The following is a 144,179-nucleotide window of genomic DNA, read 5'->3' as shown; positions in this document are numbered from 1 at the left end:
TGTTATAATTGGCGGAATATCTACTAGACTGTGGTTTTTCTTTTATTTATAGATTTGGGCAGTGGAGTGACCCTTTAATAATGAATCCCTGGTTTACCAGTTGTCTTGATAACAATTCCTTGGTGGTAGAGCACTTCCGCCTTTTGCAGACAATATAAATCAAACCTTTTGGACTGGCGCTCAGTAAGGAAGTCTGATCACAGGCTTGGAATCTTGGTGACTGCGTTGACTCTCTTACCAATTGCTGAAACCACAAGTGAGCGGTTAATACGGTCTGCACCAGGCAGATGTGCAGACCATGCTCTCCACCTGACCACCTGGGAATTTTTTTTTGTTTAATATTTTGCCAACTGTACCCTAGAACACTGCACCCCCATGACAGTGTGCCATAAGATGTGCTGCCTTACTGTAGTGCTGTCCCTCAGATAACCGTGACATGGCAAAAATCTGGCTCACATGCCTGCAGAGAGGGTTTTGTGTGTTAGTTTCACCATCTCTGATATAGGACATGGAACTGCTTTCATAATTTATGCGTATGTACTGTATGCTTCATTATAAGTTCTAAATAAATAATGTGCTTACTGAACATCTCTTACTTTAGTGTGTGTGTGTGTGTTGTATCTTCTCCATTAAAAACAAAAGACCTTCAAATAACAAGCTAACAGATATATTCTCATTCTGAAGAGAAATGATTGAAAGCAGTTTTCCTTAAACATAGCAAATATTAGTAGTGTTGCCTCTTGTTTATGCAGTCGTCTTTCTTGAGTGCATGGATCTGTATGGATGGCGGTTTTTATTTTTTGGGAGAATAACTACTCAATTGTTCTTTTTGAAATTCTGGAATCAATTGTATTGATTTCTTTCTTCAATTATCTTGATTGGAATAGTAAAATTCACTATAAATATGCTGTTTTATAATTAAACTGAGTATGCCTGACCCTAGTTAATGAGTGAAAACAATAGAATTGGGATATGCTTTTATTGTCAAGTGAACGATTTGAATGCTGCAAATGCATTGCTATTCCATTGCTCAGGAGGTAAATAGCTCTATCTTGTATGAAGGTTCTAAGTGGAAAAAGCTTCTCAGTTGATGGTAACTAGCGTATTGCAAACCCAGGTGCATGGAATAAAAAATACTCTTGTGTTTACTGAATTCCGATATAGAGCGTTTCATTGGGATTTAAAGAATATTTTTACTTTTAAACCACAATTGGCACCATCATTTTAATATGTCTGTGAAGAACAAAAATGGTTTGATTATTAGTTACGTATGACAAATGTGGCCATGGATTTATTTTCAAACAAATTTTTAAATTAGAATAAACTGTTATGCAATTCATAGGGCTCAGCAGAACTGTAAAAAACAAAAACAGAAATCATTTGGAAAGAATAGTAGAATAAATAATATCCTTAAGTAATATTGCATTAATATGTCATAAAAACAGACATCGCAAATTTGAAACTCAGCGGAAGTCCTCGGCATACAGATTGATCAAAAAGAACATCTGATCACTATGTATGCCGATGATGTACCGGTACTTCTAACGTGTGCAGCACCAATAACTTCTGTGCCTAATGTTCTGAACACTATTGAAATGTATGGCTCGGATTCAAATCCTAAATTAAATTTAACTCAAATTATTTATTTTAATCTAACGATATACAATCTCAATTGCTCGAAAGATCAATTCAAGTAGGCTGGACAAATAGATTACGGTAGATTATTTAGGGATCAAAATCTGCCCAGTAAATTATAATAAACTATTAGACCATCTAAACATCTAAAAGATGTATTTAATCACTGGAAAAATATCGAAATGGCATGGATGGGTCGCATAAATCTTCTGAAAGCCTACATAGTTCCCAAAATTATATATCTATTTAGAGTTATCCCCTTTTTAGTACATCAGAACATAATAAATCAATTTTGAAATATTATTCTCTAAATATGTATCGAACAATTAAAAAAACAAGGATACCAGGCTCAATTCTTAAAAGAAAATTGAAAACCTACGATTTAGGCATCCAGACCTAAAGTCATTACATGAGACGTATGTTATCACATTCTTGCTTGGGATATAAAAGTTAAAAAGAACACCCCATGGTATAATATTGAGAGATATAGATGCAGAAGAATAAATCAATTTTTTCTCAATTGGTCTTGTCCCAAACAACATACCCTTCTAAATATTAACGCTAAAACGATTAAAGACATTCTATCAAATTTACATAAAATTTCCTCTTCTTTTTCTTTTTTTTCATTTTATCTCAAATGCATCCCCTATTATAGCTGTCTCACTATATTTAGAAAACATCTCCTTGTCTTCTTGGACGATATACGGAATTAATTTAATTTAAGACCTCTGTAATAGAGGGAAGCTTTGTAACTTTACAGATCTTCAGTTAAAATGTAATCTTCCAATAGCCTAATTATTCAGCTATTTAAAAGTAAAAAAAATGTCCTTGTTACAACACCCCTTTTAGTAATAGATAAGTGGGATAAATTTATACTATCATATATTCCTGCTTTTCTAATTTCTAAAATCACGAATATTTTCTCTCTGAAGACGAACATCGTTAAATCAAAATATATACACAAATGGGAGCTAGAGGGTATTGCTCAAAAGCCTGGTTTAGAGCATGACAAATTACAAGGAAATCAACTCACTGTATTGGTACTAAGGAACAATATTACAAGTTAACTCACCAATGGTATTTAGTGCCAAAGCAATTAAACAAATTTGATAATGAAATTAGAAATGTATGCTGGCGTTGTAATAATAAAATAGGCACCCATTATCATATATGGTGGGAGTGTGCATCATTGAATTATCTTAAACTACAATTAACAGAGATTTTAAGAATTCTGATTGATGATTCATATGAGTTACTTTCCCAAACATTTCTCTTTCATATGTATTTCCCCCCCCAAGATCAGTTATCTAAATATCTATATATTAATATCTTCTTAGCAATTAAAGTTTCCTTAGCTAGATATTGGAAGAAACGAGAAATCCCTTTGTGGACCAAGATTCTGTCTCAAATCTCCTACCAGGCCGCTTCAGAAAGATATATTTCTATAGTAAAAATCTCCAAATGAAAGAGAAATATAATAAGATCTAGATGCCTTGGCCTCGCCCTACCCACTAATATAGGCCCTGTTGATACAGTTACTATGCACTTGGAATAATTTAAAAACGCATCTTAGTGATCCTGCAATGCTCGGCGAGATGATATAGCAACAAAAGTAAAATAATGATACAGACTCGGGTCCAGTTAGTGATCTACTCCAGAACCCATATTATTGTCATGTAAGGTTTTTTTTATTTTTTTTATTTTTTTTTTCTTGTGTGTTATATGGTTGGAACAAGATTTCCATTTTAAAAGATATAAACTGTTGTTAATGATACAAACTGGAAAATGAAATACCTTTATTAAAGATTTATAATTATTAAAATACAAAAAAAAACAAAAAACAGGCATAGCAATCATAAATATAAAAGTACATCTGACAATTCCACACTTTTATGGAGACCTACTACCCAGCTGTCCTGAATTCAGAAGGACAGTCATGATTTCAGGCTCTGCCACTATCGGTTCAAAAGACCCACCTTCCTCTGTATGAGCAGTTACACTTGTTACTTCAATAGCACACCCTGGTGGTCCAGCTCCCTCCTTTCCTCCTTTTCATGGTTCCAATATTGGGAGGTATAAGATACTGCAACTATATACTGTACCGAGCTTTCTCTTTTACTTGACAGAAGAGACATCAGGGTAAAATAGATGATCCAATAAGTTTTCACTTAAAAGAACACTCTAGGGTCAGGAATACAAATGTGTATTCCAGAACCTATAATGTTAAAAATGTAGTTTTGGCCTCCTACCCCCCTTACCCACCTGAAAAATTGCTGGTCCCACCCCCCGATCTGCCTCTTTGGCTGTCATCATCAGAATTTGATTGGCTGAGATTGTCAAAGGTGGGCCAGGGGTGAAGCCAAACGGTGCCCTGGCCAATCAGCATCTCCTCATAAAGATGCATTGAGTCAATACATCTCTAAAGCGAAGGTTCAGCGCCTCCATGCAAAGTGGAGACACTGAAAGTCAGTGCTGCATATTGTGCAGCACTGACCCAGGAAGCACCTATAGCAACTGCCTGAGGAGTGACCACTGGAGGTATCCCTAGGCTGTAATGTAAACACTGCATTTTCTCTGAAAAGACTGTTTATTGCAAAAAGCCTACAGAGACATACTATAAACATCAGAACAAATACAATAATAGTTGTTCTGGTGACTATAGTGTCCCTTTAAGTGAATTTGAATCCAAAGTGAATTTCAGTTTGAAAATGTGCAGAATCTCTTCTTCTGCCTGGTTAAATATTTCATGAATAGTTGTATACATTTCAGAGCAAAATAGCTGAATTGGAAACGTTCCGAGCTCAGCTTTGCTTTTACTTTGGCTGTTTAGGACTAAATTTGAAAAATTATCTTGGCATTCATTTTGAACTACTGAAAACTCACACATTAATGCATAACCACATCAGTGGCGCAGTTTGCTCAATTTAGCTCCATGAGTATGCATTGATTTGTAGAGTATCTGAGAGGACAGAGAAATGGATTAATCTCATAAGGACAAGCATTAGGTTGGTGCCAGGCATATTTGCTGTTGTTTTTGTTAGCCCCCCTCCTTTCTAACAGCCATGCATGTCTCATCGTGCATGTCTTTAGGTATGATATTCTCACCGACTTATGGCTTCAGTTCCTTGGTTTTAACGTTCATAGGTTAGAACAATGTTTGTTTGTTTTTTATTTGCAGAGACTGATTTCTAAACACATTTATTGTGGTTTGAAGACACATTACTGTGATTAGTATAGGTATGGAGCTCGGTTACACACTCAGACAGCCCAACAAAATGGAGCTTCTAGAAAAAGAGAGAAATTAGGATAGAAAAGAGGGACAGGCTGAATTGGGCCCAAAATATGGACTGCCCCTCCTAAATAGGGACAGTTGGGATGTATATTAGAGCATTTCATGATATGGATAGTTTGGTAGAAGCAAGCCTAGAAGAGCCAGCAAGCCAGCGATGGCGAACCAATGGCACGTGTGCCACCCCGAGAGCAGATGCTCTCTCCTGCAGGGTCGGTGCTATCCAAGCGCTGGCCCTGCTGGGTGCCTTCATGGACTGGAGATCAGAGATCTCCCTTACCGGTCCGGGGGCACATTACCGGCAGGGGCGGAAGAGGAGTGCCCGGGAGCTCTAGCTTGCGGTTACCATGGCAATGCTCCGTTCACTCCCCACTAGAACCAAGGGATTCTCCACCGGACCACCAGGGCTTCACAATAGATATCCCCCCTCCCTGGGCAAAGTAAGAAGGGAGAGGGGATATAAAGCATACTTTTTTTTTATTAATCAGCCCCATAAACACACTGCCCCCACTGTACCCCTATACACACACTGCTCCCACTGTACCCCCATACACACACTTTCCCCCATACACACACTGCTCCCACTGTACCCCCATACACACACTTTCCCCCATACACACACTGCCCCACTGTACCCCCACCACACACTGCCCCCACTGCACCCCCATACGCACACTGCCCACGCTGTACCCCCATACGCACACTGCCCACGCTGTACCCTCATACACACTGCCCACGCTGTACCCCCATTCACACACTGCCCCACTGTACCTCAAACACACTTCCCCCCCCATACACACTGCCCCTGCTGTACCCCCATTCACACATTGCCCCCACTGTACCCCCATAGACGCATTGCCCCCGCTGTACCTCCATACACGCATTGCCCCCGCTGTACCTCCATACACGCATTGCCCCCGCTGTACCTCCATACACGCATTGCCCCCGCTGTACCTCCATACACACATTGCCCCCGCTGTACCTCCATACACACATTGCCCCCGCTGTACCTCCATACACACATTGCCCCCGCTGTACCTCCATACACACATTGCCCCCGCTGTACCCCCATACACACATTGCCCCCGCTGTACCCCCATTCACACACTGCCCCCGCTGTACCCCCATTCACACACTGCCCCCGCTGTACCCCCATACACACACTGCCCCCGCTGTACCCCCATACACACACTGCTGTACCCCCATACACACACTGCCCCCGCTGTACCCCCATACACACACTGCCCCCGCTGTACCCCCATACACACACTGCCCCCACTGTACCCCCATACACACACTGCCCCTGCTGTACCCCCATACACACACTGCCCCCGCTGTACCCCCATACACACACTGCCCCCACTGTTCCCCGATACACACACTGGCCCCATACACACAGTGTTCCCACTTCACCCCCTGTATACACTGCCCTCCCATGCACACACTACACCCCTAGTTAGGACAACTGTGTGAGTTGTTTTTTGTAAACGTAAACCTCAGTATTCAGGTTTAATTGCCGTGTTGGCACTTTGATGGGAAAAAGTTGGTTTGTATTGCGGTTTGGGCACTCTGGCTCAAAAATGTTCGCCATCACTGTTATAGAGGAAGGGAGTAGATGCTTTTTTACCCATGGAGGTAATGCTTCTTATAGCACATAGTTTGCCAAGAGGTGAATTAATTCTTTATACACTGGTTTCTAGAGCAGCTTGTCAGTGCGGAATTTGCATGAATGGTGGTCAAAATCTCAAATTCTGTTTGCTGTTTTTCACTGAAACCAGAACATGTAACTAATCATGCAACTCACTTTCTGAACTTCATAAGGAAATGAAGGATGGAAAGCTAGTTTAGTAGGTTATCACAACCAAAAACAATTATAGAATTGAGGTCTTTATAAAAACATTGCCATTACTTTCAGGATAGTGAACAATCTTACTTTTATTAGGGTCAGTTTAACCGTTAAAAGAAAACATGCTTTTGCCTGACTGCTCCTTTAAGAGTCTAGCAGGCTCATCTGCTGGTTTTAAACAGAAGCTCCGCTATCTCACACTTTTGGGATATAAATAACTGTAAGCAATGAAATGAAAAGCTGATTTCTTGCAGCTCTAGACATAACAAAATGTGCCCTAATATAAACATGACTGTAAAAATAGACAAATGTTTTGCAGTATATGATGTAATGTGGGTCACAAAAAGGACTAGAAATAGTAAGGCTTTATTATTTTTAACACTTCCATGCAATTTTTTTAATTTTTTTACTAAACTCCAAATTGTAGGAAACGGAAATTAAAAGAAAAAAATTAAATGTATTTATCCATTCCTGTTTGTGTTTCAGGAACACACCAAAAGCCATACGTACGCTCCTGCAAGGAGCTTCAGTTGGTTCTACTGAGCTAAGCCCTGATATGGAGGGCTGGCTCGTTGGTTGAGAGTGTGGATCTGCTTCTGGTGGCAGAGAAGGTGGCATTGTTTGCCCTTCGAACCCCAATTAACATGTCAAACCGTTCTCAAATGCACCAGGATCACTGTAGTAGTTAAGCTTGGAGTTTGTTATATTTAAGCTTTTAGCTGCTGTTAGTTTTGTTTTAGTTGAGCTTTATCACCATCATCACTGGAGTCTATTTCTCTACGATATACATTGTCACATTTTAAATTAGTTTTTTGTTTTTTTTAATTAATGGAACGCTCCTAGGGTTCCCTTTTAATTCTTGTAATCATTTTTATAATATTTACTATTTTCACTATGGTAAAATGACAAAATTACATTTTTATATTCAATTATAATAACCTGCAAAGAATTAATGAAACCGTTTTTGTGCTGGATGGTTTTAATTATTATTTTTTTTTTCTTATTAAGCACCAACTTGTTGCACATTGGGTAAATAAATAATGATTTAAATGGGATCAAGAAATAATGACCACTCTGCATCAATGAGCTCACAGTCAAAATACATTTATTTTTGGGTACTGATATGTTTAACTTTAGTTTCAGTTATGTAAAAAGTACCTAGGATGTATTTCAGAAGCAAATGACTCATTAGCCAGTAATTACACGTCTATAATAATTGCGATTGTTCTTTTCCCTGATATCATTACCATCCCTTTCTTTTTCCTTTTTCCTTTCCTGTATTGGTATCTTTATTTACAGTGTTGAATGTTATTTACATTTAGTGTTTCCTCCTTAGTGATTAAAATGGAAATCAAGACATCTACGTAATTTTATTTTACATGTATTTTATCAAATGCCCAGATACAACTGTCTTGGCAGTTAGCAGATCTCCTGCCCTCCCTAACAACAGCTATAGTTGTCCTTGAGCTGAATATAGAATCTGAGTGACGTACCTCTCCCTGTTCAGATGGGGATGCTGTATTTGTGAAGAACAGGGTGCCATACTCTCGTGTAAGAGTATGGCAAGACGTAAGTATTCAGGTGTGAGTAGGAACTCAATATAACCCTAATGATCCTGGGATCGGTTTGGTGCTGTCCATGCTGGAGAGGAGGTACATATATGTTTAGTGAACAGCTCCTCTTAAGCAGTAAAGAATATCCTTCACCTTTCTGATTTTTTACTTTGGAAGATGTCATCACTAAAACTGCCCTGACAGGCACACTTTAAAACCATATTAGTGCTAGAATATAATGGTAGGTATTAAAACCCATCAAGCACAATATGCATTTTATTCTCCCCAAATTGATGACTAAGTGGTGAGTAGGATGCTTGAGGCTGGATCTCACATTCCACAGTATAAATATCATGGAGTGTAAGGCTCGGAATGCAGCGACTTGAAGTGTGAAATTAAAGAGTAAAGGAAGACTCTCAGGTTACCAGAAACAAGACGCCATTGTGATTCCCACTGGGCTTTGGTGTAATAGAGAAAAGTGTTGGTTTTGGGGATGTTAGAATTTGTGGACAGATTAAGTCTCAGGAAGGGAAATTAGCAGTTTAAATTTGAAAAAAACTTTTTATTTATTTTTTTAGATAAAATACCGAACTTTGCAGAACTGACTGATCCATTATTTATTTGTTAATGGAATCTTTTAGTACCAAAATATTAGTGGTAAAACCAATTTGTGAATATGTCTATCTGCCATCTGTTCCAGTTTCTTTCTTACTATTTGTATTGCTTTGTAACGTCTTTTCCCCACAAGCTTCTTATGTAGGAGTGATCAGTGACTTTCCCCTTTCGCGCATTCCATCACTTGGAAATCTTGCAAAAGTATTTTATACCTGTATCTTCCCTTTCTAAAACACGACCAACCTGAATGCCTCATTCACTGGCTCATTAAATGCAATCTCTCTAATCCGTGTCTTGCTACTGTGTCTTTGCCACTTTAAAGCCTGTAATTAATGCTACTGTTAGGAGTTTTATTTTTACTGTCTGCTTTTCTAATATCTCAAACCTCTGTATTATGTTGCTTTCCAGTATTCTTCTAGGATATTTTTTTCAAATGCACCCTCCCTTACAGAGCTCTCCAAATGTGCACTCAAAACATGTCACACTCCCCATCCGTCTGTAGTTAAAAGGGTATTTTATTCACCTACAACCACTACATCGCATTGTAGTAGTTATGGTGCCAGGAGTAAGTAATACTTGAACTGAATTCATTGGCTGAAAGCATGTGCTCGTGCACTCAGCCCAAGTATTCTGTCCAAACGTGGCTGAAGTTACGATCACTGATGTGGAATGGGAAATTCAGCTTTAATGATATCGGAGAGACAGAACAGGGAACACAGTAAAGTGTCACATTGTTCAAATACAGTTTGACTACTTAGCTTGGGAAGGCACAAAGACAATTATGGTACTGTACCAGTGCACTGTAATGGTTATGAGACCTTGCATTGGTGTAGAATATGTGGTAAGGCCATTAAACTTTTGATTGTAACCGAGAATCAGGACAGATTTTAAAACTAGCCCAACTCTTGCCCCTCTTCGTCAATGTTAGTGTTTGTATTCATAAATGCTTATGATGTCTTACCTTCCTTTTTGTGTGCTGCATCAGAAATCATGGGAGACGGAGACATGTAGAACTTCATGACAGTGTTATATTATTTTTTCCACATGTATTTTAACCACTTTATAGCTGTATTGTATTGATAAGAGGTCCATGCTGATATTTTTTTTCCTTTTGCTGATTTTTTGTTTTGCATGTTTGTTATTTTAAATTTTATTTTTAGTGTACATGTAGAGTTAAAATAAAATGTAAGTACGTATGGTGTCTAAATGAATTCCATTAAAAAAATTGGAGAATGCACAAGACTGGTTACAAAACTGGTCTCATAAATATGGAAACAATAGATGTGTGTGTTGTGTGTGTGTGTGTGTGTGTGTTTGTATGTATGTATGTATAGGCGTGTAAACAAAAAGCAAAAACGAGAGCGCTCTCTGGGATTTCCAAAATGTCTATTAGTATGGTTGATCAACATTTTGACCCTCCTGGTTCTTTATCAAGATGCTTGTGCCAGCAAACAAACATTTATATATACAGAGCTTAATAAATGCATCAAACCTACGGATCAAACAATCTGAGTGTCCCCCTAGTCTGTGTGTGTGTAGTTTGTGATCCATGAAATGCGCAGTGACGGAAGACTTATTACATAGGTAGGTGGCAACCTGTTCATTTAGTTAACGTGCTAACAAGCAAAGTGCAATAATGTACACATGAGAGAAGCCAAATACATAACCACATGCATGGTGGATATTGATACAATGTAGAACCCAAACATGTAACACATGCATGGTGGACATTCTTGCACATTTTGGATATCCTGAAGTATGCTCTTGTTTTTTTTTTGTTTTATGTTTTTTTTTGTTTTATGCAACGCTGGGCAGAACCCGGGTTATTGTCTTCATTTTTGTTCATTGTGGATGTAAACTTTCCTTTGCTTAATGATACTTAATCCTCCAGTTAATTAGGAGTCTTGAAATCTTGGAAATCCTGTATACTACAAAATAATTATTTGTAATCACAGACATGTTTGGCCTAATTAGCTTTCTATTGTAATGTAGAAATGTCTTTTTTTAACATTTGTACTGAGCGTTATGCTATTCCCAGAGCAGAGGATATTATTGTGATATTATTCACAGTTTTCTTTCAGCCACTCTGTAGGGTTTAGCTAAACAATAGACAACACATTTTAATGACTGACTAATTAATGAGTGTTTTCTACTATTGATCTGACACTGCTAGTCAACATTCAAGTCTGCTTTTCATTACAGTATCTATTACAGTGTAATCTGCTATGCTGTCTATGTAGTTTCAATGACAAAGAGGAGGGCTTACCCCCGAATAACAGAAAATATGGTTAGATTTTACCATTTCCTTAAACGTATGCATTTTTCACATTTTAACCCTTATTTATGCAGAAATGTCTCTTTAATGACTTGGCATTTCCTCTCTCTGTTCCCGTCTGCTTACGATAGCGGTATAACCCCCTCGACAAACAAAGCTTTAATAAACAGAATGCGATCTATAATGTCTCAGAAACATAATACTTCTCAGTAGCTGCTCTGTAGTCAATTAGAGCATAATAAACTCCAGGAAAGCCACAGGAAACTGCTAAAATATCCTGTTATGTGACACTCGATCATGCATCTTATTATTATTATTTTTTTCTTTTACTTGTGTGCAGTCCTGATATTATGTGATGATGTATTTGTGCTTTAGACCCGTGCATTGTTTAACACTTTTCATTTATTTCCACACTGTTAGACTCCTTTCCTTTTCCTGTCTGTATCACTACGACTGTTTTAAATCTTCCCTGGGTTCGGATGACACGTGCTATAAATATTAAGCAGGCTGCAAGTTATCACTGAAAGTGCTCTATAAAATACTTTTTCCTTCGTCACTACATTTTACAATTATTACGACCGAGTGGTTTTATTATGAGCAGAAAGGTAAAGTTAATAGAAAATTTCTATATATTTTTTTTCCCTCCTAAAAGGGAAAATTGGACTATTATTGGCTAAAGGTTATTGAACTTTTATTGTATCCGTAAGATTATATATATAGTAAGGATGCATGGCTTACGAACAATACAGTGTTAAAATATATAACACTCATACATCACAGCCGCAAAACTGAAATTGCTGCTCTAGCAGAGATTGAAACGTATTCATGGTGGAAACTGTGTCCGCAACTGTTTTTGTCTGCCGAATCTTGCTAATGACTTTCACATTAGGAAAAAATACTATAGAAGAAACAGACAAGGTTCGTGGAGACAAAGGGTATAGACAGCATATTTTGCAAAGACAGACCATGATGAGTAACTCTCCACTTTTATGTTGGAACAAATAAATGGGTGTTTGAAAGAAAATCATCAATGTTATCAGATTACTGGCTGACGTGCCAGAGCAAGGTATGGAGGAAATGTTAAAAAAAAATATATATATATATATATATTTTTTTATATAAATCAAGAAATTCATATATTTGCAATTACCAGCAGTGTTGCCTCTCTGATACAAGATTCTGAGGATATAAAAATGAGTCCTTATGGCTACTATAAAAAAGCCACTTTCTCTATTAGTAGCTGGAGGTCACGGAAGGATTGTTTTATGAGCTGGACTATTTACCTATAATTGCAATTGCTCTTTACCATTGTTTTTCAAGAGGAGCAGCGAATGGAGCTCAGCAACAGTTCCATTCATTAGATAAGATGTATGAAACTGCTACCTAATTCGACAGCTGCTACACTGTGGCTGCTATCCGCTTACTGTTGGCAAGTATCATTCAGGATTATTTACTAAAGTGCAAATACCACAGGTCCTGATGGGCAAAAATAATCTCACACCGTCCATATATATATTTCAATGCTAAAACCTTGACGTCCTTTCACAAGATTTAATATTGTCCATGTTTTAAATAATGACTTCCAAATAATCAGAACTGCCCAATATAATTACAGGCAGATAGTGGCCGTTTGTAATACAAATTAAAAAAAATATTGCAAAAATCTGTCATTGGCACCATTTAGGATGGGAACTCCTAGGGAGCAAGGGTTAAACCCACAGAGAAGGGTATATTATATCCCAATAATGAAATAAAAAAAATGTGTTAACTTTAAAAGCCAGTTAAATTATTTTTCAAATTTTACCTTCTACCTGACTTTGTTCAGATTTGAATTCATTTGCTTTAAAATCATTTGCATATGCGTCAAGCTCTTAATTTAAATAAATGGATGGTAGTGCGTGAAATTTACTTATCCTGTTGAAATGACCAGTCCAGTATCCAAACATATTTCCCTTTAGTAAATGTGAGAATTGCAAATTTGGTTACAATTCTGCAATTTTAACACAATTTTGTGCTGATGCAAACCAGATTTGATCCTTAGTGTATAAACCTGGTAGTTTTGTGAATGGCACATAAGACATCACTACTTGTGTGTAGTAGCAGCACTTAGAGAGTTTGTCAAAGCAAAAACCTTTTTTTTTTTTTCTTCTTCTTCTTTAAACAGTTTATATAGCGGAAGGACAAGTGTCACATTGAAGCCAAAGCAGCAGTTTATTGAAGCAAACTATGTTTTTATAGGTCACTTTTTTTTTGCAAGAGAACCAAGACTGTCCATTTTAAGCCTTTGACTTCTATTTGTGTGTCATGTCAGTAGTAACGGGATTAATTCTAGTCTTGCGGCGCCCGGGAGCAGTTCATTTTGGACCCCCACCTATATTTCTTGCTGTTCGATGACATATAATGTTGAATCTAGGCATGGAGAATATTTATGGCTCCCGAGATTTCTGCTGGGAAAAATATCTTTTTCCCCATACCCACGATGACAGTGTAGGCTGTGTGATTTAGGGAACAGGCTAAATGACAAGGTTACCTCATCCTTGTGGCTCTCATCTTACTCAATTAACATACTGGTATGCTACCGTTTTTTTCCGTCCGTAGCCTACCTTTTGTAGCATCCAATAATTAAAATAATAATCTATTCATTTTTGGAGCGGTTTGCTAAGCTTTTCCCAGTGTACAGTCTTTCTTTACTAGCTTGAATAAAAACAGGCCCATTTTATTTGTTTGAGCTGTAATCCCATGAACATGTGGCTAATAGATATATCCTCTGAATTGTGGCAAGAAGCACATATATTTTTTGGTTACATACTAGAAAGTTGCTTACCAAATGTTTAACGCGTATATTTATATGATATGGTCCGTGTCTGTGATGTTGAAAAGAAAGTGCATGCATCTTAAAATCCATATGCTGCTAAAATAAACTATTACAAAATATCTTCGTTTTTCTTTTCTTAAATTATTATAATTTTTTTAATAACTTGTTGCATTTTGTATATTCCAAAATGTGTCATTTCCATCTGTTAGTGCATTTTTACAGGGTGGGGGAAGGGAGACTTTAATTTGCGCACGTCCTTTCCTGTTGTGCTTTTACATATTGCTTCCCACAGTTTGGTGATGAATAGCAATGCTTTGTCAAGTGTTCTGTCAAGATATGGAAACGTCAGAATTTGTCATACAATATTTATTTGAAGGATACAGGCTCCAGTTTGGATAGAATTGATATATGGGATCTAAAAAAAAAATCCAGGTATCTGGTTTTTATCAGTAAAATTATATTTCCTTTAATGTGTATTTCCAGCCTCATTGAAACCTCTGAAATTCCACATAGACATGTGTTTGAACTTACATCTACACCCACATACTTAAGGTAGAATTAGTGGCAGATTTAAAGGGACACTATAGTCACCAAAACAACTTTGGCTTAATGATGCAGTTTTGGTGTATAGATCATATCCCTGCAGTCTCAGTGCTCAATTCTCTGACATTTAGGAGTTAAATCACTTTGTTTATGAACCTTAGTCACACCTGCCATTCATGTGACTTGCACAGCCTGGCCTAAACACTTCCTGTAAAGAGTCATTTAAAGTCTATCCTTCCTTCATTGCAAGTTCTGTTCAATTTAGACTTTCTTATTCCCTGCTATGTTAATAGCTTGCTAGACCCTACAAGAGCCTCATGTATGGGATTAAAGTTCAATTTACAGAAGAAGAAATACAATTGTTCAAGGTAAATCACATCTGATTGAGTCAAACCAGTTTTTTTTTCATGCAGGCTGTGTCAATCAGAACCAGGGGAGGTTGACAAGTGCTTTATAAACAGAAACAAAGTGATTAAACTCCTAAATGGTAGTGGATTGAGCAGTGAAACCCGAGAGGCATGATCTACACACCAAAACTGCTTCATTAAGCTAAAGTTGTTTAGGTTACTATAGTGTTCCTTTAATTTCCAATAAAAATTATATCCATTTTCTTATTTATTTTTTTACCCAACCCAGTGTGTTGATTTTCTTTAAAATGTAAAGTGAGCTGTGTGTCCTCTTCTTCCTGTGTAGTAAGTACTACATATTACACAAAAATTACCTTATTTAGAAGTGCTTCTGCGCCGTTGGGGTCTCCATTGCACAGAGGAAAGCAATAATTTATTGTTGGTACTTGACTGTTGTTTGCTAAGTACGATGTCTATTTCAATCATTGATGACCCAGTGGAATAGCACTGGCACTAGGTTTAGGACTTGAGTCTCCACCAAGAGATTTTGAATGTTGGAGGCTCACCAGCCTGTAAACCCATCAGGGGAGTATTATGTTTGTAATAAACTGCGATAGAAGAGGGGACTAATGAAAAAGCCAGAAACTATTCCATAAGTAGGAAAAGCAGCCATGCCCCAGAGGTCTAGCTATCCTCTATCTGATATGAACTGATAGGGCAAATTAAGAAATCTCAGTTGTCCACATATAGGGTAAAGAGTAGTATTTGTTCATAGCGGTCCCTCTTTATAACTACTGGGAATAAAGATATAGCCAGGATGGTCTGCAGGGGAGGGCTAGCAGCCTAAGACCTGGGGGGCAAATCCAGTCAAGTGGCCCATTGCACCACCGAATCAGCTCACCATCCATGCCCACCTTTTCCTGGTTTTATAACGGATATTGATGTTATGAAGCTAGACAAATATGATGCAAAGTGGTTTATGTGGGGGTGATGGTGAGAGGGAGGCGTTTAATAATGTGTGGAAGGTGGGTGTTGGTGTGAAGGAGGGGGAACTAAATACCTTGTGTCATTCCCTGGTGTTCCGGTGGTGATATCCGGTCTGCAGCTCCGCAGTGTGCAGAGCTGCTGACCATGTATCTCGCAAGAACCGGTCAGAGCGTTGCCGTGATAACCTGTGGCAATGTTTTTAAATTGGCAGATCTCGTGAGACACATGGTCGGCAGCCTGCATACTGCGGACCTGCAGACCAGCGGCCAGGGGTGCTCTCCAGCCGGGCCGGGCAACTGCACTTATCACTGACTGAGGACCCGACACAGTCTGCCCTAAGGCAGTTTAGGTGTCCACCTAAACCGGTTAATTAGAGAGCCGCCTCTGTTTTTAAAATGATTTAGGGCAGCCTGGGGGCAATCCCTGCCAACTGTCCCAGCATGCCCCTGATGGTGTGCTTGTGCCAGTAGGACCTGATAACTGGCCTTTTCACAATACCCATTTCTAGGGTTCATATCCAATATTTCATAATTTATGCATCATCAGTGGGGTGCCACATGTTTTTGCTACTATAGTGTGACAACTGATTCACAGACAAATACTGGCTGAAATACAGGTTAGTTTGCTCAGCCATCAGCTCACATTCAAATGGCCTAAAATAGATCAATGACTCACAAACCTCTACTGTTGTTGTGATGCCAGGTGTAGCCATTAATCAATGGAGATTTCCGGGGCAGTAAAGTTTGGGGTTACCCATCTTTCATCTGTCACTGCATCAATGGAGGACACGCTTGGGGACTCATATCAGAGGCTGTCATAGTTTCTTGAACTGCGATGGTGTCACTGTCTGAGCTGGCCAGAATGGCGTAGGCCTCTTCCGCCGTGTAATAGTGCCATCTTTGGGAGATTTTTAACAATTTCTTTTCTTTTTTTTTGTAACCGTTTTTTTTTCTCCACGGTATCCGTATACCGTATCAGTTTTCTCTCTGCCTTGCTTATGTCAGATCGAAGTGAGGAAAGAAAGGGGCAGTAAACACTGTCTCAATGTTACAAATTATTGGCTGAGAAGTTGTAACAGTGATCACGTGTGTTGAATCACCCGGTATTGGCTGCAGGGCGACTGCTCGGGTTGACGGAAGATCCCCTTTTATTGTAGGATGAAATAGTGCATACTAATGTTGCTATTGGGATTTAAAAGGCTTGTGTGCAAGCAGGTGGTGAAAATTATTTTGGCCCAGTACTCCATTGGTTTTATGCATGAGAAAAAATATTTATTTTGTCTTTCTTTACATATAATTTTTGTATTGATTTTATAATAGCTATAACTTGTAATGTGTTGCCAGTCAGCTTGTTGAAGACTGTTAAAGCTGTGTTCCCTCTAAGAACTTGCGTGTGAGGAGTCTAACACAAAAGCAGTATGTAAAGGAATATTAATTTCAACTGCACTCCCAGGAAACCTTCTTTTTACTGGTGGTTAGAATTTTTTCAGAGCTGGATTGTGCAAAGCTGTTGATATTGTAAGAAATCATGAAATGTGGGTATAGAGAGCATATCTTTACAAGGCTTGGAATTTTTATTTTTACTGGATAAACATTTAGAAAACAAATATTTATTTTTTTTGCACAAAGTAGATTTCAGGACATGTAACCTTTTGAGGTGCAGAATCCGACCCCTTTATCAGGCTTATTTTACCCCAAATTAATAAATCAACATTGAAATGGTTTTAAACAAACAAACACATTATTATTTTTTTATTTTTGCAGTGTATACGATTATAACAGACATGCATGAGGTACAGCATTCCTCAGGTAAAATGACATGCATTACATTCGGGGTATTAGATAGACGGGCACAATTTTATAATATTGAAATGGGTTGTATTAATAAATAGGTGACATCTAGCTGCGGGGTACCATTTGCAAATAAATTATTACTGTGGGGGGAGGGGGAAGAAGAATTTGTAAAAAGCCATTCAGTTTTTTTAGGGTTTTTTTTCGTCTATCTTTACATTTAACTATATACATTGGCTGAAATACTATATATTCTTACTGTAAACACTTTTTAGATGACCACGTGCTTTCAAGCACAGTATATAATTAAAGCTTTTTTTCTCTGTCTCCAGAAAGACATTCAGTGTTTTGAGTTGTGATATCTCTACTGCAGATTAATCAAATAAGGATCAGAGCAGGGAAGAAGGCACAGTAACTGGGTAACCTCCTTCTAATGTTGACTGTAAATTTTGATAGGTACATCGATTAGTAAGCCACCTAGAATTTCTCAGAGCAGCCCCGACCCTGGTTCAGCTTTGCGTTTCCCCTCCCTTGTAAGCCAGTGTAACACTGGAGCTCTGCAGTGTACCGTTGGGTTGGAAAGAACGCCTGATGGTATAGTAAAAAAGAAAAAACCCAAAGAGTATTAAAAGAAAAGGCCATACAGATTTGAGCAGGTTGCAAGTAAACTAGGCAGAAAGTGACCACAGGGGGAAGGGTTAGTGGTTCAGTAGTCAAGCCATGGGTTGGATACCATAGAATGAAATACAGCAAGCCATCAGGAAGTATTAGATGATTATGGCTTTGCAACCACTGGAGCACCAGCAGAGGAACAGTTGAATATATAATCTTATGTCAATGGGTTGATTGCAACAAGCAGAGTATTTATATTATTAGGAGAAGACTGGCTGCACCAGGATTCTAACAGTATCTGTCACACAAGGAGATTGACCTAGTGTCTGATGCTCACAGTGCATTGTTCCTGCCTGGTCGTTGCCTATTAGTAGTTAATGTTGGGAAAAAAACAATTTATTTAGTTTGGGTTTGGAAACATAATTTGTATTGCTTTTTTATGAGAACCATGTTTGTGGTAACTGGATGTAATTATTTAAAGAGAGCGTTTTGAGTGGAGTAGAAAGCACAATAAATCAGCAGCATTCTATAGTCTATTAATAAATTCATAATTAGTCTAATTTGCATATTATTAACATAAGCGCAAGAATTTAGGTAATGCACCAATTTTATATCTATCAACATCTATTCGCCAGCTGAAAGGAGGGAGAAATCGCCATTACTGTGTGATTAGTATTCAATCAGGCTTTTTTTACACCATAGGTACTTCCTTAGCGACTCATTTAATTACACTGAAGTAGGCCATCTTTTAAATAAGATTTCAATTGATTAGGAGCATTTGAGAACTGTCCATGAAAGTATAACTTCCACCAATTCATCCTACATCAGATGTCCTAACATGCACCTGACCAACTCTTTGTGACCAGTGACCTGATTTTAATTTTTATTTTTTATTTTGCAGAAAGTGCAGATTTCAATAGAAATGTTGTTCAATAGAAGCTGTTTTCACCCACTTGACTTTCGGTCATGTTGCCGCTTGGTTTTGTAAGCTCAGTGATGCTAAATACGAAAGTTGTATTTTTTTTTTTATTAACCTTTTGTGTCACATTACCCCACTCCCTCTAGCATGTAAGCTCATCGTCTGGTTACAGCTACATGTCTGTTAGTCCACCCATTGTACAGTGCTACGGAACTTGTTGGTGCTTTATAAATAATAATAATTGTCCAGAGCACTTGCCTTGCAAAGACTTCTCCTTGAGCTGCATTGGGAAGTGAGTGATTGGATTGCCACAGAAAGACTGGGCAGTCTTTCTGTGGCAGACAAGAGAATTGTAGCAATGAAAAACGGCATAATTAAATGCAGGCAAGTTTTCATTTTTATGTATTTTGTATTTGGTTAGTGATTCATTAATGCTAGAATCTTAGATTATTTTGGGTTTATTTATTTTTGAGAAATTTAGGATTTAGCTTGCTTAAGTACTTTGATTTAGCAGGTGATAGCAATATCAAAGGACTACTGTCATCAAATTTTCACTTCTGTTTTTTTATTTTATTTTATTACATTAAGTTAAACTTAAAGCGGCACTGTCATGGCCGAATCCCATTTTTTTTTTTAACCCTCCCGATTCCACTAAATCTAATTGTCCACTTAGTCACCCCAATTTCCCTTAAGCCCCCCATATTACCTATTTTTATCTTTATTTTCTGCCCCGATCTATATTCAGGGCGCCGCCATCTTTGTGTGGGTAGATGAAGTCCCTGTGGGACACGTCATCTGCCCACACTAGATAGCACTGAGATTCCCGCACATGCCCAGTGAAACACTTGGACATGCGAACGGGAATTTCATCCATTCATTCGTCAGAAAGACGAATGAATGGAAATATCAGACGAACAAACAAACACCGAATATCAGTGTTCATTTGTTTGTTCAATTTATTACAAGGAGGGAGCTACCGGCGCGCAGCTCCCTCCTTGTGATATGTAAAGATAGAACCCCCATAATAGCATAAGGGAGATTATAATCTCCCGAATGCCTCTACTCGCTATAGCACGAGTAGGGGCATGTCTACTAAACAGTAAGAAAACTGTTTAAAAAAAAAAAAACTACTATCCGGCCAACACCCCTGCGCGGCGGGTGTGGGCCCTAAGTAACAATAAGGGGGGGGGACCTATTGTCCTCCTCCCCGTCCCCCACACTTGCGCGGTGGGTGGGTGCCATAAATTACAATGGGGGGACCTACTGTCCTCCCCCCCTGGCCCCCACCCTTGAGTTTTGGGTGGGGGGCCATAAAGATAATGGAGGGGGGGTAACCTACTGTCCTCCCCCCCCCCGACCCCCACCCCTGGGCGGCGGGTGGGGGCCATAAAGATGAGGGGGGGACCCAACTGTCCTCCCCCTGGACCCCACCCCTGCGCAGTGGGTGGGGGGCATAAATTACAATGGGGGGGGACCTACTGTCCCCCTCTCCCCCGGAGCCCACCCTTAAGCGGTGGGTGAGGGCCATAAAGATGAGTGGGGGGACCTACTGTCTTCCTCACGGCCCCCACCCCTGGGCGGCGGGTGGGGAACATAAAGATAAGGGGGGGACCTACTGTCCTGCCCCCCCGGCCCCCACCTGTGGGCAGCTGGGGGTCATAAAGATAATGGGGGGGACCTATTGTCCTCCCCTGGCCCCCACCCCTGCGCGGTGGGTGGGGGCCATAAATTACAATGGGGGGACCTACCCCTGGCCCCCCTTTCCTATGGACTGGCTGAATGCGCACGCTGCTCTTGCCGCCCATGCACATTCAGTCGATGACGACCGAAGGAGGAGGAGAGTCCCCAGCGCCGAGGGAGCTAGCGCTGGAGAAAGGTGAGTGTTTAACCCCCTTCCTCCCCCTTCAGCCCGGCGGGAGTGGGACCCACTTAATTTTTCATTTGAATATTTAAGTTTCATTCACACAACGATTCAGCGATTTTAGTGTGCAACACATGCCAGATTCAAACACCTTGTCACACTTTCTCTAAGCGTTTTGACACTCAGTTAATCGTGGGTTTCCCAGGGAAAATTTAAATGGCCTCTTGGCTTTGCAAAGTCAGAATAAAATAAACTGATTATGGACAATAGCACACCTAAGCCCATGATAGCCTGTTATGCTATTTTAAACCATCTGAGTAAGGTGTCCACAGCTCCAGTATTTGTACATGTACTCACTAACACTAGAGTTCTTCTCTGGGATGGCCTGTCCTTTATTAGTGGAATCGGTTATCATACACATGACATGTGCTACTCGCAAGCAATCTTGATCTACTGGTCTAGGGACTTTTTAAGCTGATGGGAATCGTTTTCACTCAGGTTAAAGTGGCCTCTGTTAGGTGGATTTAAACTCTTGTGTGTGAGGTTCAGGCAGTGTTTAATTTTCTGTCTCTGGATGTTTGTAAAATCCATTTGGCAGGGAGTATGTCTAATGTCAGGGGAAAATATCAGGCACTCACTTTGATGGATTAAGCAGATTTATTGGACACTGCAACGTTTCGACCTGTAACCAGGTCTTCATCAAGCTTGCTAAAGTCCTGGGTGCAATTCGAAACATTGCAGTGTCTTTTTTTTTTTTTAATACTTGTTCTTATGAGAGGCTGACACATGCTCTGTTAGTACCGTGTGACTTTTATGATTGAGTTCAATCCCCTTTTTCTTTATTTAAGAAGTCAGGGAACATCATCTGGTCTTCAAAGGACATCTCAGGTGTTGGCATTCTAAGCTTGGAGGCTAAAACGGGAATCCCCAACTTGATTAAGTCTATTGTTTACTAAATGAGGCACGGATTGATGAACATCAAAAGTGAGGGCTGATCGGTGTTCCCTGGAATTGCTAAGATTCTTGGTGGAGTTAGACTGACAAAATTGTATGCATTTTGTGCATTTTGACATGACTAGAAGCTCTGTTGTCAATGCTGGACACATATATCTTTATGCCCTCTATTGCTCTATATGCTTGGGGGGGCTCTCTCCCAATGCCGAGGTGAAACAGTGCATCAAGAGTGTCAGTGAATGGTTCTACATTTTCTAAAGAACATTGACTGGTTTTGTTGTAGCTACCTCTGCAGCTCAGTTCTTACATTGCGAAGGCTGTCATTCCAACTGGAGAACCTAGATCCTCTAGGCCCAAGTTAGGTTTTCACCTTCGTCGTCTGCATTGAGATTATCTCTTTAATTACAGCCATCTAAGATCTGGAGTCACTTTTTGTCTTCATTGAAGAAAATCATATTTGAATATCAATACACATCTGGCTAGTGAGGTGCCAAGTAGTGCACTTGAGAAGGTTTAATCACCCATGTCTCATAATTTGTGGAAAGACCTTCATTTTCAGTTCGGCCAGGGTCAACAGGAGACTCATCAATGTCTCTACTCATGAGTCTACCATGAGTGCCCCATGGTAGAGAGGGATGCCCTTGTTCTTTTGAGGTACATTATGTTCACTTGTGACGATGTTCAAGATCGGTCGTTTGAAGCAATTGATGCAGTCATTCATCTTGCTTGCCTCTTTGATTAAATTTATTTGAATTGTCCAGTAGTTAGTAAAAATCACTTATTGTCCTTTTACAGTGAGGTAAAAAAGCATTTGATCCCCTGCTGATTTTGAACTTTTGCCCAGTGACAAAGAAATGATCAGTCTATAATTTTAATGGTAGGTGTATTTTAACAGAGAGAGACAGAATAACAAAATAAAATCCAGAAAAATGCGTGTCAAAAAAGTAAAAAATTGATTTGCATGTCAATGAGTGAAATAAGTATTTGATCCCCTATCAATCAGCAAGATTTCTGGCTCCCAGGTGTCTTTTATACAGGTAACCAGCTGAGATTAGGAGCACTCTCTTAAAAGGAATGCTCCTAATCTCAGCTCATTACCTGTATAAAGACACCTGTCCCCACAGAAGCAATCAATCAGATTCCAAACTCTCCACCATAGCCAAGACCAAAGAGCTGTCCAAAGATGTCAGTGACAAGATTGTAGACCTACACAAGGCTGGAATGGGCTACAAGACCACCGCCAAGCAGCTTGGTGAGAAGGTGACAACAATGGAATTGCAATTACTGGCAAATGGAAGAAACACAAAATAACGGTCAGTCTCTCTCGGTCTGGTGCTCCATGCAAGTTCTCAACCCCGTGGAGTTTCAATGATCATGAGTACGGTGAGGAATCAGCCCAGAACTACACGGGAGCATCTTGTTAATGATTTCAAGGCAGCTGGGATCATAGTCACCAAGAAAACAATTGGTAACACACTACTCCATGAAGGACTGAAATCTTGCAGCGCCCACAAGGTTCACCTGCTCAAGAATGCATATACACAGGCCCGTCTGAAGTTTGCCAATGAACATCTGAATGATTCAGAGAACTGGCTGAAAGTATTGTGGTCAGGTGAGACCAAAATCGAGCTCTTTGCATCAACTCAACTTGCCGTGTTTGGAGTAGGAGGAATGCTGCCTATGACCCCAAGAACACCATCCCCACAGTCAAACAGAGGTGGAAACATTATGCTTTGGGGGTGTTTTTCTAATAAGGGGAGAGGACAACTGCATTGCATCAAAAGGACGATGGCCATGTACCGTTAAATCTTGGGTGAGAACCTCCTTTCCTCAGCAAGGGCATTGAAAACGGGTTGTGGATGGGTATTCCAGCCTGACAATGACCCAAAACACACGGACAAGGCAACAAATGAGGCTCAAGAAGAAGCACATTAAGGTCCTGGAGTGGGAGGGAGCTGTGGTTTGAGTTTCCAAACGTCTGCCTCGAAAACCTTAATGACTTGGAGAGGATCAGCAAAGAAGAGTGGGACAAAATCCCTCCTGAGTTGTGTGCAAACTTGGTGGGCAACTACAAGAAACATCTGACCTCTGTGATTGCCAACAAGGGTTTGCCCCAAGTACTAAGTCGAAGGGGTCAAATACTTATTTCATTCATTGACATGCAAATCAATTTATAACTTTTTTTGACATGCCTTTTTCTGGATTTTTTTTTTTTTTTGTTATTCTGTCTCTCACTGTTAGAATACACCTACCATTAAAATTATAGACTGATCATTTCTTTGTCAGTGGGCAAACGCTCAAAATCAGCAGTGGATCAAATACTCTTTTCCCCTCGCTGTAGGTGCATGTGCAGTATTGCTTTTTAAGGTTGATCCAACTCAATTCTTCTGATGTGTACTTTCTGTTTGCCATATGTGACACTTTGCTCCCCACAGCTCGTCAGAATACAGTGCAAATTCTACAGTGGTTTTCAGTGTCTTCTAATATTCACAAACATTTGTCAAGTATTTTTAATTAGAAGAAGTGTGCCATGATGTTGGGTTTGGAAATAGAAGGAAATTGTGAACACGCACAGAGGAACAAGCCACACGCTATTAATCTAGTAGAGGCACTCCATCTATTCTGTGGATATATACTTGGCACTCTGTAGTTATCTGTACAACCTAGACATGTCAGCTGACACCACATTTGTCTTGGTTTTCTACACTTCCCCTGAGGCCACAGTATGCCTAGAACCTCGAGGAAGGGTCACTAAAGGAAATAGGTAAAATAAAGTGCATATATGTTTAAATGGACACCCATACTTTTTGTTTTTTAAGAGGTTCCTGAGTGAATGTGCCAATTCCATAGGATTCGTTTTACAGGCTGGTTCAAGTAGAGGCTTTCACTATTGAAGTCTATAAGAAGTTTTGTAGATAAATAATTTGGAAAATTTAGTTTTAGAAAATCTTTATTATATTTATGGAACTTGTTTGAAGAGAGCCTACTTGTATGTGTTTATTCCTGCACCAGCGTTTGAATTTTACCCTAGAATATTATCCTTTCTGTTTGACAAAGCTGTTCCTTTTCTTGAATATTTTGCATATTTGTTCAATTAGATGCTTATAACATTAAACAGACATTTCTGTGGTTTTACTTTAGAAAATACATTTGTGTGAGTACTTGTGTGTGTGTGTGTGTGTGTGTGTGTATATATATATATATATATATATATATATATATGTGTGTATATATTGTACAATATAGAAACTAAAATCTTTAAGAAATCTCAAAATTAATTTCCTCAGTAGCATGAAATATAAATAAATTAATTTCTTAAATGGTCACGTTTGGACTTTTAGCCTTAAGGGTCACTAAGAACCTTAGAAACACTGTAAGCACCATAACCACTACATCTCATTTTACTAGGCTAAAGTTCCTTTGATGTTATCACCTCTGTTTTTTATAATTTTTATGTTATTATTTAAATAGTGCCATCAAATTCCGCAGTTCTTTACAAATTCCGCCATCAAATTCTGCAGCGCTTTTTTTTGTTTGTGTCAAATCAATTTCAATAGAGCTAGGTGCGCTAATTTATTTTTAGTTTTACTGCTCAAAATTTGGCACAAACCATGGGGATGACCATTAAAAGGACACTATTGTCACCAGAACCACTTCAGCTTAATATAGTGGTTCTGGTGTCTATAGTATGTCCCTGTAGTCTTTGTTAATAGAAACGCCGCCTTTTCAGAGAAAAAGCAGTGTTTACATTGCTGCTTAAGAACACCTCTAGTGGCAGTCACTCCGACAGCAACTAAAGGTGCTTCCTAATCCAGTACTACACAGTGTCTCCACGCACTGCATGGAGACGCTGAATGTTCCCCATAGAGATGCGATGAGGAGATGCTGTTGGCGCAGCATGGTGTTTAATTGCACATGAGTAATGTTCTCCCAATACTTTTATATGGAAAAACATTGGATTGGCTGAAAGTATAACGTTTGATAATCTCAGCCAAGGTTGCAGAGCCAGCCGTGGCAAAACTGGCACGGGAGAAAAGGTGAGTAAAATCACCTTCCCCATGCGCTGCAAGGAGGGCCAGATACTTAAATAGTTTAACACTACTGTTAGGAATTCATGTTTGTAGTCATGACACTATAGTGTTCCTTTAAAGATGACCTTCTCTATAACCACTGCAACGGGCTGTATTGATGATTATGGTGCTTAGATTGCCCCCTCTATTTGTAATTGTAAAATGAAGTATGAGGATAATCAAAGTGTCAACCCGTGCCAAAAAAATTTAAACGATCACTCGACATCTTACGGACTGTTTTCAAATAGGTGATTTGTGAAGTAAATCCTAGATGAAAATAGCCAAACTAAAGCCATTACTAAAATAGAGAACTATTCCATTGCAGTTATTTTCGCTTCCGATTTGAAATTCTCTGGAAATCCTGACAAATCGCACTTTGGAGACTGCCTCTGACAGCATTTGATGTTAAAGCATACATTAGCATAAAACCAATGCACTAGTAAACAAGTTAACAATTGTTATACAACAAAAAACTGCCAGCAAGCGTAAATGGTGTTTGCGGTATTGAAGGGCACACAATTCACTCCGCTATGCTTGGTGGTTTTCTACCTTCTAATTATTCATTTATATGGAGTATTTATTCCTTAGTCTCCCTCACCTCTTAACCCCTTCATGACAGGTGACATGCGGAGACTGTCATGATATTATATGATTTGCCTAACCCCTCGTCCTGAAACCCAAGAGTAAAATGCTGCTAGTATATTCAGTGCCATTAAACAATTCATGTTGTGCACACTGAACCGAATTGAGGGGATTTAGAAAAACGTTGTGATTGGGTATAGTGGAACAGCCATGATGGAAACCAATGGAATCAGCAGATACATAACCTTGGTTTCTATAGAGATCACCACATATTGAGAATTTTGCACCACTTTTACACAAATCTCCCCCAGACTGCTTAGTACTGCCATGAAAATTTGCTGCACTGCAGTACTTGAAGATTGTGGATAAACGTTGTGTAGCCTGGTGGGGAAATATCAGATATGCAGTGCAAAAGCAGCTTGGGGCTTAAAGCTGTAGGTAAACGTATTTGCCTTAGAGATTGTCTCTGTATCTATGTTGTCATTGTGCTAAACTGCTTTTCTAATAATATGTTTACTTGTCCCTATATTTAACAAATAAAATGTAGATATACCTCTTGATGCAACAACTTGGCACGTTCAACTTGACTCCCTGTCAAACATTGTTATAAACTTTGTCCTGACGGTCAGCATAGAGATAGCATACGGAGAAATTAAACTATGTTTAAACTATGCCCTCGATGTGCATGGGCCAGTGTGGATTGTGATGTAATTTGCTAATTCTTTAATTCTTGTTTATTTTTTTAATATATATATATTTTGCTTTGTTGCCCCTGAATACACTCTGTGTGTTTGTGTATGTCACCAAATGTTGTTTTTGCAAGCGATGTTTGCTCAGGCATGCACAGTGCGTACATATAGTAAATAGGACAATACTTAACATGCCCTGACATGGAGTGTCCAGTATACATACCTGAGAACCTGCAGGCTTTCACCTGTAGTCTCCAGCTATTGCAGCTGGGCTATGGGTGAGCTGGAAGAAGTCCGAGCTTTCTTCTCTGACTTGCTCATTCTATAAACCATTGACGTCAGACTAAATGGCTGAATACGTGTTAATGTTAAAAATGCTGCACATAATTAATAACCGCAGGACATTGGCTTCCCTGATCGAGAGAAAGAAAGACTGGATTTCCCTCTGTACAGTAATTTCCAGGCTCCCATCTACATACCAGGTAAATTGACCAATCTGTCCCGAGGCTCTGGGTTTTTTTTTTTTTTTTTTTTAGCCGATTTGTTCCGGTATTCATTAAGGTGTATCTTTTATATTCAGAATGACTTACAAACCAAGTTGAATATAAAAGTCATATATGGTGATACAACAGAACAATTTTTTTTATTTATTTATTTATTTTTAAACTGCAAAGGTGCCTTTAGCTGTACATATATTCCTAAAATTCCATTTTCATTGTAAATCAGGCAATGGTTTTGCAAGGGTAAGTCTTATTGCTCTTTTTTGCACTAGCAAACACAGCATACCAGGCCAGATGTGAACAGCACATATAGCATTGTTACATACAACACACATTCTGCGTGTTCAAGCACACACGGTTGGCTTTAAATAGTTACTCCAACCAAAAAAGCGTTTTTCATAAAACACTATTTTTGATTAGAGTAAGCCTTGATGTACTTGTCCGCGCACCCCCCGAACCCTCCCCAAAAAAAGAAATTCAAACTACTGATATAAGTTCTCCCTGCATCCTGATCCTCCACTGCCGATGTCACGCTGGAGGGGTACAAATATCAGAAAGAGCAGGCTGAAAAGCCTGAAATAATGATTTCTGGAAGTAAATGTTGGAAGATCACCATGTATCCAGTAATTTCCATGCTCCCTACTTTATGCTAAATGGACATGCAATGGAACCTCCCATCTGAGCATTTGATCAAACTGTGTTACATTTTAGTTTATATGGAATGAGAATCCCTATTTACCAAAATATATTACCCTCTTTAAACAAAAGTAGCATCAGTCGTATTGCCCTGCACACTGGGCCTTTGAATTCATGCTGAAGGAATTTCAACTTTAAATATTCTATTTGTGTCCTAGCTCAGAACTACAGGGTAGCCTTAGGCAAGTTATGCCATGTTAGGTGGCTCCTCCACTCCCACTGAAAATCAACACTTCCTATTTTACGGTGCTCTCTGGAGCGGCTGTATATTACAGAGGACATTTTTGCCGACTAGTGTATTCTTAAAGGAGAAGTGTAGCTTAGAAGAGAATATGAATTCCCTAGATGGTCACAAAGTCACGTGGGGAATGTAGAGGCGTTCCGCATGCTGCTAACACATTTCTTTGAAATCTAATACCTTCTCCTTTTCTAAATTTGCTCACAACATGCTTTTTTTTCTATATGATATATTTATCTGTTCATTTGTATCATACTTGGTTACTATTGTATCCAGGTGTCTGTGTTTTACTCAAGTACCGAATGTGGAAAAAAAAAACAATAACCCCACTAACTTGTTATTCTATATGGCTAGTGCTTAAATCCTGTCCTCCTGGGCCAATAATAGTCCAATATGTTAGGAAGGCAGAGCTTGCTCAAACCAGATGGTCCTTCAATGAACAACATTTCTTTCTCTTGTAAATAATTATTGGTGGAGAACATAATTTGTCATGTAGACTTTTATTACCAAGAGCAATTTTCCTGGTGGTGTAAACAGTGCTAATAATACCAGATTCTGTTTTTTAGTATTGAACAAATAGAATACTCCGGCTACAGCCGGTGTAGGAGATTGTGGGTGACAAGACCAATTTATGTATATAATATGATATACAACTAAATAGTTAGTGTGGTGTGCGTCTCTCTTTATAGTACACATACATGTACTGTATCGATATTGGCAGTAAAAGCCAGGCTATCGCTCACTCAATGTTAATTTTAAATTATCGAAAAACATTCTGCGATTTTTAACTGTGATAGTGTTCTGGTATTAATTTGACGGTGTGATGACTAATACAGTTACAATGGTATTTTTTTTTATTTTAATTTGTTTATTTTTGCAGGGTCTACGATTTAAGTAATCACCCATGTTCATATAACCTATGTGTTTTGACTAAGGTCAGTGAAAGAGATATCTATTTGTGTGGAAGAATTTGTGACTTGTACTCTTCCTTTGAAGTTTATTAGAATTCTTTGCCAAACATTCACAGTGGTTCCTCTGTATTGACCAACTGCATGTTTGAGAAGCCATACTTCACTTTATATATTTATTTATATATTTTGGTAGTTTTATTACTGAATGAAGTTGCATTAGCAACATTATGCTGTGTTTTGTGTGGGCACTGGAAGCATTTATATCTATTGCAAATTTAATTTTATCCCAAACCTCCCAGATAAAAATATTGTACAAACCTCGACTCAAGCAATCAAATAAACCCAAATTGCATTCAAATCCAATTCAGTTTATCCCAAATCTGAACTTTGGAGGGAGAATACAATTTTATATATATATATATATATATATAATTTATTTTATTCTTTTTTTTCTTTTTTCCCTCTTCTAATACTGTCTTTGACTCTTGCATTTTATGCCATTGCTTTGAGGATGTCTCTCCTTTCCCAAATGTTTAAATGCAGTGCTCCTGTCCAGAGGCAGTGCCTCCATTTGGTCTATTGTACTGGAATTCTCAGAGGGATGGAGATCATTTTGAGTGGTAGGGGTTCTGCCAAGCAGCTCATTTTGCCTTCAGCAGAAGGCAGCTCCTGGTTAGCGGTGTTAGGTTACTTTTTTTTTTTTCTGCCTCCCCTCCTCCCAGGCCTTTTCTCTATCTCACCCAGCACCCAGCTCACCCCCTCCTCACAAAACATGTCCAGTTTTGGAAAGTAGCTGCAGGGGGACTGTCCACTGGATTTCTGAATAGGCAGAATACATTAACACATTGCTGGAGCGGGAGAAAATGTTCTTTGCCTCTCCATCCATGAAAGCAAGAAGCGTGCACCCCTTGGAAAGAGCAAAGCACTGATTCATTATTTTATTGAAATTCATATTTCACTGGTTTGTTGGGTCTTGCGTCTGTGGCACCCAATCTGCATCATATGTGACAGTGAAAAATGACCACTGCGGAGTTTTGAGTTATGTATACATTTTAACTACCTTATTTTTTTCAATTTTTTTTTTTTTTTTTTTTAGTTTTTTCCAATTCCACTTTGACTTTGCATTTGGTACACCTTTGTATATCGTGACAAATCAACAATAGGGAAATTTTTGGAAACTAGCTGTGGCTATTTATTTATTTCCAAAAAAGGCTGGTAAGAATAAGATGATAAGATTTGGCAAAATTATTCTATTGAAGCTCACCAACTGAATGTGATGGTAAAATGGAATAACTTGTCTTTGTCCAGATTAATAATAATCTATTTTTTTTAAAAGCAGGATTTCTCGCCAATAAAAATCCAAATACCCATATATTAGATCTGTTACTTGGCTGGTGATTAAATCAGAACTATTCCCCAACATAGATTGCCATTAAACTTTTAATTTTAGAAACTGTATTTCTTTCATAGAAGGAAATGTTAATTTGTTATTATAATAATTGGCATTTATATAGCGCCAACCGATTCCGTAGTGCTTTACAATATTATGAGAGGGGGGGGGGGGGATTTAACTATAAATAGGACAATCTTTTCACGTTAATGTGGTGTAAAAATGGAATATAAATTGATGGATAAAGCAGCAGCAAGTCAGTGAAAAGATGGTTCTGGCAGTAAAATTTGTTTACTGTCAAATCAGTACAGAAGTAACTTCTCTCAAATTCATGAGAATGGTGGACTGTCTCCGACACCCTGCATTCTGTATACTAAAGCATGGTAGTGCCCTGTTTAATATAAAATGGCATGTATCTCTTGAAGGACTTGCCATTACGTCCTAAGAAGGAACGCAACCTTACATTGATTGATTGACAGTCCGGAGAGTAAATGCACTAGTTTTGGTCTATGAAAAAAGTTACATTTTAAGGATACCCATCATTAATTTTGTAAAGTGCTCTTTAGAAAAGTGCTATAAGGTTAAATAGATGGATTAATTGTACTCTTTATCGACCTTGGAAGGTTTATCGTGTTTTGAATAGACTCCTGAGGTTTGAGCTTTGTGGAAAGAATAACACTAAGAGAGTCGCATTGTTACCTCCAATAATGAAATACATTGAGGGAGGTTTATCAAAGTACTAAAAGTTGGGCAGTCACCATGGAAACCAGTGGAACCAGCAGGCAAATTCCATTGGTGACGATTCCCCCCCTCTATATTTTACACCACTTATTAGTAGCAGACACTTTGATAAAGCCATCCTTATTGAATAGAATTACAGTACCTATTGTATAGTTTTTGTAACTCTGTTAGAGGAGCCATTATTTTGTTACACGAGTAACTTTGGTTATTGCATACTCTCAAAGTAATATAAAAACGATCTCAAACTAAATACCCCCAACAACGTCACACATCTATCTGTGGTTCATAAATTATTCTGTTTTAGTTTAGTGTGGGCTGCATGGAGGGAGAGAGATTTCTGATGTTTTCTAATGCAAAATATCAATGTTAGCAGTTTGGGTTTTTGAAGCTTGCCTAATCAACATCCTGGTGTCTGTCACAGTGTCCCTAACTTGGATTGAGTTACTAATGGAGTTTTAAATGTAATATTTTTATGTCTTTTTGGAAAATAGCTTATTATTTTACTTGTTCTTATTATAGAAATTTAAGTGGGCAAGATTACTATCACTTTTGTAATTATTTGTTTTATTTATTGTATGTATACACCTGAATATTATTGTAATAATTTTTTTTTTATTTTTTTTTATTTAAGTGCCCACACTTCAATCCACATTTCCAGCGTTTGGATACGAACCCGTAATTTAGGAAATCCTCTTGGCATCTCACAGTAAGACACAACATTTAAATAATCACATGCATGTTAAAATGTCACAGTTGGAACTAAAACTGGTGTACTCCACTTCCACTTACTAACATTTGAAATGTATGTAAACACTTTGCTATACACACCATTTTATTTTCCTCTTCATCTTTTTTATAAAACAAAATTAGTATTTTAGCTTTAACCCCTTAAGGACACATGACATGTGTGACATGTCATGATTCCCTTTTATTCCAGAAGTTTGGTCCTTAAGGGGTTAAAGGGGTGGGGTTATATCGAATTTTTACTTATTTCCTATATTTAATATGTCTGTGAAACATGAAAATAAAATTAAATGTAGACATCACACAGCTTTATTAGTCTCTATCCTGAAACGGAGCGCCTCCATCTTGTCTCCCAAAATCATTGTTAAAAGCTCTGCCCCTTGCACTTTTCTGTCCTCATAGAGAGAGGAAGAGCAACAGAGACAATGTTTCTATTTCTCTTCCTCATTTGCAATGTGTGCCCTGTATGCTAAGATTAAACATCATCACAATGGCATTTGTTAAAGGAACACTGTAGTGTCAGGATCACAAACCTAGTGTATGCCTGACACTATAGTGCCTGTGTGGCTGTTTAGGTACCCTTAGAGCGCTCTGAAAGGCAATTTTACTCCCCTTTTTTCCCATGCAACGCTGTGGCTGGCCCTGCCAGTCAATCCAATTCTTTTCTATAGGAAACATTGGGGACTAGGGCATGTGTGCAGCAGAAAAACATAATCCGTTCACCTCTATGGAGAGGCTCAACGCCAGTGCTGCACACACTGACCCAGGAAGCACGTCTAGCGGCCATCTGAGGGAATACCACTAGTGTTGTTACTAGGCAGCAATGTAAACGCTGCCTTTTCACTGAAAAGGCAGCGTTTACATTGGAAAAACCTGCTGGAACAGGCTTTAGAAACCAGAACTGCTACATTACTAAAGGAACTATTGTGTCCCTTTAAGTCCATTTTAAATATACATAAAAAAAAAAAAAAAGTTCAACACAAGTCAGATAATTATCAATATTTTATGTAATTGCCAGAGAATTTGTGGTTCCCCTTTAAACATAATGTAGATATTGCAGTAAAAATGAGCCCCAAGAATTGGTTTTGTTGATGAGGTAGCTCTCATTGTCGTCACTGTAGCCTGAAGATATCCCACAAACCTCTGCCTTGCAGACTACAGTTATGTTGTTAAGCAACTCTATTTGTCACATACATTGAATGGAATTGATACTGTAGCCTTGTGACTGGACCTGTCAAGCATGCTCCTGAGTAGGGGGACATGTGTCAAGTAAGATAAGTATTTGTCTAGCATACTACGTATACTACATGCGCTTGATGATCAAATATTTCAACAGGAATAGGAGGAAATATAGGTTACTCCACTAATGTCAAGTATTAAAAGGGTAGCCTTATTGTTGCAGTAATACGTGCAGAGTGGCAGGGACATGGGACCTCTTTGTGCCTTACCCAATTTAAAGACCATACATTGTAATAGTGCGCCCTTTTCTAAATGGAGCTGACAGAAATAGTAAGTATAGAGTAGGGGCTGCCCAAAGAATGAGCGAGCAGAGATTGCATCCCCTCCTGCTGAAGATTGGACTACTGCAAGTTCAGTAATCGCTTGTTTTATACCCTGAGCGTTGGGCAGTAGTTCCCAGGTACAATTTGCTTATATTTAAGTACATCACTTCAGTGGATTTAGTAGTTTTGAAGGTGGGAACAGGAACATTTTGTCCTATTTTATTTAATTGTTGCCATTCTAAACTGCACCTAGTCACAGCCTGTTTTTTGTTGATGTTTTTTTTAATCTGACTGAGCAGAGCGTTGTGTTTAACAACCAGCAATTCTATCTTTCTTTCTGCCCTTGTTAGATTGCCTTTGATATAGCTGTGTTCGCTTAAGGTTGGTATGATAGGCTAAGGCCGGCCATTCCCTGGTAGCTGAGGAATATGTTGGTGATCTCCTAATTAGGTGTCCCTTCAGAAATCTAGGGTTGACTGTAGTGGTTATTGGGTACTTGATGTATTCGGAGTTGGACATTACCTACCTTAATCTAGACTTCCACAAAGCTATTGGTTGGTGGGGCTATCCAGCTACATCACTACCAATTTATAGCATATTTAATGCAGTACACTAGGCTATTCCGCAATCCACCACCAACTCTATAACATTGTTAGACTGGTACACTAGGCTATGGTGATCGCTCTCCTAGCCACTTAGTTTTATTTCACTGACAGTGTGACGGCAATTTTTATTTTGAAGTTCTCTTGTTGAAACCATACTAAGCTGTTTTGAGGCACTCACTTCATGAATGTTACTGGGTCACAATCTGTTGTTCAAAATGATGTGTATCTAAACAGGATTGTGTTGCCAATCCCCCAGCTAGGAAATTGTTACTGTGTATATAACATGTAAACAGTGTAGTAATATGAAATTGGACTCTGAATGCAGTGAAATAAACCTGTTAGAAAAGAGAATTTTGTTAACTTTAAACTTTCCTATTTGATTATGTAGGATGTAGAACTTTGAGGGTTATGCCCCCAGACAGAACTAGTGCTACACAACCGTCAATATGCATAGAACTAGATTTAGTGTTTCTGATCTTTTATTGAATAAATAAAGTTCAATGTGGAAAAAAAAAAGAAACTATAAATGGGTCAGTTTTGTATGTGTATGGGTGCATGGTTGGGTTTTATTACCTTTATTTGGATCAACAGCATAAATAATGGCCTTGTCTTTTTTCAATTGAACTATAAGGACGTGTATGTTTGTAGGGCCAGGATACTCGACCCAGTCTTTTATTATGTATGCCTTGTATTTTTTTTTTCTAAATAAAGACTTAGAAATCAATGGATTTGTTCAGTAAACCTCAAATTGTGGTAATCTGCTGTAAATTCCAAATACAGGCCAATATTCGGTAACATTCTCTAATTCACCCAATTTGCAGCCTTTATTTTGCAATTCAGTTGTCCAATCTTGTAAATTCAATGTTTAGTAGATAAATCGCGGTCATGCAGCTTGTGCCCTGTTCTTGCTTTTATTGGTCCTTAAAAACAACTAGTCAATATTGTTATGTTTCCTCCCCAGTCCAGAACACTTTTCGTTTCACTTGAAAATTACAAAACGTTGCTTCTCATCCTGCTTTTCATGTTTGTTGTTTGTTTTTTTCTATTTGTTTTTCTCACTACAACTCTTATCACCTCCGGCCAGTTTTCAAATAATTATGAATAATGGGAGATATTGACCAATGACAACTGTAATGCTGTCTTATCCCACCCTTGCCTTAAAGGCTTAGAGTTTTATTTCAACATTAACTAGTAACACATTCCCTGCTGCTACAACTTGCAAACATGCATTGATTTCCTGCATCCCTGTGATGTCACCAGCTTAAAAATTTAAAAACCAGCCACTGCCACAGAATGAGTTCTACACGCTCCAACAGATCGCTTTAACCTCCCTACTCTACCTCCTGTCCTTTCATAACTAACTCTCTCTCTCCTTGTCTATAAGCCCTACTGCTCTCCCTGCGGCCAAAATCTATTCATTCCTGATATCATCTCAACACTTTTTCTTCAATGTGCTGCCTTTAGGGCGCCAACAAGGACACAGATGACTATACTGTAGCAAGACGAGAGCAATGAATGCTTGAATGGTCACTTTTTCTTCCCTGCTGGCTAATATAGTTTTGGAAGAAGTCAAAAGCTTGTGGAAGAGGAGGGGAGGGGGGGGGAGGGGAAACAGGGGGATGCCCTAGTGATTGCAGCCCAGGCAGCCTGCTGTCACACTCTCCCTCTCTCTCTCTTTCTCACACACACACATTGTCACAGTAAGAATGGTGAGTCCCACACACAGCCTTGCTGTGGTCCTCTCATCTCCCTTAGTCTGGATTACCAAGCCCTGTGTTTAAAGTAGCATGTTCTCGGAACCAGAAGGTAAGTAAACACTTTCCTATGGAAATTAATCCGGGAGGGTAAATGGTTTGTTCTTAGGTTACAGATTCTGGATGGTCCCTGTTGCTTAATGTTCTGGGGCAGCTGCCCTACATCTGCATTATCTTCTATCAACCCCTTTGTTATAAGAAAGCTTAGCAACACATAGCAGCACAATAGCTCAGTAGGGGTTATGGGCCATGGTGGATGTAATATAAATATATATAGCTTTAAAAAAAAATTCTTCATTACATTATGTTGGAGTGATTTGTTGTTGTATTCTGAAATTCCTGCTTTATTTTCATTTCAATGTTTCTTTTCATTCTAATTCTTTGCTTAAGTTTTCCGTTTAATTTGATGGGGATTCTGCTGTGTAGGATCTGGATATTATAACCTTTAAAGTGACAGACTTTTTTTGACAGGGTCTTGCAAGTTTTAAGAAAAATATAAATGTCTTGTCCTTTTTGTTAAATTTGTGTGCATATTTTCTTTATATTTAAGGTAGAGGAAGGTTATAATATATTAAAACAATAACTTAATTTGACCCTGTTTGAGTAAATTATTATCATTATTTTATTATTTATATAGAGCCAGCAAATTCCATAGCGCTGTACAATGGGATGAAACCTATTCAAATTAAATTTGTAATATATATGACACGTGTGTGTGTCGCGCTCTCTCTCTCTATCTCTCTCTCTCTCTCTTTATATATATATATATATATATATATATATATATATATATATATATACACACAAACGTGTGTGTGTGTGTGGATGTATATACATTATAAAATGTATGTATATGCTCTGCACATAACGGGTTAGAAACTGTATGTGTGTGTTTTTATATACATAGTGTCCTGTTGTACCTTTGACCCTGAAGAAGGTCCCAAGCAAGACTGAAACGTTGGTTTTAAATTATACTAATTAATGCTTGTTTTAAATCCGGAGAGCAACCTTTTTTTGAAGAATTACATATACATATATATATATATAGTGTGTGTATGTGTGTGTATATATATATATATATATATATATATATATATATATATATATATATATATATATATATATATATACACACACACACACTTTCTAAGCTGTTATGTGCTGAGCCTATAATAAACAGCTCCTTGAATGCCACACACGTGTAGTGTTTGGCTGACATATATCTATAACAGCTAAGGATAAACAAACTGAGCTAAACAGGCTAAATCTCTCTTTTCCACTGCTACATATTGCTTTGTGCCTTATCTGTATGCAGTACGTGCCAGAGCCTATAATCATATAATTAGAGGTCATGTGGTGTTGAAGTTATGCATGTGAGATGCGAAGCTGACTCTGCTTTTTAGACTCATTCACAACACTCAGGCGATTTTTGCTGTGTCTGCATGTGGGGAGGATAAGCGTGTGTGCCCTGGCTCTGCATGCAGTTGCGTTTCACTGGGTGGATTGTAACTGCCAGCCTGTATTGGACATGACCAACTAACTTCCTGGAGAAATGCGTTATATATCAGAAATCCCATAAGCAGAAATTACTGAGTTATTGCTCTTTCCTGAAAATGAAGACAATCCAGATGTTTTACGTGAAAGGCAAGTATCACTATAGACTGTGTTCAGGATGGGAGAGGCTAACATCTTTATTCGGTGCTGTCTGTTTTTTAGTCAACGTTTAAGAAGACCTAATGCGTCAGAATAATACAAATGTGACTTCTTGAGGCAGAATGTTAAAATTATGGCATATTGCGGCAGAACTATACGAATGTGACTTATTTTTTTTCAAGTTTCACTGTGTTTTGATGTAGCTTACCCTTATCATAATTACTGGATAGAAATTTAGGGCAAATAGCTAGCATTGGTAAAACCATACAGGGTTCAGCGGTTTACCAGATTCTGCTAAGCACGGTTTTAGCTAGTGTAGTAAAGGCTTCAAGAAGCTTCAGTTTACACCAAATACCATTGTGAGGCAGCTTGCTTTTATTGAATCCCTCATGTGCAGACTGAGGTCAGTGAAATACCTAAAACATTTTTATGACCAACTATTCTACAGAGGGTCAAATATCCGAAGAGGTAGCAAATGGTAGCTCAGTTTGTGAATGCTGGAAAATCTGACTTCTTAAAGGAACAGCACAAGCCCTATCTAAATCTTTGCAAAGAAGTAAGTGTTCTAATCCTTTTTTTACTCATCGCTAACACGTACCATCCAAGACTGCTGTAGAGCAGTGAATTTCAACCAGTATGCTGAGGAATAGTGTTCCATGAACGGCTTGTCTTTAGGGCTGTAATAGATTGAATACACTTCCCAAATACTTACTTATTTATTTTTAAGGAAAATGTTGTCCGTAAAATTTTAATTTTGGTAAAACTAAAACTATGAACACCAGTCAAACTTGATGCATGCTATATATTTGTTGCTTAGTTTTATTCTAAGGTAAATTACTTTTATAGAACCTCAGTAAAGGTAAAGAAACAAGTAAGATTGTCTGGGGAATTTTTCTGTCATTAAAGTGTGCCTTGGTCCAAAAATATTGGGAACCGTTGCTGTAAAGGGATAGGAAGCTTGTTCCATACATTGAACCAAGAATAATGCAGTCAGATATTCCTGGCTGCCAGGCTGAAATGCTGCTTCCTGTGAGGTTTACATTCATACATGAAATATTTGTAATGTTACTGACCTAAGACAGTGTGGATTTATAGATGTTTTTGACGTGACAGGACAGTGAGTAATAATGCCCAGGCAGTGTGTTTTTTGAGCTGTATAGTGTTTATATCAGATAGATGTGATTAGATTCAGCTAAGCTGCTGTGTGTCTGTGCAGGGTTACTTGTCATTGCCGGAATAGTCACTCTCTTTTCAGTCATATATTCAGCAGCCCATTTCTCTGTAGATTGCCAAGACTACTGAGAGTTGGAGGCTACAATTGGCACTGGTTGAGTTGTGTGTTAGCGTTTGCTTGCTGTTAACTCTTTCTGGCTAGTTAATTATAAATGTGTAATTAATTGTGTTTGTTATCCCCTCTGACTGTATTAAGATTAATGGAATTTTATCCAATTTGGCTACAAACATACTTTAGATGGGATACACAAAATAGTACAACTGATCATAAGACCATGAGCTGATATAACACACATATAAATTAGTGAATAGAAAAAAAAATAAATAAGAATGAAATCGTTTTACAACCATATTTAACCAAATAGAGATTAGCAAAGATGTAATAAAAAGTCTCAAGTCTTCGGTTTAGTTCATCATATGGGTACCAGATAAAAAGTAATAGAAATAATGTAGCAACTTGTGTTTCATGCTACAATGTAGATGTTCACTGTAACAAAGATAAAAGCAACTCTTCATAAATGTTCTAGTACCTCAAATAAAAAATACGAATAACTGGTACGTGAGAATCCAAATGGAATATTTTACTTTTAACCATAATGTTAAGTAGTGAATCCGCAAACTGATAATTTAGCCTTGGGTCAAATATCTAGAAAAACAAAAATACGAAAAAAATAGTTTTCTGTAAAAACACAGAATTTATGAATAATTGTAAGATTTCATTTTAGTTAGGACCTTCTGTGATTCTCTGTTGCAATCTGGTTCTCTCACAATGTCCTCTCTCTATATTTTGTCATACTTTAGATGAGGTTTGGTCAATGGGAACGTGAAGCCCCAGCTGTTGCAGTACTGCAGTACCCTTCATAGCTTAGCCAGAGCATCATGGGAGTTGAAGTACTTGAAATATGGGAATTTACCTTTCAGCTACATCTGTGTTAGGTCAACCCTTGCTTTGAAGATAGTGAATTGTGTTTAATTAAATTTGAGAGTGAATTAATATCATTTCTGGCATTTGTAAAGCGCCAACAAATTCCTCAGCATTGTACAATTGGGGAAAACACAGTCCAATATACACCAACCAATTAAAAAAATAGAGTTTTCTACTACTTAATGAAATCCTAGAGTACAAAAAAAAAAAAAAGAAATAGCTTTTTATAATCTATAAAACATGTTAACCTGGTGTTCATGTAAGATTGTGACCTGGCAAGTTTGTTTTTAGCAGGGTATTCTGTGATATAGCAAAAAACAAATCTCTTTGCTGTACACTACATTTTTTTTTGAGTCTGGAAGAAATCTTTTTTTTCCTTCCCATGGGAGATCTTGTGTTTCATATTAAGTCTCAAATTATTGCACACATGGTAAAATCTATTTATATCAATTCCCGATAGATAGGTTCGGTTGAAACCATGTGCCAATGTTTCACTGAGATTATGCAGATTCCTCACCTCCCGCTGCATTATTTGATGTGGGAAATACTCTGAATGTTCATTTCCATTGCGACCATAAGTCTTCACAGCATGGTCTCCTCAATCCCCAGCATCTACAAGCTGACACCAGAAAAACTCCTGATGTTTACAAGATTGTTGTGCATTGATTACATAGCCAAGATATTATTTGCACCATTCCAGGGCTCAACAGGGAAAAGGTGGAGGTAGGGGGTGGGGAATTGCACTGCCTAAAATGTGAGTGAGGAATTATGGATATTTTGTATCTGCTAGGAATGGGCTTCCCCTAAACCATGGATTCCAGCCAAGAGATATTGAGAACTTTGTGTTAAAAGGCATCTATCCATGATACATGTCATATAATGAGCGACTGTGTGAATAGGCACGGTCTTTATCCGTTATAATAGCTGGTAATGCTTTCCATCGGATGTTGTAAAGATGGTTACACTAAAGGAATCCAGGAATGTTTGATGAGTTCATATGGCAAACCTGAAGAACAAATAAGCAGAATCAGTCTGACGAAATGTATAACGGACTGGCTAGATGGACAGATAGGTTCTGTTGATATCACAATCTATGGGGAAGATTAATCGTGGCAAAACAGATTCTGGGGTGTATTGCTAAATGTTCATAAAGTTTCTATTGGTTCCCATGGCGATTGCTCCTTATTTAGCACTTTAGCCACAAAATAGCAACTGGTTTTGCCATGGACTTTAATGGCATTTTAAAAAGCATTTATACCCTTTGTTACTCCATCTATGTAGCTTTTTTGGGTTTAGATAGAAAAAGCGTACTTGCAGATTTTTGTCTTGGGTGCTTAGGATGCTCTTATCGCCATTATTTTCCATGGAGGTAATTTGAGCAGTAAAAAAATGCTCTTACCAACTTTTGAAATCCCCAATGTCCATCTTCTTCAGTATTTTAGGAGCAGCAGTCCTTGGCATTTGCTAGCAGTTTGTTGGCTTCCTCTGAGCAGAAAGTCACTTTACAGATAAAAAAATGTGTTTATTTTTTTTATTTTCATCAACCTATTAAATAGCTACATTTATTGTTCTTGTACCTTTATTCAATGTTTGTAAATCAAAGCAAGCCAATGAAAGGTATTGTTCTTCAGAAAAGACCTCATTATGTTGTTTGAAGCCTGGTTTGTATTTACTACTGTACACTTGTATGTGAGAGCTGGAGCGGAATTAAAATGTAACACACAAGTAGTGTGAGATTGACATCTTCATGGCTCAGTGTTTTTGTTCCGACTACTGTGCATTCATATTGCACTCAGCGTCTCGTTTCTCTGTTGTGGTGAATTCGAACTATGCTGTCATCAGGCATGTGCACTAATCTAATGCTCCGAACCCATTTGTTTGTAGCAGTGTTAAGTAACAACTGCAGTTCATCTCTGTTAGAATGGAATACTTTGACTAAATGAGCTGGATGTTGTGTACAAGTAATACATACTATGTGTATCTGTTTCAGTAACAGTGTCTTCCTTCTCCTGACATATTACTGAACATTTATTTAGAAAGCGAAAACAAAGCTGATATTATAGTCTTTACATTGGTGTCCATAATACCAGATGTGGTCTTCTTAAACCATAAATGGGAGCTGTACAGAGCAAAGCAACTAAATTAATTGTTATCGTCATGTTCGTCTGACTGATTAAAATAAATGCTGGGTTTGTTCTGCCTCTCCACAGTCTGGTGGTGGTAAATGAACGTCATTTGTTTTATTTGATATGAGATTTAGTATTTGTAAGCTCTGAAGTAGAGCAGAGATTTGTGTGTGTGTCATGACAGCTCATGATAACACACAACTGTATCAAGTTGTTTGCCGAATAAAAACGGTAGCTATAATAAGGGCACATAGCCTGAAGTTATATGAAGGAAATATAATGGTAATATAGGGATATATATATTTTTATTTTTTTTAAATGGGTCAATGCATCAATTGTGCCATAAGCAATGATGGTAAAACCTAGTGTTCAATTAAGAGTTCAATTAATCTTGAAATGGCAAACCTAAGACAAAAAAAAATAAAAATTTTAATTATTGACCAATTGGATTTTATCTGCTATTAACATCTGTCTTATTCAGAAGCATTTATTTGAAATAACTGTTGATAAGGTCATTAACTGGCATGTACAAACCAAAAGTCCATTGAGGCTTGAGGAAAGGAGATTTCACTTGCAACAGTTAGAAAAAAATAAGATCTGCAATTCCCTTGCTACATGGAGTGTGCCATCACATTCATTCATTAAAAAAAGCTGCCTATGGGGAACAAATCCCTATAAATTATGCAAATATGTGTGGAAAAATGTCTTTTTTGGGGGGGGGGGGGGCGAGAAATGTGATAGTCGTGGATTTACGATGGATTTTATTGTATTTTTGAGGCACATTTTGCATTAACAGTGCAGATGGGAAGTTGTGATACATTTTTGAGATGAGAATGATTTCAGCCTAGTTGATTATGTCATGTGTGCATGTTGGTAAATCCATTAGAAAGAAGTATACTGTACACAGTATTTTGGTCCTTGGTTGTGCTCCTTTGGGAGATTGTGTCTCTTGTTTTATGCTGTATTGTTTAACTATCACTCTATAAGCCAGATGGATAGGATGTAAGCTATCCAAAGTATGGCATACATTTTGTGTCTTATGTTTCTTTAATTGTTTATTGATTTATTAGTTTCAGAATGACAGAGCACCAGCGGAATATTTGACATGAGCTATAATTATGAAATCTAGCCATTTGCAGAACAAGGGAAAGGAGGAGGAGGGAAAATAAGTGAAATGAGTCTATAGATGAAAATGTGTGTGTGCTCTATATAGTGTGTGTGTTCTCTCTCTGTGTCCAGGACAGAGAGAGAACCTAGACCTGCTTGAATGCTACTACAACAGCAGACCGAATGAGAGAGGCTACATGAAACGTATGTGGGAGCTATGGATGAATAAGAGACTATCATAAAGACATGATCCACAATTACTGGATACAGAAGTTAACAGCGCTGCATGAACGCCTAGCAGCACAAATGAACCAGCTACCTGCAACAGGCTCCCACCCTGACTGGTTAACACAAGGCAGAGCAATACTGGTCATGAAGGACCCTCACAAGGGAACAGCACCATCCAACTACCAATCAATAACCTGCCTCCCCATAACATGGAAACTCCTGTCAGGCATCATAGCCTCCAAGATCCAAGGGCATATGAGCAATACTCAGAAGGGGAGTGGAAACAACACCAGATGATCAAAACACCAACTGCAGTCACAAAGGTTTCTAAGACCAGACAGACCAATCTGTTTACGGCCTGGATTAACTACAAGAAAGCCTATGACACAATGCCACACACTTGGATAGTGGAATGCTTGGCTCTCTACAAGGTTAGCAAGACAATAAGAGCCTTCATCAAGAACTCGATGGGCAAATGGAAAACAACTCTAGAAGCCAATTCCAGGACTATAACTCAAGTGAACATTAAATGGGGCATATACCAAGGTGATGCACTATCCCCAATGCTGTTCTGCTTAGGCCTCAACCCCCTTAGCCAGATCATCAAGAAGAATGGATACGGATACAGGTTCAAGAGTGGAGCTACCATCAGCCACTTGCTCTTCATGGATGACATCAAGTTGTATGCCAAGAATGAGTGAGACATTGACTCACTGATCCACCTTAGTAGGATATACAGCAAGGACATCGGAATGTCGTTCGGACTAGAGAAGTGCGGGCGGATGGTAGCGAAAAGAGGGAAGATGATCAGGACAGAAGTAGCTGAAGTTCCAGAAGGCCAAATAGAAGATGTAGAGAACAGCTACAAGTATCTGGGGGTACCAGAAACGCATAGCAACCATGAGGAAGAAGCAAGGAGGATAGCAACATCTAAGTACCTCCAAAGAGTCAGACAGGTCCTAAAGTCCCAGCTCAATGGCAAGAACAAGATCCAAGCCATCAACACATATGCCCTACCTGTCATTAGCTATCCACCTGGAATAGTAACCTGGCCAAGAGAAGAACTAGTTACCATGGATGTCAAGACCAGGAAATTACTCACTATGAATGGAGGATTCCACCCGAAATCCAGCACCCAGAGACTGTGCACCTGCCGGAAGGAAGGAGGTCGGGGCCTGATGAATGTCAAGGCCCCAGTCCTGATGAACTGCTAAGGGAATGCCTGAGACTTCCACAGATCGAGGATGCAGAAAAAGAGGCGGTTCCTTGGCAAGACAAACCTCTCCGTGGGGTGTACCACCAGCAGATAGTGGATGTGGCTCACATGAAAAGGCAGGACTGAAAGACAGTTGGAAAAGGCAGGACTGAAAGAAAGCACTGAGGCACTAATCCTAGCAGCACAGGAGCAGGCACTCGGCACCAGATCAATAGAAGCTGGAGTCTACCACACCAGGCAAGACCCAAGGTGCAGACTTTGCAAAGAGGCCTCTGAGACAGTCCAGCACCTAGTAGCCAGATTCAAGATGTTAGCAGGAACAGCATACACTGAGAGACACAACTAAGTTGCTGGGATTGTGTACCGAAACATCTGCACAGAATATGGATTGGACCTGCCTAAGTCCAGATGGGAGATAATAAATATATATATTTATGTGTGTGTGTGTGTGTGTGTGTGTGTGTGTGTGTGTATAAATTAAATTTAAATTTTTTAAATTTTTTTTTTTAAATTAATTCCAATCTCATGGGCATTACTGGCAAATACTAAAAGGAAATTGTGTCATACTATTTGTTGTGTTACGTAAAAAAGTATTACATTTAAAAAAAAACAAAAAACTGTAGATAGTTGACTTAAAGGGTCACTATAGTCATCAGAACATCTACAGCCAGTACCTGCAGGCATGTTGCTGTAAACATTGCCTTTTCAGAAAAAGGCAGTGTTTACATTGTTGCCTACGGACACCTCACGTGGCAGTCACTTAGACGACCGCTAGAGGTGCTTCCTAGGTCAATATCTATTTTAAAATTTATTCAGCTCTTTTAATTATTTAGTTTAGGCCAAGGGTATCAGGAAGTTAATCTGCTGCAGAACTACAACACCCATGAAGTTTTGCAAGCAACATAGTTACGGTATTTCTACAACAGCAAGATCTACCTCTTGGCCATCGCCTATCTAGACTTATTTTGACAGGAATTGAATCCCCAAGGGCTATGATGGATGGAATCACTATGATAAGAAAATGGTATAGGGACCCTCAGTAGCAGTGACCTAAAACTCTGGCACACTATTAAGGATCAGTCCGTTTTTTTGCTTTTTATTTACATCCTAGTCTTTTCCCCTAATTGCCCAATTTCTCGAGCATGTCATGTGCTTGTAACACCAATGTACGTAAATAAGACTTTCATGCATACACATCATTTCTCTGCTTTGAAGATGCCAGTAATAACAAATAGTTAATCTGTAAAACCTAATCAGGATGATATCTAATAAATCGTTCGTTATGTTTTCATTAATCTTTACATTGTTTGGGGATAGAGAAACTGTTGATGCTCACGGAGTAGACTAATCTTTCTATCTCAGTGAATTGGCTTGGAGATCTTGGCTAATACATGTATGACGTGATGTACAATAGAACACCACTCTGACATTTACACTGGAATAAGTCCAGGAAGAAGGTTTAAAGGGTTTGAAGCATCACATATGTCAAATGCATGTTTTCTTTTTTGTATTCATAAGTAATAAAGGAATATTGGAGGCAAAATGCTAAATTTACAAATCTATTCAAATATATAGTTATTATAAAATACATTATGTCTGTGTTGTATGCATGTATGAGCAATACAAGTATATATGTGTAATTTTTATACATGTTGTGTACAATGTATTTGTAGTTTGTGTTCTATAGACTGTAAGCTCGTTTGAGCAGGGCCCTCTTCAACCCTTCGTTTCTGTGAGTTTTCTTGTAATTGTCCTATTTATAGTCAAATCCCCTGTCTAATAATATTGTAAAGCGCTATGGAATCTTTTGGCGCTATATAAATGGCAATAATAATAATAATAGTTTAAAAATAATATCCAGTACTTTTGAATCAAAATTTTTTTTTTGTTACTATGTGTGTAAAGGGCTTAAATTAGGCTAATAATAAAAAAATCAGGCTGATAAATTCTTGGACCAGACGGCTCCCCCATTCAGAAAAGTGAGTGGGAAAAAATGCATACCACCTTCAGTCTCTTTTTTGAATATGGAGCTATTGATAGGCCTAGAGCGTCCACTGACCAGTTTGTACCTTTAGAGGAATTGGAGGGGCAGAGCAATCTGGTGCCATCTTCCAGATTTTTGGGATAAACTGTTTGTTCATGTAGTAACCCCTAAAAGGAGCACTATACCTTTAGTAATACAAACATGAATTCCTAATGCTATAGTGTTTCCCTATAGGGGTTTAAAAGGTAAGTTTCTTAACCCCCCTTAACCCCTGTGACATGTCATGATTCCCTTTTATTCCAGAAGTTTGGTCCTTAAGGGGTTAAACTGCATCCTGCGGTTTGTTGGTCTCCGTGCTAGTGCTCCGCCTCTCTGCCTGAGATGATCAATTGGGAGGCCAGTGCGCATGTGCGACAAAATGTCTTGCTGCTCCAATCAGATGCTCTCAATGAGTCATTTGAACTATAATCAAAGTTAACTCTGCTAAAGGTGCGGGAGCACCCCTAATGGCTGTCTTTTATAAGCCACTAGAGGTGCTTTAACCATGCAAGGAAAGTATTGCCATGCAGTTGTTTTTAGTTGCAGGGCTAAACAGACAAGGAAATAGCACCCATTGTGCTACACTGAGATGAAGTGGTCTAGGTGCAGATAGAGTCCCTTTAAGGTAAGAGAGTGCCTGAAACCTCTTTGCTCCATAACAACTTCACTGTGATAGTGCTCTGAGTTGTTCTTTAATGTATATTTAATTTTTCAAGTGTATGTAGACATTCTTCTTTTTTTGCATTTTTGATCCGTGCTGCCAAAATGCAGCATGGTAATGCATATTACAAATGATTACATTTTTCTACAATTGCGTGACATCAAACTTGCAGTTTGTTTAGGGCACCGAGTCGGTCCTGAATATATGCTTACAAATTACAAATATTACTAAGCAGTGAGCTGTGACCACAGCCAAGTCACACATCCTTGACCATAATTCCAGAGTTGGAAACCTAGCATTACGATTTTTCTAGTTCTCTCGTTTCATCATACATTTTGCCACTATGTTGATGCCTTTTGCCTTGGCATGACAAATACATTTTTTTTTCTGTGTGATGTCACTATCCTGAATCTGTCTTTTGTGTGTGTGTGTGTGTGTGTGTGTATGTGTATATATATATATATATATATATATATATATATAATGTTAGACACCACACTAAAATAACATGCCAGATGACCAATTATACAAGGCTCTAGGGAGGTAGATGGTTCTGATATCTTCTCAGTGTTAGGCAAGGAGTTTGTTGCTATTCTGCACATACAATTCCAATATGTCATTTTGAAAAATAGTTACTACAGCCACGCTTACTACCTTGCAATACTAATGCCACTTACATTTTAACAGTAATATGGTTATTATCCTCTGTGGTGTAGAACAATAGAATTGTTCATTTCAAGGGTCATACTCCAGCAATATTGTGTGTGTCAGGTGTGCAGTAATATCGTTTTGGAAGGGGGTGTAATGGCCAAACCATCTTTAACCCTCTGTACTGCTTACATCACATTTTTTTTAACGCTTTGAATGTCTTGAAATGATTTTGTAATTTGTTCAGTAGATATAATATGACATGTTCACAGTCAACTTAAAGGTTGTGCACAGTATTTGCTGTTGCATATTGTATTAACTCTGGATTAAGATTTCAGGAAGAGCATCTTGTTGCTTGTGAATAAGCCCCTCAACCCATGAAAGTAGGCTTGTGATCTACTCTTGATAATGAGGTTCCCTCATGTTTCAAATGGCAGTGATTGGCTGAGGGCCCAGACTAACCCTCCCCAGTTACCTTAGCCTATGATTGCTGTCAAATGCTAGTGCAAAGGGATTATGGGTGCTGGGGTGTGTTGTCAAACTGCTCTAGAACAATTAGACAGAGAAACGGGTGACTGTGCCCAAAGCCTCAGAATACCGTGACAACTACAGTGAGCTGTGGTTCTGAACCATTCTCTCAAATGATTAATCTACATTTGCACATTACAAAGTATCCATTCCCATCAGGAAGCTGTTCTTCAGGTCTATTGACATATAATGGAAACATTACACACTCTAATTTATTATCTCTCGCAAATATCAGATGAAGCCTTTTGGCCGTTATTACATAATGTATGTTAGACCCCTATTAATAAATAAATTTAAAAAAAGCAAAAGCTGTTTTGACAGAACAGTGAAAGGATCCAGTCATGATGGCAATGCTGTTCATATATCCCTACCACCTTTTCAGCCTGGACATTAACACGTGATATGCATTAGTGCCTTTATTTCACATATACAGTGAGCATTAGTGTGTGGGATGAGTGTAGGATAGTAGCGCCTCAATGTGAAGTGTTGTACAGAAACAAATGCTGATATAATGTATTCGAAATACATACTTAATCTTTTGTCAGTATATTAGAATTGTTATCTCATGGCTTTGGAAATGTAGAGTGTTGCGTCTTTTGGAGGCATGTTTTCAATTGTAAATTTTCAATAAAGCATTGTTGCAGTTTCTTCCTCTTTTCTGATCCGCAAAGCTGGTTTTAGTGGTGGCTTTCAGCTTAACTTGCGAGATGAAAGATTGGGATATGTAATACCTTAATGGGAGCCCTGTGTTAGACACCCCTGCCCATTGTTTCACCAATAACTGTGGTATCACTGACACATGCTCTACCAATCATGTAGGCTTTCAGCCTGCCTGTAGTATTTAAAGTTTCATTACGGCACATTTGGTTCTTCAATATATAATTGATTTCCATCACTGCCAATTACATATATTATTAAAGGTCAGGTTGGAGTTAAGTAAAATGTTTGTTTTTCAGTCCAAAGAGTAATTTATTGCACTGTGTATGTATTTTTGTGTTTTGTTTTGTTTTTTAATTATTTTTTTTCTTAAGAAAAAAGTATGCTGACTCTTTTACAGTAATTTATGAAGACCATAAGGACCCTTAGTTAATGGCAAATGTAATTCAATAATCTCAATCCAGCCATCACGGCTGAAGTGTAATGTATTGCACGTTAATGATAAACACAGTGCTACCCAGTACAAGCTTGTCTAACTTCTAAACCCCTAGTTGAGCAGGCAACCCCGTTGATTCCACATCTCAGTCATTTGTGTAATGACAATTAATGAGGCTCTATTGTTTCGTGGTACAGCTTTTCAGAATACATGCAATCAACGCAGCGTTAAAAATAACCTGAGACAGCATCTCAAAGCAACAGTCCGGCCTCATTTTCTTTTCGTTTTTCCACATCAGCGGGTACAATTCAGCATTCCTGCCACCTCCCCACCCCCCCCACACAAAAAAGCCCCAAAACATGGCTAGAAATAAATGGTTAACATGGAGTTTCTCAGCTTTGTGCTAGTAGAGGTGGCAAGGTTCTATCTCGGGGGGGCACCATGCGGCTCCTTTAGCTGCGTCTGACACAGAGTTCATATCACAGTGACATGCTCTCGCTTGACATTCGCATCACAGGGACTTTTGTAATCGCTGCTCTGCAGATCACATCACTAAGTTTGATGCTTTCTATCTTGTTTTCTGAGAAATTGTCCTGCGACTGCGATCCACATGGCTCGTAAGTCTCCTTTCACTTCAGTAGGCAGTGTTTCATTAGGGGAAATGCATTAGCTCAAAAACCTTTCAGAACAATGGGTTATTTCCTATAGCTTTCCGGGTGTGAAGCTGGAGTTGAGCCAGTGCAGAGCGTTCACACCAGGTTCAGCAAAGTTAAATACTGCCGTTAACTCAACCGTGTTTTGATTTGTTTGATAAATAATGCACTTGCTTGACACTTTTTCTGCTCTGGTTTTTAATGAAGTATTGTCACAGTGTTGACATTTATAACTGAAGGAAAGGGTAGTTTAGTAACATTTTAGTAGAATTTAGGATGTTTTATTGAACCACATTGTGTTGTAGTTTTTTGTTTTGTTTTTATATTACCCTTCTCCTTGGTAATGTACTCTGAATTTTGCCAAAAAGTAACACAGAATATTATGTTAGAGGTGCTGCAAAAGTTTTATTCTGGCCGTATATACATTGCATTGGGAATTAGAATGCTTTAAATAGATTATCTCAGCCATAATAATATGCAAGCTTTTTGCTGTTAGATGTTGTTTAGGAAAATCGTATTGGACCAACTTACCTTTTTCATACTATTGTACAAATATGATTAAGGATTAGAAATAAATAATGGAGAATGTGTGTTTTGGTTCTGAAACTCTGGACATGTGACCTGTTCCTCTGCCATAAACTGGCCTTGCAGCAGGGGTTAAAATCTGAGTGGTTCAATTGGTAACAGAGGGTCTGGCTCTGCTTCTACTCAGGAACAGCCTGGGAGCATTGACTGGGGTAGGGGGAGGTGTCGGTTTTATTAAACTGTGTTTAGATGCCAATTCTAGTGATCCCTTGAATGGTTGTTCTTAAATCATATCTAGGCTCAAAAAGTAGAAGTATGGTAAAGAAGATGAAGATTTGTGAATTCCAAAAACTGAATTTTTCATACCATCTTCTTTAATATATAGGCAAACGTAAGATGTGACCATTCTAGCTAAATGCCATAGGTTCCCCCCTTTCTAAAAGTTGGCGCATGGTTTTAAGAGATGGGACCAGTTGCAGCACAGTTGCTATATACATTATTATCATATATACTAGCAACACATTCTGCAGTGTTGTACAATCGTTAAAGGAAGTAAACATGTAAATCATAATTAACACATTTGGGTAAATTGAACTTAGATCTGATGAGGGCTCTGCTCAAGAGACTCTTTAATGCCAAACCCAGTGCAATCATTTGAGGAATATTTGTTTGTTGCAGGTATCCCATTGTGACATGACATCTAATATAGTATATTCGCATTAGACTGAATGACCATCATAATGTCATGCTTTTCTTGAATTTCAGACGTTTTATAGTTTTGGTTAATCTGGAATTGCAAAATATGAGTTTGATTCCCCAGTAATATGCATTAGATAGTACATATTGTTGACCAATATGGTTTTTTTTTTTTCCTGTTAAATTTTTGTTTTTGATAAAAAAAAAAAAAAAAAATATATATATATATATTGAAAGTCAAATAGAGACTACAGTAAAGTGGTCATAATTCAGATTTGTTTTGCTTAGATGAATTTAAGTGCTTTCTAATTAATTGTTTAAAGAAACACTTTAGTGTTAAAAATACAGAGATTCCGATGTCCTGCCCCATCCATGAAAGGGTTAAAAAAAAATCTTTCAGCCAGTCACTTACCTGATTCCAGTGCTAATGCCGCTAGGTTATTGGTTGGGCTCCTCCACCTCTGACATCAGCCAAAGGGGGACCGAAAGCGCATGCGCCGTGAGTACACACACACATTAGGCCTTCCCCATAAGAAAAGTATTGAATCCATGCTTTACTGTGGGGATTTGCTTGACGCTGGTCCCCCTCATGCCAAGGTAAGCAGCCTTAGCACTGCTATGTAAACATGTGTCACATTTCAGGGCTGGGGGGGGGGGGGACAGGGATGAAGGGATCTGGGTGCCTATAGGGACCCTTTAAGCATTTCCTCCTGGATTATGGGGTTCTGACTAGCATAGTTACATTACATATGAAATCATATATTATAATTCCTGGTATATAATAGTAAATAGGCTTGTTTTATCACGTTTATACACATAGGGCATTTACAGTTTGGAGTCTAAACTAAGAATGAACAATTTACAAAATAAATTGTATTCATGGAAGAGGTTAAAATTAGCAGGATATTAGGCAAGCTTGGGGTGGGCTTTAATCAGAGTATGTAAGTCTGGAATGACAAACAGCATGTTTGGTGGAACAAGATGTTTATAGAAAGAGAGATAGTTTGCTCCCATTCGAACATTATGTTCTACTGAAATAGGCTAATTTTGCATGGGTCGCATTAAGACTATCAACTATCTGATGAGAGCAAGCCAAGTAGCATTATTATTCCAGCTGTATAGTGTACATACATTTTCCCATAAGTGGTTTTCATTTTTCCCTTCCAGTCTAAATTTACAAAGTCACAAATATGCAAAACAAGTAGACATACACAAAGCAGATGTCTGTGAGAATGGAATGAAACCAGCTGAAGTGAAGTTATGTCAGTACGCAATGCAAACAGACAATATTTCCTTTCAATTAATTCAATTGCATTAATTAAGTTAATTTTAGCAGTACAGTATACCACCACATAAAGAGCAATGTTGTAAGAGCAAAATTGTATGGTATATGTAAGTGCATGCTTCCAATGTGTCACATGTATGTGTATATATATATATGTGTGTAAAATAAGTAAGAAATTTGCAGTTTTCATTACAGTGAGCGTCATCCTTGTCCAGAGTTTGAAACATTATCTGATCGTTTAAATCCTTTAAAGTGATTTTGCAAATAATCCCTTACATTTGAGAAATGTATGCATTTAAAGAGAATTCAAAGTCTACAGAGTTAATATTTAGTCACATTGAAGAACATCTCAAGAAACCAATACCGCTATACAAATGAAACTGTATTTTTACTGAACCAGTCATGCTTATTTTATGTGATACTTCCCCCATCAAATGGGTTTCAGTGTTATTATGGGGTAGGTAGCATGTGTCTGCCGTTGCAATTACTGGAGAGCTGCTGTAATGTCTATGAGTTATTGTTCATTAAGAAGATAAATTGGAATGTGAAATATATTCAGGTTTTATGGAAGTGATCTAGTAAAGGCTCGGAGCAAAACACTCATCTAATAATAATACCTTAGCAGAGAGGATTTCTTGCGAAAGATCCATCAAGATTTAATCCCCTTATTAACAGGCATTTTTAGGTAATAGCCATGGCTAACGGACGCTTCTGACTATTTAGTGAGTCATTACAAATCTCAATTATTTTTTCTTTTTTTTTCTTTATGACCTCTCAGAGAGAATAGACTTGAAATAACATGTAAATGCATGAGTTAGAAAATTAAAAAAAATGTAAACATGAATTCAACCCCCACGCTATTATAATATTCAGAGGGTGATATTTTAAATGTAAATTGTGTATTAGTCTTTTTTTGTTTTTTTTTGTTACATAACACAAGCAATGCTGAAAAATGAATACTATTGCTGTTTTATGCCTTCCGCAGAGTACAGATGTGGCATTTTCTGGACAGCAGAATATTTAAGGATTTAATGGTTAATATGTGTGGTGACAAATTGCTGATCTAATAAGAAATATGACTGCAATCTGAGCTTCAAAGTACAAGATATTTTTCCCCTTCTGTCTAATTTGGAAAATGCTTCAAACTAGGATTTTTGCCTCTTTTGGATCAACAGCAGAAATTGTGTGGAAGGCTAGAACCTCTGTTTTCACCATATATTCAAATGTAATTATGTAATTGGAAAGAGTTTATTACAGCCATGATAATATTCTACTGCCAGACAAAAATATCCCACCAAATGGGGATTTTAGGAGCTAGGGAGTCCCATTGATGATGAACTATCACACAGCAGATGTTGGTCAACTACATGTCCCTTGATGGACAGCCAGTAAATGTAAGTCCTAAACATCTGCCATATCAAATTTAGGCATTATTGGGCTAGGATGAAATCTTTCTCTTTGAAATTAGAGAGATGCATCTGATTACTCGGATTATATAGTTGACAAATGATTAAATATATAACATGCCTGTTTTGTGTTACTCATATACTCCATTAAGTTATGTTTTATTAATAAAGGCTCATAAACTGAAAAATATCCTGTATTATCATGCCTGTAGGTAGGTTGGTTTGGAGTACAGCTGTTAGAATGCTCACAGGCCCTGCAATCTATTCAGTGGCTTTATAGCCTTCGTCTGCCTGATTTTTACATTCAAACCTCATCAACAATTTATAGAAGCAATTTGTTATGTAGTGGTAAAAGCACAAACGTGAAAACCCCTTTAATGAATATTCACATCATGAGAAGACAACCATTTCATTTCCAGCTCTACCTCCTCTCGATTTTAGATCCCTCTATATTCAATTTGGATACAAGCAATGGCTTAACCTACCCCCTAGCATTGCCCCGATCCCTAGTACAGAATGCATGCTATATTACAGGAAAATCCCTCTTTTCTTATTCTAAAGTAAAAAAGGGGCTAAAAGAAGAATTGTATTTGCATTTAGAAGAGCACGCCAGTTTGTTTTCTGTGGTATGCAAAATCAATGCATTTATATACAATGAATGTTTAGAATCAAGATTAAGATTTGTTAATGTTTATTTTAATGTAAAATAGTTATGTATTATTATCCATGCTTACTCGGTATTTCCAGTTGATAGATAAATAAGTTGGTTAGTGTGTGAATTGCAATTCCCTATAGTACCTTATCACACACATTTTCACAGAGGTTCACTCAGTATTTCGTTGTTCTCATGTCAATTGAACAAGTGCCATTGTGTTAGGTTATAATCACACCTATGGTCCAGGACATACTTGAAAACCAAATAAATCGTAAAGGTACACTCCAGGCACCAAAACAACTTAATCTAAAGTTGTTATAGTGCCTGGAGGCACTCTTATCGCAAGGGGTAACCCTTAAGTTGTCTCCAGCGGTGATGTCCACTCCTCCCCTGGTAGCATCTGGCTTCTGTTTTTTTTTTTTTTTTTTTAGATTCAGAAAGTGCTGAGTGCCACCGGGCAGAGGCGCCGCTGATTGGCTGAGAGCAGTCAGCTGACGCTCTCGGCCAATCAGTGACTGCCCATTCAATAAATTGACTTGGACAGAAATGTACCTTTCTCAACAGAGAACGGTTTAACCCCTTGAGGTAAGAGTGCCTCCAGGGGCCTCCTGGCACCATAACCACTTCATTTAGATTAAGTTGTTTTGGTGCCATGAGTGTCCCTTTAACATATTCTCCTTGGTAAAATAATTTTTTTCTTAAAGTTGTTCTAGAAAATTACAAGTATATCTGATTTATTATTATACATTAAAGGACCACTCTAGTGCCAGGAAAACATACTCGTTTTCCTGGCACTAGAGTGCCCTGAGGGTGCCCCCACCCTCAGGGACCCACTCCCGGCGGGCTCTGGGGGGGAGGAAGGGGTTAAACTTACCTCTTTCTCCAGCGCCGGGCGGGGAGCTTTCCTCCTCCTCCTCTTCTTCCTCGCGACGTCATCGGCTGAACGCACATGCGCGGCAGGAGCCGCGCTCGCATTCAGCCGGTCGCATAGGAAAGCATTCATAATGCTTTCCTATGGATGCTTGCGTGCTCTCACTGTGATTTTCACAGTGAGAAGCACGCAAGCGCCTCTAGCGGCTGTCAATGAGACAGCCACTAGAGGCTCTGGAGGCTGGCTTAACCCTCAGTATAAACATAGCAGTTTCTCTGAAACTGCTATGGTTATAAAAAAAAAAGGGGGTAAAAGCTAGCTGGACCTGGCACCCAGACCACTTTAAGCTGAAGTGGTCTGGGTGCCTAGAGTGGTCCTTTAATATATAATTAAATAGAACAAATGTTTTTTTGTTTTTTAATTGACAGAATCCTTCATGAATATTAAATGCATTATATTAAACATGTGCTGTTTCTCAGTAATTAGACTAGGCATTGCCATTCATGTGTATGAGTGAAAGCGTACTTAAAAGCTTTGTTGCACCTTTATTGGTACTTACTGGTTTTTGCATATGTACCTCTGGGTACTTTGTACTTGCGCATCCCCTACCTTTGTTTCTGAATGTAAAACTTTTTCCTTTGTTTACCCATTTACAGCTCTCCAGAATGTTATCACTTAATAAATATTCTAATTCTATAAACTGCCGAGATATTTAGAGAGGTGCATGAATGTACGTCCTCTGTCTGGATATATATATAGTTGTAGATAGATGTACATTTAATTTTGAATAGAAAATCCGGTTACAGTACCCTTATTTACAGATTAGTGAGTGCTTATATGATTACTAAGGGGATTGTGACAAGAAACAGCTATTCCAGGCTGATTTCCTTAAGAAAAATGTGTCTTGATGGTCTATCTTTTAAACACATGTTCTGTTGCCTCTGCTTTATTGCTGTTTATTTTCTTACAGTGACAGTAAAACTGACAAATAGCAGGGAGCCCTGGCTGTGAGAAAATAGAGCAGAATACCTTTAGACAGGGGGCGGCCATGCGGAAAGCAACTTTTGCTGTTTTCCACCTCCCCCCCCCCCCCAACCCCTGCTTTTTTCCCCTGTATGTCCTCCCCCTTCGTAGTGCCCCCACCCTTCCTCTACCCCAATTTTCTTTTAATGCTGCATTGGGGCATGCCTCTGCCAAAAAGCTTTGTCCTTTTACTCCTGCACACAACACTCTTTGCTTTGTTTTATTTAACTCTGTATCACTTGAGCTAAATACCAAAGCAAGTGGCACACCATATGGATCAACTTAGCATTTGCTTATCTCCTGGTATTTTTTCTTTTATTTGAAACATCTGAACTCATAAACAGGCATGCAGGAGGGGAGGAGGAGGGGGACAAAGGTATCGGGATACTTTACTTTTATATAAATTATTCTAAAATGTATTTTTATTTATTTGCTGTTTATATGTCTTTCTGTGTATATGTATGTATCTATGTATACATATATAACCACTGTACATCCCTCCCAACGTTTCAGATTGGAAAAAAAAGATTTAAGGTTGTGAGGAGGGAAGTCCAAAGTTGGAGCTGTTTTGGGAAATTTTAGTTGACTTACTAATAGCAATTTATGCAACTAAAATGTGATATAGAACAATGTATCTTATTTACATTGATTTCTAAACACATTAATTGTATTTTATTTGCACTACTTACTTTATAATATATGACGGGCCTGCCTCCCAATTGTGTGTGTATACTTTAAAAAAGAAAAAAGAAAAAAAAGTTTTTTTTATTATGGCTATCTATTGCCGTAATATTTATTCATGTATTCTCTATAATATATGTCTGATGGTTAAAATATATACACTAAACAAAATTAGAAACGCAACACTTTTGTTTTTGCCCCCATTTTTCATGAGCTGAACTCATTTTCTAGGTACACAAAAGGCCCATTTCTCTCAAATATTGTTCACAAATCTGTCTAAATCTGTGTTAGTGAGCACTTCTCCTTTTCCGAGATAATCCATTCACCTCACAGGTATGGCATATCAAGATGCTGATTAGACAGCATGATTACTGCAAAGATGTGCCTTAGGCCACTCTAAAATATGCAGTTTTACTGTATTGGAGGATTACGGGAGGGGGTCTGAAAACCAGTGCAACACATCTCCTTTGCATAGAGTTGATCAGGTTGTTGATTTTGGCCTGTGGAATGTTGGTCCACTACTCTTCAATGGCTGTGCGAAGTTGCTGGATATTGGCAGGACCTGGAACATGCTGTCATATACACCGATCCAGAGCATCTCAAACATGCTCAGTGGGTGACATGTCCGGTGAGTATGCTGGCCATGCAAGAACTGGGATGTTTTCAGCTTCCAGGAATTGTGTACACATCCTTGCAACATGGGACTGTGCATTATCATGCTGCAACATGAGGTGATGGTCGTGGATGAATGGCACAACAGTGGGCCTCAGTATCTCGTCACAGTATCTCTGTGCATTCAAAATGCCATCAATAAAATGCACCTGTGTTCGTTGTCCATAACATACACCTGTCCATACCATAATCCCACCGCCACCATGGGCCCTCGTTCCACAACGTTGTCTTCAGTAAATTGCTCACCCACACAACGCTATACACGTTGTCTGCCATCTGCCCTGTACAGTGAAAACCGGGATTCATCGGTGAAGAGAACACCTCTCCACAGTGCCAGACTGTGAGCATTTGCCCACTCAAGTCGGTTACGATGACTAACGGCAGTCAGGTCGATATGCAGATGAGCTTCCTGAGATGGTTTTTGACAGTTTGTGCAGAAATTCTTTGGTTATGCAAACCGATTGTTGCAGCAGCTGTCCAGTTGGCTGGTCTCAGACGATCTTGGAGGTGAAGATGCTAGATGTGGAGGTGCTGGGCTGATGTGGTCTGCGTTTGTGAGGCCAGTTGGATATACTGCTAAATTCTCTGAAACGCCTTTGGAGACAGCTTATGGTAGAGAAATTAACATTCAATTCACGGGCAACAACTCTGGGCATTCCTGCAGTCAGCATGTCAATTGCATGCTCCCTCAAAACTTGCAACATCTGTGGCATTGTGCTGTGTGATAAAACTGTACATTTTCGAGTGTCCTTTTATTGTGGCCAGCCTAAGGCACACAGGGCCGGCGCTACCTGTAAGGCGGACTAGGCAGCCGCCTAGGGCGCCCCTTGGGAAGGGGCGCCGCCAGGAGCGCCGTCCCCCCTCATGCTGCAGCCGCCCGAGCGCTCTGCAGAGAGCCTCAGGCGGCTGCAGCTCTGCCCGGGCTGGTGCGTGCATGAGGGCGCACTGCCCGGGCGCAGCATGAGGAGAGGGGCTGACAGGAGGGAAGCGCTCAGCGCTCCCTCCTGTCACTCCCTCACTGTAGCGTGGCCGAGCCCTGTATGGTCCGTGGGTACAGGGAGCATCTGTCTCCTGTACCTGGCCGGACTAACAGGAAGTGCACAATCAGTGTTCACTTCCTTTTCGTCCGGCCGGGTACAGGAAACAAAAGCTCCCTGTACCCGCGGACCATACAGAGCTCGGCCACACTACAACATAGGTAGGGGAGGGTGGGTGGATAAATTGAAGGGGAGGGTGGGGGGGAATAAATTGAAGGGGAGGGTGGGGGGGAATAAATTGAAGGGGAGGGTGGGGGGGAATAAATTGAAGGGGAGGGTGGGGGGATACATTGAAGGGGAGGGTGGGGGGAATAAATTGAAGGGGAGGGTGGGGGGATACATTGAAAGGAGGGGATACATTGAAAGGGGGGATAAATTGACAGGGAGGGGGGTGGGAATAAATTGAAAGGGGGGAATTAAAAGGGAGGGGAAAGAAATTGACGGGGTTTGGAGGGGGAATGAGTGGGTTGGGGAGAAGAGAGTGGGGAGGGGGGAGTGACAAGGGAGGGGGGAGAAGAGAGTGACAAGGGAGGGGGGAGAGATTGACATCCATCACACACACACAATGCACCCCTTGCACACAGAAAAAACACAATGCATTACACACACAGACACACACAAGCAATGCAACCCTTACACACAATGCATTCCTTACACACACTCAATGCACCCCTTACAGATGCACACACTGCATCCTGTACATACACAGAAACACACCTTGCAGCCCTTACACATACAAACACAGATTCACACAATGCATTCCTTACACACATATCAGGACACCTCCTACTCCACCTCCTGTGAACAAACTCTTTGGTGGAACATGAAGGTGGACCCTGGGACCCAGACCTTGAGCTTTGTAAAGGGCGTTAAAAAAAAAATGGAGCTGCTTCCCGTTCTCCCAGAACATTGATTTTTGTGACCACCTCCAGAGAGCCTGTTCTACACCAGACCAGTGGAGCCAGACTGCAGCTAGAGCCCATCATCATCCTCATCTGGTTGTAAGTAGGCAATCTAGTATATTATTCATGGCACAAATCTCTAATTTACCTCATATTAAAGAAAACACTATAGTCCCCAGAACCACTTCAGCTTAATGTAGTGGTTCTGGTGTCTATAGCCTGTCCCTGCAGACCTTTTAATGTAAACACGGCGGCACTGCAGCACTTGCGTTAGTTAACGGCAAAAATCCTTGCACCGGCCCTAAAAGCACACCTGTGTAATAATCATGCTGTCTAATCAGCATCTTGATATGTCACACCTGTGAGGTGGATGGATTATCTCGGCAAAGGAGAAGTGCTCACTAACACAGATTTGTGAACAATATTTGAGAAATAGACCTTTTGTGTACATAGAAAAAGTCTTAGATCTTTGAGTTCAGCTCATGAAAAATGGGGGCAAAAACATAAGTGTTGCGTTTATAATTTTGTTTAGTGTAGATAATCAAAGCTTCTTAATAAGGGTCATTGTATGGATGTCTTCTTGCAGGACCCTGTAAAAACCTCTGTAGGAATACTGAAATTAAATGAAAGTGCCCTCAAGGAGCCTATATCTCCGAGGCTGCAGCTAAGTGTACTTGGATGGAATCATGGCAATTGTAGTTAGGATAGTATTTTCTATATATGCTTTTAAAAATAATTTTCCAATATTTCTTACATAAACGTATTGCGTTCCAAAATACACAAGCAGAAATATTCACTCTGCTGCCAAATTTCCAAAAAGGAAACTTGTTTGCCGCTTTTGACTTTTGTTGTCCCAATCTGCTAAATATTAGATAGTATAATGTTAATATAGTGTAGACTGCCTTTGTAGGGGAATAATTGTTAAATCCCTAGTGTATATTGTTTACTAAACTGTGCATAGCATTAACACTTATTGAGGGAGGCTATTGAAGTGGTTATATAGCACAGTGTAACAATTTACACCAACTGTATCCTCATTATTGCTAAAGCTCTTTCAAATAAAGGGGCTGTTGTTGAAGAATGCTTTCATAGATCAAATCCATGTTGAATTATGTGGGGTTTTTTTAGGGGTTTTTTTAGGGTTTTTTTTAGGGTTTTTTTATTAACACTTCCACTTAGGAAAGGCAGCCATGCTATCTATCATAGTTAATCTGTGGGTAAAAAACAAGAAAAAAAAACATTGTTTTGACATCACATGCAATACTTATAGTAAATTAATCTTAACAATAACAAGAGAACCTTAAAACATGAAAAATTTACTCATCATGTAGTTACCGTGTTTCTGATTTCAAACTAGTCTGTGGAATTTCTGCTTTCAAATATTTTAGGTGTGAGCACAGTGGCAAAACATGACTTAAGCATCGTCACTGGGGGCATCATCAGTCGGCCTGGAACAAGGTTAATGTCAATTCTGTGCATAATTCTAAGTACAGAATTGCATTCATTGGCCGAGGGTGATCAGCTGACACTCTAGGCCAATGAATGGAGAAGGCCTCATCATCCAGTTCTGCGTCATCAGGAGAAGGACCCCACGGTGCCCAGGTAAGAGGGCAAACTGTTGCAAAATGATTTGCTTAATTACTGGGAAATCGTAACCTCTGCAGAAGGCTCTAGTGATTATGACGCTCTGAGTAAACCTTTCAGAACATGCATTTCCGTTACCAGTTATGTATTCCAAACGGTAACAAGTAATGTGACTTGTCTATTACAGAGAAATGAATGGTACTTTAGGTGCAATTTTTGTTGACTCTTAAATAAATGACAGCTTATGCCAAGGTTTTATAATTTAATGTTAAAAAAACATAATGCACCATGTCTGCTGTGCTACAGCTCTTCATGACAAGGGTTAGCTGAGATCCTTTATATGGTGAGGTGTAAAAAAAAAAAACATGCAGGATTTATCGCATATTTTCTAATCTGAATGAGATCGCACAATTCATATATTCTACATTTTGACACTAGAAGAACTACAGATTCTGGATTTTCAGCTTTTTCACGCTGAAGAGTAAAGTAATAAATTGCTTTAGTTTACACATTGCTCTTTCACTCGAAGGTTTAAGCATTACTGCTGACTTTCTTTCTTGAAAATCACCTTATGTGAACATTTTCTGCTCTAGCGATGCCAATTTTGCTCACAGTGCCTTGCAGGTCTCTGGAGCAGTGATGGGGTGTGCAGAATGGATGTTGAATTTAATTGCAATCTCTTCCATCCACCAGCTACGTGCTGCCTGTGGTCCTATATTATGTTCTCTCCAGGTATACTGTGCTGGGGCTCTCTCTTTTGTAGTACAATATTGGCTTATCTAAGCTTTTGGCTCACTTTACTGCACTGAATTTGCTTTTTACCCCAGTACGTCCTGCCAGTCAGTTTCCTGTGTCCACTCATATTGGTTTCATATGATTATGCAGTCCTGGTTCTATTCCATAAATCGTACTCTGTTAAATACTCCCGTACTTTTCCTATATATATTTTTTTCTACTACAGTGATATGGCGTTCCCATTCTGTATTTTCTAAGACATAAATCACTAGTCAGCATTTTTGTGTGATAGCATAACAATTATTGGATATGATGGCTCTTGAAACCAGTTTTTAACTACTGATGTATTGTACACTTTGGTTCAGAAGGACCTTGTATTTCTCAAGTGGATTGATTCGCACTCACTAGAGAGAGGTCTTGCATTACTTGAAGTTGATCATATTCAACTCAAACATGTTTTTGTGCAGAAGGGGAAAGGAAATGTACTCAAACATACAGGCTTTTTGTAAAAGGAAATTACAGTGAAGTGGATAGTGATTACCCAGAGCAGATAGAGAATCTGAAAGCTGGGCAACTCTATTACAAGGTGCTTCCTCTTGAAAAGCCACCATCAGTAATGCAATAGAAATAACGCAAGTTCTGAGGGTTGAAAAAAGAACACATTTAAGTTTTTTTTTTTAAGGTGTGGTGTTTGTGTTTTTTGTTTTTTTTTTTTTCTTAAATAGTATGTTGAAATTGTTGAAAATAGCAATATGGCTTCCACGCTGTAAATGTATCGCTGCTATAAAATGTTATGTATTTTTCTGCTAAAACATCGCAAGTTAGTAACTCTCAAGTGTCAACGTGGATTTAGTATGGGTTGTATGTCTGGACAATAAACAAGGATATCCATATATGCATTTTCTGTACATACAATTAAACTGAAACTAATAGCTGTTACTGTTAAATTATTACTTTTGTGTATATTTGACATGTGCATCTATACCTTCATTTATTTTTTTTTTTTTTTTTTGTTATTGCCCCCCATGACTTGTCAGTGAGAGAATTCTGAATACAAACCAGCTGGTGTATGTTCTATATAAGCACATATTATGAGATGTTAACCTCTTGTACAGATAACAGCAGGTTTTACATCAATACTAATTTACTGGTATGGCTGCGTTAGCAGTAACGGAACTACCGCCCTAAGTACATGTAACAACGCGACTGTTCCCCTGTAAAAAATGTAATGTGTAAGTGAAAACCTGTCGCTTCTCCTAGCTAACAAAGAGCCACGCAGAAGGGAGGATAAAGCACAGAGGAGGGGGGTACAGATTAGGAGAGCCAAAGCCTGACTACCAGCAACCATGGCCATCAGAATACACTTCCTGCACCAAAAAGTTAGGAAACAGGAAGGTGACTGAAACTGTGCATATTTTGACCTGCATTGTGTCATTGTGTGTCAGTCTGTGCATCTGTGTTTGTGTCTATGTATCTGCCTGAGTGTCATTATGTGTATGTGCATACATCTCAGCATCTCATCAACACTATACACATACACCCCTGCAATCAAATAGTCTCACATTGAGAAGTTGTTCTTTGACAGGGCTATTCACTAAAATCCAAATTGCAGTATTAAAATACAAATGAGCAAAATATAGGCTCAAGTAGGTGATCCTTCCACTTGGCTATAGTCATAGTTTTGATATATTCGCCTACATTTTGCCATTTGGAGCTTAATACTGTGTAACAGAGTTTAGTTTGGGTTAAATTTAGTAAAATAATAAAACATAAACAAAAATACAGAAACAACATAAACAAGCAAAAAGTTTTTTTGGGAAGAAAAAGAAAGTCTTTAAAATAAAATCCTTACCCTGCCATTGGAGTGGGCAGTTTTCCATTCCCAATAGATCTTTAGAAAAACAGACACATTTGGGATTTTTGGTCCTTCAGTGGGGGGTGGGAGAGCAGTTTGCCATTTTTATGTATGCTAGGCTCCAACTCCCCTGACATTTATTGGGGAATTTGTTCCACGAATGGCATAGCAGAGCCTGATTACACACCCATGGGATTTAGTTCAGCTGTGCTTTTAAATGTTTTGTGTAGGTAATTCTGTCTATTTAATTATAGCCAGTATGTTTTTATGTTGGGGCTTGTGTGCGTCGATGAATATATTTAGCCATTAGATAACGGGTTTGTTGTATAAGCATATTTTGTTTTAAGCTAGTTTTTTAAGAAAGCGAGCCTTCGTTAATGCTATTTTTTAGATTTACTTTTGCCTTACTACTGTTCATCATAATTTGCATAATTATTTTAGTAGTACTTAATTATCATAACCCGTGTCTATTTTAATTAAGTGCTGACATTGTATAATGGAAGTAAAAGTAGATCTAATAATTAAATCTGCACTGATCCTGCATGCCAAATCTTTCCAGAATGTGTCATCCTCTAACTTTAACAGGGGACATTGCCTCCTTGATTTTAATAGTAATAATCTACCAACTCTTTAGCTTTGGAGAGTCGGTGCCAATAATAGCTAACCTCTGGTATTCCAGATGTTATGGACTATATTTCTCATGATGCACAGTTGGTTGAACGTCATGGGGGAGCATAGTCCTTCGCTGCTGGAGTACCAAAGGTTAGCAAATACTGGCCTATGGCTTTAGCAATTTGTTACATCCGCCTGTGTCCATAGAAGTGTTTAAGAAAGCTTTGACTACAACCATCAGGAAGTGGAAATTTCAGTACAGTGTATGAGATATAGGATTCTCTTGAGTGCCAGAAATGGCACATTTTTTACGGTTTCTTTCTTTAATTTTTCCTCAGTGTCCATATTTTCCCCACACTATTTATTTTTATTTTTATTTTTGTCAAAAGACCATTGTAATCATGCAGGGCGACAATATACCTTTTAGATGTCACAGTATGCCATCGATTTTTGTATCACACCCCATGGCACTGATGTTAATATGGATTGCTAGTTTATCGTATTGAGAGACCTTTTGTAAACCTCGTATCTCCAGTCTAGATGAGCCTGTACCTACTCATTTGAGAAAGGCCCTCTACACTTTGCATGTCTGTCTACATTACTTGTAGTTTTATGTCGTTATGATACAAGAATCATAAGAAAATGGAAAAAAAAAAACATGTCAGTGTCACTTAAACTATGTTTTTGGACTTTGTGTCTGCATTCAATTTGGGATGACCATTTGGCAAACAATCAGAACTAGCAAGTTAGCTAGAAGTTTACATATCTCAGTTAATACTGTAGCAAAATGTGACATGTACAAGCTGCTGATGGAAAGAAAATGGTAGTTTTTCTTCAATTGAAGTGGGTCTTGTTCCAAAGAAACTACATGGTGGAGTTTTCTCAGCCCCCCTTTAAGCAGATGATGGAGCTGAATTTTTTGCACATAATCCCTGTACACAAGATATCTCAGGAGTTCTACTATCGCTTATTTTGTTGGAGGATAATACTATATAATAACACACAAAAAAAAGTATGTGTGATCATTGAATAAGATTAAATAAACCTGAATTATCTATCACTACTGAATGTGGATTCAGAATCCTTTCTTCACCAGTGTGTTTTTTTTTTTTTTTTTTAATGGAATGATGGAAGGCAGATGAGTTTGAAAGGGAAACCATTTGTCTGAAATGGAACATTTAACAAAGCAGTTTAGCTAGTTACTATGGAGGGACCCTTAATGAGTTATTTATAAAGAGCAATTCTGGGGCAAAGTTGTAAACAAGGAGCAATAAACATGACATTCCTCTGGCTTACATAGTAATTGCTCCACTTTTAGAACCTTGCCCCAGAATTACTCTAAATAACTCTGGTTTGTTTAGTGGCACCATTGAGAATTATTCGGAAGGTTACCTCGTTATCTGTAATAACGTTTATGGTCTTTCATGACTTCACAAGGCTCAGGTAAAATTCCCCCAAACAGATTTTGAAGCAAATGGCCTTTAACAGACTTAGGTGAAAGATACATTTGAAACCATTTGTGAAGTTGATAAATTCACTGAATTTGCATAGACCTTCATGATAGCATCATATGATTTATAATTTACAGAACTGAAAAACATAACGTACATTTTTGTTTATTCCAAACACAACAGTGATTATAGAGAAAATCGTATAGATTTGTGATTGCTATGGGTTCACTGTGAACTGAATTGGAAAAGATGGGCATTGCAATTCAGTCTATACATTTTGTTAGTGGCTTATTGTATGCTTATTGGAAACTACTTTTATGCTAGGATTCTATGCTAGGATTTAAAATATACTTTCCTATTAGTATATAGGTTCATCCAGCACAGTGGTTCCCAATTAATTTTTCCAGAGGAACCCTTTGACATAGTGTATCAACATTGTGGAACACCTCCCCTCACACCCCCTCACACAAAACAAAATTACAGATTGCGCCGATGTGTGTCAAGGTGTGTTTATCTGTGCTTGTATGTGCCAGTGTATGTATCTGTGTGTGTGCGTGTGTATATATCTGACACACAGATATATACACACACACACACACACACACACACACTGCACATAGTGGCACACAGATACACACACCTTGACACACAGTGTGCATCTGTGTGTCAATGTGTGTGTATCTGTGTTTGTGCCAGTGTGTATGAATCTGACACATAGGTACACACACTGGTAGATAGTGGCACACAGATACACACACTGACAGATACGCACACCTTGACACAAAGTGTGTGTATGTATCTGTTTGTATGTGCCGGTGTGTGTATCTATGTTTCAAAGTGTGTGTATCTGTGTTTGTATGTGCTGGTGTGTGTCAAGGTGTTTATATCTGTTTGCATGCACCAGTGTGTGTGTGTGTATATATGTATGTATGTGTGTATATATATATATAGTGTGTGTGTGTGTGTGTGTGTATCTGATAAACACCTTGGCGCACAGATAAACACCTTGACACACAGATATACACACACTCTGACACACAAATCTTGACTCACAAATATACACACACTTGCACCCACAGATACACACTGGCACATACACACACTGACCCCCGATTGGGAAACGCTGATCTAGCATGTTCATTCTTAATGTGCCTCTGATAAACAACAGTTACATTACAGACATATTGAAGAGGTCATCTTTAGTCATGAGTTAATAGGGTTAACAATTTTTCAATGTTAAATTGGAAAGCATTGTGCATTCCTACGATAACCCAATCTTCAGTGTGTGTGTGTGTGTGTATATATATATATATATATATATATATATATATATAGTATTATATCACTATCGTGACAGTAAAATGCAAATCAGTTGCTTAGAAATCGGTGAATGTAGATGGAAGTAAAATTGGAAGGTAGATGGGTGAAGAGATATCTATATAAGAGATATATAGATATCTCTTCACCCATCTACCTTCCAATTTTACTTCCATCTACATTCACCGATTTCTAAGCAACTGATTTGCATTTTACTGTCACGATAGTGATATAATACTTTGTTATTGAAGCTCTGAAAACCTTGCACTTTAATCCATGGGTTGACGGGCATTCGAAAAGGTAAAATACTCTCTTAATGTAACCTTAAACTAAATAGTTTGGTGTGGAATGACTATAGTTTTGATTTTCTTCTCAGACTTGTAGAGTACTCATTTATTCGATCTCCATTTTTCGTTGGTGATTCACGGTTTTATCTGTCTGTTGTTCCTTTTTGTAACTGTGTAAATTTCTCAATACATATTCTACGTTCAGTTTATATTAATATTCTTTCCATTGTAATGGAATATTGTTGGTTCATTATCAACATATACGCCCATGTTAATTAGTAAAATGCTGTTGGTTTATTCGTATTGTGCTGTTTGTGTTGGCTATGTATTTTTCACTTACCGGTATCTTTTTTTCATTCACTGAACAGAAATTTAACTTGTTTGTTAATTGTAGGTGGTTTTACTTTTGAGTTAGTGATTTTCAGGCCTAGTTTTTAGAGTTCTGAGAATTGTGATGTGATTCTAATACCAGTTTGGCTTGCTTCTGTCCGTTCCAGTGTCCCAGAGCAGTTGTGTTAATCTCCATTCAAGAGTGTGTGTATGCATGGTAAGAATAACAATTAAAGGATTCTCTGTTTAGATGCTTCTATCAATAATTTTGTCATGGGACAGCTTACTGATCCTCTGTTGCAGGGTTAAAAATGTGATGTCCTATAATATTAGCCAGGCCTTACAAGTTACTCACTACTGTGAAACATATTATGCTTACCAGAGATTAATTTCTACCTGCCAAAGATAAATTTTCACTTGCAAATGGCAAGTGAAAATCTCGAGCCCTGATATATTGTATGTACATACAATAGACCGCTTACTGATTTTATATTGCGCAACATCAGTTTGTATTTAAACGTATAATGTTATTTCTTCAAAAATTTATTCAGATTCTCTAAAAGTAAGCATTGGGTACTGCACATGTTTGAATAAACCTAGCGTATCCGCAGAAGAATTGGGTCTGTGAGCAGGTGTAACTTTGAAAATTACAGCCAGATTGGCTGGGTTCCACTCCATGGAACACACAAGGTGAAACGACACTGCAGGGAAAAGACGATTTGGGGGGGTGGGGGGAACACACCTCTGTGGATTGCTCAATTCAGTTACCAGCATCACGCTTGGAATTTACAATTCTGGCAAATGTAATGTCTGCTTTATGTTTTAAATGTGTTGTGCTTATCTGCATTCCTTTTTAGCTAGTGTACAGGTTCCGTTGGAGTCTGTAGTGTAATGAATTGTACTCTCACTCTCCTTTTAGATAGGGATGACACTTTATCGTCGTCTTGTATTTTAATTGATATGTTTATAGTTACTTTGTTACTCTCTAATAGTGTGTTATCGAGAGTTCGCATGTGGGCAATAAAAATTTTACCTAGATGAAATTGCTGAGATAGTGTGGAGATCCAGCCTCTTGCTGCATATTATTAGCATAATTAATTAGTATGCTTCTTTGCAGAATAGCTGAAACCAGTTTGTCAATTGATACTTCAGAGTTCCAGGGAAGTGGAACAACAGGACATGGGTCCCAAATTTAGAAGGCCGCACGGGACACAGGACACTTGAGATGTATGTATCTGTGTTGACCATAGCATTGTGAGCGTGTATGTAGTGGAAATGACTGTTTGGGGAGGTATGTCTTGATTTTGTTTTGGAAGGTATGTAGCCTTGTTGAGAGCTAAGCACCTGGCACGACTGTGTTAGGAATTGTATAGCGGAATTTACTGTGCTAGGAGGTATGTAACTGTGATTATTAAGTTTGTAGCACAGTTTAGAGATTTTCTAGCTGGCATGACTGTGTTGGGATGCATGTACAACAAAATTAGTGTGGTAATTACTTTAGAACTCAAAAACTCAGCATAATATCAGGGATTCTGGTGCCAAGAGAATCCGCTAATCTTTATCATGCCCACAATAGTAAATAGACAAGTTATCTGCTAAGAACGAAAAATGAACTCTGACCAGCCTTGAGCTTAATGATTGTGCTTATTTCTCCCATCTTGCTCAGCACACATGTCAACAAAAGCAGCGTGTCAATTCTGTGTCTGGAAGGTCTAGGTTACCGGAGTTCAAGCATCGCAGCACGTGTGCTGAAGATTGATAGGGGTGCAGGCGTGGATAGGGCTACCAGAGCAGATTCATTTACCTTGTCCAGTGTAGATTCTACATAGTGGGAGCTAAATGTGCCATTTCAAAAGATATTCTTTTTTTTTTTTTTTTTTTTTTTACTTAGAAAATGAAACGTTGAAGTTTGGATAAAGCGTTTTTATTGAAATTGAATGTATCACATTTTAAGTCTACAGGTGGTGTTTAGTAAAATGCTGCATTGGATTTTTAAAGGGTCTTAATTAGCTGTTTTATAGTCATAGGTTGTGTGGATTACATTGTTTTACCAGCATGGCACTTACATAGTCCATATCATAGTGTGCCAGTTACTTTGTTATTATGTTCAGACCAATATATATTTTACTTCTTTTTAGGGACAAACAAACATTTCTTTTTTTTGGGGGGGGGGGGAGGGGAGATTGACTCCCGTCATTTAAACACATTTTATTTTTAATAACACATAGATATATATTGGCAGCTTACCACCTGTTGTGGTGTTTTAATTTATGTATGTGATCCCTCATATTAAAATAACAATTAATAAAAAAAAGCCACATATATATTTTTCAACATTTTTGGAACTATTTGCTTTGACCAGCATTGAAATAGAAAATTAATTTTACATTAAATTAAAGGTTGTTTGGAACAGAAAGTGAAAAACATCATGTTATTGACTGAGGACAAAAATGGAATTGGGGGCACACCCGGAACATGCATTTCGCAGGAACGGTGTTGCCCTAGTGACCAAAATGTATACATCATTTATTGTGTTGTCCGAGGAGTCCATTCACAAAACACCAACATTTAATTGAGCTAACACTCTGAGGAACTCAGGAGAGCATGCTTTAGACTCTCAGAATGTTTCCTGTTCCGGTGTAATTCTTGTTTCCCATGGCACTTGGAAAAAATGTGAGGCCATTGGCTCCAATTTAGGATCAGTAGGCACTCTTGGGGGAAATCTTACTGAAACACGTCAACCTCAAGTATACATTCATGGAAGCATTTACTGTGGTTTTTCTTAATGAAATTACTGGTGTACAAGGGCGTGGGAGAACCTGGACCGTTTTCAGAGATTCGAAGAGGGATTTCCTTAATTGCTCATGCATTCCGAATTACCTGCAGATGAACATATGTGCACAACCCAGTTTATATCAAGTTTTCCAAGTATGTTCTTTTTTTTTTTTTTTTCTTCTCAATACTTGACAGAGTTGGCAACATGCCCATGCTGGTGCCAGAAAGATACGTGTAGCAACATCAACAACAGAGGGAGAGATGGAGAATATTTATCACATATTGGTTGGTGAAACAAAATGCTATTTGTTCCTTTATATTCTTTCCATATAGATCTTCGTTCGTTAAACCGTTATATTGGCAATTGAAAGCCAACCAAAAGTTATTGTGCTTTTATGGACATAGGCACGTAAGCATTTTTTTAATAAAAAACTAAGCAAGGCTGTTACTTAATAAAATGGTATCAAATAATAACATTATTTAAGGATCAGATTATTAAATGTCAGGGTCTGTACCTGCATGTTTTTTACTGGCTTATACAGGCCTGTAATTAGTCCAATATGTGCATTTTTCAAAAATGAATAGGAAAGGGCACATTCCATCATTGTCAAGACAAAGCTAGCATTTGGCCCAACAGTTCCCCACCACCTCCCCCCACCCATACAGGACATATATATATTACAAATGTGTAGACCCCAGAGAGTATGAAAACATGAGAAATGCTTTTTCTCAGAGTTATTAATATTAGTAATGATTACCTGGAGATCAAGAGTCCATTTGTTTCTAAAAGTATGATTAGAATCTTGTACCACTTCTTCGTAAATCTGAAAATTTACCAAGTTCCATGTGTTTGACATATGTACATTGTGTTATATACATTTGGCATACGTCGTGCATTATCTGTGTTTGTGGTGGGAGTTTAGCACTATATAAAGTACATTTTGACTTAAAAGACCACTATAGGCACCCAGACCACTTCAGCTTAATGAAGTGGTCTGGGTGCCAGGTCCATCTAGGTTTAACCCTTTTTGCTGTAAACATAGCAGTTTCAGAGGTTAATCCAGCCTCTAGTGGCTGTCCACAGTGAGAAGACGCCAGCGTCCATAGGAAAGCATTGAGAATGCTTTCCTATGAGACTGGCTGAATGCGCGCGCGGCTCTTGCCGCGCATGCGCATTCAGCCAGGGATGTCAGAAGAAGGAGGAGAGTCCCGAGTTTGTTTTCCTCGCACTATAGTGGTCCTTTAAGATTTTGTTACAAAAGCTGAGTTTTATGGACAAAATTACTAGAGACTGTGTAGTGAAACAAAGACTGTCAAGGCGAGGTACAAAGGACAACATTCCACAGTCAAGGTCTATAATAGTCCAGGGGTCTGGGCAGGTTATTATAAATTGGCTTTATAATTGGATACAAAAGGCAAGAGTCTGGTTAATGTGATTCAATGGATTTAGGACATTAAAGGAAATCAGCAAGGACATTAGAGATGGATGCTCTAAAGTTCTTAAATAATCAGTAACTTTGGGTAACCATCAATGGATTTCATAGAATGTTTTGTCATCATCGCATACATTCTGGGTATAAGTGCATCTCTGGTGTATGCAAGTAGTTGGTGTATGTGTAAACATATTGAAATACACATACCAATACATACATACAAACCCACTATAACTTACAGTGATGAATGGGGAAAAAATGAGCAAAATCATAAACAACAAAACTTTACATTCAGCACTTTAGATTTCAATTGTAACTTTTTCATTTTTTACAGTGTTCTAATGATTATTCAGAGCTTTAAAACCAAAACGTAGGTTTAAAGATTGTAGGTTGTAGGTTTGAACTACAAGGAACACTGCTGTAAGTCCCAATCGTTGTTCACCCTGCAGCAGTTCTGTCTTGCCCTGTCGTATAGTGTGAGTGTGCAGGAGCCTGTTGCCTCTGGATCTCGCACATCTGATCAGATATGCTACTCATTCTGTCATGCTGTATTTGTAGTTATGCAGATATTACATTTTTAGGAAATATTTTCAATTTCTGATTTTATATCCCAACTTCTACACGAGCAGAACCCATTAAGGAGCACTTTAATCTCAAAAGATGTCTTATTAAATCTGGACTTCCTCTATAAAAAGAAGTGTGTGCAACTGGAGTGGGAATAGTTGTTGCCAGCATCAGAGACCCTCACTACATATTTGGTTATAACAGAACCTTTTAGTGTATTTTTTTTTACCCTGTAGTTTTCAATACCTAGAAGTGATACAGATTTCATAATAGACCTAATTTGCTTCTGATCTCGATCTCTCTATCCGACTATAACCACACCATCATTATTAAAATGTATTATTAATCAGTAGCGGAGTTACAGATGTCTGTATAGTGCCATTCATTGCAGATGGTTGAATTGCAATAACGTATGCCCTTTTCCCCCAAATATGTATTCTTAAAAGCAGTGTCAAATTACTTATTTTGTCAGGACAAAAGACTAAGAAAAATTCATTTCAAATAATTAGGATATTTGGCATTCCACGTGGAGAGTCTGAACATGTGGCCTTCGTCTTGTGCATGTTGATAGCTTAATTGTTCTAAACCGGCTGTGCTCTCACTAATATGCACCATTGCACACAACAAGGGACATTTTATTGTATTGATGGAGACTATGTAACTGCATTATGACCTTGGTACTGGCGTGTATTTTCTATTTAACAAAGAACCTTCTTGGAGATCAATTCATTTGTAAAGTCTTCTCATCAAAGCAATGCAGCATTTGAAATGAAAGGATCCCTATTTAGTGTAACCTTGAAAGCATATTTTGCACTGTTTTGGATTCCTATCTGATTTAGCAGTTTATTCAAAAAGCCACAATACTGCCACTTCAGCCTCCATAATATTATAAATGTATTGCTTTACATGTTCACCTTTTGGATACATTTACAATAGGTTTCTTACTCCTCTGCAGGAGGTTATTTTTCCAATGCGAACGTGAAACAAACATCTTAACACTGTGCAGTCACCATGGAAACTATTGGAATGTCCCGGATTATATACACTTCTTTTAAAATGTTACCCAGAATTTTATGATTTTAAGATGTTCTTATTACGCTTTATGGCAGAATAGTCAAATCTGAGATATTTGTACAACGTACGGTAATACCTAACTAAAAGTTAGCTATAGTTTATATATGTTTTCACTTTTGTAATTTTAAAGGAATTTAATTTACGTTGTATGCATGGTTCTCCTGGCACATCTACACATTACCATGCCAATCAAGTTTTATTTAACCCCCATAGTATGACATTCCGGCAGGCCAAGCATCAGTGCCTGGGGCATAATGGTGAAGTTATGTTGTCCTGATTTTAATATTCTTATTTATTTTTATACTTACACTACACTACTTATACTAGTAAACTCTTTAATATAATTTGCTTAGGTGCGATAATTATGAACAGTTCTTGTTTTGTTGGGTTATTTTATTTGGGGGGAAAAAGTTTTCCTTTGTCTTTTTTTTCCCTCCCATTTGTAATTATGTTGGTGATTTATCGTATATATCTACACCATTCTGATACTTACTCTTGGAAGTAATTCTTATTTATTTATTCTGTTTGAATTAATCCCTTAGAATCTCAGACTTAATGCATTAATAGAAGCACATTCAATTATCAAACCGTTAATCTGGCTAGTTTTTCACCCTTATTACATTATAGTGCAGTAAGGCATTGAAACATATTAAAACTATATTTCCATCCTAACATAGCATAATATTATTGAATGTAGGGTTTTATTCACTAAATAAGCAAATGCAACCTGGTTTGCAAATTCTAGGTGTCAGGATTACTAGTTGATCCAGCACGTAGAATTGTGTCACACAGATGACTAATAGGTAACGTATTACCGGGCCTTAGAATGGCCGGACTTAACGTACCAAAGAATAGTCAGGATACTTGCCGAGGTCAGGGGATACAGAAAGAGACACAACGATAAGAGAAAGCCGGAAGTCAAAATCAAAGCCAAAGTCAAAAACCAGAAGAAACTTGAATCAGGAACGCGCTCTCGGACAACCACAAGGGAAACCACGACAGGGCACTGAGCAGGATGAACTGCTCAGCATTAACCCTAATGCATAATTGCTGCTCAGCATTAACCCTTCTGTGGATTAGGTTGCTGCTCGGCACAACTTTTCCTGTGTGGACAGCAAATGCCATTAACCACATTTTTATAAGCGGATGAATACGTGACACTAGGCAATAAAGAAAATTGGAAAAAGATTCTCTAACTAATGCTTCAACTTGTGTGTTTGTCCAGTAATTTCCAGTTTCTTTGTCAATTCTTCACAATTGCCATTATAATGAATACGTCCTCAGTGACTTATCTTAAATTGTCACTGTACCATCATAACACATTAAAAACTATATATACAAGATTCTGGTTAACTGCTCTGGAACACTTGGTTCCAAAACCATTGATAATGATAATATATGCCAACTATCTCTTGGTAGTCCAGGGAAGTGAGCTTGATATGGTTCCTGAGTAGTTGCTTCCACTCTGTAAAACAGTTATATCATCAAATGGTAATTAAAACTAAATATTGAGCAGACTGTTTAGACTCAGAATATATTTACTTTCAGATAAGATAACTACTTAATGCCGGACGAAAGTAGTTTTTAAGCCATGTGCTAGTTTTAATAGCCATTTTATCAAACTAGTGGTACGCTGAATATTTGATGGTCTCTGGACTTTTCGAACCTGTAAGAGTTTAGCTGCTTGATATACTCATCATCTTTATATTGAATAGTTTTACATTATGTGCTGTGAAACCTTTAAACATTTGATTATCTAAATTAGTATCATACTCATAGAATTCCTAGAAACTAGATGTTCCATGTCCTAACTGGGAAATGATGCAACTCCTGATACTTTTACGGATAAATCTTGTTATGGTCCATGCTTCAATATGTCAACCTTCATGGGGTTTATGTCTGCTTTTCAACACAACTTGCGCTCTCTCACGGACATGGCGGTCTACTTGAGCGGACAAAGAGAAGCTCCATTACTGGCAATCCATTAAAAACAGTCGTGGGGAATACATAGCTGCTCATATGTTTGAGGAACAAGTTATATCAAACTAAGAATGTTGTATTTATTTGTAGATGTTGCTAACCTTTTTGTAAAAAGTTAGTCAGAATTAGTTCATATTATGATAAATCTTTCACAGGTCTCTTCCATTTCTGATCTGTCGAGTAACCCAGTTTATTAATAAGACTGCTGCCTTCTGGCCTTGTCTTGGAATCTTTATAATCCTTTTTGGTGTATTTAGGGAAAAATATCACCATAGTCTGTCTTGATCATAGATTAGTTGAAAAGAACTTTGCATTTCAGGGTGATGAAGTCATGGAGGGTAGGATGATAAACTCGTGGCTGTTCAAGGTCACCGAATTTCGTGAAATGTTTCAGGGACATATACACACTGGACCTAGCTCAGGACCTAGCTCTATGATACATGACGCTAATAGCAAAACTGTTTACTTTAATGTCCCCAATTCCCCGAAGGCACTTTGCTAGTGAGAAAATCATAGTGGGCATTAGACAAATGATGCAATATAGGTAGTACACATGTTCTGTACAGTCATCTGTAATTTAAGAAGATAGGAAAAAACACGGTATTGCTCCAGTGTTGGTTAGTAATAATGAAGGTATAATCTCAGAAACACATCACATTGTTTAAGGCTTCTTAAATGGTAATACAGTGAGTCAATACCCTAATCATTCATCATAGGGAAGAATGAATTATAATGACTGGAGGAGGTCAATAATAAGAGGCAGTCATGTAAAGGATGATTAGATCTGGAGGAAGGCAGTATAACCAGGCTGACTTCTTTCCTTATAAAATGATATACTAGGAGTATAACCGATAGAGAATCACACACTTTACCTTCTCGTACAAGGCACAGGCAATACAGAAATACTGAAAACCCACACAGACAATTGAAATAAGGATTTATAGTTTTATTACATGGAGCTATTAATTGGATCTAGAAAACTGCGGCAACTCCCAGAACAATTACCCGACCGACTGATAATTTTATTTAAGGGAAATTCAGCATTAACATGAAACTGCTTTTGAAGGACAGAGATCTCGTCTAATCGACTCTTCAATGTAAGGGTCATGCACAGTATTGTGAATATAACTTGTCAAACTGAGCGAGATGTATCAAGCCTTTTCTAAACATTAAGCATTGCCCATGAAAATGTATGTTTACCTTTGCGTCTGTTTGATATGTCTAACGAAGTCTGAGTAGAAATTTGCATGAGATTATAAAGGGCACAAATTTTATTTTTATTTATTTTAGTGTGCAACATTTTCCACAGTGTACTGATAACACCGGTTAAACTGCAAGAATGTGATCTGAAAAATTATACATATTTTCTATATTGTTTGCAGCAAAATCTTAATTAAGATTTTTTTTTTTACCTTTCAGAGAGTCTTGGTGACTCAACAAACAGATCTAAATCTATCCTTAGGCAATTTGTCTCTGTGAAGGACACGTAAACATATAGCTAGTCTGCAAGCTAATAATGGTTGTAATTACTACTACCCAGAATAAATGGCCTAAGACCTAAGTAAGTAAATCAAAATGGAAAACTGTGTGTTCTTAAAATATGCAAATTTCATATTTTCTTTAAATGTAATCGCAGTTAGACAATCTAAATAAAAAGGATGAGAAACAGATGATAAAAAGACAAACATCACCTACTGTGAGTATAACTACTTGAGGGCAAAAAGTCATATGTCCAAAAAAATATAGAAAGACTTCCGATAAAAATTTCTAAGATCAAGCTGCGATAATTTGCTAGCTACCCTTTGGGTTAGGAGCTAAACAAATATCAAAATAAATAAAATCCTGTGGCAAAGTGTATTTGGTTGTGGGGACCAATGTTTTTTTTATTTAAGTTTTGCAAGTAGAGATAAATATCCCATTCACTTAGTTTATTAAACTGATTTACCACTTACTTTTTGTTTTATGGCCCTGGCACAGAATAGATGCATATTTCTGGTTGAAAGCTGAGCTTAGAGCAGTGCCTACATTTTGACAAGATGGCAGTAGTGGGGAATCAAATCAAGGTCAAAAGAGTGCGGAATACACAAGCCAGTGGATAATCACATTTTAGACCCACTATTTTGTCTATTCGGAATACATTCAACAAATAATAACTGTATGCAACATTTTTGAGACATGTATTGATCTAGAATATTTGGGACCATGCGGAGCAATGCATACCTTATTTTTATCTTTCCGTTTTGCAAAATACTGTAACTGCTAATTTACAAATCATAGTTTCATCCTTCCTGATATGTCTTATTGCCTATCTGAATGTTTGATAGTGCAGCAGTTCTAACAGAGAATAAATAGAGCCCTGCAAATGAGAGCGACAAGGACAGGGGAATATGTAGCTCTGCCCTGGCTTTAAGCTGCATTCTCTTGCTTGACCGGTCCAGCATGCCTAAACATGTATTATCCTAGATTTGTTGCATTACCCAGATTTAGCTATTTGTTACCCACAAGTACATTGTACACATTTTAAGTGTACATTATTCTGGCTAAATTCCTGGAATGTTAGAATTGTACTTTCTTATCCATTCTTCAATATGATTGCTGCTGTGGAAACCGCAGCAATATTTGTCATTTGTGTATCTATGCCTTTGACTGAAAAGGTATTACAAGATACTAATTTAATCCGTTATTTTACATTTACCTTTGATTGGAATAGAAAGAAAATGTAGTCTATGTATTAGCTGGCAATTTTATTAGCCCTGTGTATGGATTATAAATGTTGTTTTTTTACAATAGAATGCAATGTTATTTTGCATGACATGAATGTTAATGCTCTAAAAGTTACACTATAATAAATAGATATAAGAGCCTCTGGGAAATTAATTGTATGTTGATTTGAGCCTTTGCATAAGAAATTGTACAATTGTATTTTATACAAAGTCTTTAGCAACAGAAGTAAATAATATTTGAGATGCATGTGACAATTTTCTATTTCTTGTCCTTTCCATACCATAAAATGCAGGACTCTGGCTCCAAGCAGATATTTCCATTTGTTGGTGTAATAGAGTACTGTAAGGGTCACAAAGCAGAGAATTTAGAAGCCTCTCTGTGGAAGTACTAGAGGAATTTACCATATGTTATGTACATATTCCACATTCCAGTTATACTTGTTTCCTAAATGTAGTACATTCCTCACCCCTTTCTCATTGATTTTTTTACTGCCCTGTCACAGTGTAGTAGTGAAGTTACGAGCAGCTAATCCCTGGATAGGGTCCATAAGGCCCCCGTTGACGGTTGAGCTTCATTCCTATGGTGTATCATTGAAATACCACATTGGAACTCGAATGAGAAAGCTTGGAATGCCCTGCTACAGAATTCAGACCATGACTAAGAAAGCAAGGGATCAATAGTTAGTCTACCATAACATACAGCGCACTAACATATTATAAAAATACATATGTTAATTATCGAAAGCCTGCAAAAAATTGAATGTGTGGAAGAGGGGGGAGGGTTTGGTCCTCTGCCAAAAAAATATTTTTACTCCAGTCATGGTTTAAAAATGGCTGTAGATTGTCAACGGAATATTTAGTGTCCTTCTCGTAGAACACTTCTTAGCAGCTGAGTTACAAACACTAGAGAACTGAAAGTCTAGTTCTGTGAAGTTAATGTATTTGCAGTTTCCCTTATGCCCAACCAATTGGATATCAAAACAAATCTTGGATGGAAGTTAAAATGGTGATACATATCATATTTCCTTCTGGAGAGTAAAGTCTCATCTTGGAGCGGAATATATCATGATTTGTACACAATTCTATGAATAGATTTAAATTGTTGGTGTCTGCACTCGACTGCCGTCACTATATCACAATATATTAATGAATAAAACGGCTCTTTCAAGGGATTGATTTACTAGTGCATCATATTGTCACTACAACTAAAGAGCTTGTTTGTGATTGCAGAACAAGTGTCTTTATTTTTTTATTTTTTTTATACATTCCAAGCTGAAATCTTACAGATTCTTAGTTTTACAAAAATTACATGTCAGTCAAAGGTTTCCTTAGACTAAATCTACAGATCTCTCAAGCTAAAGATACATTCAGTGAGTTCTGGTCCACTTACAACTGAGGATTTATTTTGTCAATGTCTGTCTGCCTATCAACATGGTGTTTGGGTACTAAGTAAGGCTATGCATTATTGGAAATATATTTCACAAATATATATATATATATATATATATATATATATATATATATATATATATATATATATATAGCTCAGAGGCGTAACTAGAAACCACAGAGCCCCGGTGTGAAAATTGCCCCCGGGGGCAGTTACTTCCTCCCAGCCTCTGACCTCATCAGAGGGGGCCCGGTCGCGCTGTTAAAGCACTGACCGTGCCCTCTGGAAATACATAGCATCAGGTGGCCCTAACAGCAATGACCACACGATGTGCCCCTTCAATGCGTTTCTTAGCGGACGGGTCCCGCCACTGGAAGTGCTAATGCTATATAATATTTTCCAAGTAAGACTTCTATAGAGCATATTTTAGAACTATTTTTTGGCAGGTTTGAGAAGAACATTCAATTTTTTGCCCATTCTACACTGCTACAGAACATTTTGGAGATCTAATTGTAAAATAACAATTTAAATTTATTTTTTGCTCGATATCCTTGTGCTATATAAAAGTACTCTATTTATGGAGTGGTGAAATAAAATGTACTATGATGCCCTATTTTAAAGTGAGTAGATAATGTCCCAGAGACAAAATACTTCTAGATAACCTTAGAAGGAAAAGCGTGTGACCTTGTGTAGTTGTGTAGAACAGGAACTACTTGTGATAGGGAAATCTTCTATTTTACTTTAACAAGTCCCTCCTATTCTAAAACCCCAATGGGATCTGTAATGTTGTGAAGAAAATGTTTTGATATGTATTTACAGCAAATTAAATGCACAAGGATTGCAACATAGCAAAGGCAAAGTCTACCTTTTTATTATGTCTAAGCCCCTTTTGGATATTACTGTCTGTGACCAAGTCTGCAGATATGGTATCTGTTGCTATTCCCAAATTGTTTACTATGTTTTAGGTGTTTATGTACGCACATTGCTACTAGTGTCAGAGGATCTGCAGGCTAAACTCACCACTCCCAGTTACATATCACTTAGAATTACTGTGAGTCTACTTTAAACATTCTTTTCTCCAAAAGCCTTTTAATTACGCTCACCATCACATAATCAACCACTAAGTTCTTTACCACCCAGATGCACACCGCTGTTCTTCAGCCCTCTACGTGTGCGTGTTTGGGAAGATCTATGTTCATCCAGTGTGGGAGAACAAAGAATGGTGCCCGGAACTGTATAGCCTGACTAATTCTCAGTGCAGATATCTTATCCTTGCATATATTGCATGTAATGGCATGACAGCACAGGCAACACATGTCTACAACAACAAAAACGAGCATGGTGGCACATTGCCAGCACTCCTAGTGACTTGTGAGCTTGGTGGCCTCTATACAGTATAGATAGGGTCTGGTAAACTTCAGTTTTTTTAATTTATGTACGTCTTTGAAGTTAAGATACACATGGTTTTTAAGAAAGATATTAACCGCTATAGGAAATGCTATAATTTATAAGAGTTTTACTGACGGTATGGAAATCAATCGGGACTTTGGTGTTCTTTAAAACATACAGTCAAATAAAGCAAAATGGAAGAGAGTTTGAAAACTTCTTGTCACATTAAACCAATTAGTCATGTCTCTGTCATAGTTACTAAGATGGTGCTTCTTCTAAGCATGATTGCAGACTAATTTGGCACTGTGACACGGATCCCATGGTATATTGCATTTATGGATGTTCTTTGATGCGTTGACTCAGCATTGAGTTCTCTTTTGAGAGACGACGTTAGACACCCTGCATGTACTCTGTCAAAGAGAACAGATGGAGGATGTTCAGCTGTCTGCAATCATCCCTGATGCATATTCATATTCTCTTAGCTGGACTGTGGCTCTGGCTCCTGAAACCGCACAGATGGGGAACTGGCCTGTTGGTCAGTCTCTATTTCCTGGTGATGTCCAGCTGCTCAGTGTTTGATATATAGCTGGACAGAGTGGACATACCATTATTTGAGTTTAGTGTATGGCCATGGGAATAGAGGTCTCTGTGAGCGCCTTGCCATGGGAATAGAGGTCTGTAGGGGGGATGGTTACAAGGCTTTTTCTTTCCATCTATGTGTTTGTACATTAACTGAGCTTTGATTTTTAATCAATCATCCTCATTTATCAAGATACATCTTTGCTGGAAGGAAAGAGGCAGAAAGGCCATCCTGTTTTAAACTTATATTAGTCCCCCTTCCTCTTTATTTGTGGCAGGGAACACTCTAAATTACTGAAAATATCCGTATACATATCGATTTTAATTTGACGTGTAAGCAATAGAATTGCAGATGAGTCCAATTGGGAAACGAATACCATAGAAGGGTTCTGGAGATGTCCTAACACTTGTTTCCAGAACCGCAAGACAGCATTATTTTGTTTACATGCTTCACCATTATATAGTCTATATATGAATGTTTTACCATATGTGATATTTTATGAGTAGGCTTGGTGTAATTCTATTGCTGGGATTAATGTTTAGTGACTGCGTTGTATTGAGGTAGGGTAGGTAAAGGATAATAGTGTATCGTTATGGTTGTGTAGGGATTAAAAGGTGGACTTGCGATTAATTATTTATAGTCCTAGACAGCAGCTATTTCAGCTTCCATCGTTAAAATATAATTATCTGCCGCTTGGAGGTGTAGAACGCTCTTATTTCAGGCAGAATGGGTTTGATCCATGCATTAATCCCTGTATTTTACAAGGAGTAATTACATGCAGTATTTGATTCTATGTATGCAGTATTGGATTCTAAAGCATGATCTGCTCATTAAGGTAATATTTATATGCTTTAATTATATTGGGCTTTTTTATTCATATATATTTATAATCATAATTGTAATTCCTCTTTGGTAGATATCCACGTGCTAAATACGTGTTCTACAACACAGGAGCAGTTAGATAAACTCTTCTATATCTGCCCTTTCTCTAGAATGACTAGATAATTTCGGGCAAGACAAAATAGTTCAAGATACCCTACAAGGAAAAGCAGATGACCTTGAAAAAAGTGCAAATTTGTTCTTTCAGCTGGAACTGCAAATGCTACTGAGTTGGTGAGCTATATTATTTGTCTCGTAAAAAATGAACTGTTCTATAACCATGTTGAAGATCTCTAACATTATAGAAGTACTCCTAATCACTGGTAAATATTTCCGTTACATTAATTTCAATCTGAGAAAGGAATTGCAGCAACTCAAATAAAGGTTGGTCAGCAGGCACATAATACATACATACTGTCGGTCAGTAAATTGCTGACGATCTAAAATTGCTTAACACATTCTCAAAAAAATCTAACAATTTAACAATAATATTTGTGGCTGTAGGCTTTATTTTAATGCTTTTTCATGGAGCTGTGTTTGAATACATCAGATATCCATACCTCCCAACTAGGCATGATTCCAGGGAAACTCAGTTTGCTGGTAACGTAGTTTTTTTTTTTTTCTTTCTTGGTACCCAACTGTTGGTATGTTCTGATTGTGATCCAAAATCCAGACTTCTACGTAGGGAGGTTTGTAAATCTGCATGCTTGTGTTTACAGGTTAACAAATAAATCTTACAAGCATGCTATGAAAGTAGTAGTCTTTACTTTTTATCACAGAATAATCCCATCCAATCCAAGTGAATTCAATGTTATTGTGTTTGCACATTTTTCTGCCATAACATTCAACCTACATAATTAGTAAATTTTTTCTTCTGTTCGAGCAACTTTGAAATCAAAGGAATATGTTCATGGCTTACGAAGCATTAATTGTTGCATTATGGAATAATTTACTTCGTACCTTTCTGTTATCCTAAATTATCACCCAAATCCCCCAGTTCATCTTTTTTTAATAGAGAGTGCAACACAGAGTTTCAACAGCACTGTAACTTATTGACATGTCTTTAAACTGCTGTGTTTGTGTTTTATAAACTTGTTTTTGTAATCAGAACACTTTGTTCTTTAGGTTATTCAGTTATACGAATGGATATCAGTTGTTCGTGAAGTTATCTAAGATGTCCTGAAATAGCCTGACAACATCCGCACTCACATCCTCTAAGAAAGTGTCCCACTTTAACCATTTGAAATGGTAAGAGATGTTTTACTGAATTTCAAGTCAGAATGTTGGGTTGCCAAAGAATATCTACTATAGGTAGTTTTGATAAACACCATTTTATTCTGTGTACTATATTACACACCCAAAGCATGCAATGACTCTTCGTTCCATGCACAGGTTAAGAGCAGTTTTTCAATTATCACGCGGAAAAGATGCTCGGTTCACAATAGATATGTCCATAGATGATCTGCAGGTGTACTTAAAAGTACATCTGTGCCTTTTCTGGATCTTTTTTCTTTTTATCCTGTAAAGTAGCTCAGTGCATTATTCAGCAAACCAGTGTAGTGAGGCATTTTTTACAAAGCAAAGGAATTTGGCCAGTGGGTTAATATCTTCTAAGATTTTTAAGACTGGTTTGTCTTGAGTGACTTGCAAATGGAGAGCACTTGATGCTGTCAGCTGCACGAACCTCTGAAGATAATTCCCACAAGATATAATTAGGAATTGATGTGATGGCTGGGAACACAGTTGTACTGTTAGTTTTGTATTTCACTTCAATTTACTGTTTGTGCTAATCCTCCCTGGATTTTCAAAAATGGCCGCTGCACTTATTTAACTTTAATCTTGCTTACCCGAAAACCCAAAGACATACTCCCCAGGTGGCTTCCTTAGCACTTAAATCCAGCAAAAAAAAAAAAAATGTTCAGTTTTCCAATATTTATTTTTCTAAACTGTATAACAATAATCACTGCTGTTTGTACTATGAGTAATTTGGAAAACCAGGAAAATATTCATGTTATCAGCATTTGCTAAATTTTAAGCTAATTAAACCTGTCCATCTGTATGAGGGCTAGAAAATAAACATAATTTAAATAATTAGGTATTTAACGTGGGACACCTGAGAGAATTCATGATGCAGGGAGGCCGTATTTTTATGGAAGATAACCTCTTATATAACATTTTAAAGAAACACTTTAGTCACTACAGCCACATCATCTCAATGAGCTAATCTGGGTGCAGTGGTCTTGTCTTTTTCATTCTGCAGTGGAAAACATTGCAGTTTTTGTTTTTTAAACTGCAGTACTTACATTGTAGGGTCAAGTCCACCTCTTGTGGCTATCATAGCTGCTTCATATGACACGGAAGTTTCCATTTGATTTAATGCTGTCGTGTGCAGAATACTGAAGAAGTGCGCGATGCTCACCGCACATGAGTGTTGGGTCCCTAGTTGTTCTCCTTTATGAGGAGCACTGAATTGGACCATTGTGGAGGAATCCATGCTTGGGGAAGCTCTGTAGAGCAAGGGCACTGTAGCGTTAGGAAGAAAGGTATGGATCTCTAACGCAATAGTGATCTTTCATTTAAGTTTATTTGTATTCTCGCTCATTTAGCTATATGTTTACAAGACGAATTTTATGTGATTTCAAAGAAAACGGTTTATAGCAGGAAGAAGGCAGACATTTTACCTAAAGGGAAATCTGTGCATTCTAGCCTCTCCCACAAATAAATATTAATTTCAATGTTAAGACATAATGTTCATGGATTCTTGATTAGAATGGTTTGTTGACGGCTGTTTTTTAATCTAGATGTCACACAGCCACAACAGGTGAAGCTGTAGTCCAGACTCAGTCTGATGTATAATGTTCATCTCTCCCCAAAGTATCTTCCTTATAATGAAAACCTGGGTTTTTCAAATTTGTGGGCTACTTTTTTGTTGTGTGTGTGTGTGTGTGTATGTGTGTTTATCAAAGTAGGAAAAAAGGTGTGTGTGTGTGTGTGTGTACGCGCGCACATGCATGACAAATTTTGTATTCACTCTTTTAATCCCATTAAAGGATTAATTTTGTGATTTTTATTCCCCCCTCACCCCCCCCCCCCCCCTTCTTTCAAATATCACTTTTAGAGTACGGAATATAGATAGGGCATGAAGCATATGAGTTTGTCTTCTTCACCTCATATGTAATTTAACATTATTTACTTATGTTCGTTACTTATTGTTAAATTTCTCTGTTGTATAATTGTAAAGCGCTGCAGTAGATGTTGGCGATATATAAATGTGATTTCAATAAAATAAGAGTGCATGATATAATGGACGTCTTTTATAGTATCCAATCTTGCACACTGCTTCCTTGTGCTACAGGGCCATCTCATTGACCGCAGAATGTGCTTTGTGGTTGCAGAAGTCTAATTTTTTTCTTCCACAGCTGGGACTTGGCACTCCCTATCACCACCGAGGCTCCCTTTCATACTGCCTTTTACAAGCACATCTAGCTGCGGTGATCTCCTAACCCGGGCGCCCGTGACTCTCGCCTTGCTGCGGAGACAAATTGTCAGGAAATCAGATGGCTGTGCATGACTCCACGGATGCATGCTATCAAGAAGATTAAGTATGTGGGTTAAGGATGCGATTTCCCTCTTACCCTTTCCTCCTGGGAGATTGGATTTAATCAGTCTACATCCAGAGACAGCATAAACAAGCGCTTAGCATTCCTACCTTTTAATCTTTTGACCGTATTGTCTGGTTGTTTTCTGTGCTGGAGCATTATAACAAGGGTGCATATCCGTATTGTACAGTGGACTGTTGTTAAAAAAATGTCACTCTTCTGTCTTCAAAGTGACAACCTTTTTATTTATCCTGGTCATTAGTGAAGAGTGTGGAGGCCTAGCGAAGCCTGTCACATATCTGACATGTTCACCTGTTCGTAAATACATCTCACTGGCATTCTCTATACTGCCATCTCATATATTTTTGAGCCTGTATACGTCAATCGCCATATGGATAATCACTTTGTTCTCAATGTATTAACTCATACATCACTGGAATCTGCACTACACAGCCAGAGTATGAAGACATCTAAAGAAAATGTAAGTAAACCTTTATGGACACTGGGGACTGTAAGGAGTGCGTTGTCGTTTAAAAAAAAAATAAAAACATTCAACATTACTTTTGCCTATGTTGTTAATAATACAACAAATGGTAGTAATACTTAAGAAAGCATGCCATATATACAGTATAGTATATCTAGTGAGGTTTGATGGGTGTTTCTGTTGAGATATATTTTGAAAAGCTGGACTGTATGTTTCAGTAATAAGTAGAACTTATTGTGCCCCTTCATTTATATTAAAGCCTTATCATGAAATGATGGTAGGAAATCTAGTGTATAAGAATATTCTTGCCTCTGCATTTGCTACACCTTTTATTAGTAATCCTGCTTGCTGGCTTGCTCTTTGGTTCCTTTAATTATTGAGATCCAGAACTTGGAATGACTTTCGTAGCACGAGGAGATGGTTGGGCTTCGATGTCCACAATGTCCCCGTGAGTAAAAACACTATAAAGACTGCATTCCAAGCAGGTTCTAAATTGAGAAGGGGTCTGAGAACAGGTGTTCTATCTAAATTACATTTTCTGCCTTAAGCAAATGTTTGTTCAAGTCGTATAAACACTACACGTGTACGAATTGCTAGTGATGGCATCTCTGTTATGCCCATAAAATACTAACTCAGTGTCCCTCTTTTCCTTCTACCATGTGTTTTATGTTTATCATCTTTCTTTTTTATAAAAGGTCCCATGCTTGCATGAAAATTAATTCCTCTAAGTTCATATCACACGGTACAGTTCTATTAGTGTGTTGCGTTTGAGCAATATTTCCCTCCTAAACTTTTAAGCTATGTGTTTTATTAACATGTTACATCTATATTCCAACCTTGAGCCGTATAGACTGAGGTTGTTATGGCTTCCTGAATGTATTTTGTTAATTAATAGAGTAAACTAGCTTACCTGGGACCTGGGAATGTTAATGGTATTTACCCAGTATTAGGTCATCAGAAATATGTTCAGTTGTTACTAATTATAGGTGAAAATCTTGTAAGGCTTTAGCATATCAGTGGCAGAGACATCATATTGAATCAGAGATTCACGTCTTGCTAATAAGGAAATCACCTGTTGGAAAGCTCCTGTGCCATCAGACTAGTGTAAAATATGGAATCTAATCTGAAGACTGTTTTCACCAGATATAGTGCAGACAGTAACAGGATTGGACACTGATAAGGTTATGGTTTTTCGTTTTTTCCGGGTTGTAGAGAACAAAGCTACGTAGGGTATAAGAATTAAAACAATAAAAACAAGATAATTCTACCAAAACCTACATTTCATTCAGTAAATGTACAAAACCATTGAATTACCTTTTATAAATGTTGGGCTCTGTTTTTTGTTTTTTAAATATAGCCTGGAGTATGATTGGGGACATTGTGTGTGTGTGTGTGTGTGTTTAATATTTTTAGCATGTTGCTGACCATGTCTGTTCCCCTTTAAATAAAGTATACCCGGATATTTTGTGGACAGTACTGTTTTAATTAACTGTGAATCTTCCTCTTGTATAACTTTATAAACATGCATGGTACAAAGATTGAATGAAAACATTTCATCATTTTCTTGTACATTTTTCTGACAGATTAGGACCTACCAGAGACTGACCAATGCAAAAAAGTGTGGGAATAGACTTGGGCTTCCAGAATCCTTTCTAGTATAATAAGAGTAGTGTGGCCAGAATGGATAGTTGAGTGGCCATAATTCAGTACTGTTTGTTTAACCTTATTACCCTGCTGTTGTCCCCACCCAATAATCACATTTCACAAACGGTATTGTTGTGCGGTGATGTCAGCCCATGAAGGCCAGGGTCGCTGCTTACATAGATACAGCTGCTGCTCCCTGAAGAAGCATCCAGTATCATGTCAATTCTGAATTCAACAAATATTTGTGCTTTTAATTTTACTTCTGTATACTGGCTGGATACAAGATAGATGATTGGCAGTTGAGCAGTCACCCCCTCCCACCCCTCCTCTCCTAAACGTACGGTTGATCTTTTGGGAACCCCGTGTGCACCAGTTGCATTACATTAAGGGGGAAAAAAAACATTAAACAAAGGAGCAGTTTAGGACGCTGCTGAATAGATTAACAAGATTTCCATAATTAGGGACCAGGAGGAACGACAGCATACACCCCTCCCCACCTTCCATCATCCCTTTGTCTTCAGCAGTATATAATGGGCATTTGGTCACTGGACAGTCCTTTTCTCACACAGCCAGGACAAGCAGCAGAAACATCTGTCCTATTGCCCAAACACATCATAGTATTTTTTCTCCCTCTTCCACCTGTTTTGGTTATTGTATCTTTATAGCCTGTGTATGGTATTGTATATTCTATGCATATTAATAACGCTAATCCCCATAATTCGAAAGGGTTATAGATTTCTTCTTAGGTAGTTTTTCCAGCTGTGAAATATCTGTTTAAGTATTATGTCCCTTGGTTTTGTTACATTTCAGATAATTTTTTCTTACTCTAGATTTTATTGTAGACATACGTTTTCCGTGTTGACAAGGATTACGTTTTACAGAATATAGGTTTACAGCAAACCTACTGAACTTGCTTAGTTTCTGGATATGGTTTTATATATAAGGGCAGTCATTTCAGTATATGTGTGTGTATTTTAAATAAAAAATGTACATTATTATCCTTTAAGAAATTGCAGTATATAACAATTATGATTCTAATTATCATTAGTAATGGTAATAGTTGTATATTTATTAATTCTTAAGTGTTCTGTACATTTATTAAGAATCAGTGTGCTCTTAGCACTTTGCAGCGTGACGAGCCTTGAATGAAATAATACTGTGGGAAACAAGTCTCATGAATGTTTACACTGCGAACACTCCTCAGTCTATGACTTAATTTAGGACACCACAAATTGTTTATCTTTTTTTAAATCCACAAATTGTTTCTCCAATATCTAAATTGCAACTCTGATTGCCATATTTTATTTTTTTTTGTTTGTTTTGTTAGGGGTGGGGGGTGGGTGGGGGTGTTAATTTGCCAATATCCAGTTAATTATATTAATTACCTAACTGAATTGAGGATAGAAAGCGAATCACAAATTTTAGAGCCAGATTAAAAATAATTTGGTACTCTGGTATTTTTCCAGTTTGGCTCCTTTGGCCTTAGATCTGCAATATCTTCAAAACCCCGTTCCAAAAATCATAGTACAGTCAATGCCTTCTTAACTGCTCAAAGCTCCCAAAAGAGCTGGTTTAAAAAAAATAAAAAATAAAAAAAAAATAAAGTTCTCTTAATCACATCTGCTTATGTACATGTGGATTAGCATACCTGTGCTTGAGTGAGGACATCTTTGTATTGGTGTCTCTTGGTTTTCAAGCTTGCTGGACAAATTAGCGATTGTTCTATGCAGACTAAAGACCGTTTAGATGATTTCTTAATAACCACTGAACTACGTCATTCTACAATTTACCACTATTATAATTTGGACCCCAATGATCCTCTGTTATTTTTGAATATCCTGTTTGTGGAGCATCAACAGCTTTTTAAATGGATGTCGCTGAATATGAGGAGTATTCTATTACTAAGGAATAATATGTTTTTGAGTGAAAGTATTTATTTATGTTACCATGGAGCATCTTAAGGCTTCAGGGACTAGTACTGAGCTTTTTACTTGGTAGCCTTTCTACTATAGAAATATACGATTCAGGGGGTTAAAAACATAAACATTTGAGGGGTTCTGCAAAGCTAACCCATTAACGAATGAACCATGGTCACTCCACTTCTAAGAATGGTATTCCCAACAACCTTCCCTGCATCTCTCCCATAAATAAATACATCAACAACACTAACGCATAAACATGTTTTTTTTGTCTTCTATAATACACAATGTTTTGGCTACCCTCATTCTTGTGAATTTACTATTAAGTGTCCCCATCATCCTAAATCCAGCATGTGTAGCTTATATTGTAACCGATTCTGAGGTGGCATCACTCCACTGAGAATGTGTAATATCCTACATTTGCTGTGGTTTCTGAAGGGAGCAGAGGATACTTGGTGTCAGTTTGTGTGTTTGGCGAGTCCAGTCACGTGTTACTGGGATTTTCTTGGGAGGCATACTTTTTACTTACATATTTTGGTATTTAATGGAGGGGAAAAAAATGTTGAAAACTGTTCTGTTGTAAGTTTTTTGTTTTTTCGTTTGTGGAAGCCTGTTTTAAATGTTCTGATTTTCTTTTTATTTGTGCAGCACAGAACGAGGCTTTCATTCTTTCTTTCTTTTTATGTGAGCTGGTGTTGGGCATTCTTTTCCTTTTATTGCTTTTGCATGAGAAATGGTTCCCTCACAACAGCTCCATACGGCCTAAGGGCAGGCTGTGTTGTACAAGGACCCTCTGTTAACTGTGCTGTTTTGCAATCTCGGGTTTGTAATGTCGGTGCTGATTAAATCTGAAAACTAGCACTTGATATGTGAAGTTCCAGAGTTCCGATCTCAAGCACACATTCTACATTGCTATGTTCCATTGAAGGGGGCAGCTTGCCTTTAAATCAACTTACTTCATTATTTTATTATTATTCATTATTTTAAACATAGCATTGAAGACTTGTTTTGTTTTCTTTCTTACTAGTTTAAATTTAAATGTACTTATTTTATATAATCCTCCTACATGCTTCCTATACGTCACTACTGCAACTGATGGTAACGAGTATGGACCTACATCGTTTCTTTTCTTACCATACCTCCAATTTTCTTGTCTTTTATACAGTCTCATAAACATCCTCTAAATTCTTCTTTTTTATTATTATTTCTGAATTCTACGTAATAGGTGATGGTCCAGAAACTACAGGAATGATTACATCCAATGAAAAAAATATGTGGATGTGTTTAGCACGAGGAGGTCTCTTGTGTATCAATGTACATTATGTTGTCTCAGTGTCTCCAGATATTCAAGCCGAGTACTTAGCTGGGGCATCATGTTACCCCCAAGGAAGTCTGTGACACAATTTGCAACCTCACAGTAGTTTTCCATGAACAATATAGTTTCTTGTGGTTCAAAGGTATATAAATTATTAAAATAATGTTTGGTAATAAAGACCTACTGTCTACTACTGTCAGGCTGCAATGCTCCATATCATGAAGTTAAGTAAAGACACATCATAATGCATCCTAATTCAATGTGGAACAACTATTCTAAATGTAGGAAGTGTTGTTACCCAGAAACCTCTATACCAGGGGTAGGCAACCGTCGGCTCTACAGATGTTTTGGACTACATCTCCCATAATGCTTTTACAGCCATATTGCTGGCAAAGCATCAAGGGAGATGTAGTCCACAACATCTGTAGAGCCGAAGGTTGCCTACCCCTGCTCTATACCAACGGTTCCCAAACTGTGTGCCGCAGTGCCCAGGGGCGCCACTACGTGAACACAGGGTGCCGCGGAATGTTTCCACCAGTGCTATGATTACCACTGCTCTGTGCGAAATTTTTTTTTCAAGGATTGACATTGATTTACAAGCGTTTGATAATTATTTAGTACTACTGTTGATATAGCGCCAAAATATTCCATAGCGGTTTACAGTTATACTGTGGGGAAATATAAGAGATAAAAGCGAAATTGACAGTTGACAGACAAAATGAATGTGGACAGATAATAGAGGCAAATACGGCCCTTAATATTCTAGATAAACAAACAATTACATCCTAAATAGCTTGTAAGGATTTAGCATAATCTAGCATGTATAAGTTACCCTGTAACACAAAGACTGAGGATAAGAGCTTCTGAAGTATGTTCCTATAGCGAGTAGGTTTTTGGAGTACAATTTTTATTTTATTTTGTTAGTTTTTTTATATATCTTAAATGGGTGAGATACAAAAACTATTAAAGTCAGGGATATATAAAGATGAGAATTGGTGTAATGAAAGCTATAACTAGAGTATATGGATGAAATTACTTGGTAGAAAACAAGAAACCCATAACCATTTGAGGTTTGTTGAGAGATTGTGAAGATCCTCTATAGTTCCTCTTCCGTACAAGTAATGTAGGTGTTATTTGTGTGTTGGTTTGTGTGAGTGGAGATAGAGAAATGCACTCTTCTGAACCTCGGCTGGGTAGATGGATGTGCAACCAATTTTCTCAAGTGTTATTACCCAGAAATCTTTATACGTCACCCCTTGATCTTTGTTAGCTGAAGTTTTAAAAAGCCCCTTTCATCATCTTAAGTTTGTGATGTCATTCACATGTCCTCAACAGTTTGCAGAAAATGAGAATGAGAAACTAACACCCAGCAAAAAAATTAAATAAAGAAAAACACACCAAAGATTAAAGGTAAAGCGATGACCTGGACAAAATAAAAATATTCTAGCTAGCAGTAAATTGAACTAGTTTGTGGGAAATGTAAAGCTATTGTACGAAGATCTTCAAGATGATCTGTGAACCCAAATGTTTATATTCCAACAGTATAAGGAAAAAAGCTTTTATGTTTATTTTTATTTAGGGTTATTTCTTTCTGAAAGGGTAGTATTTGATTATAAATTCTGGTGCATCAGCAACTGTTGATATTGACCAAGCATGATGGGATTATCTTATCATATAGTAGCTGGATTTTCAGGGTACAGACACCCCCATCGTATTTTGACTGTGAACAAATGCTCTCTTTTGCAAATCAAGCTTTGATTGCATCCGTCCTTAATTCTCATAATTTTACCTGTCTGGATATGATAGGCGTACAATGCTCAGCTGTTAGTATTAGTATTGTGCACTGAATGCCCTCCGCAACTTGTAAAATCCGAATGTAGTATGTTTTACTAACAATACAGTTGAAAGTTATCACTACGATCAAACTCTGTGTCTGATATTATTTTACATTTCTGACAGATGAACTTTACACAGCACATGCTGACACACAGGCTGATCTTGTTTGCATTTATCCCAATGACACCTAGGGGTAAAACCTTGCAAAACCTGCCCCCCTCCCCACTCACCAGAGAGATGACACTTAAAGTTCTGATCTAAGCTAACAATAAAGGACAAAAGTCCTCAAATTCCCACTTCTTGTTGTTTAAAAGTATGTTACTTGAAACATAATATTTTTTTTTCAACTTGTGTATTTTGATTTTTATTATTTATGTATTTTTCTTTTTTCATCTGGCTGAGTCTAACGAATATGACCAACTACTGCACAACCTAACTGGCCTGCTGCTGTAATTGTTCTATGTGATACTAAGGTAGCGGACTAGTTAGGTTGAGCAGCAGTTGGCCAGATAACACTAGAGTCAGACTCAATGTGGCTGCTTAGCCAGTAAAAAGGTGAAATTTCATTTAAAAAAAAAAAATACATTAAATCAAATTAAAATCACAACATCAACTACAAAAAAAGTTTTAATAAATGTAATAAACTTTAAAAAAAACTAAAAGAAGAAATTTGATGAGTTGTTTTTTTAAACCTTGTCCCGCTTCACTTCCTCAAAAACGATGCAGTTAGCAGAGTGATTTCAGAGTCCACAACCCATACATTTTCACCTATATCATCCACAGGCACACACAGCAAGGAAAAACTGTTGTAAGTGAAGATTAGTGTGAAGTTAGTTATGTGTGCATTAAAGGACGCTATCATCACCAGAACAACTACAGCGTAATGCTTAAAGCTTCAGTGAAAAAACAGTGTTTACATTGCTGCCAAAGGACACCTTCAGTGGCAGTAAGTTAGATGGTCACTAGAGGTGCTTCCTGGGTTAGTGCTGCATTTTCCCCATATACCTGCTGATTGGCCAGCGAGGCAATCCTATTGAAAAGCATTAGACTAGCTGACATCATCAATTTGATGATGTCAGCCACGGAGGCTGATCAGGGTGGAATGTTATACTTATTTAAGTATAAAATAAGGGATCTAAATAGTGTGTTTTTAACACTATAGAATCAGGAATACACATTTGTATTCCTGACCCTATAGTGTCCCTTTAATTATTATCATTAAGTGAGAATACATTATCAGTACGTTGTTTGCTTACTATTTCTATATTGTGCAGATAGTGTGGTTTTACAAAAGTAAACCATATGTTTAGTAGACATCCAAAGAACTCTTATTTTTCTGTTAAAGAATCCAACAAAATGCACCCACAACATCAACAGCTCATTGGTCATTCAGAATTAATTTGGGTAAAGTAATATTATAGCTTTGGGATTTTAAGCCTATGTTCCTAATGCTATAGTGCCCCTGTCCCTAGTTAGACAGAGCCCTCCATTTTCAAATCAAATAGAAAAAGGTAGGTAAAACTTTTATAATCTTTTTTACATCAACTAGACTTCCTCAGCGCTGCTCACCTCTCTATCTCCAGTGATGTCATGGAGGAAGCATTGTCATCTCCACTGTTGTCCGGTCATATTGGGGACCGCATGTGCATCCATACTTTTACATTGCTGGGTTCAGAGGATGTGACCACTGCATCTAGACCACTTCATTGAGAGGTGAATGTAGTGTCCCTTAAGTATACTTTGAGAGTAGAGCTCATTCGCTAACCTGGTGGTGAGCATTATCTGATGGTAGAACCTAATGCGCATATTTCTTCCCCATAGAACAGCATTGAATCATACAAAGCATGAGGGCGTCCAGCGTCATTTCACAGAGGCAGAAACTCTTAAACAGTAGCTTCTGTTAGCTCTCTTATGGCTCTCTGTCTGAAGTAGTGCGTGCTGGAAGCAACAAATAGGAGACCTTCGGTGAGAAGTCACACATTCCAAAACCGATACAACTACTTAAAATGGGTGGGTGGCTGCCAGGGCTTTCCACCATAACCACTATGGGGTACTGTAGAGGGTTTGGATGGTTCTTTTAGGGTGACTGAAAAGTGTGTGTTTTTATATGTGTATATGTCTATATGTGTTAAGCGGCCCATGTTAATACTAGAGACACGCATACCCATACGAAACAGCTTCCACCTAGCTCTTGTTGCAGTCACTTCACGGGCATCCACTCATCCCAGTCCACATCCTTAAATTGAATAGATGACTATCCCTATATTCAGTTCTTAGATGCTGTTTCATGAATAGAGCTCAGGGAAAGGCATTTATCTTTGTAAAATACTTAAGGTGTGTTCTTCACCGATATCTTTTTGGCCCTCTTTATACAGGCCTACCCGTACATTGGTTTCGGCACAACACTACCAACTTTCTCCCTCTCCACCATTTCCATATACGAATTTAAGTTCCAACCACAAATATATATGTCTATATGTGTGTTTCTGAAATGTCACACAGGTGAACTAATTCAAATTTTAAATTTGCAAAATAATGTATATAACCATGTTTTTTTTTGTGTTTGTTTTGGTTTAATTGGCAGTTAGAATTTTGAATATCGGTGTTCCAAAAATTTAGAAGCTGGGAAGTGTCAGAGAATGAAGAATAGATTGGAGGCTTAAATCCATTGCTGCACTGAACAATAGAAGTGTGACAATTGCTTTATCCTCTTGTACAGCATAATGGTGCTTTTTAGGAAATTGACTTTTTTTTTTTTTTTTAAAGAGAAGACATTACAAATGTGTGATTTTACAAAAATAAATCACTATTCCATTCTTGGAAGGTTTTTTTGGTTTATTTTTCTTATTTGTGCAGTTTTCTGATTGTAGGGATTTTGATGTTTGTTTTATTTTTGTTTTTATATACTTCTTTGTTTTGTTGGTTTTTGGATTGTTTGATACGCCACCCTTAAAGGATCTCCTTAAGACTTGACTCTCTGCCTTAAATCATTATACGTTTCCAGGAGATTTTAAATGGGAAAACCTGCCCTCATTTTCATGAAAAAAGATCTATTTGGAGGAAATTCTTTGCCATCACTAATAACCGTTTACCTATCTCTGGCACTTTTGATAATGACAAGAAACTGCTGGGCGTGCTGGATAAAGCCTCATAGAACCACTGTTTAAATGCTCTTGTGTAGATTTCATATCCAAAATGGAAGCTGTGATGCTCTATAAGTCAATTAAAGCATTAGGTAATCTAATTGTGCTGCAGCCACAAAGTAGCTTAAAAGCTGTTATACATGTGAATAGTATACCAGCTCTTTCCACCACCCTCGCATACCCTTCCCCCCCACCCGTTTGGCTATCCCCCATGGTATTTATTGAAAGAGGGGAGAGCAGAACGTACACAGAAGTACAACAATAGTTCCAAGGGGACTTGCTCATGCAGATGTTGAAAAAGCCTGTAGCCAGAGGGCAAGCAATACTTTGTGCATATAGCAGTAGATCTGTATGCATGTAATATAATCAACAAAGTGGCAGTGGGAAGGGGGAAGGTTTTTCCTCTGCACTGAAATTTGGAATTTGTTTTGCCCACAGCAAGTTTCTCAATCTTGTCTCTGTTCATTAGTTAAGCGGGAAAAATGATCAGTGGAGAAATTGTGCAATTAAAGTTACTTATCCCGCAGACATTGATGTGCGATTAACATTCCTACACGCTGCTGTGATTACTTTTCTTTGTTCAACGTGTAGGATGGGGAGGCACCCAAAAAAAATAATTAAAATAGAAATCGTTCTATGAAAGAAAAGAGAAATTTGGATAAGTGTACACCAATTTAATCATTTACTTAGGTTTTCTAAAAATTTTCACAGCTTTACTGACGTAGCAGCTTTTTTTTTTTTTTTTTACGATGTACATTTCTATCAATATACTTTGTCTGAGTGTTGGAATGGATAGCAACATTTGGAAGAAAAAGTGTTATGATGATGCCTCTTGCCAGCCCAGGACTCAGAGTTTTAAACTAGTGTGCATGTGGCCCTTCAAAGGCTATACATTCCAGTAATAAATGCATTTTAAAAAAGTGAAAATATTCTGCAGGGCTGTACATTTAGGATAGAACATACAATTTAAATAGACCAATACAAAAGATAAAGATGGCCCTACCCGCGAGCTGAGATCTAGCCTTAAGCTCTTTTATACAAAATATTTTGTTACGTAACCCGGGAGCTTACAATTTATTTGTAATTCAAACTACTCCTTTAAAAAAAAAGTTGTCCTACATTATTTATAATCTTATTTCTTGCATGCATATCATACATCTATATTGTGATTCTCCAGTTTATTTAAAATAACTGCATTTCTATGTGTGTTAGGTTACTAGATATCACATACTAACAAACCATGGAATATGGTGAAAACTATATTGGTGCTAGATTTACATTTTTTTGGTAGAACTTTTTGTATGTACTAAACCCCTATTTTTAATTGAAGATGTATGTAACTTTAATAGTTATTTAGCATGTTTGATACTAAATGCACGGACTTCCGTCCAAGTTTGGATTGCTTCATTGATGAATGTATAGAATACAAATTATTTTTACATGTATTTAACCAGCTGTTTTTAAACCATACTGCCATGGGGTGTCTAGATCTTGAGCAGATATACACAGAGGGATAGTCAATTGAATTATGCATTGTTGGTGATAGATCTCAGTGGTACCAAGTTCAAGTTGTACACATTCAAAGGACCGAAAACACAGTTTTGTCATAAAACTATTTCTTTTTCTTCTTGGAACTTGTGCTGTACGCGTCCATGTTGGTTTATAACAGACTTTTACATTCAGGGTCGTTGTTGCTGCAGAAGGTTAAATGATTTTTTTTTTTTTAAATGTATGTTTTTAAAAATGAATGGGAAAATCCCTGATTAATAGAATACAATAAGTAAAAAGGAATATTCTGCAATATAATGTTAAATTCTGTCACATTATAAATTCTTAAATTGCTGTACAATATTTATGTATTCTAAAATGAATTAAAAAGTTGGCCGAGCCACAGCAGCTATGAAAAAAAGTGTCTGCAACTTTACCAGAATATCCTGTAAATTATGCCAACACACAGAGCTCTAAGAGCTGGCTGTTTTTAAAATTCTGCTCTTAGAGGTTATGAACTTAACCAGGGTGTATTTCAGGGCTCATTCGCACGGTATAGGCTTTGATTCAGTCATGTATTCTTACCTCTATAGTGCCCTATGTCGCCCCCTAAGTCAATCAGTATGTTTATATTTGACATAGAAAGAAAATTGAACATGTTGTTTATGGTGAGAACTGTTGTGATTTGTATTAAATATACATATATGCATCTCTTCTCTTTCCCAGATCTGCGGTTTGCAGCTGACGCCAAAGTATTCGCGATTTAGAATCTGATCGTTTACTTCAGGAAATGCACTTCAACCAGATAAATAAATATTGATTTAATGGGTAAGCATATTTTTGTATACCATTAAGACATGTTAATTATGCATTTGTGAGGCCTCTACGGGGACAGACAATCTTGGATCATCCATAGTTTAAACTACAGAACTGATTAAAAGCAGAAACCTTTTTTTTTCTTTAAGTTTTCTTTTATTTATTTTTTCTCATTTTGAGCTGGACATCCCGTGGTCTGTCATAAAATTTTTAGTACACCATAAACTACTTTTATCACAGCTCTGGGGTCAACAGTTTTGTTGAAATATTCCAGTTAATGGTTCCTCCAGTGTCATGGCATTGCAGCCATGTTTTTTAGGCCTCACTTTTCCGAGTGCATGCTCAGTACTTTAATTTATCGTTCGCCATGTGTTGTAAATATATCAACTAGCCTTAGCTCCACTGAGTTTTGTATGTTCTCCTCCAGGAGCAAGTCTTCAGAGCAATTTTTACAAAGCAACAGATAATAAATCATGTTTTTCTTATTTAAAAGAAAGAACTTGGACAATAATGGCATACTAAAATGCATAAAAGAAAAAAACACACACACAAAACCATTTAGGAACCCTTTCTAAGGACCAATATGTATTGGTTCAGAAAAAGAAGATACTAAAAAAAAAAAAATACAGCTACAAAAATTGTGTTCATGCATTGCAAAAACAGTGTAGAACACTCGGAAGACGTATTGTTTGGTAAAGTGAGGATGCACTAGTTCACTAGCACAGGGAATCCCTCAAATCTATAGATTTGCTCATTAACACATGGAAACACGAAGTCTACATTCTGGGAAAATTTCCCGAACCTAGACCATCTTTCTAACGTGGGGAATACCTATATCCCCACGCTAGAGCGCTGGACGTAAGTCAGAGTTATCGCAAAGTGAGAACCACCTGTGCTTCTCTTTAAACTCCGCTAAGGTGGTTGTGTTTCACCTCCCCTCGCCTCCGCCACCACACCTTTCAGCCCTCGCTACACCGATCTCCATCCTGCAGCGCCGCCTTTTTGGCCGGGATCAGCAATGTAGATGATTTCAGCCAATCCTTTGCTTCCCCTGGGAAAACATTGGGAGGTTAGTGTGCATCTAATGTATCTAATGCCTGTCAGGGATGTAAATATTGCCATTATTGCAGAACAACAATATTTTCAGTTGCAGGATTAAAACTACAGTGACATGGCACCCATGCTACTTTATTGAGATGAAGTGGTTTGGATGCTATAGAATACCTTTAATAACTTTAATCGACCGCAGGAGGCTACTGCAGGCTCTAAGTTAAATACACTGTGCAATAAGAGAAGGTACAAAAAAAAAAAAGACTTCTATTTCAGGTGTTTAGGGATGCTGTGTTAGTGGGGAGGTGCAGCTAAAGATGCATTAAAAATGTGATTTAATTCCAAAATGGCAGATAATTGAGCAGTGCGACAGCAGGGTCATGATCTATACATCAAAATAACTCCTTAAGCAAGTTGTTTTGGTGCTTAGTGTCCCTTTAATAAATCGCATTTCCTGTTGGGAAAAGCAAAGCAGGAAATGCAAATAATTAAAGGGACACTTAACAATTGTGATTATTTTCTTCAAAGACTGTATATTTTTATATTTTTTTAAACATATTTATTTATGTATTTCAGCTCTCTTGAAGATGCACTGGACACCAGAGCATGCCCAGCCCCTTAACCAGTGGCCAGAACAGCACCTTGATGTTTCTTCTACAACTTCCTCTCCAGCTCACAAATCAGACCTTTTCCATAGTAGCCGGCAGAGATTAAACTATGCCTGGGCAAATGATGATATTTCAGCACTGACTGCTTCAAATCTTTTAAAACGATACGCAGAGAAATACTCTGGGGTCCTGGACTCGCCATATGAGCGATCCACACTAAATACATACACAGATGGAGCTTTTGGGCCTGTTAATGGACAAAAGGGTGACATTGAGCCTTGGCAGATATCACATGGGTCTGATAGTTCCTATGCAGTTAATGCCTTACATGATAGTTTGTCTGGCTCCAAACCAGGCAATGGACCTATTGGACTGGGAAGCCCCACAGTAGCATCTGGCAGCCTTCCTGATCCTATTTATCCAGGTGGTACATGTGGTGGCGGCAACCCAGCAAGTGGTCTTGTAACACCTCAAGATTATACCTCAACCTATAGTGGCACCTATCTACCATCAGGGTATTGTGGTCAACCCGCCTCAGCACTTCCCCCTACCCACCCATCATCTCTGCATGGGTCAGGACTTCAGCCACCTCATGCTTCACCAGCTCTGGTTCACGGTTATAGTTCTTCAGGCACAATATACAATTACACTTCAAGTAGTTATCCTGCTCAGCCTGTATATGGAGGAATGCACCCATCCCACCCTTCAGGATATCTGTCTTCAGGTATTGCTGCACCCACACCTCTTCCACCCCATACTACATCATCAAGGCCTCCTGTGGTCCCTGGATACACTTACCAAAGTTCAAGCTTACCACCAATTCCAGTGACTCAGCTAAGCACAGAGTCAGGTGGTACCTTAAAAAGGAAAGCTTTTGACTTGGCAGCAGCAGAGGAAAGTGAAGGCAGGTATAGAAAATACAGCTATGAACAACCAAAGTCTACCTCTGATTCTTCGTTTCAGATGTCTGATAGTGCTCCAAATGAATGTCGAGGCAATGGGTTCAGCCGTAGTGCAGACACTCCGCAGGTCCCCTTTAAAACTGGAAAACGTCAGACAGAAGAAGAGCAAGGAGGAAAATATAATAGCCAATCAATGAAAGCATTGGTCTCTCCAACCTATCCCGATGAAGGGCCACTGAGATCAAGTGAAACATTTGGTAAGTTCCCTCCCCCAGTAATTAATGGTGAGAGGAGAGGCAATGAGCAGGCACATGTTTTTGCACAAAGAATACAGATTTCAGGTATGAAACCACCAATATTTTGTAGCCCATCTGAAGAGCAATTAAAAAGTATGGACCCTCTTGTACTGGAACTTGTTAATAATGAAATTGTTGACTGTGGCCCTCCTGTACAGTGGACTGACATAGCTGGCCAAGTGTCTGTGAAGGCTGTTATTGAAGAAGAATTAGTATGGCCTATCTTAAGACCTGGTGCATATACAGGAGCTAACAGACCGCCAAAAAGCATTTTACTATTTGGCCCTACAGGAACAGGGAAAACTCTGTTGAGCAGGTGCATTGCAACTCAGCTGGGCTCAACACTTCTGAAGCTCAGCAGCACTGTACTCCTCTCCAAGTGGAAGAGCGAGAGTGAAAAAATCTTACAAACTGTGTTGTTCATGGCAAGCTGTCATCAGCCTGCTGTGGTTTTTATCAGTGAGATAGAACTGCTCCTCTCTGTTCACATAAATGAGGAAAACACTCAGTTAAACAATCTTAAATCTCAACTGCTTTCCTTTTTGGATAATATAGCTACCTCTTCCGATGATAACATAATTTTTATTGGAACCTCACAAAGGCCTGATGATCTTGATGAAGCAGCTCACCGTAGATTTGCCAAGCGATTTTACATTTCTCCACCCGATAATCTAGCTCGGAGGCAAATACTCCATCACACTTTGGCTCAACAAAACTACTGCCTTAGTGAAAGAGAAATGGCCTTGTTGGTCCAGCACACAGAGGGTTATTCAGGCAGTGAGCTGATTCAACTTTGTCAACAGGCTGGGGCCAATCATCTCCATGGCATTGCTGGGCAGATGCAGCCAACATCCTACAAAGACTTTGAGGGGGCATTCTGCAAACTTCAGGCCAGTACCTCTGAAAAGCAATTGGACTTGTATGTGAAATGGAATAAACTGTATGGTTCTAGACACTAACAATGGAATGTTCAATGGATCACTATGTTGACACTACACTGGCGTTGTTTTTGTTGTGATGCGTGTTGCGTCTTCAGCTTGGGTGAAGACATTGAAGAAAAAAAGATTTCCTTTATTTTCTTCACAAAACCTCTATGTGATCATTAGGTGACAATAGAGGGGCATTTATTTTCATGTGTGTATATATAAACATATCTGTATAGATAAATCCGCTCCATTGAATGTTACAGAAGCAAAAAAAAAAAAAAACTCTATCAAAGATGATTTTGTTTTTTTTTTGCTTTTGGAAAACTGTAAATTTAAAAGTAGCTCTTCACTGTACTCAGGATATCTTGTATTTATTGCCAAATGTTGGCAGTGCCACTGTAATTTGGTGACATGGAGTTTGGATGTTACACAAGCATATCATGCTCTCTAAGCCTGCTTCTGTTTGGTGACCTCAATTATTTAGTTAATCGACAGCAAGAAGAAAAAATAAAAGCCCCTTCATGGCACTTTGGGGAGTCCTTTTTACACTTGACATAGATTAGGTGACCAGGCAAGAGCAAAGGTTTGCAGTATCTGAGGCTCACGAACCAACAACTAAGAAGGGATGGAAAGACAAGTACAATGCTAGCTAGGTTTTAGATTTTTTTGTTTTTGTTTTTGGGTTTTGTCTTCATTTTGAACTTTAACTTTTGTAGATTTATTTTTTTTTCTCCTTTTTTGTTTTATGTTTCTTTCTAAATACTCAGGAAAAATTTACCTCCGAAAGAATGTGTTTTTAGAACTCAACCTTCTTTTGAAGCATATAGAGTTAGAGATTGTTTAAAAAAAAATTCAAAAAAAAATTTCAAAAAAAAAAAAAGTACTTGAAGGAATTCATGTTGAATGTATTGCCAATGCTTTCACTCCAACTAACAGTATCAACAGCAAAATAATATCTTGCAAGCAGTTTTTTTTTATTATAATTTTTTTAATCATTGTTATTGTAGTGTTGGTGGAGTTATCTATTTCCAAAATGTTTCCATACCACGGTAGGTTAGAACTTTTTGGCAGTACCACTTTTTGGCGACTTGTTCATTCAAGCGTCATTTTCTAATTTCAAACAATTATAATATTATAATATAATATAATATTATAATATATATCATACTTTTAAAATATATATATTTACTGTGTAATCTATTCAGAGCATTTGCCTTGTATGGCACTGTTTTTGTTCTGTTTTTGTCAGTAGTGTCTATTTTCTGTTCAAAGTTTGTTTACATATCTAGTCCGATTTTGCTCATCTTAGCATAGAGGTTTTTTTTTGTTTGTTTGTTTGTTTGTTTTTTGTGGTGTTTAACTTGGACCCAGTGGCTACAAACATTTCAGACAGAGTTAATTCCTTAAGTATGAACCAATGCTTCTGTCTTTCTCAGTCTGAAACAACTGGTCTCCATTTATATCGCCTACATAAAAGGCAGTAGTGTTTTAGATTTACTGCCCATTTGGAAACGAGAATGAAATTTGAGTCTTTTAGCCAAAAGAGGTGTTGCACTGTTCCATTGCTTCAAAGAATACATCTCCGAGCCACAGTACAAAAGATAAAGGTACAACCTTTTATAAAGACGACCTTTCATTTATTTTCAGCTTTACAAAAAACAGTCTGTTAGGAAAAGTATTAAAGACAAAAATTGCCAAAATTACCAAAGAACTATTTTAATGTATAAATACAAAATGAAGAATGTGAAATACCAAAGTGTTTATCTTCTTAGCAGTAGAATGCCGTTTGATGTGCACTGGAACATACATTAAACTCCTGGTTACAGAATGTCCCCTACGTGGTTTACACAGCTCATCTCTCTGTGAGCAAAGCATCTCTTGGAAAATTGTTTACTAATTATTAAGGCTGTTCTTTTTCTGTGTGAGCGCCATTTTCGTGTGAAAATGTGTTTAACGTTAAACCAAAGTTTGTTGTTAGAATAATATTTAAAGACATTGTATTAGAAAATTCTATTAGTTTTATAGAACCTCTCTGTTATACAGTTTGGAGTCAACATAATAAAACATTTTTTTTTGTTATTTTAATATTAATTCAGACCAAAGAATTAAAGAATGTCATGATTGGGAATTTCAATTATTGCAAGTAGGGAAATTCGCTCACCCTGTGGCCTAAACAATCAGTGTTCCTCTTTATTAACCCTCCATGTGCCAAAGGGATGAGAGTACACTCATGTTTCGGTAGCTTAAAAAGGACCTGGGAAACTACAAAAACAGGTGATACCTCAATAAAAAAAGAAACTATTAACAGCTATATTTATGGGTTAATTTCTTTACAATAGCTGCAAACCAAAGCTGATTAGACACCTTTTTGTTTTAGTGATTTTGTTTTTGATTTTTTTTTTATTCACTCCAACCTGCATTAGATGTTCGTTTCTGCTTCTCTGGTGTTTAATGATTCATACCTGCTTCACTTTGATTTTTCACAGGATTTGATCTGTAGAGGTGTTCCGACATTAAATCTCTCATCTGTGGGATTATATGTCACTTTGTATTGGTGCCAAACTGTGCTGAAACACTCCTAACTACCTCGACTAAAGGAATGTCCTTACTGCATTCTGTATCTTGGGAGTCCCTGACCGTTAATAATGTCTGATTGATGTTCAGTAAAGATATCTCTTCTTCTAACAGCCAAGGGACAGCTGTTGTGGTTAATCATTAAGGAGTGGAAGTCATTAGTACTGTCATTAGAGAACTTGTAATTTTGAAAACCGAAATTAAATATGCCCAATCCATTTATCTCTGATTGTTTAAACCTTCCTGAGATGCAAGTGTAGCTTCAGAAAAAAAGAATATGGTGGAAAAAGATTGTTACCCTTTTAAAGCCTTCTCACCCGCAACCACCAGATTTTATACAGAGAAAAAATAAGGAAAAAACGTTTGCAGTATTGGACTGTAGGAATGTGAATAATTCTTTATTTATTCATGTATAAAAGATTTCAATCAAACTTTTGTTTTCTTTTGTGATTTCATACAGTTGTAACACACTTTACATTGCAGAACCAATGAAGAATTTAGTGTGTTTGCCATTGGATGTGGTACATGTTGTCACTAGGGTAAATCCATTGAAATTAAGAAAATTAAGGGAGTTGCCAAAAATACATAATGGAAAATGAAGACAATACAATGTGTGTGTGTGTGTGTGTAATGAAAACAAAAAAGAGTATTACATTATGCAGTGATACCTTGTTTAAATGAACAAACAGATATTGAAAGATAAGTACTTTTAATATGCAGAGTTAGTCTAATTAAAAAAAAATCTAGCATTTCTCTGTGGTGTGATTATTTGAATTTAACATCATTTGGCTATCTAGGATTACCTTCTTTCGCTGGTACACTCCTGCCTTCCTCCACTCCTTTCCCTTATTTCTGTAAAGTATCGAATAATTATGGGATTGTTCTTTGCGATATTGCATTTATTCTAAAGTCATGCATGCATTATATTCCTATATTTAAACAAAGAATATGTAAGAAGGGAAAAAGCTAGCACTGCATACTGCAATATTCTTTTTTTTTTTTTTTTTTGGCATCTGAATTTCTCAATTAACATAACTACACTAATCTAGACACACAGAGGCATATATACACCTACAATCTAGGCAATGAGCACTCTAAAACAGTTTCAATGTGACATTGTCCATTTTCTCATGATTGTATGTAAACTATGTTTAATCCATCAAAATAATCAAGATTACACAGCAGTGTTTTCATTAACATGGCATGCTAAGTGTCTTCTTTGTATTTTGTTTTGCATACATTTATACATACATTGTTTTGAATTTAAACACCCAGGCACTAATAGGGATAGCCCCAAATGTAAAGTTATAGTGGAGACCGCTACAATTTCAATCTAAACACACATACTTCATATAAATACACAGATCTAGATCACTGCTGTTCTGTATCTATGTAGCTACATACACCCAATTACACACAAACCAACTTGTTTCAGCAATTTCAGCAGCTTTTTCCAGCACCCTTTTTAAACCCTATAAGGAACAACAAATGTGAAACACAGCTAGTAAATTGTATGTAATTCTGTAATTGACTGGCTTGAGCTGTGGATTTAGGTCAGGAAATGAATACATCATAATAAAGAATTCTCTATTGGCATAAAAGGGCTTATCTTGCAATGAAACACAAGCGTTGTGTGTTACTCAAGGGGTTAGTGTTAGAGGCATACCACTTCCAAACAATGCTGGCTTTGTGGATTTAATTATTTCCAAGTGTTTTGGACTAAAACTGCCAGATCTGTTATGGGGTATGTCCCTTTTCTCTGACAATATCACCTTGTTTATACCCCGCTTGGTTTGCATCTTAAAATTCTGGAATTTGAATCCCTACCTAAAAATAATGTTCTTCTTCTATTTTGACTTTCAATCCCAGAATTGCTGTTTTAGAGCTTAGACTTGCACACTGTGTACAGCTTTCTGTCTACAGTGTCTCATATTTACCTTTTTTTATTTTCTTTCTGATGGATGGTGTATTTGTGGTGCAGTGTGGATATGATGTACTTTTTTTAAGGCCTTTGAAATGTCATGGGTTTTAAAATGCACTACGAAAACTGAAGAATGTTTATGTAATGTAATGAGATTTAAAAAAAAAAAATCTTGCATCATTTTAAACTTTGGAATAAAGAAGTGATGTGTATCTCTGATTCAATCTTTACTGGGTAATTTCCTTTTTTTGTACATTTTCTGAGTTTTGATGACCTCTTGTTTAATTGATTTGTGCTACTTTTATATCAGATATTACTACAATACATAATCATGAGTTGTATCAATTATGTTTGGAGAATCAACATCATACTGCAGGTCTAGATCCTCTGAAACACAACTTAAAGAAGAACTGTCACATCTGAGGTTTTTGCAAAACCTGATCACTAACTGAAAGCTAGCTATGGGTTGTATTATTTCTCATTATTATTGAATTGTATACCATTATTATTTTTTTAATTTACATTACAAACCGATGGGTGCTTAGGAGGTAAGTTGTTTTTTTGTTTCTTGTTTTTACACACTTCCCTCAGCTGCACTTCTTGCCGCAGTAAATGCGTAAGTAAAGTTTACAGAGGAGATGAGAAATGTTTCCTCTCAGAGAAGTGACAGCTCTTCTTTAATTTGACAGACACGAACACAATGACACAGTAGGACACCGCTTGCACTCTAATGACCATTAAAACATATACATATTTTGTCGTGTAATAAACTGTTGACTGAAAAATAAAATGAGTATTTGTCTTCTCGGTAACAAATATTTTATATCTAAATGTAAAAAAGATCAATATTCCATTTCTTTACAGTAAAAAACAAGTGCGTGTGTATATAAATATTTTTCACTTTATGTGAAATGCAGATAATGTCATGTAAGATCAATTACAAGAATTTGTTAGGTCTTTTTGTTTATAACCTGAAATATAAATTCTGGTACTACAGCTGGTGTAATTGTCCTGTCTACACCAATATTTTTTTTATGGACCAGGTTTACATCCATAATACTAGCTTTAAAGTTGTAATGCATTCCCTCACCACTAGGGACACAAAGCCCTGGCTCCCAATAGTTAATATCCTTACGGGAAAAAGTTAATGACCTCAACATTAACAGTGTGTGCAACATGTTCGTCATCAATTAGAACTTAATGTTTTCTGCTATTACTGTGTATTCTCTATTTACATTCATTAAGTGTTGTGTGATTTTGTTCATCTTTGTAGAATAATCATCTAAAGCCATTAAAAAAAAAATCACGTATCCAATCGGTTACTAAATGTTCAGCCATTAAACCTTCCATCGCTTTTTTTGTTTTTTTTAATGTGTATATATATATTTTTTTCTGTATGTGATCATAGATGTCTATCTCATGCTTCTTCTATGCTCGAATATCTTACATTTCACTATTCCAACATGAAGTGCTGGCTTGCTCAGTCGTATGAATTACATTTTCCAAAAAGTGGTACTGCATCCTCTTTAGGACGTTCTTGTCAGACCGTGTTACGCTCTCTGTAACCATTTCTACCTCATTTTGCAAAGTCTTGTACATGAAGTATTTATTTCATGTCTTTTTAAAGTTGGGATGCTCTTGAGCTGTAATGGTCTACCTCAAAAATACTGTATTTTGAAAAAACAAAAATATTACACAGTATTAAAGAGATTATGTGAACTTTATCAGTTGACTGATGTTTTATTTTTACTGTTTCTGAGTTTTGTATTGTTCATGTAAACCGAGGAGATTAAGAAAGTTTTTATTATTTTTTTTTCTTCTGACAATGCAGCGGATGGATGTTTTTTACTATGTGCCTACCAACGGGCTGGAATTTCAGGATATCCAGGCTTTACTGCTGATGTATTAATTAGTGTCTTGTCACTAAGATGCTTGGGTTATCTGGAAATACTGGACTCTTGCAGAGTCATGACTGGTTTCTAAACACTACATTAGAGGAATTGCCAAGAGTGGTGTTTAACTCTGTCTTTCCTAAACGTTCATTTTTTTTAGCTTAATTAAGCAGACTCCCTGTTCAATTCTCCACCATTTAGGAGTTAGTTTGTTTTTGTAGCTCTAGCAACACCTGGCAGTGACTCACACGGTCTCCAAGTTTTCATTTTTAATCAGATCTTACAGCACAGTGTGTTTACTTTAGATGTTTTTATCTCCTGTTCTGTTCATGTAAATTTAATCACAGAAGGGTGCCTGCCATAGGCTATAGTAAGCACTTAACAGAGCTGTAGTTAATGGGACACTATTGGCATCAATGCATCAAAAACAACTTTTGCTTAATGAAGCCATTTTACTGTACAGATCATGCTCCTGTGGTCTAACTGTTAATTTCTCTGACATTTAGGAGTTACATCACTTTTTTGTTTTTGTCAATGCAGCCCTTGCCACACCTCCATGGCTGTGACCAGGGATTAATCAGATGTTAACTTACTTTATACGTTTTTATATCCTTCTTTGTAAATTGAACTTTAGTCACACACCTCCATGCTCCATGCTCTAACAGGGTAATAACAAATCCGGAAGTAAGAAATTCTATAATGGCCCATTCTGTTTAATTTAGAAGCTTAGATCTCTCTTTGCAAAAAGTGTTTAGGAAGACTGTGTAAGTCATAAGTGGGGAGGTGTGATTAGTGCTGCATAAGCAAAGTGATTTAACTGCAGGGTTATGATCTATACACCAAAACTGCTTCATTAAGCTCAAGTTGCTTTAATGCCTATACTGTACTTTAAGAGATTCTAAATTAAAACAGACTGCAATAAGGGAAATGTGAAAAAAAAATAGACTTCAAAAATAGACATCATTTGGGAGATGTGTAGGGAGGCCATGTAAGACACTGTCAGAGGAGGTGGATCCAGGGGTGCATAAACAGTGATTTAACTCATAAATGGCAGATAATTGAATAGTAAGATTGCAAGGGCATGAGCGGAATACTAAAACCTCATTAAGCGAAGGTTGATTTTGTGCTCAGTGCAGGGCCGTCATGAAGAATGACAACCATGACAGTTGTCATGTGCCCGACGGTCCAAAGGAGTCCAGGGCCCCACATTCCCTATGTGCACAAATATATTGATTATCACAATATGTGTTCACCTGCAGGCTTCCGACTACCTGTACACCGCAGAGGGGGCCCAGCACACTCCATCTTCATTTTCCAGCTCATCTCTAACTCTCGCGGGGTACCATGGCAACGCTCCGTTTAGCACGCAGGCCAGTCTTGTGAGAGTTAGACAGAGGAGCTGGGAAATGAAGATGGATTGTGATGCACTCCCTTTGTGGTGTACCGCAGCTGCTTCTCCATCATGCCACCGGACCATCAGGGAATGCAATCTCCCCCGTTTCCTGTTCTGGTAAGAAGCATGGAAGGGGGGGGGGGGGGGATAAATAAAATGGGGGAAATAAAATAAATGACACACATATGTTCATTTTACCCCCCCCTGCCCCCACCCATAGCCTGTTTTACACAACATTTACACACCACATCTTTACACAAACACACACTACACAAACACACACTACACAAATACAGACTCTGCGTTTACTACACATTGCAAATCACACAAACCAGGTTCTCTCTGATTTTCAGGAATATAATTCTACTAAGTAAGATTATCATAGACAGCGGCACAACTAATGCCAGTGTGGCTGCACCAGGGCCCGCACTTAGGGCCACCCAATAGGCATGTGTTATCAGGGGCCTGGTCGTGGGCTGCAGCGTTTAAATAATGCAACCATGCCCATTTAATAATAGCAGCGCTGCGAGATAGCTGGATGTAAACGTCAGATTTTCACGAACAGACTGAGCTTTGCGGGAGGGAAGGGAGGAAAAGAATGCAAAGAGGAGGGAAGAGAGAACAGAGAGCCATCCATCCATTGACTCTCAATAGCTTCATCCAGCAGACTGGACACCAGGGAAATCACCCTCCTGCACACAGAAGGCGTGGCTTAAAGTGTAAATTTTGAAACAATGTGTCTGTATGTGTGTATGCTGAGATATTATCATACACTGCCACACGCACAAATACACCCACATATTTAAATGTCAACAATACATACAAATACTCCCCTACATTCACACACATATACTTCATGCAAAAATGTTTTACATTCAAGCACATAAACACTGCTCATTGCTAAATACACCCCTGCAAATTATATGAGTTGTGTGACAGATGGAGATCTACCTTTTGGCCGCCCTTGCGATAGAGGGTGCCCAAAACAAAGTCTTGCACCAAGGCCCTCTCTGTTATATTTGCATATATACTGTTGTTATTTTAATAAACGTATAGAACCTAGAAGTCTATAGTTAAAGGATGACTGTAGGGTCAGGAACACAAACATGTATTCCTGACCCTTTAGTGTTAAAACCGCCATCTAACCCCCCCCCCCTGGGCCCCTCATGCCTCCCTAAAAATAGCAAAATCTTACTTTTATTCAATCCTGAAGTTGTAGCTCTGCATGCTGTTTGACTCAGAATAATCAATAGTCAAAACCTGTCTGCTGACATCATCAGAAGTGGTGGCCTGATCCAATCACAATGCATCCCCATAAGATTGGCTTAGAGTGACAAGGAGGCAAATCAGGGGCAGAGCCAGCATGATTCAAACACAGCCCTGGCCAATCAGCATCTCCTCATAGAGATGAATTGAATCAATGAATCTCCTATGAGGAAAGTTCAGTGTCTGCCCTATGAGGAAAGTTCAGTGTCTGCATGCAGAGGGAGGAGACACTGAATGTTTGGATGCATTTTAGACAGCCATGACCCAGGAAGGATCTCTAACAGCCATCTGAGGAGTGGCCAGTGAAGTTATCACTAGGCTGTAATGTAAACACTGCATTTTCTCTGAAAATACAGTGTTTACAGCAAAAAGCCCAACGGTAATGATTCTACTCACCAGAACAAATTCAATAAGCTGTAGTTGTTCTGGTGACTATAGTGTCCCTTTAAGGTTTATAATTATTTTACATTTTGAATGCAGAGTACAAATCATGATTTGATATGGTTATTCAACAAATATCCAGAACGCATTTTAACAACAGAAGTCATTAAAAGCCTCTGAACTGGATGACTTTTATGTCATGTCATGTTATGTCTTCAGCATGTGAACCTTGATGGAATCCAGATGCACTTGAGTCCATCTCAGATTTGAGATCTCAGTAGATTCACAGTTGAATCAGCAGTTCTAGGTCAATAGAAGTCTTATATTTCACACTTATCAACCTTAAATGCAGGTCTTGGTGGGGCAGGAAAATGTGCAGCATATTTAATAAAAGTTCCCAATTCCTGAACTGTTTTCCTTTTGTATTGAAATAAGTGTTCCTATTGAGAGAGCCCAAAACAGTTTCTATTTTTTCATATATAAATAAAATATATTTAATACTTGTTTATATATAAATAAAATTAGGTCTGTCCAGAAAGTATACAGCCATTGTTAATATAAAGAGAACAGTTTATGCGACTTTGATATAACCTGGCAGCCAAGGAGAGTGGACTGGAATGCACATGTATGAACAGTGATGACTTCACTGTACTAGTCAGTACTGTGTGGCAGTCGTATTCAAAATGACTGAGCGAGTAGAGCAACGAATCTTCATCAAATTTGGGGTTAAAATTCAACATTCATCCACGGAAACTATTCTGATGATTCAAAAGGCTTTCGGGGACGATGCAATGAGTGCAGTGCAAATAAAATCACCCAGGTGACTCAGCCCCTCACCCCATAGATTTGGTGCCCTGCAACTTCTGGCTTTTATAAAAACTAAAATAACTTTTGAAAGAGAAGATTTCAGACCATATTTGAGATTCATATATATACGACAAAGCAGCTGATGGCGATTCCAACAAAGGATTTTGCAGTGTTTTGACCAGTAGAAGAGACACTGGGAGAACTATGTGAGGTCTCAAGGTGCCTAAAGGGGACTGAGGTGTCATTGCCCTATGTACAATGTATCTTGTATATTAAATCTCATTCAAATCACATGGACATCATTATATCCATGCATATAATCAACGTTTCGACCATATGGGGGAAAACGTAGGGTCGACATGGATGTAACATTAAATCATTATTGTTTTTTCACAAGACCTATGAGTGCACCTTATTGACTTAGTATTATTATTATTTTAGCCAGACTTTTTAAATTTTTATATATATATATATATATATATATATATATATACACACACAAAAAGCCTGGATTTATACCCTGAGCCATGTATGAAATTTCTGAATTAGACTGCCATTTCATATTAATTCCCCACATGACTTGTAAAAAGCAATATTATGAAAAATGATGCCTTTTATTAATTAATTTATTTTTGTTTGTTTTCCTGCTGAGTTCTACTGCATTCATAATATGACATCAAGTAGTAATGGACTAATAAAGAGGCTGCCACTCCATTAGTGGAATGGGGCATATTGTTATGTTAAACAAGTTTTGCTGTGGCCTTTAGCAATACTGTAATTGTTCTATCAATATATTATTAGTGTCAGAAAACTCGAACAGGATTTCTTTTTCTGAACGATGATAGTGGTAGAGGTTTGAATATTACGGTAACGTAGACCTCTTGTCTCCTAAGTGCTTCTGGTCAGGCACTAAATAGCAAAATGAGGAGCTTTGGAGACCTGCTGGTCAATATCTTGCCTTTACATAGATTATCTAAACAGTATGTGGGGTTGCCATTTGTAAAATATATAGATGATGCTTTGTCCAAGAAGAGAATAGTAAATAGTAGTTCTCTCATTGTTTCCAATAAGAGATCGATGACTTACAAATGGAACAAGTGTGTTCACTCACACTTTCATAAGGCAATGGAAAACACCCAAGCTCCACTAGATTTACCTTTGCAGATGCAGGATTAAAAAAAATCAAATATGCAGGCAATGTAGGTACTCCAGACTAGTTAAAAATAAAAAATAAAGTATTTATCTCAGACGCAACAAAAAGCAAGGAATGCACACTAGGAGTCCACCACCTCAGAACATTACATAAGGTTATGAAGAAGCCGGCCTTCCAATTCCCGATTCTGGCAGGACAGGCCCAATTTTAGGGTCCTGTCCGAAAATGTGTTCTCTTGTGTCCTGTGTTTGGAGATTAGAGAACTATCCCCAAATAGTGTAGTGCAAGCACGTCATTAGACTCCCTAGCACTATGCTAAGAGCACTAGGACCCTGCAGAAAGCATGATCTGCCCTTAGAGGTTAGGTCTGTGTAACTTTCCTTCATGCCAGGCTGACAAGAGGGCTGGACTGGGAAAGAAATCTGGCCTGGGCATTTTTTTTTGTCACAGTGGCTATAAGTGACTATTTTGGTTCAATGCTCCTCCAGGGCAGTTAATGTGCAGAGACATGCTGAAGTGCTCTTGCATAAGAAAAAGGCCCTGCATATGTTCTGAGCAGCGCAAGTGGGTTTAATGACACGTTTGCACTGCATTTGCTTGTGACTTGTTTCTGTTGTCTCAGTAAGAAGGATACCAGAGGACAAATGGGCCAGGAAAGAGTATTGTTCATGTGTTTTGAAGTTTCTTGTGGGATTGTGTGTATATAGAGGAAGCTGATTGTAATATTATCTTTTGTGAAAATAGGTCAGTTTCAGTTGTGTTATATTTGTGGTGTAATGTGTGTGGCTAGGTTGGGGGGAGGGAGAGAGAGTGTATGTGTATATATATATATATATATATATATATATATATAGGCGACGTAGTGTGTTTAGGGGCTGCAGAGTATGCTATGGGAACGTAGTGCGTTTTTTGCGTACAGGGGATTTAGTGTGTGAATAGGGAATGCAGAGAGTGAGTATAAAGGATATAATGATTGGAGGGGTACAGTGTGTGTGTGTGTAAGAGGGGTGCTGTGTTTTTGAGGGTGCTCTGTCATGTGAGAGGTGATGTGTGTGTGTGGTGCTGTGTGTAAGTGAAGGGTGGTGTGTAGGTAAAGGGTGCTGTGTGTGGCTGTGTTGGTATTGGGGAGGATAAGAGTAAATAAGCATACTTTTTATTATTATTTAAAAAACAAACTTTGTGTCCACTCTTCCTCAGGAAGGGGGGCATTGCCCTTGTGCTCTAGTGGGGGTGAGTAGCTCTAGCCTGGAGCTAGATCCTCCTGCGAGATCCTCTAAGCGTTGCCGTGGTAACTTGTGGCAACACTCTGCATTGCCAAGCTTGCAGGAAGAACCTTCTGCCTCCCGGCTCTTCCTTCCCTCCCTCGCCGATGGCCTCATCTTAGTGCCTGTGGGCCAGTGAGGATCTCTCCACCGGCCCATGAAGGCACACAGCAGGGCCGGCGTGCGCATAGTGCCTGCCTCAACCAATGGCCATCGCGGCCCACAAGGCATTTGCTCAATGGCCAGTCTGGGCTTGGTTGACAAGTTCTCATTCTGGACAGGTTCTCCCCCTTTTTGGTGGCACCAGTGACCTGATTTGTGTCACTGGCCCCTTACTTGGTGTTCCCACAAGCTCCAATGGTTTCCATGGCAACTCAGTAATTTCAGAGTTTACTGGAGATGATCTGCATCAGCCAGGACATGTACTTAGCCCATTTGGCCACCAGGAGGCACCCTCTCCCTTGAACAAGGGTAACAAAAGGAAGTCCTATTGTGTTTTACACCCCACCTCCTATAGACTGTAAGTTCATTTGAGCAGGGTCCTCTTCAACCTATCGTTCCTGTAAGTTTTCTTGTAATTGTCCTATTTATAGTTAAACCCCCCTCTTATAATATTGTAAAGTGCTACGGAAACTGTTGGTGCTCTATAAATGGCAAAAATAAAGGGAGGAAAATAATATTAAATTATTTTATTTTATTAACATTATTATATAATATTTTGCTCAACTTTTGTGCCCTGAAGCCCCTATCCATTCACACACAACAGGCCCTGTACACACACACACAGAGATACTTTCTACAGCCCCTATACACACACACACACATACATTCTACAGCCCCCATACACACTACGCACTCTAGACACACACTCTGTCTCTACAGTCCCTGAGATCACATACACATTTAAGACCCACGCCACACATAGTACACCACAAGCTTCACACACTACACCAGAAACAGCTGCTTTTACACACATGCAATCCCACATGCAGTCTTCAAACATATTCAACACCACAGTTATCCTTCCCACACATGCACAACACCCTTTACCAGCCCTTTCTTACTTCCTCTAGTATCTGGTTTATGGGGACTCCAGAGACAATTCACCAGTTAATGCGGGGCAAGCATGTTCGTACATTTTGTATGTATGATAGTTTAGTGCTTGACTGTATTGATGGAATAGGGGAGGAAGCTCAGCAACCCAATCCGAAGTGTCTCTCTTCTGGTCAAATACAGGATGCTTGTGTAGTAAGGAGGGAGTAGTGCCTCACAGTGTTCACAGGTGGTATATAGTACAAAAACATTTGAAATATATGGTGTAGTATTTCCATAATGTGGAAAAATAAAGCAAGAAATGCACTTACAGATAAATTGAGTTATCAAGAGCTCCATTCGTAGGCACGTGAGCAGTTTAATTCTTGCTTAAGGATGCTAATAGTGTCCATTGGTTCCGCTTGACAAGCCAGGGTTTATGAAACAAAACAAAAACTGACCATATAACGTAATATATTCTGATATTGTGGGTAAAAATAGAAGTGAAAAAACACTCACATGGTATAGAGCCTAATCAGTGTCTCCTAATGTGCAGCACAGAGTGGTATAATCCCCACTCCAGGACAATTGGCAGGCAGAATTCTTCTCTGTATTTTTTTATATATGTAATAAAGAAGAGGAACAAATATAGTGCACACTGTGATATAGGATAAGTGCAAACAAATGGAAAATAACTTAAAAGTTTAGAGCAAAATTGGTTTTGCTCAATCTATACAGCAATGGTGGTATATTCCCCACCGAAGAAAAAATAATTTTCAGAAGGCAAATTGAACTAAAACTCAGTATAAAATAATGAAAAACACTAGTGCCTTATAAGGTTGCACAAAAAACAACAGTGCAGCGCATAAATAGAAACATTTCTCATGCAAACAGATCAGAGCATACCCATAAAGTTATGCAGCATGAATAGTGTCATATATATGGAAATAAACTGAAAAGTGTACAATAGTGAAATATTGTTTAAATAAATTGGGGAAAAAATTATATATAAGTCATGCTCACAAATGTAGAGCCTTTTAAACTTTTTGGCTCTGAACGTAGGGCTTTCTGTACCTTTCTGGTGGCAACAGCGACCTTCTTCTGTATGTCTCTTTAAGATCTCCAGTGGAATATGTATGAGACAGAAGACATAATGTGCAGAGAGATAGTACAGATAACCCAAATATATAGTCTGTAGATATAGTGAATTACTCACCTTGTTTAGGAGCCTATAAGATACTGGCTCCAATGTTTTGCATATTGTGCCAGTTATGTATGTTATACATGTTGAAGAATGCTATACCAGCAGGACTTGCAGTGGTAAGATAAAATGTAACTTTAATATACGAAATTTCAAATAAAAATCTCACAAGTAGAAGGCTAAAAACAATAATAACTATAATTATATCACAAAGTCCTCAAGGTCTCCGAGACATGTTTCGTCTGCTTTCCGGCTTTCTCAATCGTGTGTTTTGTGAAAAGGAGAGTGGTATCACCTGAACCTTATAAAGCACTTGTGTTTTTTCCAATTTGATTCCTGGGGGTTAATAGGAGTACCCATAGAGTGCTACAGCTGCTAATAGAATATTGTTTCGAGTCTAAATTTATAATATGTACCTTTTTGATTCACACCAAAAAAACGAAATAATCTATCTTTATTCTAATTCGAAAATATATAATAAAATAAGTGCAACACGGAAGCTTACTGGACAAACTCAAATTGGCAGTCATGTGACATCATTGTCACATGACCACGTCAAACATAAAATTTGCATACACATAAAATATTAGACGGAGAATATGGCATTAAAACACATATATTAACTACCCGATCGCTGATATTCCCCTGCCGGCAATCGGTATTACTCCTGGTCTGGGGTGACTGCCTGACAGCCCCCCCTCGGCAAATTAGGCCCCCGCAGACCATGTGATCGCTCTGAAAGAATTATAGCTCTCAGTCGTTCGGATAGCCAAACATCAGTCGAGACTTGATGAAAGGTACAGCAGGGGGTCTCCAGCCAAAATATAGGAACAACACACCCAGGCGTCTGTGTCTGGGAGATAAATGAGTTTACTTTGCTTAAACTATTATCTCCCAGGCACTAGAGGTACAGTGCATAAAATACAAAACACCGCAAAGCAAACATCATAATATAAGTAGGTAGAGATGTCCTGAATAGTTCGCTGGCGAACATAGCTTGTTTGCGTTCGCCACGGCGGGCGAACATATGCGATGTTCGGTCCACCCCCTATTCGTCATCATTGAGTAAACTTTGACCCTGTACCTCACAGTCAGCAGACACATTCCAGCAAATCAGCAGCAGACCCTACCTACCAGACCATCCCACCTCCTGGACAGCATCCATTTTAGATTCATTCGGAAGCTGCATTCTTTTTATTTTTTTTTTATTTTTTTATTCTTTATTTTTGAAGTGCAGTGAACATACACATAGTGACAATGACATTTGGTGCAATGCAAAACGTTGGAATACAGACTTAGAGTTATGAAACAAAATGTCAAGAGGAACATGCTAGGTAAACTTGTCTTGATATAAGTGAAAAGCATGGCATAGGGAAATCGTCAGACATGTTGAGAGTGTTCATAAGTTTGAATACACATGCTTGAACTGAAGAGGGGTAAGGGGATTAACACCACCAGTTATAGATCAACATGTGTTAATCAGAATATCAAAACTAGAAATAAGTAGACTAAATAACCTCTTAGTGAGTGCTGTTAAATGCTAGACAACTGACTACACCTCATAACAAGGGCATTTTAGATTCTCAGCAGCAGAGATGTTTTAGCCAATTCCTCTGACATGCTTCAGAGAGTGGTCGTCTCTACTCGCATCCATGTGCCGCTTAGTAGTGCTTCCACGGCCTGCCGGGTGCACCAGAGGATCGCTCAGACCACGAGGGTCAGCAGGTCGGCACATCAGCACCCTTGCTCCCCGAGCCCAATCCACTGTGGAAGAAGATGCCTGGTCGCCCTCCAGCTTCAGTATAAGTAACCTGTGAGGTTCTGGGATCGGTCCTGTTCAGTCGTCGGTGGCTGGTTGGCGTGCCATCCCCCCTGGCTCTCTGTTCCGAAGGAGAGCACAATGCTGGGGCACCTCTGGAGAGCTCTTCATCCTAGGTGAGGTGAGTAGCAAAGCCCTCTGCCGTGATTCAATCCAATTCCAGAAGGCTGCACAGAGAGCATCAAAGGCTGCACGGAACTTAGCTTCCCAGTGTGGGCTTGATTGCTCTGTTTGAGTGGCGGCCATCTTAGCTGTGACACGAGGGCTTGTTTTGTCAGGGTGAGTAGTGGCCATTTAGCTTTTCCCTGGTGGGGACCGGGATAACCACCACCGGTCCAGAGGGGGGGGGGGGGGAACGGGGCTGTAGATATGAGGTGCAGACACGATGAGAGCTCCAGGCCGGGAGATCGGCCGCTTCTCCCTGCCACAGAACCCCCAGAGCAGATAGGCCGCAGGACAGTGCGTAGTCATAGGCTGCTACAAACGTGATCGGGTAAGCTCCCTGCTGTTCAGGAACAGGTAAGTGTTCAGTGAGCAACCTCCAAAGGTATTATTCCCTCTGTGGGTCTCACTTTGCAGGCTGTATGCAGGGAGCTCACTTCATGCACGTCCCCCCCCCCCCCCCCCCCCCCGGAAGCTGCATTCTTAGTGAGAGGAGGGACAGTGTAGCTACTGCTGATTTAATAGGGAAATCAATAGCTAGGCTAGTGTATTCAGTGTCCACTACAGTCCTGAATGACTCATCTGATCTCTGCTGTAAGGACAGCACCCAAAAAAGCCCTTTTTAGGGCTAGAACATCATATCTGGTGTAACAGTAGTGTACATTTAAAAAAAAAAAAACAACACTTTTTTGACTGTGAAATAATAGCAGTCAGTTTCCTTCACACGTGTGCGTTTCAGGGCCTGCCAGGGCACAGTGTCACACCAGTGCAACTCATATCTGGTGTAACAGTAGTGTACATTTAAAAAAATAAAATAAAATTTTGACTGTAGTAGATTGAATAGCAGTTAGTTGTCTGCAAGCGTGTGTGTCAGGCCTACAGCGTCTACTCTGCCAACTTCTGCCAGTGCACAGTGCCACTCAGATCTGTTGTCACAGTAGCTTGCACGCATAGTACCACTAATCGAAAAAAAAAAATGACAGGAAGAGGCAGGCCACCCCGCAGTGGCTGTCGTGGTCGTGGTGCTGTGATTCCCTTTGGCCCTAGAATAATGCCCAGTGTTCAGAGGCCACGTACCCTGAACTCGAAAAGTTCTGAGGACATAGTTGACTGGCTAACACAGGACACCCAATCTTCTACAGCTTCCGCTCGGAACCTTGACGCACCATCCTCCTCCAGCTTAGCTTCGGGCACCTCTCAAGTTACCACTCGCCCGCCTGCCGCCACCACCAACACTAGCACCACAGCCGCTTCACTTGATCTGTCAGAGGAGTTATTTACACATCAGTTGGAAGAAATGAGTGATGCACAACCATTATTGCCAGAGGATGTAGATAACAGGGATATGTCTCAGTCAGGCAGCATTACACACATGGACGTACGGTGTGATGATGATGATGTTGTACCCGCTGCTGCTTCCTTTGCTGAGTTGTCAGATACAAGTGAAGCGGTTGATGATGACGATGCGTCCGTGGATGTCACGTGGGTGCCCACTAGAAGAGAAGAAGAACAGGGGGAAAGTTTAGATGGGGAGACAGAGAGGAGGAGGAGACGAGTTGGAAGCAGGGGGAGGTCGTCAAAAGGAGCTAGTGGCACAGTCAGACAGCATGCATCGGCACCCGGGGTCAGCCAGACAGCACGCCAATGAACGCATGCTGTTGCCACCACCAGAATCCCGTCATTGCAGAGCTCAGCAGTGTGGCATTTTTTTTGTGTGTCTGCCTCTGACAACAGCGATGCCATTTGCAACCTGTGCCAAAAGAAACTGAGTCGTGGGAAGTGCAACACCCACCTAGGTACAACTGCTTTGCGAAGGCACATGATCGCACATCACAAACACCTATGGGATCAACACATGAGTACAAGCAGCACACAAACTCAAAGCCGACATCCTCCTCCTGGTCCATAATCTTCAGCCACGTCAACCACTGCTGTCCTCCTTGCCCCCTCTCAACCATCCGCCACTCCGTCTCTCGCCTTGAGCAGTTCCTGCTCATCTGCCCACAGTCAGGTGTCTGTCTAGGACATGTTTGAGCGTAAGAAGCCAATGTCACAAAGTCACCCCCTTGCCCGGCATCTGACAGCTGGCTTGTCTGAACTCTTAGCCCGCCAGCTTTTACCATACAAGCTGGTGGAGTCTGAGGCGTTCCAAAAATTTGTAGCTATTGGGACACCGCAGTGGAAGGTACCCGGCCGAAATTTCTTTGCACAAAAGGCAATCCCCAACCTGTACTCGATTGTGCAAAAGGAAGTAATGGCATGTCTGGCACACAGTGTTGGGGCAAGGGTCCATCTGACCACTGATACCTGGTCTGCAAAGCATGGTCAGAGCAGGTATATCACCTACACTGCACATTGGGTAAACCAACAAATTAACAAACAAAAGGTGTAGTTTGTGGCGCTAGGAAACAGCTGCTGAAACACACTAGTGGGATTTAATCACCAAAGTCCCACAATAAACATAGCACAGCAATACAAAAAAGTGTGCAGCGCTCGTGATAAATATACACAATAATATGTTAGTGGTATATCCCAAGATATATGTGTGAGATGAGGATAAATACCTTATTGTAATAGGTGTCTATAAGCATAGCTCCTATACATAATAAACAGAAAAAGTCATAGCATAATACTGCAATGTAAAATCAATCTAATACAGCAGTCTTTATGGTCCCACTCACATGGGTTGGAGCCTGTTAATGGATAAACTGGCTCAGGTATAATCGCTTAGGGAGGAGTTTCCACTGAAGTCCACAAAGCTGGTGCTTGATCCTCAGAATATGAGGGAAATAGAGCAGGCAAAACACCAATTTTAGAAATATATCAAGAGTATAATTTATTAAAAAGCATATAAAATCTTACATTCCAAATTCAGTAATGCCAGCATCGAGCACAACGCGTTTCGAAGTCACAATACGTCTTCCTCAGGTGCAATATAATATCCAAGCTCAATATACATTTAAATAAGCAATTTGGCGCGGGAAACGGGTACATGGAACCCGCCCCCTTTGCCCATCATCCAATCACATAAGTCCGTTTACTCTGTAACTCCGGGCTCTGACGTTGTAATTATCACTTCTGCATTTTTGCATTCCACCGCTGGTACTTCCGGGTTCGTATGCGTTCCACTTACGGCATTCATGCGTTCCAACTGTTATCAAGTCCGTTTTTGCTCGTTATCATAAGAATTAGTTGTCAGCAAAATCCCAAGTATAATTCCAACATACAGAAGATAAAAATAGCTTGAGGCAAAAGGGAAGAAGGGAGGGAAAGCATACGAAAAATAATCAATATAAAATACCCCATTCAAGGGAACAAATTTTAAAAGAATGACATATCAATATAGACAATTTTAATATATATACACACATAAAGAGTATAGAAAATATAAAAAATATATTAAAAAATATTAAATATACATTTCAAAATCAATATTCAAGCCATTAGGAGAGAGGGTTTCCAATTCAAAGATCCATTTCATCTCGGTTTTATTTAGGATCTTTATATGGTCACCCCCTCTCCATGGCTTTGATACCCTCTGTATCCCCATAAAGTGCAAATTTTTGATATCACCATTATTGATTAGGTTAATATGTGCTGATACAGAGTGATTGAGAACTCCCTTTCCAGCGTTCCTGAGGTGTTCACAAATTCTGACTTTCAAAGGTCTGGTCGTATGTCCCACATATTGTAGTCCACAAGTGCATGTCAATAAATAAATCACATTATTAGTGTTACATGTGATAAATTCTTTCACTACATATTCCTTTTTCGTTTTGTTAGAATATAATTTTTCAGTTTTTTTATTTATAATTTTGCTACTATTGCATGCTTTGCAGTTTCCACAATTGTAGAATCCCTTTAAATCGTTACCCAGTACATCTTTAGTTTTTGGGGAGTTTTTAGGTATAAAACTGCTGGTTGAGATATTCTTGAAATTACTGGCTCCTCTATATACTATTCGAGGTTTCTCTCCCACGAAAGTAAGGAGATCTTCGTTTTGTCTCAGGATATGGGTAAACCTGCTGACTGCTGCCAAGCATGGAATGCGTGGATCTGCAGAGGAGTTGGTGACACCGCCATGACTTGCAGGCAGGCCTGCTGCCACCTCCTCTACTCCTCCTACTTCATTCTCTTCCATAACCTCCTCGGCTGAGTCCTCTTCTGCTGCTGCGTCTTGCTCCACATCAACGGCACCCCCCCCAGCTCCCCAGGTACTATTCCACATCCCGGATACGGAAGTGTCACGCCGCCTTGGGGTTGGCTTGCCTGAAAGCAGAGAGTCACACCTGACCAGCACTCCTGTCCGCCCTGAACGCACAGGTGGATCAGTGGCTGACTCCGCACCAACTGGAGATCGGCAAAGTGGTTTGTGACAATGGAAGAAATTTGTTGGCGGCATTGAATTTGGGCATGTTGACACATGTGCCGTGCATGGCACATGTGTGTAATCTGATCGTACAACGCTTTGTGCATAAGTACCCAGGCTTACAGGACGTCCTGAAGCAGGCCAGGAAGGTGTGTGGCCATTTCAGGCGTTCCTACGCGGCCATGGCGCACTTTTCAGATATCCAGCGGCGAAACAACATGCCAGTGAGGCGCTTGATTTGCAACAGCCCGACACGTTGGAATTCAACACGCCTAATGTTCGACCGCCTGCTCCAACAAGAAAAAGCTGTTAACAACTATTTGTATGACCGGGGTGCTAGGACAGCCTCTGCGGAGCTGGGATTTTTTTTGCCATGTTACTGGACGCTCAAGCGCAATGCCTGTAGGCTCCTGCGTCCTTTTGAGGAGGTGACAAACCTAGTCAGTCGCACCGAAGGCACCATCAGCGACATCATACCATTTGTTTTCTTCCTGGAGTGCTGGATCAGGCCGTAGATGAGCGTGAAGAGGAAGAGGAAGAGTTGTGGTCACCATCACAACCAGAAACAGCCTTATCAGCATCGCTTGCTAGACCTGCGGCAACGCTGGAAGAGGATTGTGAGGAAGAGGAGTCAGAGGAGGAATGTGGCTTTGAGGAGGAGGAGGAAGACCAACCACAACAGGCATCCCAGGGTCCTCGTTGTCACCTATCTGGTACCCGTGGTGTTGTACGTGGCTGGGGGTAAGAACATACCTTCAGTGAGATCACTGAGGACGAGGCATGGGACATGAGTAGCTCGGCATCCAACCTTGTGAAAATGGGGTCTTTCATGCTGTCGTGCCTGTTGAGGGACCCTTGTATAAAAAGGCTGAAGGAGAACGACCTGTACTGGGTGTCCACGCTACAAGACCCCCGGTATAAGCAGAAAGTGCCTGAAATGTTACCGAATTACCACAAGTCGGAAAGGATGCAGCAGTTCCAAAATAAATTAAAAAGTATGCTTTACACAACGTATAAGGGTGATGTCACAGCACAACGGGAATCTAACAGAGGAAGAGGTGAAAGTAATCCTCCTCCTCCCACGACCACGCCGGCAAGGACAGGACGCTTTACAGACGTGTTGTTGATGGAGGACATGCGGAGCTTTTTAAGTCCTACGCATCGCCACAGCCCTTTGGGGTCCACCCTCAGAGAACGACTCGACCGACAGATAGCAGACTACCTCACCTTAACTGCAGATATCGACACCCTGAGGAGCGATGAACCCCTTGACTACTGGGTGTGCAGGCTTGACCTGTGGCCTGAGCTATCCCAATTTGCGATAGAACTTCTGGCCTGCCCCGCTTCAAGTGTCCTGTCAGAAAGGACCTTCAGTGCAGCAGGAGGTATTGTCACTGAGAAGAGAAGTCGCCTAGGTCAAAAAAGTCTAGATTACCTCACCTTTATTAAGATGAATGAGGGATGGATCCCGAAGGGACTGACAGTGGGCGATACATTCGACTAAAAAAGGCCTGATGAGGGGGACGTAACAGGGATTAAACTGATAAGAATAGTACTACTTAACACACCACTCCTATCTGGTGGCACATTAGATTCCACGCACAGTGCCCCAAATTTGAAGTAGGAGGACCGACCAAGCATCTTTTTCCATCTCCCGGTTCCTAAAATCAATGCCATATACACGTCCCCTGATAGGGGACGTAACAGGGATTAAACTGATAGGAATAGTACTACTTAACACACCTTATAATAACGCAGAGAGAGGCAACACAGAGGGAGGAGTCTGAAGAAGAGGAGTCAGAGGCGGAAGGTGGCTTTGAGGAGGTGGAAGACCAAACACAGCAGGCGTCCCAGGGGGCTTGTTGTCACCTTTCGGGGACCCTTGGTGTTGTACGTGGCTGGGTGGAGGAAGAGACCTTCAATGACATCAGTGAGGACAAGGAACGGGACATGGCTAGCTTGGTATCCAACCTTGTGCAAATGGGGAGTTTGCGGTTGTGCAAATGGACTGTTTGCGGTTGTTTGCGGTGCGTTTAACGGGGAGTTTGGTCTGTCACTGTGAAGCGGGCGTAACCCTTACACTACCTGATCGATACAACATCATACCTGATGTTTTAAAGCAGGTTATTCCAAACAATTTAGGAATGTTAGGTGATTTATGCCCTTTATGGATTAAAACCAGACTCTGCATCAACTATGTAATTTTCCATGGGAGTTTTGCCATGGATCCCCCTCCGGCATGCCACAGTCCAGGTGTTAGTCCCCTTGAAACAACTTTTCCATCACTATTGTGGCCAGAAAGAGTCCCTGTGGGTTTTAAAATTCGCCTGCCTATTGAAGTCTATGGCGGTTCACCCGTTCGCGAACATTTGCGGAAATTCGCGTTCGTCATTCGCATCTCTATTAGTAGGAAACCCCACAAGTATTGTATCCCTAGATAACCCTAATCCGAGCGCCCAAGTTCATTAAATAGCGCTCGGATCCGTTCGGTGGAACAAAATCGTAAAGTTTAGACCGACCAAACACGTGGTGTCTGCCCAAATTAGTTCCATAAGCAAAGTGGTTGTGGTCAGTCAGCGTCCAGGAGTTCCTAGACGAAAATAAACTAATGGTTCCCCCAGCTCATAGGTACCAATTGTTTTCCTTGTTTGTGCGTACCTTTCCATCGAACAGTGCTCTCCAGCTTGTTGGGAACAGAAGCAGGCGGCGGTACAAAGTTACCAGTGTTTGCGAGTTAGTGTCCGTCTTGGAGTTCCAGACACTCAACGACCAGCTACCGCTGCCTGCGTTTGGGAGACGAGATGGTAGCCGTTTTCCAGAGCACATGTCCTTCGGTTATACGAACAGCGGCCACCCAGAGAGTGCACTTAAGTTTGTGGTTGTTTTGAAGATAAGGAGCCAGGAGGTGGTCTGCGTTCGGTAGATTGAAATACCGAACCAAATGGAAAATAATTTGGGCTTAGGGAAAATAAGACAGTTTCAGAGCAGTTTGCCACAAATTGTTTTTACACAAAAATATATATAGGTTGTATTTTTTACTCCCTTCTTCCTACAGAAATGCCCTTGTAACGGACCGTTTAGCTCAGAAGGGGATAAAAACCGTTTAGGCGATAATCCCCTTTCCCATAGACCAGCAGCTACTGCAATCACCAATCTCCCGAACTGCAAACTGTACGAATTCACCAACTCCCGAACTGCAAACACACGAACCCTGGAATCAGCCGAACAGGAAAAGCATACAATCCGCTTACACTCCTGGCAGTCAGCATACAATCCAATTCCCCCAAAGAACGAGACGACACATCGCTTTGAGGGTTAAGCAGGAACTGATTTACTGAGGGCTACCTGCCCAGTATTTATGCAGGTCTTCCACCTGGTGGACACTCCCCTAAGGGACCAAATGGGAGACTGAAACAGCAGACCGACATGTATCAGATTAGTACATACAGCCACAATACTTTCCCACAATGCATCCTGGCATCCTCCTCTCTGTCCTGGAGATAATTAGAGAAGTAATTCAATTATCTCCCAGGACAAAGGCAAAACTCCATTACACACGTGGGGACACAAAGACAGACTATCACTTTAAAATACATAAAGACACATTTTGTACATAAAACACAGACATGTACCATATCCCCAGATAGCTCAGGTCTGAGTGCACATAATTAGGTGAATGGCACTCAGACCACACGAATACAGTTTAATTGCCATGGAGCTAAAGTCTTTAATTATACGAACAGGCTCCATGGCATAGCTATCTGGGTTAAAGCATTCACATAAAACAAACTACCGAATTTACATGCATTCGTTTAAGCCATACGAATTAGAACCAGGGGCTGGAGGTTCAGCGGTGCCTGCACGTAAAAGTGTCTGGGTTTGGTGCATGAAAGCCGGGCAGAAAAGCGCTGGCTGCCCGGGGAGCTCCAGAACACCGCCACCAAGCGGCCGCTAAGTGTAACAGCGGCCACCCAGTAGCAATCAATTAAGCTCTCTCTCTCCATGTTAACCACAGCTTCAGGGAGGTAAATTGGCAGCACACTCCAGCTTCTGGGTAGCCAATTAACGGCGCCGGCCGGCTTCCCACGGCTCTGAGGAGGCTGAAAAACGTCTGTTTGTTCGGTAGATAGAATCTACCGAACGGCTGTGCAGAAAGGGAGAAATAAATCCTTCTGCACAGTGAAATTAACTTTAGCTGCCGGTCCATAATCTAAAGGCAGCAGGCGAGCAACCAGGCTTCTCCAGTTCACAGTGGCGAAGTTGGTTTCGCCACAGCCCTTAAATGTGCTTGTGCTTTATAAAACATAGTGTATTTTCCCTGTAGGCACATCAAACTAACATGCTCACTTTGTAGGGCATCAGTGATGACAACACAACCCTGCTTTTTCAACTTTCATTGGGCTGCTTTGCTTCAAAACCTGTTTTTTTCCCAAGTCAGCCCTGAATAGAGTGGGAAAAAAGAGCAACTCTCACAAATGTATATTATGTTGTAAAGGGTGTTTCAAGATACCGCTGGTTTAAAGGTCACATCACATCACATCATGATTTTAACATAGTATAAGCTGCGTGATCAAACAATCAAACAGTGACCCTTCCTCCTTAAAGTATGAGGTAAGGAAATGGTATTCCTTTTGGCCTGCATCCAATCTACTGGAGCAAGTTAAGTTTATTGGAGTAGGAGAACTATAAGAATAAGTTAAGAGAAGAGAAGCTCACCTTTTTATAAATATACCTGACATCTTGCTTTCAAGGTCAAACTCCACACGTTATGACAACAAACTTAATAAAATTACACAGGGGATCAAAGGGCATCAGCCCCATTGCATATTTCTCTCCAGAGGTGAGAAGGTTCCATTCTTGTGTAGTATTGGGACTAGCCTTTTATATTGTATACAATGTAGTCAGAGGAGTGTAAGCCAATTAAATGGTGTAGGGAGGTACTGATTTAGGTAGTGGTCACAAATAATAGGAAAAACCTGAACCTGTTAGAGGTGTCTTTGTTTACACTTGGGTCATTACTATTATCTGTACAGAGCCAGGAAAGGGTGCAGTCATTATACACATCACCTTTAGCTGTCCAGCGCTATCTAAAGGTCTCGATATATGTAGAGGTGTCATTGATTGTGCAGTATGGATTGTGTAAGTAAGCCGCAATTTTCTTTTAATGCTGCAAATAACCAAATAATAACTGCAATTTGCAATGTGCTGTTGTTTCAGCAAATCCCACAGATGCTCAATAGGATTGATATCTGCGGATTTGGAGGCCAAGCCAACGCCTTGAACTCCATGTTCCTCAAACCACTTCTGAATGTTTTGCAGTGTGGCAGGGTGTAATGTTTGTGAATTATATTCTTGAACTGGTCTTCATATCTTTGCAGATAAAACAAATTAGTGATCACTAAAGGTTCTGTTGTAATCCGCCATCCCTATTTTAAGATATATATATATATATAAATATATATATGAAAGGCTGGGCCTGTAGTTGTTGGAGGGGCATGATTTTCCTACTTAAGGATCGCCAGACCCCTCCTCATTACCGTTGTTGGTCTGGTGATTTCCATACCTGGACATTCGGCCACAGCAGATCACCATTTTGCTTACCTTTCCTTGTGGATACCTTACCTGCTCTTAGAGTGTCTGCCCATTCCTAGTACAAGTTATTCAACCGACCAAAGCCTCCGGGATACTTCCCCTCTCCTCCGGTCTCTACCGCTAACTGTCTTGAAGCTGCAGTAACAGCGAGTTGGTTGATCTTCGCGACAATTTTGTTGTAACAACATGTTTTATAGGTTAAAACCAAACAAGCTGATAAGCGCACACATATAAAAAGGATTAAGTACCTCACATACAGTCTCTTCTTAACTTAGAATTACATATATTAATCCTATATAAAAACAGAAATAGAATACAACAAAGTTTAATCTGTATATATAAGATATGTCGTGAGTAAGATTTAGAGTTCAAAACACACAATTTTCTGAGCCCATTAAAGTTGGTGACGTGTCGGGTCCGTAATGTCACTTCCTGTGATGTTTTCATCCAAAGTCAAACTCTTTTGGCAAAATTAGACGTCTAATTTTGACAAAAGAGTTTGACTTTGGATGAAAATGTCACAGGAAGTGAAAAACCATAGTGTATGATGTTGATTTAGAGATGAGGGACGACATGTATTATTTCTACAAAAGATATTACCACCCATACCATATATTTATTTTATTTTAACAGTTTTTTTCCTATATACTTTTTCTATTTTCTTTTTGTTGTTAATGACTTAGCCAACTTTACCTACGAGATGCCTTTATAGCTTCTCTGTTCTCACTAGGACTCTCAGTCTTTTCTCCAGAGGGGAGGTGGGGGGGAATAGCGTTTTTTAAGGGGTGCCCTCGAAGGCACAGCAGACTAGGGACAATCAGTATTTTCATTATCTTTACCCCGCAGGGCTTCTTGCGCTGCTAAGTTAGTTGCTACTTTATTTCATCTCTCCCTCTCTGGTTAATTAGTGAGTGGACAAGTGTTACTTTTGTTACTTTATTTTCCGTTTATATATATTTTTTATATTATTCCAGTTTATTACTGAGTTATAGCGAACAGCTTTTTACTTATCTTCTTTTTTTCTTTCATTTTTGTTCAATAATTTTTGTTCAATATTATTTTATTTGGATTGCGTGTCAATTTAAATATGACATTCTCCTATTTCCTGTAGGATTTTTTACCTACTACAGACACTGACTGGATTCACTATATTGGTGACCAAGTATTTTAAATATTTATACCAATATATTAAAAGTTATTTTTTTATTAAAGGAGCACTATAGGGTCGGGAACACAAACATGTATTCCTGACCCCATAGGGTTAAAACCACCATCTAGCCACCCTGGTCTCCTCATGCCTTCCTAAATATAGTAAATCTTACTTGTATTCAAGTCTGCAGCTGCATGTCTTGTGCCTGTTTCCTTTAGACCTGCCCACTGCCTGCTGACATCAGCAGAAGTGGTAGACTGATCCAATCACAATGCTTCCCCATAGGATTGGCTGACACTGACAAGGAGGCAGAACAGGGGCAGAGCCAGCATGATTCAAACTCAGCACTGGCCAATCAGCATCTCCTCATAGAGATGAATTGAATCAATGAATCTCTATGAGGAAAGTTCAGTGTCTGCATGCAGAGGGAGGAGACACTGAATGTTTTGATACATTTTAGGCAGCCATGACCCAGGAAGGATCTCTAACAGCCATCTGAGGAGTGGCCAGTGAAGTTATCACTAGGCTGTAATGTAAACACTGCACTTTCTCTGAAAAGACTGTGTTCACAGCAAAAAGCCTGAAGGGAATGATTCTACTCACCAGAACAAATTCAATAAGCTGTAGTTGTTCTGGTGACTATAGTGTCCCTTTAAGGTTACCCTCTGTACATTAGGGCTTATCTCCTAAATCAGTCAGTCAGTTCTTGAGTTCTCTCTTTTTCGTTTATAGTGTATTCAGCTAATCACAAAGAATATAGATGGGGAGATGGTGGGTCTATTTATACCAATTTTAGAGTTCTATTTACTGTCCTTTCGGCTGTGATTGGAGGACCTAACCCATAAGTTAATGCCGCCATGTATAATGACCAGGGAAAGAAAATCATGGTAAGTATGAAACACATTTCCTTAATATTTTGTAAACCTAAAGCTGCAGTATAATTGTCTTTAAGTCTGGACAATGCAGCATTGTATAAAATGCATTTATCAGCCTTCCTTGAACTGCAAAATCCCCTTCCTTGTACAATTGTTTTTATTCTGTTGCAACTAGGGATAGTTTGATATCAGATTTTTCCAAGCCACTGGCAGTTTCTATGTATCACCATGTGTACTGGTTTTCTCATATGATTATCATCATGCACAAGGCGTTAGATAAAATAACATCTAAAATTCTGTTAGTTGTGATGTTATTTGATGGCTCACAGATAAATGTGTGTAAAAATATTCAATAATATCCACAAACATAACCCAAAGCTATGATAAGAAACAAAGCTTTAAGGTTCTGTTGACTACTTTATTAGCGGCACAATCTATCCTTTGCAAATGGATTTTATTCAATATGGTACCGGTATGGGAGTCAGAAAGAAATACACATTTTATTTTTTACTCATTTGGATTTGACATGCCACAATACAAATTGTTATCAGTCCCTGGATACAGCTGGAGTCAGACACCACCAATTACGACCTACGCACCCTGCCATGGACCACCAAAAAAGCGTGCAAATGCATACCACTTCCCAACCCATTTGTAGCAGCGACCATGGAGATCTGGCACAGATATGGCATGAAGCACTATTTAATGACAAATCTCAGCCCAATGCTCCCCCTTAGAGGCAAACCGGACTTCCCGACGGGGGATCAGGGGCTCCTCACGTGTTTGATCAAACACGCACTGCAGCTTTGTATGACGGACGTCCTCAAACAAACGTTTGCCATCCGCCTGCTCTCCGAGCTTTTCCCTGAACAGCCACATACATTCCTAGACATACTGATGAGAGCACAAATCACACAATACACTCGATTACACCGAAGCCCTGCTTGCTCAGGGACCCAAAACAATTCGAAAAACTCTGCACACAAGATAAGAAACCACCACGAGCCATATCCCTGATCTACTCCAGCCTGGTAACAGGTCATTATCTCCTGGCACCCCCATGCATCAGACAATGGGAGGAGGACCTTGAGGAAACGCTGACAGAGGCAACTGGGACAAGATCATAGTCCATATACAAAAGACACCAGGATTGGCACATCTGCAATAAAAATCATATAAATCCTTCACACGTTGGTACCTCACCACGGCGACACTCGACACCAGAGGCCCTACGATCCCCGACGCCTGCTAACGATGTAGGGAGGGGACAGGCACCTTCACCCATGCATGGTGGGACTACGCCCTTCTCCAGCCCTTCTGGGAGACAGTCCGAAGGGTGATACAGGAGGTGACGAATGAATTACTGCCCTGGTCACCAGCCTCCTTTCTCCTACATCATACCTTAATGCCAACACCAACGTATAAATGGTCATTTATACCAAGACTCCTCAATTCCGCAAAGGCAGTCATCTTCTGGAGACAACAGAACACACCACCCCTGAAATGCTGGATGGAAGAGGTGGAGGATACGCAGAAATTCGAGGACCTGAAAGTGACCACACCAAAGGACAGGGTTCCACTGGCTTCACCATATCTCTTCCGATGACTTCGCACAACATCTGGCCACCCCATGAGAGGTTGGAGGGGAGCGATGGACACTGGACCTGCGGGATTCAGAGGGGGGCCGCGGGGCATGGTAGGCTGGAGCGGTGACCGAGAATTCTGTACTGATCACTTTTATTCATTCTGGAAAACATTTTTTTTTTCTTGCTTTGGTCAATAAAGAAGGTTAAAGGAACTTGATTGGGTCTGAATACAAACAAACAGTATAATATGCTGCAGTAAATATTTAGATCCCCAACCCCCCTTCAGAATAGAGTTAAAAGGTATTTTACTCACATTTTCTCCATCGTCGTGCCGATCTCAGCAAGGCTGGACCCACCTCCATGGCTGAGATCATCAATCCTGATGTCAATCCAATGATTTTCTATAGGAAGTATTTGGGAGGCTATTGTGCATGTGCAGCAAAATGCCATGCTGTGCCAATCAGTGTGTCTATGGGGAGCGTTTAGCATCTCTATGCAGCTACTTTTTTTTTAAAATGGCAGCGTTTACATTGAAAAGCCTGCAGGAACATACTACAGACACCACAACCACTACTGTATTAAGCTGTAGTGGTCCTGGTGAATATAGTGCCCCTTTGAATTAGTTGAGCAGTACTTGACTCAAATTGTTTGAGGTGACAGGGTTTTTGGGCTACAGCAATGTCAAATCTGAATGAATTGAAATAGGTCCCATGTATGTGTTAATAAAACGCTTTGTTGTAGAGTCAGAGGACAGTTTTTTAGTTGGATCTTTCCCGCTGCAGAGTCTTGTTCCAAACTAGATCCCCATTATGATGCTCAAGTAGAGATCATGGTCTGCTCCATCTAAATTAGCTGTGTTTAAGAACACGATTAGCTAGCTACTTTGAAACTTGCAAGTGGTCTTGCCACTGGTACCTAATGGAAAACAGCCTTATCAAGTCTACTATACAGAGGCCTTAGGGAGGTTGAGAACTTCATGCATCCCATCACAACTAAGCAAGTTTAGTCTGCTCTGGCAGTACCTGCGCAAAATGTCTCTGTAGGAACTGGGACTTCTGAAAATCTAAGCCCTCAGCTTTGACTCTGATCGTCATGTTCCTCCCTTTCCGTTTATTCTCTAAAGATTCAAGGTGTAAGTCCAGTACTTATTGGCATATTAAACCACTGCCTGTCGAGGCCTGCAAATCTTGCTCTTCATTGACATCCTACTCAGTTCCCATCAAATTGCAAGTAAAACTAGCAACTTCTGCCTGGGAGATATCCTTACCTCCAAGTCATTCCTGGTCCATAAATAAGTGGTATAGGTCTCCTAAATCTCCTGCATCCATTGTGGGCAACTACAATGCTGGTTCACAATCTTAGATCTCATTATGTGTGTCAGGGAAGCTCTGATGACGTTATCCAGATGTAGCTCTACCTTGACCCAATGATCAAGTTGTGGTTCAATAAGCATCGCACTGATATCCAGGGCTTGCCAATTGCCTTTCTACTCTCAGCTCTCTGCTCCTTGTTTTCTGCTTACTATTTTCACAACCACTACAGCTCACTGGTGATATGAGGAGTACTTTGGCCCCGATTATGGGGCTAATTGTTTAGCAATGGTTTGCCCTCTTACCTAGTCCTGCTGTGCGCTTAAGGCTGGCTGTGACGTGCATCTGGTTTCATAGTGAAACGCTGAACATGTAGACTCCAGGCACCATAACCACTTCAAACCACTGACAATATCAACCAAACTTGTATATGAAATAATGCATTTTTAAATTGTAACAATAGGCAGATGTTTTAAAAATGCTTCACAGATGATTGTGAAAACACTTTGTAAAACATCAACTTCAACTCACTTCTAAAAAAAATTAAAAATCAGGATCTGTCAAAATTTTAATGTTATAGGTTAAACAAATTAATTAAAGGACCAATCTGGGGGGAATATGATAAAAAGATGAAATACCGACAAAGTAAAATTGTTGTCCTTATGCTGAATTTCAGGCACAGCAACACATTAAAACAATCTCATGCAAAAGGAAAAGTGAATGTATAGATTCAAATGTTGGTCCAGAGAAGATCGTTTCCAAGACTTTTATTGGACTCTAAACTCACTTGTGCAATCCCAGTGAGCAGTGAGATTTTATATAACGCTTGTATGTATTTGCGTGGGAAGATAGAGATAATAAAGATATTCTGATCAATACTGTGGAAGAAAACCTGATGAGATTGCAGAATGAAGTGATTTCTACGAGGAAACAGTAGACGGTTGGAAAATAATAAGTATTGAATTTCAAAGCAGGGGGCAAATTATGAATAGGTCCAATAATTTAAATTCTATTTATTTGTTATTGGAAGTTATCTATTTATAATGATTTAGCTCTGTTTAATTCTATTCACAATCATTCAAGTGACCAAAGGACAGATATTATTTAACAATAGAGGATTTTCTTGGTAGAATTCACATTATCTTTTTATTTATTTTGTTTTTGTGTTACCATTGGATGTTATATCATTTCAATACAACATAAATGTGATATAACCACATAATGAATTATTAACCCTTTGAGGAAAAGAAAATCATATGCATATTTCTCAAGGCTCCTAGCAGAGTTGTGTTATTTATAATGCGGAATAAGTCATTCTCTTGTGTTTAAGAAAAGAACTGCAAGGGTTAAACGCTCTCGGCCTTGATCACAACAAAAGACTGAATAGCAACAACCTGAATGGATTCAGGGCAATAACAAATAGCAAAACATCTGTGATCAAGAACCACGGTGGAATATAAGCCATAGCCTTATATGTATTAATACATAGCCTCGGGGACCTCTCTTATCTTCTAGCTGTGGTGTTCTGTGACCGAGCCAGATGCACAAACCAAAAAAAGCTGAATGTTTTTGGCTTTTGCCATTAGCAAAGAGCTGTTATTAGAAGATAAGAGCCCCCGCAGGGCCAGTAAGAACACATTAATATGAAGCAAACTATGTATATAGAGGCTTTTTAAGGCACGTGTTAATTGTGTTCTGTGTCTATGCACGGCTGGAAAAAAATAAATTTCCATTTTTACAATGTGTAATTAAATATTCTAGCAGTTGTTGAGGGTTTGGTATTAGAATATAAGGCTTTAATGTTTTGTTTGCACCATAACACTACCCCTTCCCCAAATTAAAACAACAATAATTAAAGAATTAAAAAACACAAATGCCTTAAAATGCATGTAGTATTATTTAATATGTTTTTTAATTTTTTTAATGGCCGGTTTTATCTAACCCATATATTGAAGAGTGGGAGGATTATTATTTTTTTGATTCCCCAGATTTATTCTGCCATTTTATTTTGTAATATATTGAACATCTATAAATCACCAGCTGCCAGATTTTGCTATTTGTATGTGCACTATAAAGCTGTAGACAGCATGTGTACAGTCTTGCTAAAATGATAGACAATCAGGGCCGGACTGTCCCACCGAGATACCACCTGGGGACGCAAGATAAGATGGATCGGCAAAAGGGAAGCGCACATCGCTCCCTCCTGTCAGTCCCTCAGTGTAGCATGGCCAAGCTCCGGTCCGACTAGCGGTACAGGAGCATTTGTTTCCTGTACCCAGTCGGACTGACAGGAAGTGCTCACTCAGTGAGCACTTCATTTAAGTCCGGCTGGGTACAGGAAACAGAAGCTCCTGTACTGCGGACACACACTGCTTTTTATCCTTTACACAAAAACACACCGATTTTTATCCTTTACACAAAAACACTGCATTGCCTACACAAACTGGTATACCTATACTCTACATTCCATAAGCACACATATTAGATCCTCTGTGAGTGTGGGCCTTATGGGCATACTCACCGTCAGGCCGTGGGGGCGCAGTACTTGAGCTGTGTAAGGGACCCCCAAAAATGGAGCTGCTTCCCGTTCCCCCAGAACATAGATTTTTGTGACCACAGTTACAAACAGCCTCCAGAGAGCCTGTTCTACACCAGACCAGTGGAGACAGATTGCAGCCAGATCCTATCATCATCCTCATCTGGTTGTAAGTAGGCAATCTAGTATATTATTAGTGACAGAAGTCCCCAGAACCACTGCAGCTTAATGTAGTGGTTCTGGTATTCTGGTGTCTATAGCCTGTCCCTGCAGGCTTTTTAATGTAAACACACACTGTGTGCAGCACTGCCGATGGTTCATTTGACAGATCATATAGGTGGGGCATTGTGATGTCACATGGTGGGCAGCACATATGGGTGGGTGGGGGGCGGCAAATTTTTATTTTGCCTAGGGCAGCAAAAATCCTTGCACCGGCTCTGTAGATACAATAATGCTTGGCACAGTTGCCGATATCAGTCCTCCAGTCTGAACTATGTCTTTTGAGTTCTCTATATATAATCATGCCTTATTCTTTGTTTATATATTTTTAAGTTCTCTAAATACCTTAGTTGCCTAGAACTATGGTAGCAGTCTCATATTCTCTTTAGAGGAAGGTAATCAAATCTTTTTTTCATTGATGTCACAGCGACTTGATGAGGAAATATGAGAAACATATCATGGCCATTAAAATGAAGATAACTTCAAAGTATGGTTAACTTAAAGGTTTTCCCCCAATAACTTGCTTTAACCTTTCTTTTTTATCATACTAATCCCCAGTTACTCTTTTTTTTTCTTTTCTCCACTGGTATTCATCATCCTTCATGGAAACACAATTCTCTGCTAGGACCCTATATCAGAATTTATTTCTTAGTATTCCAACACGATATTCACTAAAGTAAGAATTGAATTGACAATTTAATACTCAGCTATGCTTCAAGTTTGGCCTTTGTCAAATTCTGGAGTATTTGCATATCAGGTGTTGTAGGTATTTGTAAGGACCCTGATGATGCTAGCAGTACTGCCAGTGGTGTATTTTGAATTTGTGCTGCCCTAGGCATAACGGAACTTGGGCACCCCCTTTTTTAAATTTAACGCACCCCTTCCGGTCAAGGCCACACCTCTTCCTGTTAAAGACTAACACATGCTTTGACTGACATACACACAGACACACCCACTCATTGACCGGCACACACTCTCAGATACACTGAATGTGGCCAGAATGCAGGACGGGCAGGCAAGGGGGGGAGTGGGTGCGCAAAATAGGCGGTGAATGAGCTTCTGTTCAGCTCGCACACGGCTTAGTAATGCCGGGCGCTGGAGTGAGATCACATTTACTGCGGGTCGCATGAGGGAGCTGAGCAGGAAAAGCTCAGATCAGCGCTCCTTCACCGCCCGCCTGTAAAGAAACTGTCCGGGCACCCTGGGGGGGCTCAAGGGTGGCCAGCTGGCCAACTCTTGCCCCCCCCCCATAAGTTATGGCAAACAAGGTATTTGCCAGGGCACTTGGAAAGTGTCACCCAAGGCAAATTCCTTGTGCTAAATACAGCGCTGAGTACAGCTTATTAAAAATAACAACAGAATGTAAAAAAGAATGTGTTCAATTGACCATAATGCCCACATACAGTAAGTGCAGATAAATCACATACAGGCGGTCCTCGTTTAGCGACCTACCTATGACTGCTCGCACTTACGACCAGCTCTCTCGCGGGTTGGTAAGTGCAAACCGTCGTAGGAATTAGAGGGATTCCCTGCTCTCCTGCGTTCTTCTATGTTCGGGGATATTTCCCCGAACATAGAAAAACGCAACAGAGCAGGGAATCCCTTCACTCCTCACTTACCGACCAATTCGTTCTACAACCGGGCCGTAGGAACGGAACCCGGTCAGTAAGTGAGGAATGTCTGTATTTCTAAAATAATGGATGGAGAGGAGGCTGTCATTTTGAGAACATTTGCAGACATGAAATAGTTGAACTGTGTTCTCCTACAAACCAGTAATATTTCCCGGAGTATAAGTTAAGGTAAAAGCAAAGCAAATTACATTTTAAAAATAAAATTTTCAAAAACTTTTTTTTTTCAAGTCACTTTAAAAGTTGGCAAAATCATGTATATTATGGAGGTGAATAGTTACATTTTAGAAGATATTTAAGCTTCATATAAATAACAATGTCATCATATAATAAGAAATAAATATATTTTTACATGTTCTACCATAAAAGTTTTACTCCTAAGCGTTATTGAGTTCTATGTTCAGGTTATGATTTTCACCACTTGAACTGTGCTGATAGGAGAGTCAGCGTGGGGACAGAGACCAGCACAGCTGGCTCGCTGCCTAGGTGTTCTGGCTCGCTGCCTAGGTGTTCTGTTTGACTCCGACCTCTCCTTCAAGCCTCATATTCAGTCTATCACCAAATCCTGTTGTTTCCATCTCAAAAACATTGCGCGCATCTGACCCTACTTAACGCTAGATGCGACTAAGTTGTTGGTCCATTCCACTGTCCTTACTCGCCTTGACTTCTCAGTGGTCTTACGAGCTCCCAACTTGCACTGTTACAGTCCATAATGAATGCGGTGGCGAGGCTCATCTTCCTGTCCGCAAGCACCTCCCACGCCTCACCCTTCGGTCAGTCCCTACATTGGCTTCCTGTAAGATATAGAGCCCAATTTAAAATTCAGTTTTTTGCTTTCAAGCTCTACATAATGCTGCTTCCACCTATCCTCCCTAATACACAAGTATGTCCCGTCTAGGCCAATACGATCTGCTGAAGACTTACGTCTATCTTCTGTCCTTACTCCCACCTCTGATGCTCGCATTCAAGACTTCTCAAGGGCTGCGCCGTTCCTGTGGAACTCGCTTCCCTCCTCCGTTAGATGCTCGTCCAGTCTCCACTCCTACAAAAAAAATAATTAAAAACCCACTACTTCATAAAAGCGTATCAATTAAACTGTTAATAGCGCCCGACTGATTCCTCTCTTGCAACTGTCACTAGTCTAATACCATCCTTACCTTTTGTGTCACTTTACCCACTCCTTCTAGCATGTAAGCTCGTTGAGCAGGGCCCTCAACCCCTCTGTTCCTGTGTGTCCAACTTGTCTGGTTACAACTACATGTCCATTCGTCCACCCATTGTAAAGCGCTGCGGAATTTGATGGCGCTATATAAATAATAACATAATAATAATCATATCGCTGCCTCCGGTTACAATAGTAATGCTCTGACACTTCCAGTGCTGGCATTTGCGATACAACAATCACATGGTTTGCAACTCTGCACCCGGCGGAGATGCAAACTGTAGAGGTAGCCCACCAGACCACCATGGGGGGAGGGGGGACACCCTCCCACACACTGCCACCCCCACACACACTGACACCCCCCTTCACCCTGCAACACTCATATTAGCCACCCTAATCCTGTCATGCTCACCATTTTTAACCATGCCACACTCACCTTCCATCATTCTGTCACAATCCCCTATCACCTTCTCTCCCACTGTCACACTCATCCTCCTCACTCTGTCATATTCACCTCCCTTCACCCTGGCACACTCACCCTATCAAACCAACTTCTCCAATCCTGTCACACTCATCCTCCTCCAACCATGCCATATGTATCACTCACTACCCAACCATGCCACACTCACCCTGTCACATTAACCCCCTAATTCTGTTACATTTATCTCCCCTCTTCGTCATAGACTCCCCTCTCCAACCATGCCACACTCACTCCACCAAACATCACATTAACCACTTTAATCTTGTCACTCTTCCTTCCCCAACCACGCTACATTCACCATGTCACATTAACCACCCTAATCCTGTCATTTTTCCTCCTCCAACCATGTCACACTCACCTCCCTAACCGTGTCTCATTCACCTCCCTTGTCCTGTTGAAATCACCCTACCACAGTTAGCCCTCTACCTACCCTGTCACAGTCATCCACAGAAGACCGTCATTATGCAATCATGAAACATAGCTTCACCATAAACACAATGCACAAAGACCACCGACGGTCCCTCATACACACTGCAAGCAGCTACCCCACACACATTCACTAACATACACATGCTGACAGAGACATACATTCACACACACACAAGGATACTCTCTATAAGACACACACACACTCAGGCACAGACAGGTAGACAATGCCAGACATATTCAGGAATACATACAGCCAATACACATTGTGAGTGCATGTCTGTATTTGTCAGTGTGCGTCTCTGTGCATCAGTATGATATTTATTCATGGACACTGACTGTGGTATTTATTAACTGGCAAACTTACTGTGGCATTCATTCATTTGTAAGCTTACTGTAATATTTATTAAGGGGCAAACTTACTCTAGTAATTAATAATGGGCAAATTACTGTGGTATTTACAAATGGGCACACTGACTGTGGTATTTAATAATGGACACTTGGCTTGGCATAAGGTAAATGTGAAAACTAACTTTGGCATATTCTCTGGGGCAAAGTGACACTGTTCTGTGTATGCAGTTTATCACTCCTATTTCTTATATATATATATATATATATATATATATATATATATATATATATATATATATATATATTTTGTTTGTGATGTGCAGCGAAATTCTGGGAAGAACTTTGGTGTGCCATGGTAAGAAAAGGTTGAGGAGCATTGCTCTAGATAAAATGCAAAACTTCATATCGTGGTGCACCATGATATTTCTAGCAATTGGGAAAGAGGTCTTCAGTCAAGGCCCATACCTACAATTGCTGAAAAGGCTGAAGTAGCCATGTAAGGCATTTAATGATACTGAATTGTAAAGAAGGCCATTTAGGGCATGCATCTACATACTTCGATAAGATGAGTCAATATGACTGATCATTCCAGACACAGATATTACTCCACTTATTGATAATTACTTTAGCTTTTCTGTCATTGAATCAACTTGCCTTACACTTGACCCACCTAGACATTTTTGTGGTGGACAGGACTTATCTAACTAACTTGATCCAACAATATTCCTCATACTAACCCATCATCTCTCTACCATCATTATTATACATTTAGATTATCTGTACGTCCTCATAGGAAGGCGTTACTGTCAATTGACTATGTTGATCCACTTCTAAATTTTGAGACTGTAATGACTTTCCACATTCTATCCTGAACCATGAATGAAGAACAATTACAATTCCATAACATTACTATGGACGATATTTCCTCATAGTTATAAGCTTTATCAACTACAGATAAGTACAATGGCCTTTAATTGAAATATTTAAGATTAAATGGGGTAATACAGCTGAATAAAGGAGAACTTAGAAGAAGATAGGTTAATCAGTTAGTTGCGTAATTAATCTGTTGTGAAGGTAAAGAATCATAGAACAATTTATACAAGCTGTCATCGAGATGCCAAAAATAGTTTTGAACTGATTTATTAGATTTAATTGGTAATATACTGACTGGATGGCTGTTTAGGAAATTATGAAGAAAGCAGGACAGATGTGAGTTACTCATCTCGAGGAAGCACAATAATTCAGGTTCTCAAGGTAGTGGAGACTTTCATTGACATCCGTCAAACATGAGAACTTGATTGGTTCCCATTTATCTAGGGACTATTTATCACTGAATATGTTATTATTGACAAACAACTCATTTCTGAAGGCGACAAGTGAAGACATTTAATCTTTTCTGTGCTCCTTGCCATGAGATATGTGGGAGAGACCTTGCACTTGTGATGGATCTCATGTCTTGCGTGTTTTGGGTTGTAGAAGAAATCAGAGCTCATTTAACTCCGATCTGGGTTTATATAACAATAACATTATACAGCTTGGAAAGACATATTAAAATATGTCAGTTATTTGGAAAATGTTTACATAAATAACATTTTGGGAAGATATATACAAAATACAAACATATATATGAGAAAAATATATGAAAAATATCGTAGACATGATAATTATATTAGAATGTTCTTTGATTACACATTCTCTCAAGGAAACACAGTAAAACACTTATTTGATTAAGAATTCATGTTTTTAATCTTTTACACTTACCGTATATACTCGAATATAAGAGGAGTTTTTCAGCACATTTTTTGTGCTGAAAACCCCCTACTCGTCTTATACTTGAGTGAGTGTCTGTATTATGGCAACTTACATTGCCATAATATAGACAAGGACCGCCAGGCTCATTACAAGCTCGACGGTCCTGTTGGGGGCTGGCAGGAGAGCGTTTACTTACCTTTCCTGCAGCTCCTGTCAGCTCCCTTCTCTCACCTCTGGTCCGGTCAGCTCCCTCTGCAAGTCTCGTGAGAGCCGCGGGGTCAGAACTCCGCGCGGCACTCACACCGCAAGACTAACAAGCAGGGAGGGGGGACGAAAAAAATAAAGAAAGATTTAAATAATATATATATATATATATATATAAAAAAAAATAACAATAATAATAATATAAAACAAAAATATTAAAACAATAATAATAATAATAATATAAAAAAATTATAAAAATGCCCACCCCCCACCAAGGCTCTGCATCACATACACACACACACAGCACTCATATATACACACACACATACACACACTGCAATCATACACACACACACACACTGCATTCATACACACACACAC

At 38.8% G+C, this 144,179-nt stretch overlaps 1 protein-coding gene across 1 annotated transcript; it reads left to right on the top strand.

The window, feature by feature from the left end:
- Positions 1-36,425: 36,425 nt before the first annotated feature.
- LOC134596725 (fidgetin-like) lies at positions 36,426-103,561 on the top strand. The gene is made up of 3 exons (XM_063444787.1): positions 36,426-36,515; positions 99,423-99,524; positions 101,139-103,561. The coding sequence occupies exons 2-3, from the start codon at positions 99,521-99,523 to the stop codon at positions 103,325-103,327; spliced, it is 2,193 nt and encodes a 730-aa protein (XP_063300857.1). The 5' UTR covers positions 36,426-36,515; positions 99,423-99,520; the 3' UTR covers positions 103,328-103,561.
- Positions 103,562-144,179: the final 40,618 nt, after the last annotated feature.

This window comes from Pelobates fuscus, chromosome 1 (assembly GCF_036172605.1).
Source record: "Pelobates fuscus isolate aPelFus1 chromosome 1, aPelFus1.pri, whole genome shotgun sequence".
Lineage (NCBI taxonomy): Eukaryota > Metazoa > Chordata > Amphibia > Anura > Pelobatidae > Pelobates > Pelobates fuscus.
The sequence above is the reverse complement of the archived record's forward strand: the minus strand, read 5'-3'. Positions and strand labels throughout refer to the sequence as shown.